Below are 144179 nucleotides of genomic sequence, written 5' to 3' on the forward strand. Positions count from 1 at the left end.
AGAGACAAGCTTTTGAGCAGATTTGGGCTAGATTTCACTTTATTTGAACAGAAGCCCTATTCAACATTACTGGTCTCAGAAACCTGTAAACTGACAATCTTGAGCATTGAAGTCCTAACATAAGTTTTTGTGCATATAACTTCTAACACATTAAAAACTGTCTTACAGCATTGCAAAAACATTGTATTTCATAAGGCATAAGCATCTTTCAGTTTGGCAAGATTTGCACTGAAAATTGAATGAAGCCGCTTTCTCTCATAGAGAGACAAGCTTTTGAGCAGATTTGGGCTAGATTTCACTTCATTTGAACAGAAGCACTATTTCAACATTACTGGTCTCAGAAACCTGTAAACTGACAATCTTGAGCGTTGAAGTCCTTACATAAGTTTTTGTGCATATAACTTCTAAAACATTAAAAACTGTCTTACAGCATTGCAAAAACATTGTATTTCATAAGGCATAAGCATCTTTCAGTTTGGCAAGATTTGCAATGAATATTAAATGAAGCAGCTTTCTCTCATAGAGAGACAAGTTTTTGAGCAGATTTGGGCTAGATTTCACTTCATTTGAACAGAAGCACTATTTCAACATAACTGGTTTCAGAAACCTGTAAACTGACAATCTTGAGCATTGAAGCTCTAACCTAAGTTTTTGTGTATATAACTTCTAACACATTAAAAACTGTCCTACAGCATTGCAAAAACATTGTATTTCATAAGGCATAAGCATCTTTCAGTTTGGCAAGATTTGCTCTGAATATTAAATGAAGCAGCTTTCTCTCACAGAGAGACAAGCTTTTGAGCAGATTTGGTTTAGATTTCACTTGAATTGAACAGAAGCACTATTTCAACATAACTGGTCTCAGAAACCTGTAAAATGACAATCTTGAGCATTGAAGTCCTAACATAAGTTTTTGTGCATATAACTTCTAACTTAAAAACTGTCTCACTGCATTGCAGAAATCATTTTATTTTATAAGACATAAGCATCTTTCAGTTTGGCAAGATTTGCACTGAACATTGAATGAAGCAGCTCTATCTCACAGCGAGACAAGCTTTTGAGCAGATTTGGGCTAGATTTCACTTCATTTGAACAGAAGCACTATTTCAACATTACTGGTCTCAGAAACCTGTAAACAGCCAATCTTGAGCATTGAATTCCTAACATAAGTTTTTGTGCATATAACTTCTAACACATTAAAAACTGTCTTACAGCATTGCAAAAATATTGTATTTCATAAGGCATAAGCATCTTTCAGTTTGGCAAGATTTGCACTGAATATTGAATGAAGCAGCTTTCTCTCATAGAGAGACAAGCTTTTGAGCAGATTTGGGCTAGATTTCACTTCATTTGAACAGAAGCACTATTTCAACATTACTGGTCTCAGAAACCTGTAAACTGACAATCTTGAGCATTGAAGCTCTAACCTAAGTTTTTGTGTATATAACTTCTAACACATTAAAAAACTGTCTTACAGCATTGCAAAAACATTGTATTTCATAAGGCATAAGCATCTTTCAGTTTGGCAAGATTTGCTCTGAACATTAAATGAAGCAGCTTTCTCTCACAGAGAGACAAGCTTTTGAGCAGATTTGGTTTAGATTTCACTTGAATTGAACAGAAGCACTATTTCAACATAACTGGTCTCAGAAACCTGTAAAATGACAATCTTGAGCATTGAAGTCCTAACATAAGTTTTTGTGCATATAACTTCTAACTTAAAAACTGTCTCACTGCATTGCAGAAATCATTTTATTTTATAAGACATAAGCATCTTTCAGTTTGACAAGATTTGCACTGAACAATGACTGATGCAGCTCTATCTCACAGAGAGACAAGCTTTTGAGCAGATTTGGGCTAGATTTCACTTCATTTGAACAGTAGCACTATTTCAACATTACTGGTCTCAGAAACCTGTAAACTAACAATCTTGAGCATTGAAGTCCTAACATAAGTTTTTGTGCATATAACTTCTAACACATTAAAAACTGTCTCACTGCATTGCAGAAATCATTTTATTTCATAAGACATAAGCATCTTTCAGTTTGGCAAGATTTGCACTGAACATTGAATGTTTCAGCTCTATCTCACAGAGAGACAAGCTTTTGAGCAGATTTGGGCTAGATTTCACTTCATTTGAACAGAAGCACTATTTCAACATTACTGGTCTCAGAAACCTGTAAACTGACAATCTTGAGCATTGAAGCTCTAACCTAAGTTTTGGTGTATATAAATTCTAACACATTAAAAACTGTCTTACAGCATTGCAAAAACATTGTATTTCATAAGGCATAAGCATCTTTCAGTTTGGCAAGATTTGCATTGAATATTGAATGAAGCAGCTTTCTGTCATAGAGAGACAAGCTTTTGAGCAGATTTGGGCTAGATTTCACTTCATTTGAACAGAAGCACTATTTCAACATTACTGGTCTCGGAAACCTGTAAACTGACAATCTTGAGCATTGAAGTCCTAACATAAGTGTTTGTGCATATAACTTCTAACACATTAAAAACTGTCTCACTGCATTGCAGAAATCGTTTTATTTCATAAGACATAAGCATCTTTCAGTTTGGCAAGATTTGCACTGAACATTGAATGAAGCAGCTCTATCTCACAGAGAGACAAGCTTTTGAGCAGATTTGGGCTAGATTTCACTTCATTTGAACAGAAGCACTATTTCAACATAACTGGTCTCAGAAACCTGTAAAATGACAATCTTGAGCATTGAAGTCCTAACATAAGTTTTTGTGCATATAACTTCTAACAAATTAAAAACTGTCTCACTGCATTGCAGAAATCATTTTATTTCATAAGACATAAGCATCTTTCAGTTTGGCAAGATTTGCACTGAACATTGAATGAAGCAGCTCTATCTCACAGAGAGACAAGCTTTTGAGCAGATTTGGGCTAGATTTCACTTCATTTGAACAGAAGCACTATTTCAACATTACTGGTCTCAGAAACCTGTAAACTGACAATCTTGAGCATTGAAGCTCTAACCTAAGTTTTTTTGTACATAAATTCTAACACATTAAAAACTGTCTTACAGCATTGCAAAAACATTGTATTTCATAAGGCATAAGCATCTTTCAGTTTGGCAAGATTTGCATTGAATATTGAATGAAGCAGCTTTCTGTCAAAGAGAGACAAGCTTTTGAGCAGATTTGGGCTAGATTTCACTTGAATTGAACAGAAGCACTATTTCAACATAACTGGTCTCAGAAACCTGTAAAATGACAATCTTGAGCATTGAAGTCCTAACATAAGTTTTTGTGCATATAACTTCTAACACATTAAAAACTGTCTCACTGCATTGCAGAAATCATTTTATTTTATAAGACATAAGCATCTTTCAGTTTGGCAAGATTTGCACTGAACATTGAATGAAGCAGCTCTATCTCACAGAGAGATAAGCTTTTGAGCAGATTTGGGCTAGATTTCACTTCATTTGAACAGTAGCACTATTTCAACATTACTGGTCTCAGAAACCTGTTAACTGACAATCTTGAGCATTGAAGTCCTAACATAAATTTTTGTGCATATAACTTCTAACACATTAAAAACTGTCTTACAGCATTGCAAAAACATTGTATTTCATAAGGCAAAAGCATCTTTCAGTTTGGCAAGATTTGCACTGAATACTGAATGAAGCAGCTTTCTCTCATAGAGAGACAAGCTTTTGAGCAGATTTGGGCTAGATTTCACTTCATTTGAACAGAAGCACTATTTCAACATTACTGGTCTCAGAAACCTGTAAACTGACAATCTTGAGCATTGAAGTCCTAACATAAGTTTTTGTGCATATAACATCTAACACATTAAAAACTGTCTTACAGCATTGCAAAAACATTGTATTTCATAAGGCATAAGCATATTTCAGTTTGGCAAGATTTGCACTGAATATTGAATGAAGCAGCTTTCTCTCATAGAGAGACAAGCTTTTGAGCAGATTTGGGCTAGATTTCACTTCATTTGAACAGAAGCACTATTTCAACATTACTGGTCTCAGAAACCTGTAAACTGACTTTATGACCATTGAAGTCCTAATATAAGTTTTTGTGCATATAACTTCTAACACATTAAAAACTGTCTTACAGCATTGCAAAAACATTGTTTTTCATAAGGCATAAGCATATTTCAGGTTGGCAAGATTTGAACTGAATATTGCTTTCTCTCATAGTGAGACAAGCTTTTGAGCAGATTTGGGCTAGATTTCACTTCATTTGAACAGTAGCACTATTTCAACATTACTGGTCTCAGAAACCTGTAAACTAACAATCTTGAGCATTGAAGTCCTTACATGAGTTTTTGTGCATATAACTTCTAACACATTAAAAACTGTCTTACAGCATTGCAAAAAACATTGTATTTCATAAGGCATAAGCATCTTCCAGTGTGGCAAGAATTGCACTGAATATTGAATGAAGCAGCTTTCTCTCATAGAGAGACAAGCTTTTGAGCAGATTTGGGCTAGATTTCACTTCATTTGAACAGAAGCACTATTTCAACATTACTGGTCTCAGAAACCTGTAAACTAACAATCTTGAGCATTGAAGTCCTAACATAAGTGTTTGTGCATATAGCTTCTAACACATTAAAAACTGTCTTACAGCATTGCAAAATTATTGTATTTCATGAGGCTTAAGCATATTTCAGGTTGGCAAGATTTGAACTGAATATTGCTTTCTCTCATAGTGAGACAAGCTTTTAAGCAGATTTGGGCTAGATTTCACTTCATTTGAACAGTAGCACTATTTCAACATTACTGGTCTCAGAAACCTGTAAACTAACAATCTTGAGCATTGAAGTCCTTACATGAGTTTTTGTGCATATAACTTCTAGCACATTAAAAACTGTCTTACAGCATTGCAAAAAACATTGTATTTCATAAGGCATAAGCATCTTCCAGTGTGGCAAGAATTGCACTGAATATTGAATGAAGCAGCTTTCTCTCACTGAGAGATAAGCTTTTAAGCAGATTTGGGCTAGATTTCACTTCATTTGAACAGAAGCACTATTTCAACATAACTGGTCTCAGAAACCTGTAAAATGACAATCTTGAGCATTGAAGTCCTAACATAAGTTTTTGTGCATATAACTTCTAACACATTAAAAACGGTCTTACAGCATTGCAAAAAAATTGTATTTCATAAGGCATAAGCATCTTCCAGTGTGGCAAGAATTGCACTGAATATTGAATGAAGCAGCTCTATCTCACAGAGAGACAAGGTTTTGAGCAGATTTGGGCTAGATTTCACTTCATTTGAACAGTAGCACTATTTCAACATTACTGGTCTCATAAACCTGTAAACTGACAATCTTGAGCATTGAAGTCCTAACATAAGTTTTTGTGCATATAACTTCTAACACATTAAAAACGGTCTTACAGCATTGCAAAAACATTGTATTTCATAAGGCATAAGCATCTTTCAGTTTGGCAAGATTTGCACTAAATATTGAAAGAAACAGCTTTCTCTCACAGAGAGACAAGCTTTTGAGCAGATTTGGGCTAGATTTCACTTCTTTGAACAAAAGCACTATTTCAACATTACTGGTCTCGGAAACCTGTAAACTGACAATCTTGAGCATTGAAGTCCTAACATAAGTGTTTGTGCATATAACTTCTAACACATTAAAAACTGTCTTACAGCATTGCAAAAACATTGTATTCATGAGGCTTAAGCATATTTCAGGTTGGCAAGATTTGCACTGAATATTGAATGAAGCAGCTTTCTATCATAGAGAGACAAGCTATTGAGCAGATTTGGGCTAGATTTCACTTCATTTGAACAGAAGCACTATTTCAACATAACTGGTCTCTGAAACCTGTAAAATGACAATCTTGAGCATTGAAGTCCTAACATAAGTTTTTGTGCATATAACATCTAACACATTAAAAACTGTCTTACAGCATTGCAAAAACATTGTATTTCATAAGGCATAAGCATATTTCAGTTTGGCAAGATTTGCACTGAATATTGAATGAAGCAGCTTTCTCTCATAGAGAGACAAGCTTTTGAGCAGATTTGGGCTAGATTTCACTTCATTTGAACAGAAGCACTATTTCAACATTACTGGTCTCAGAAACCTGTAAACTGACTTTATGACCATTGAAGTCCTAACATAAGTTTTTGTGCATATAACTTCTAACACATTAAAAACTGTCTTACAGCATTGCAAAAACATTGTTTTTCATAAGGCATAAGCATATTTCAGTTTGGCAAGATTTGCACTGAATATTGAATGAAGCAGCTTTCTCTCATAGAGAGACAAGCTTTTGAGCATATTTGGGCTATATTTCACTTCATTTGAACAGAAGCACTATTTCAACATTACTGGTCTCAGAAACCTGTAAACTAACAATCTTGAGCATTGAAGTCCTAACATAAGTGTTTGTGCATATAACTTCTAACACATTAAAAACTGTCTTACAGCATTGCAAAATTATTGTATTTCATGAGGCTTAAGCATATTTCAGGTTGGCAAGATTTGAACTGAATATTGCTTTCTCTCATAGTGAGACAAGCTTTTGAGCAGATTTGGGCTAGATTTCACTTCATTTGAACAGTAGCACTATTTCAACATTACTGGTCTCAGAAACCTGTAAACTAACAATCTTGAGCATTGAAGTCCTTACATGAGTTTTTGTGCATATAACTTCTAACACATTAAAAACTGTCTTACAGCATTGCAAAAAACATTGTATTTCATAAGGCATAAGCATCTTCCAGTGTGGCAAGAATTGCACTGAATATTGAATGAAGCAGCTTTATCTCACTGAGAGATAAGCTTTTGAGCAGATTTGGGCTAGATTTCACTTCATTTGAACAGAAGCACTATTTCAACATTACTGGTCTCAGAAACCTGTAAACAGCCAATCTTGAGCATTGAAGTCCTAACATAAGTTTTTGTGCATATAACTTCTAACACATTAAAAACTGTCTTACAGCATTGCAAAAATATTGTATTTCATAAGGCATAAGCATCTTTCAGTTTGGCAAGATTTGCACTGAATATTGAATGAAGCAGCTTTCTCTCATAGAGAGACAAGCTTTTGAGCAGATTTGGGCTAGATTTCACTTCATTTGAACAGAAGCACTATTTCAACATTACTGGTCTCAGAAACCTGTAAACTGACAATCTTGAGCATTGAAGCTCTAACCTAAGTTTTTGTGTATATAACTTCTAACACATTAAAAACTGTCCTACAGCATTGCAAAAACATTGTATTTCATAAGGCATAAGCATCTTTCAGTTTGGCAAGATTTGCTCTGAATATTAAATGAAGCAGCTTTCTCTCACAGAGAGACAAGCTTTTGAGCAGATTTGGTTTAGATTTCACTTGAATTGAACAGAAGCACTATTTCAACATAACTGGTCTCAGAAACCTGTAAAATGACAATCTTGAGCATTGAAGTCCTAACATAAGTTTTTGTGCATATAACTTCTAACTTAAAAACTGTCTCACTGCATTGCAGAAATCATTTTATTTTATAAGACATAAGCATCTTTCAGTTTGGCAAGATTTGCACTGAACATTGAATGAAGCAGCTCTATCTCACAGCGAGACAAGCTTTTGAGCAGATTTGGGCTAGATTTCACTTCATTTGAACAGAAGCACTATTTCAACATTACTGGTCTCAGAAACCTGTAAACAGCCAATCTTGAGCATTGAATTCCTAACATAAGTTTTTGTGCATATAACTTCTAACACATTAAAAACTGTCTTACAGCATTGCAAAAATATTGTATTTCATAAGGCATAAGCATCTTTCAGTTTGGCAAGATTTGCACTGAATATTGAATGAAGCAGCTTTCTCTCATAGAGAGACAAGCTTTTGAGCAGATTTGGGCTAGATTTCACTTCATTTGAACAGAAGCACTATTTCAACATTACTGGTCTCAGAAACCTGTAAACTGACAATCTTGAGCATTGAAGCTCTAACCTAAGTTTTTGTGTATATAACTTCTAACACATTAAAAACTGTCTTACAGCATTGCAAAAACATTGTATTTCATAAGGCATAAGCATCTTTCAGTTTGGCAAGATTTGCTCTGAATATTAAATGAAGCAGCTTTCTCTCACAGAGAGACAAGCTTTTGAGCAGATTTGGTTTAGATTTCACTTGAATTGAACAGAAGCACTATTTCAACATAACTGGTCTCAGAAACCTGTAAAATGACAATCTTGAGCATTGAAGTCCTAACATAAGTTTTTGTGCATATAACTTCTAACTTAAAAACTGTCTCACTGCATTGCAGAAATCATTTTATTTTATAAGACATAAGCATCTTTCAGTTTGGCAAGATTTGCACTGAACAATGACTGATGCAGCTCTATCTCACAGAGAGACAAGCTTTTGAGCAGATTTGGGCTAGATTTCACTTCATTTGAACAGTAGCACTATTTCAACATTACTGGTCTCAGAAACCTGTAAACTAACAATCTTGAGCATTGAAGTCCTAACATAAGTTTTTGTGCATATAACTTCTAACACATTAAAAACTGTCTCACTGCATTGCAGAAATCATTTTATTTCATAAGACATAAGCATCTTTCAGTTTGGCAAGATTTGCACTGAACATTGAATGTTTCAGCTCTATCTCACAGAGAGACAAGCTTTTGAGCAGATTTGGGCTAGATTTCACTTCATTTGAACAGAAGCACTATTTCAACATTACTGGTCTCAGAAACCTGTAAACTGACAATCTTGAGCATTGAAGCTCTAACCTAAGTTTTGGTGTATATAAATTCTAACACATTAAAAACTGTCTTACAGCATTGCAAAAACATTGTATTTCATAAGGCATAAGCATCTTTCAGTTTGGCAAGATTTGCATTGAATATTGAATGAAGCAGCTTTCTGTCATAGAGAGACAAGCTTTTGAGCAGATTTGGGCTAGATTTCACTTCATTTGAACAGAAGCACTATTTCAACATTACTGGTCTCAGAAACCTGTAAACTGACAATCTTGAGCATTGAAGTCCTAACATATGTTTTTGTGCATATAACTTCTAACACATTAAAAACTGTCTTACAGCATTGCAAAAACATTGTATTTCATAAGGCATAAGCATCTTTCAGTTTGGCAAGATTTGCACTGAATATTGAATGAAGCAGCTTTCTCTCACAGAGAGACAAGCTTTTGAGCAGATTTGGGCTAGATTTCACTTTATTTGAACAGAAGCCCTATTCAACATTACTGGTCTCAGAAACCTGTAAACTGACAATCTTGAGCATTGAAGTCCTAACATAAGTTTTTGTGCATATAACTTCTAACACATTAAAAACTGTCTTACAGCATTGCAAAAACATTGTATTTCATAAGGCATAAGCATCTTTCAGTTTGGCAAGATTTGCACTGAAAATTGAATGAAGCCGCTTTCTCTCATAGAGAGACAAGCTTTTGAGCAGATTTGGGCTAGATTTCACTTCATTTGAACAGAAGCACTATTTCAACATTACTGGTCTCAGAAACCTGTAAACTGACAATCTTGAGCGTTGAAGTCCTTACATAAGTTTTTGTGCATATAACTTCTAAAACATTAAAAACTGTCTTACAGCATTGCAAAAACATTGTATTTCATAAGGCATAAGCATCTTTCAGTTTGGCAAGATTTGCAATGAATATTAAATGAAGCAGCTTTCTCTCATAGAGAGACAAGTTTTTGAGCAGATTTGGGCTAGATTTCACTTCATTTGAACAGAAGCACTATTTCAACATAACTGGTTTCAGAAACCTGTAAACTGACAATCTTGAGCATTGAAGCTCTAACCTAAGTTTTTGTGTATATAACTTCTAACACATTAAAAACTGTCCTACAGCATTGCAAAAACATTGTATTTCATAAGGCATAAGCATCTTTCAGTTTGGCAAGATTTGCTCTGAATATTAAATGAAGCAGCTTTCTCTCACAGAGAGACAAGCTTTTGAGCAGATTTGGTTTAGATTTCACTTGAATTGAACAGAAGCACTATTTCAACATAACTGGTCTCAGAAACCTGTAAAATGACAATCTTGAGCATTGAAGTCCTAACATAAGTTTTTGTGCATATAACTTCTAACTTAAAAACTGTCTCACTGCATTGCAGAAATCATTTTATTTTATAAGACATAAGCATCTTTCAGTTTGGCAAGATTTGCACTGAACATTGAATGAAGCAGCTCTATCTCACAGCGAGACAAGCTTTTGAGCAGATTTGGGCTAGATTTCACTTCATTTGAACAGAAGCACTATTTCAACATTACTGGTCTCAGAAACCTGTAAACAGCCAATCTTGAGCATTGAATTCCTAACATAAGTTTTTGTGCATATAACTTCTAACACATTAAAAACTGTCTTACAGCATTGCAAAAATATTGTATTTCATAAGGCATAAGCATCTTTCAGTTTGGCAAGATTTGCACTGAATATTGAATGAAGCAGCTTTCTCTCATAGAGAGACAAGCTTTTGAGCAGATTTGGGCTAGATTTCACTTCATTTGAACAGAAGCACTATTTCAACATTACTGGTCTCAGAAACCTGTAAACTGACAATCTTGAGCATTGAAGCTCTAACCTAAGTTTTTGTGTATATAACTTCTAACACATTAAAAAACTGTCTTACAGCATTGCAAAAACATTGTATTTCATAAGGCATAAGCATCTTTCAGTTTGGCAAGATTTGCTCTGAATATTAAATGAAGCAGCTTTCTCTCACAGAGAGACAAGCTTTTGAGCAGATTTGGTTTAGATTTCACTTGAATTGAACAGAAGCACTATTTCAACATAACTGGTCTCAGAAACCTGTAAAATGACAATCTTGAGCATTGAAGTCCTAACATAAGTTTTTGTGCATATAACTTCTAACTTAAAAACTGTCTCACTGCATTGCAGAAATCATTTTATTTTATAAGACATAAGCATCTTTCAGTTTGACAAGATTTGCACTGAACAATGACTGATGCAGCTCTATCTCACAGAGAGACAAGCTTTTGAGCAGATTTGGGCTAGATTTCACTTCATTTGAACAGTAGCACTATTTCAACATTACTGGTCTCAGAAACCTGTAAACTAACAATCTTGAGCATTGAAGTCCTAACATAAGTTTTTGTGCATATAACTTCTAACACATTAAAAACTGTCTCACTGCATTGCAGAAATCATTTTATTTCATAAGACATAAGCATCTTTCAGTTTGGCAAGATTTGCACTGAACATTGAATGTTTCAGCTCTATCTCACAGAGAGACAAGCTTTTGAGCAGATTTGGGCTAGATTTCACTTCATTTGAACAGAAGCACTATTTCAACATTACTGGTCTCAGAAACCTGTAAACTGACAATCTTGAGCATTGAAGCTCTAACCTAAGTTTTGGTGTATATAAATTCTAACACATTAAAAACTGTCTTACAGCATTGCAAAAACATTGTATTTCATAAGGCATAAGCATCTTTCAGTTTGGCAAGATTTGCATTGAATATTGAATGAAGCAGCTTTCTGTCATAGAGAGACAAGCTTTTGAGCAGATTTGGGCTAGATTTCACTTCATTTGAACAGAAGCACTATTTCAACATTACTGGTCTCGGAAACCTGTAAACTGACAATCTTGAGCATTGAAGTCCTAACATAAGTGTTTGTGCATATAACTTCTAACACATTAAAAACTGTCTCACTGCATTGCAGAAATCGTTTTATTTCATAAGACATAAGCATCTTTCAGTTTGGCAAGATTTGCACTGAACATTGAATGAAGCAGCTCTATCTCACAGAGAGACAAGCTTTTGAGCAGATTTGGGCTAGATTTCACTTCATTTGAACAGAAGCACTATTTCAACATAACTGGTCTCAGAAACCTGTAAAATGACAATCTTGAGCATTGAAGTCCTAACATAAGTTTTTGTGCATATAACTTCTAACAAATTAAAAACTGTCTCACTGCATTGCAGAAATCATTTTATTTCATAAGACATAAGCATCTTTCAGTTTGGCAAGATTTGCACTGAACATTGAATGAAGCAGCTCTATCTCACAGAGAGACAAGCTTTTGAGCAGATTTGGGCTAGATTTCACTTCATTTGAACAGAAGCACTATTTCAACATTACTGGTCTCAGAAACCTGTAAACTGACAATCTTGAGCATTGAAGCTCTAACCTAAGTTTTTTTGTACATAAATTCTAACACATTAAAAACTGTCTTACAGCATTGCAAAAACATTGTATTTCATAAGGCATAAGCATCTTTCAGTTTGGCAAGATTTGCATTGAATATTGAATGAAGCAGCTTTCTGTCAAAGAGAGACAAGCTTTTGAGCAGATTTGGGCTAGATTTCACTTGAATTGAACAGAAGCACTATTTCAACATAACTGGTCTCAGAAACCTGTAAAATGACAATCTTGAGCATTGAAGTCCTAACATAAGTTTTTGTGCATATAACTTCTAACACATTAAAAACTGTCTCACTGCATTGCAGAAATCATTTTATTTTATAAGACATAAGCATCTTTCAGTTTGGCAAGATTTGCACTGAACATTGAATGAAGCAGCTCTATCTCACAGAGAGATAAGCTTTTGAGCAGATTTGGGCTAGATTTCACTTCATTTGAACAGTAGCACTATTTCAACATTACTGGTCTCAGAAACCTGTTAACTGACAATCTTGAGCATTGAAGTCCTAACATAAATTTTTGTGCATATAACTTCTAACACATTAAAAACTGTCTTACAGCATTGCAAAAACATTGTATTTCATAAGGCAAAAGCATCTTTCAGTTTGGCAAGATTTGCACTGAATACTGAATGAAGCAGCTTTCTCTCATAGAGAGACAAGCTTTTGAGCAGATTTGGGCTAGATTTCACTTCATTTGAACAGAAGCACTATTTCAACATTACTGGTCTCAGAAACCTGTAAACTGACAATCTTGAGCATTGAAGTCCTAACATAAGTTTTTGTGCATATAACATCTAACACATTAAAAACTGTCTTACAGCATTGCAAAAACATTGTATTTCATAAGGCATAAGCATATTTCAGTTTGGCAAGATTTGCACTGAATATTGAATGAAGCAGCTTTCTCTCATAGAGAGACAAGCTTTTGAGCAGATTTGGGCTAGATTTCACTTCATTTGAACAGAAGCACTATTTCAACATTACTGGTCTCAGAAACCTGTAAACTGACTTTATGACCATTGAAGTCCTAATATAAGTTTTTGTGCATATAACTTCTAACACATTAAAAACTGTCTTACAGCATTGCAAAAACATTGTTTTTCATAAGGCATAAGCATATTTCAGGTTGGCAAGATTTGAACTGAATATTGCTTTCTCTCATAGTGAGACAAGCTTTTGAGCAGATTTGGGCTAGATTTCACTTCATTTGAACAGTAGCACTATTTCAACATTACTGGTCTCAGAAACCTGTAAACTAACAATCTTGAGCATTGAAGTCCTTACATGAGTTTTTGTGCATATAACTTCTAACACATTAAAAACTGTCTTACAGCATTGCAAAAAACATTGTATTTCATAAGGCATAAGCATCTTCCAGTGTGGCAAGAATTGCACTGAATATTGAATGAAGCAGCTTTCTCTCATAGAGAGACAAGCTTTTGAGCAGATTTGGGCTAGATTTCACTTCATTTGAACAGAAGCACTATTTCAACATTACTGGTCTCAGAAACCTGTAAACTAACAATCTTGAGCATTGAAGTCCTAACATAAGTGTTTGTGCATATAGCTTCTAACACATTAAAAACTGTCTTACAGCATTGCAAAATTATTGTATTTCATGAGGCTTAAGCATATTTCAGGTTGGCAAGATTTGAACTGAATATTGCTTTCTCTCATAGTGAGACAAGCTTTTGAGCAGATTTGGGCTAGATTTCACTTCATTTGAACAGTAGCACTATTTCAACATTACTGGTCTCAGAAACCTGTAAACTAACAATCTTGAGCATTGAAGTCCTTACATGAGTTTTTGTGCATATAACTTCTAGCACATTAAAAACTGTCTTACAGCATTGCAAAAAACATTGTATTTCATAAGGCATAAGCATCTTCCAGTGTGGCAAGAATTGCACTGAATATTGAATGAAGCAGCTTTATCTCACTGAGAGATAAGCTTTTAAGCAGATTTGGGCTAGATTTCACTTCATTTGAACAGAAGCACTATTTCAACATAACTGGTCTCAGAAACCTGTAAAATGACAATCTTGAGCATTGAAGTCCTAACATAAGTTTTTGTGCATATAACTTCTAACACATTAAAAACGGTCTTACAGCATTGCAAAAAAATTGTATTTCATAAGGCATAAGCATCTTCCAGTGTGGCAAGAATTGCACTGAATATTGAATGAAGCAGCTCTATCTCACAGAGAGACAAGGTTTTGAGCAGATTTGGGCTAGATTTCACTTCATTTGAACAGTAGCACTATTTCAACATTACTGGTCTCATAAACCTGTAAACTGACAATCTTGAGCATTGAAGTCCTAACATAAGTTTTTGTGCATATAACTTCTAACACATTAAAAACTGTCTTACAGCATTGCAAAAACATTGTATTTCATAAGGCATAAGCATCTTTCAGTTTGGCAAGATTTGCACTAAATATTGAAAGAAACAGCTTTCTCTCACAGAGAGACAAGCTTTTGAGCAGATTTGGGCTAGATTTCACTTCTTTGAACAAAAGCACTATTTCAACATTACTGGTCTCGGAAACCTGTAAACTGACAATCTTGAGCATTGAAGTCCTAACATAAGTGTTTGTGCATATAACTTCTAACACATTAAAAACTGTCTTACAGCATTGCAAAAACATTGTATTCATGAGGCTTAAGCATATTTCAGGTTGGCAAGATTTGCACTGAATATTGAATGAAGCAGCTTTCTATCATAGAGAGACAAGCTATTGAGCAGATTTGGGCTAGATTTCACTTCATTTGAACAGAAGCACTATTTCAACATAACTGGTCTCTGAAACCTGTAAAATGACAATCTTGAGCATTGAAGTCCTAACATAAGTTTTTGTGCATATAACATCTAACACATTAAAAACTGTCTTACAGCATTGCAAAAACATTGTATTTCATAAGGCATAAGCATATTTCAGTTTGGCAAGATTTGCACTGAATATTGAATGAAGCAGCTTTCTCTCATAGAGAGACAAGCTTTTGAGCAGATTTGGGCTAGATTTCACTTCATTTGAACAGAAGCACTATTTCAACATTACTGGTCTCAGAAACCTGTAAACTGACTTTATGACCATTGAAGTCCTAACATAAGTTTTTGTGCATATAACTTCTAACACATTAAAAACTGTCTTACAGCATTGCAAAAACATTGTTTTTCATAAGGCATAAGCATATTTCAGTTTGGCAAGATTTGCACTGAATATTGAATGAAGCAGCTTTCTCTCATAGAGAGACAAGCTTTTGAGCATATTTGGGCTATATTTCACTTCATTTGAACAGAAGCACTATTTCAACATTACTGGTCTCAGAAACCTGTAAACTAACAATCTTGAGCATTGAAGTCCTAACATAAGTGTTTGTGCATATAACTTCTAACACATTAAAAACTGTCTTACAGCATTGCAAAATTATTGTATTTCATGAGGCTTAAGCATATTTCAGGTTGGCAAGATTTGAACTGAATATTGCTTTCTCTCATAGTGAGACAAGCTTTTGAGCAGATTTGGGCTAGATTTCACTTCATTTGAACAGTAGCACTATTTCAACATTACTGGTCTCAGAAACCTGTAAACTAACAATCTTGAGCATTGAAGTCCTTACATGAGTTTTTGTGCATATAACTTCTAACACATTAAAAACTGTCTTACAGCATTGCAAAAAACATTGTATTTCATAAGGCATAAGCATCTTCCAGTGTGGCAAGAATTGCACTGAATATTGAATGAAGCAGCTTTATCTCACTGAGAGATAAGCTTTTGAGCAGATTTGGGCTAGATTTCACTTCATTTGAACAGAAGCACTATTTCAACATTACTGGTCTCAGAAACCTGTAAACAGCCAATCTTGAGCATTGAAGTCCTAACATAAGTTTTTGTGCATATAACTTCTAACACATTAAAAACTGTCTTACAGCATTGCAAAAATATTGTATTTCATAAGGCATAAGCATCTTTCAGTTTGGCAAGATTTGCACTGAATATTGAATGAAGCAGCTTTCTCTCATAGAGAGACAAGCTTTTGAGCAGATTTGGGCTAGATTTCACTTCATTTGAACAGAAGCACTATTTCAACATTACTGGTCTCAGAAACCTGTAAACTGACAATCTTGAGCATTGAAGCTCTAACCTAAGTTTTTGTGTATATAACTTCTAACACATTAAAAACTGTCCTACAGCATTGCAAAAACATTGTATTTCATAAGGCATAAGCATCTTTCAGTTTGGCAAGATTTGCTCTGAATATTAAATGAAGCAGCTTTCTCTCACAGAGAGACAAGCTTTTGAGCAGATTTGGTTTAGATTTCACTTGAATTGAACAGAAGCACTATTTCAACATAACTGGTCTCAGAAACCTGTAAAATGACAATCTTGAGCATTGAAGTCCTAACATAAGTTTTTGTGCATATAACTTCTAACTTAAAAACTGTCTCACTGCATTGCAGAAATCATTTTATTTTATAAGACATAAGCATCTTTCAGTTTGGCAAGATTTGCACTGAACATTGAATGAAGCAGCTCTATCTCACAGCGAGACAAGCTTTTGAGCAGATTTGGGCTAGATTTCACTTCATTTGAACAGAAGCACTATTTCAACATTACTGGTCTCAGAAACCTGTAAACAGCCAATCTTGAGCATTGAATTCCTAACATAAGTTTTTGTGCATATAACTTCTAACACATTAAAAACTGTCTTACAGCATTGCAAAAATATTGTATTTCATAAGGCATAAGCATCTTTCAGTTTGGCAAGATTTGCACTGAATATTGAATGAAGCAGCTTTCTCTCATAGAGAGACAAGCTTTTGAGCAGATTTGGGCTAGATTTCACTTCATTTGAACAGAAGCACTATTTCAACATTACTGGTCTCAGAAACCTGTAAACTGACAATCTTGAGCATTGAAGCTCTAACCTAAGTTTTTGTGTATATAACTTCTAACACATTAAAAACTGTCTTACAGCATTGCAAAAACATTGTATTTCATAAGGCATAAGCATCTTTCAGTTTGGCAAGATTTGCTCTGAATATTAAATGAAGCAGCTTTCTCTCACAGAGAGACAAGCTTTTGAGCAGATTTGGTTTAGATTTCACTTGAATTGAACAGAAGCACTATTTCAACATAACTGGTCTCAGAAACCTGTAAAATGACAATCTTGAGCATTGAAGTCCTAACATAAGTTTTTGTGCATATAACTTCTAACTTAAAAACTGTCTCACTGCATTGCAGAAATCATTTTATTTTATAAGACATAAGCATCTTTCAGTTTGGCAAGATTTGCACTGAACAATGACTGATGCAGCTCTATCTCACAGAGAGACAAGCTTTTGAGCAGATTTGGGCTAGATTTCACTTCATTTGAACAGTAGCACTATTTCAACATTACTGGTCTCAGAAACCTGTAAACTGACAATCTTGAGCATTGAAGCTCTAACCTAAGTTTTGGTGTATATAAATTCTAACACATTAAAAACTGTCTTACAGCATTGCAAAAACATTGTATTTCATAAGGCATAAGCATCTTTCAGTTTGGCAAGATTTGCATTGAATATTGAATGAAGCAGCTTTCTGTCATAGAGAGACAAGCTTTTGAGCAGATTTGGGCTAGATTTCACTTCATTTGAACAGAAGCACTATTTCAACATTACTGGTCTCAGAAACCTGTAAACTGACAATCTTGAGCATTGAAGTCCTAACATATGTTTTTGTGCATATAACTTCTAACACATTAAAAACTGTCTTACAGCATTGCAAAAACATTGTATTTCATAAGGCATAAGCATCTTTCAGTTTGGCAAGATTTGCACTGAATATTGAATGAAGCAGCTTTCTCTCACAGAGAGACAAGCTTTTGAGCAGATTTGGGCTAGATTTCACTTTATTTGAACAGAAGCCCTATTCAACATTACTGGTCTCAGAAACCTGTAAACTGACAATCTTGAGCATTGAAGTCCTAACATAAGTTTTTGTGCATATAACTTCTAACACATTAAAAACTGTCTTACAGCATTGCAAAAACATTGTATTTCATAAGGCATAAGCATCTTTCAGTTTGGCAAGATTTGCACTGAAAATTGAATGAAGCCGCTTTCTCTCATAGAGAGACAAGCTTTTGAGCAGATTTGGGCTAGATTTCACTTCATTTGAACAGAAGCACTATTTCAACATTACTGGTCTCAGAAACCTGTAAACTGACAATCTTGAGCGTTGAAGTCCTTACATAAGTTTTTGTGCATATAACTTCTAAAACATTAAAAACTGTCTTACAGCATTGCAAAAACATTGTATTTCATAAGGCATAAGCATCTTTCAGTTTGGCAAGATTTGCAATGAATATTAAATGAAGCAGCTTTCTCTCATAGAGAGACAAGTTTTTGAGCAGATTTGGGCTAGATTTCACTTCATTTGAACAGAAGCACTATTTCAACATAACTGGTCTCAGAAACCTGTAAAATGACAATCTTGAGCATTGAAGTCCTAACATAAGTTTGTGTGCATATAACTTCTAACACATTAAAAACTGTCTCACTGCATTGCAGAAATCGTTTTTTTTCATAAGACATAAGCATCTTTCAGTTTGGCAAGATTTGCACTGAACATTGAATGAAGCAGCTCTATCTCACAGAGAGACAAGCTTTTGAGCAGATTTGGGCTAGATTTCACTTCATTTGAACAGAAGCACTATTTCAACATAACTGGTCTCAGAAACCTGTAAAATGACAATCTTGAGCATTGAAGTCCTAACATAAGTTTTTGTGCATATAACTTCTAACACATTAAAAACTGTCTCACTGCATTGCAGAAATCATTTTATTTCATAAGACATAAGCATCTTTCAGTTTGGCAAGATTTGCACTGAACATTGAATGAAGCAGCTCTATCTCACAGAGAGACAAGCTTTTGAGCAGATTTGGGCTAGATTTCACTTCATTTGAACAGAAGCACTATTTCAACATTACTGGTCTCAGAAACCTGTAAACTGACAATCTTGAGCATTGAAGCTCTAACCTAAGTTTTTTTGTACATAAATTCTAACACATTAAAAACTGTCTTACAGCATTGCAAAAACATTGTATTTCATAAGGCATAAGCATCTTTCAGTTTGGCAAGATTTGCATTGAATATTGAATGAAGCAGCTTTCTGTCATAGAGAGACAAGCTTTTGAGCAGATTTGGGCTAGATTTCACTTTATTTGAACAGAAGCCCTATTCAACATTACTGGTCTCAGAAACCTGTAAACTGACAATCTTGAGCATTGAAGTCCTAACATAAGTTTTTGTGCATATAACTTCTAACACATTAAAAACTGTCTTACAGCATTGCAAAAACATTGTATTTCATAAGGCATAAGCATCTTTCAGTTTGGCAAGATTTGCAATGAATATTAAATGAAGCAGCTTTCTCTCATAGAGAGACAAGTTTTTGAGCAGATTTGGGCTAGATTTCACTTCATTTGAACAGAAGCACTATTTCAACATAACTGGTCTCAGAAACCTGTAAAATGACAATCTTGAGCATTGAAGTCCTAACATAAGTTTGTGTGCATATAACTTCTAACACATTAAAAACTGTCTCACTGCATTGCAGAAATCATTTTATTTCATAAGACATAAGCATCTTTCAGTTTGGCAAGATTTGCACTGAACATTGAATGAAGCAGCTCTCTCTCACAGAGAGACAAGCTTTTGAGCAGATTTGGGCTAGATTTCACTTCATTTGAACAGAAGCACTATTTCAACATTACTGGTCTCAGAAACCTCTAAACTGACAATCTTGAGCATTGAAGTCCTAACATAAGTTTTTGTGCATATAACTTCTAACACATTAAAAACTGTCTCACTGCATTGCAGAAATCATTTTATTTTATAAGACATAAGCATCTTTCAGTTTGGTAAGATTTGCACTGAACATTGAATGAAGCAGCTCTATCTCACAGCGAGACAAGCTTTTGAGCAGATTTGGGCTAGATTTCACTTCATTTGAACAGAAGCACTATTTCAACATTACTGGTCTCAGAAACCTGTTAACTGACAATCTTGAGCATTGAAGTCCTAACATAAGTTTTTGTGCATATAACTTCTAACACATTAAAAACTGTCTTACAGCATTGCAAAAACATTGTATTTCATAAGGCATAAGCATCTTTCAGTTTGGCAAGATTTGCACTGAACATTGAATGAAGCAGCTCTATCTCACAGAGAGACAAGCTTTTGAGCAGATTTGGGCTAGATTTCACTTCATTTGAACAGAAGCACTATTTCAACATAACTGGTCTCAGAAACCTGTAAAATGACAATCTTGAGCATTGAAGTCCTAACATAAGTTTTTGTGCATATAACTTCTAACACATTAAAAACTGTCTCACTGCATTGCAGAAATCATTTTATTTCATAAGACATAAGCATCTTTCAGTTTGGCAAGATTTGCACTGAACATTGAATGAAGCAGCTCTATCTCACAGAGAGACAAACTTTTGAGCAGATTTGGGCTAGATTTCACTTCATTTGAACAGAAGCACTATTTCAACATTACTGGTCTCAGAAACCTGTAAACTGACAATCTTGAGCATTGAAGCTCTAACCTAAGTTTTTTTGTACATAAATTCTAACACATTAAAAACTGTCTTACAGCATTGCAAAAACATTGTATTTCATAAGGCATAAGCATCTTTCAGTTTGGCAAGATTTGCATTGAATATTGAATGAAGCAGCTTTCTGTCATAGAGAGACAAGCTTTTGAGCAGATTTGGGCTAGATTTCACTTTATTTGAACAGAAGCCCTATTCAACATTACTGGTCTCAGAAACCTGTAAACTGACAATCTTGAGCATTGAAGTCCTAACATAAGTTTTTGTGCATATAACTTCTAACACATTAAAAACTGTCTTACAGCATTGCAAAAACATTGTATTTCATAAGGCATAAGCATCTTTCAGTTTGGCAAGATTTGCAATGAATATTAAATGAAGCAGCTTTCTCTCATAGAGAGACAAGTTTTTGAGCAGATTTGGGCTAGATTTCACTTCATTTGAACAGAAGCACTATTTCAACATAACTGGTCTCAGAAACCTGTAAAATGACAATCTTGAGCATTGAAGTCCTAACATAAGTTTGTGTGCATATAACTTCTAACACATTAAAAACTGTCTCACTGCATTGCAGAAATCATTTTATTTTATAAGACATAAGCATCTTTCAGTTTGGTAAGATTTGCACTGAACATTGAATGAAGCAGCTCTATCTCACAGCGAGACAAGCTTTTGAGCAGATTTGGGCTACATTTCACTTCATTTGAACAGAAGCACTATTTCAACATTACTGGTCTCAGAAACCTGTTAACTGACAATCTTGAGCATTGAAGTCCTAACATAAGTTTTTGTGCATATAACTTCTAACACATTAAAAACTGTCTTACAGCATTGCAAAAACATTGTATTTCATAAGGCTTAAGCATCTTTCAGTTTGGCAAGATTTGCACTGAATATTGAATGAAGCAGCTTTCTCTCATAGAGAGACAAGGTTTTGAGCAGATTTGGGCTAGATTTCACTTCATTTGAACAGAAGCACTATTTAAACATTACTGGTCTTAGAAACCTGTAAAATGACAATCTTGAGCATTGAAGTCCTAACATAAGTTTTTGTGCATATAACATCTAACACATTAAACACTGTCTTACAGCATTGCAAAAACATTGTATTTCATAAGGCATAAGCATATTTCAATTTGGCAAGATTTGCACTGAATATTGAATGAAGCAGCTTTCTCTCATAGAGAGACAAGCTTTTGAGCAGATTTGGGCTAGATTTCACTTCATTTGAACAGTAGCACTATTTCAACATTACTGGTCTCAGAAACCTGTAAACTAAAAATCTTGAGCATTGAAGTCCTAACATAAGTTTTTGTGCATATAACTTCTAACACATTAAAAACTGTCTTACAGCATTGCAAAAACATTGTATTTCATAAGGCATAAGCATCTTTCAGTTTGGCAAGATTTGCAATGAATATTAAATGAAGCAGCTTTCTCTCATAGAGAGACAAGTTTTTGAGCAGATTTGGGCTAGATTTCACTTCATTTGAACAGAAGCACTATTTCAACATAACTGGTCTCAGAAACCTGTAAAATGACAATCTTGAGCATTGAAGTCCTAACATAAGTTTTTGTGCATATAACTTCTAACACATTAAAAACTGTCTCACTGCATTGCAGAAATCATTTTATTTCATAAGACATAAGCATCTTTCAGTTTGGCAAGATTTGCACTGAAAATTGAATGAAGCAGCTTTCTCTCATAGGGAGACAAGCTTTTGAGCATATTTGGGCTATATTTCTCTTCATTTGAACAGAAGCACTATTTCAACATTACTGGTCTCAGAAACCTGTAAACTGACAATCTTGAGCATTGAAGCTCTAACCTAAGTTTTGGTGTATATAAATTCTAACACATTAAAAACTGTCTTACAGCATTGCAAAAACATTGTATTTCATAAGGCATAAGCATCTTTCAGTTTGGCAAGATTTGCATTGAATATTGAATGAAGCAGCTTTCTGTCATAGAGAGACAAGCTTTTGAGCAGATTTGGGCTAGATTTCACTTGAATTGAACAGAAGCACTATTTCAACATAACTGGTCTCAGAAACCTGTAAAATGACAATCTTGAGCATTGAAGTCCTAACATAAGTTTTTGTGCATATAACTTCTAACACATTAAAAACTGTCTCACTGCATTGCAGAAATCATTTTATTTTATAAGACATAAGCATCTTTCAGTTTGGCAAGATTTGCACTGAACATTGAATGAAGCAGCTCTATCTCACAGAGAGATAAGCTTTTGAGCAGATTTGGGCTAGATTTCACTTCATTTGAACAGTAGCACTATTTCAACATTACTGGTCTCAGAAACCTGTTAACTGACAATCTTGAGCATTGAAGTCCTAACATAAATTTTTGTGCATATAACTTCTAACACATTAAAAACTGTCTTACAGCATTGCAAAAACATTGTATTTCATAAGGCAAAAGCATCTTTCAGTTTGGCAAGATTTGCACTGAATACTGAATGAAGCAGCTTTCTCTCATAGAGAGACAAGCTTTTGAGCAGATTTGGGCTAGATTTCACTTCATTTGAACAGAAGCACTATTTCAACATTACTGGTCTCAGAAACCTGTAAAATGACAAATCTTGAGCATTGAAGTCCTAACATAAGTTTTTGTGCATATAACATCTAACACATTAAAAACTGTCTTACAGCATTGCAAAAACATTGTATTTCATAAGGCATAAGCATATTTCAGTTTGGCAAGATTTGCACTGAATATTGAATGAAGCAGCTTTCTCTCATAGAGAGACAAGCTTTTGAGCAGATTTGGGCTAGATTTCACTTCATTTGAACAGAAGCACTATTTCAACATTACTGGTCTCAGAAACCTGTAAACTGACTTTATGACCATTGAAGTCCTAACATAAGTTTTTGTGCATATAACTTCTAACACATTAAAAACTGTCTTACAGCATTGCAAAAACATTGTTTTTCATAAGGCATAAGCATATTTCAGTTTGGCAAGATTTGCACTGAATATTGAATGAAGCAGCTTTCTCTCATAGAGAGACAAGCTTTTGAGCATATTTGGACTATATTTCACTTCATTTGAACAGAAGCACTATTTCAACATTACTGGTCTCAGAAACCTGTAAACTAACAATCTTGAGCATTGAAGTCCTAACATAAGTGTTTGTGCATATAACTTCTAACACATTAAAAACTGTCTTACAGCATTGCAAAATTATTGTATTTCATGAGGCTTAAGCATATTTCAGGTTGGCAAGATTTGAACTGAATATTGCTTTCTCTCATAGTGAGACAAGCTTTTGAGCAGATTTGGGCTAGATTTCACTTCATTTGAACAGTAGCACTATTTCAACATTACTGGTCTCAGAAACCTGTAAACTAACAATCTTGAGCATTGAAGTCCTTACATGAGTTTTTGTGCATATAACTTCTAACACATTAAAAACTGTCTTACAGCATTGCAAAAAACATTGTATTCATGAGGCTTAAGCATATTTCAGGTTGGCAAGATTTGCACTGAATATTGAATGAAGCAGCTTTCTCTCACTGAGAGATAAGCTTTTGAGCAGATTTGGGCTAGATTTCACTTCATTTGAACAGAAGCACTATTTCAACATAACTGGTCTCAGAAACCTGTAAAATGACAATCTTGAGCATTGAAGTCCTAAAATAAGTGTTTGTGCATATAACATCTAACTCATTAAAAACTGTCTTACAGCATTGCAAAAACATTGTTTTCATGAGGCTTAAGCATATTTCAGGTTGGCAAGATTTGCACTGAATATTGAATGAAGCAGCTTTCTATCATAGAGAGACAAGCTATTGAGCAGATTTGGGCTAGATTTCACTTCATTTGAACAGAAGCACTATTTCAACATTACTGGTCTCAGAAACCTGTAAACTGACAATCTTGAGCATTGAAGTCCTAACATAAGTTTTTGTGCATATAACTTCTAACACATTAAAAACTGTCTTACAGCATTGCAGAAATCATTTAATTTCATAAGACATGAGCATCTTTCAGTTTGCCAAGATTTGCACTGAATATTGAATGAAGCAGCTTTCTCTCATAGAGAGACAAGCTTTTGAGCAGATTTGGGATAGATTTCACTTTATTTGAACAGAAGCACTATTCAACATTACTGGTCTCAGAAACCTGTAAACTGACAATCTTGAGCATTGAAGTCCTAACATAAGTTTTTGTGCATATAACTTCTAACACATTAAAAACTGTCTTACAGCATTGCAAAAACATTGTATTTCATAAGGCATATGCATCTTTCAGTTTGGCAAGATTTGCACTGAATATTGAATGAAGCAGCTCTATCTCACAGAGAGACAAGCTTTTGAGCAGATTTGGGCTAGATTTCACTTCATTTGAACAGTAGCACTATTTCAACATTACTGGTCTCAGAAACCTGTTAACTGACAATCTTGAGCATTGAAGTCCTAACATAAGTTTTTGTGCATATAACTTCTAACACATTAAAAACTGTCTTACAGCATTGCAAAAACATTGTATTTCATAAGGCATATGCATATTTCAGTTTGGCAAGATTTGCACTGAGCATTGAATGAAGCAGCTTTCTCTCATAGAGAGACAAGCTTTTGAGCATATTTGGGCTATATTTCACTTCATTTGAACAGAAGCACTATTTCAACATTACTGGTCTCAGAAACCTGTAAACTAACAATCTTGAGCATTGAAGTCCTAACATAAGTGTTTGTGCATATAACTTCTAACACATTAAAAACTGTCTTACAGCATTGCAAAAAACATTGTATTTCATAAGGCATAAGCATCTTCCAGTGTGGCAAGAATTGCACTGAATATTGAATGAAGCAGCTTTATCTCACTGAGAGATAAGCTTTTGAGCAGATTTGGGCTAGATTTCACTTCATTTGAACAGAAGCACTATTTCAACATAACTGGTCTCAGAAACCTGTAAAATGACAATCTTGAGCATTGAAGTCCTAACATAAGTTTTTGTGCATATAACTTCTAACACATTAAAGACGGTCTTACAGCATTGCAAAAAAATTGTATTTCATAAGGCATAAGCATCTTCCAGTGTGGCAAGAATTGCACTGAATATTGAATGAAGCAGCTCTATCTCACAGAGAGACAAGGTTTTGAGCAGATTTGGGCTAGATTTCACTTCATTTGAACAGTAGCACTATTTCAACATTACTGGTCTCATAAACCTGTAAACTGACAATCTTGAGCATTGAAGTCCTAACATAAGTTTTTGTGCATATAACTTCTAACACATTAAAAACTGTCTTACAGCATTGCAAAAACATTGTATTTCATAAGGCATAAGCATCTTTCAGTTTGGCAAGATTTGCACTGAATATTGAAAGAAACAGCTTTCTCTCATAGAGAGACAAGCTTTTGAGCAGATTTGGGCTAGATTTCACTTCTTTGAACAAAAGCACTATTTCAACATTACTGGTCTCGGAAACCTGTAAACTGACAATCTTGAGCATTGAAGTCCTAACATAAGTGTTTGTGCATATAACTTCTAACACATTAAAAACTGTCTTACAGCATTGCAAAAACATTGTATTCATGAGGCTTAAGCATATTTCAGGTTGGCAAGATTTGCACTGAATATTGAATGAAGCAGCTTTCTATCATAGAGAGACAAGCTATTGAGCAGATTTGGGCTAGATTTCATTTCATTTGAACAGAAGCACTATTTCAACATTACTGGTCTCAGAAACCTGTAAACTGACAATCTTGAGCATTGAAGTCCTAACATAAGTTTTTGTGCATATAACTTCTAACACATTAAAAACTGTCTTACAGCATTGCAAAAACATTGTTTTTCATAAGGCATAAGCATATTTCAGTTTGGCAAGATTTGCACTGAATATTGAATGAAGCAACTTTCTCTCATAGAGAGACAAGCTTTTGAGCATATTTGGGCTATATTTCACTTCATTTGAACAGAAGCACTATTTCAACATTACTGGTCTCAGAAACCTGTAAACTAACAATCTTGAGCATTGAAGTCCTAACATAAGTGTTTGTGCATATAACTTCTAACACATTAAAAACTGTCTTACAGCATTGCAAAATTATTGTATTTCATGAGGCTTAAGCATATTTCAGGTTGGCAAGATTTGAACTGAATATTGCTTTCTCTCATAGTGAGACAAGCTTTTGAGCAGATTTGGGCTAGATTTCACTTCATTTGAACAGTAGCACTATTTCAACATTACTGGTCTCAGAAACCTGTAAACTAACAATCTTGAGCATTGAAGTCCTTACATGAGTTTTTGTGCATATAACTTCTAACACATTAAAAACTGTCTTACAGCATTGCAAAAACATTGTATTCATGAGGCTTAAGCATATTTCAGGTTGGCAAGATTTGCACTGAATATTGAATGAAGCAGCTTTCTATCATAGAGAGACAAGCTATTGAGCAGATTTGGGCTAGATTTCATTTCATTTGAACAGAAGCACTATTTCAACATTACTGGTCTCAGAAACCTGTAAACTGACAATCTTGAGCATTGAAGTCCTAACATAAGTTTTTGTGCATATAACTTCTAACACATTAAAAACTGTCTTACAGCATTGCAAAAACATTGTTTTTCATAAGGCATAAGCATATTTCAGTTTGGCAAGATTTGCACTGAATATTGAATGAAGCAACTTTCTCTCATAGAGAGACAAGCTTTTGAGCATATTTGGGCTATATTTCACTTCATTTGAACAGAAGCACTATTTCAACATTACTGGTCTCAGAAACCTGTAAACTAACAATCTTGAGCATTGAAGTCCTAACATAAGTGTTTGTGCATATAACTTCTAACACATTAAAAACTGTCTTACAGCATTGCAAAATTATTGTATTTCATGAGGCTTAAGCATATTTCAGGTTGGCAAGATTTGAACTGAATATTGCTTTCTCTCATAGTGAGACAAGCTTTTGAGCAGATTTGGGCTAGATTTCACTTCATTTGAACAGTAGCACTATTTCAACATTACTGGTCTCAGAAACCTGTAAACTAACAATCTTGAGCATTGAAGTCCTTACATGAGTTTTTGTGCATATAACTTCTAACACATTAAAACTGTCTTACAGCATTGCAAAAAACATTGTATTTCATAAGGCATAAGCATCTTCCAGTGTGGCAAGAATTGCACTGAATATTGAATGAAGCAGCTTTATCTCACTGAGAGATAAGCTTTTGAGCAGATTTGTGCTAGATTTCACTTCATTTGAACAGAAGCACTATTTCAACATAACTGGTCTCAGAAACCTGTAAACTGACAATCTTGAGCATTGAAGTCCTAACATAAGTTTTTGTGCATATAACTTCTAACACATTAAAAACTGTCTTACAGCATTGCAAAAACATTGTATTTCATAAGGCATAAGCATCTTTCAGTTTGGCAAGATTTGCACTGAATATTGAAAGAAACAGCTTTCTCTCATAGAGAGACAAGCTTTTGAGCAGATTTGGGCTAGATTTCACTTCTTTGAACAAAAGCACTATTTCAACATTACTGGTCTCGGAAACCTGTAAACTGACAATCTTGAGCATTGAAGTCCTAACATAAGTGTTTGTGCATATAACTTCTAACACATTAAAAACGGTCTTACAGCATTGCAAAAACATTGTATTCATGAGGCTTAAGCATATTTCAGGTTGGCAAGATTTGCACTGAATATTGAATGAAGCAGCTTTCTATCATAGAGAGACAAGCTATTGAGCAGATTTGGGCTAGATTTCACTTCATTTGAACAGAAGCACTATTTCAACATAACTGGTCTCAGAAACCTGTAAAATGACAATCTTGAGCATTGAAGTCCTAACATAAGTTTTTGTGCATATAACTTCTAACACATTAAAAACGGTCTTACAGCATTGCAAAAAAAATGTATTTCATAAGGCATAAGCATCTTCCAGTGTGGCAAGAATTGCACTGAATATTGAATGAAGCAGCTCTATCTCACAGAGAGACAAGGTTTTGAGCAGATTTGGGCTAGATTTCACTTCATTTGAACAGTAGCACTATTTCAACATTACTGGTCTCATAAACCTGTAAACTGACAATCTTGAGCATTGAAGTCCTAACATAAGTTTTTGTGCATATAACTTCTAACACATTAAAAACTGTCTTACAGCATTGCAAAAACATTGTATTTCATAAGGCATAAGCATCTTTCAGTTTGGCAAGATTTGCACTGAATATTGAAAGAAACAGCTTTCTCTCATAGAGAGACAAGCTTTTGAGCAGATTTGGGCTAGATTTCACTTCTTTGAACAAAAGCACTATTTCAACATTACTGGTCTCGGAAACCTGTAAACTGACAATCTTGAGCATTGAAGTCCTAACATAAGTGTTTGTGCATATAACTTCTAACACATTAAAAACTGTCTTACAGCATTGCAAAAACATTGTATTCATGAGGCTTAAGCATATTTCAGGTTGGCAAGATTTGCACTGAATATTGAATGAAGCAGCTTTCTATCATAGAGAGACAAGCTATTGAGCAGATTTGGGCTAGATTTCACTTCATTTGAACAGAAGCACTATTTCAACATTACTGGTCTCAGAAACCTGTAAACTGACAATCTTGAGCATTGAAGTCCTAACATAAGTTTTTGTGCATATAACTTCTAACACATTAAAAACTGTCTTACAGCATTGCAGAAATCATTTAATTTCATAAGACATGAGCATCTTTCAGTTTGCCAAGATTTGCACTGAATATTGAATGAAGCAGCTTTCTCTCATAGAGAGACAAGCTTTTGAGCAGATTTGGGATAGATTTCACTTTATTTGAACAGAAGCACTATTCAACATTACTGGTCTCAGAAACCTGTAAACTGACAATCTTGAGCATTGAAGTCCTAACATAAGTTTTTGTGCATATAACTTCTAACACATTAAAAACTGTCTTACAGCATTGCAGAAACATTGTATTTCATAAGACATAAGCATCTTTCAGTTTGGCAAGATTTGCACTGAACATTGAATGAAGCAGCTCTATCTCACAGTGAGACAAGCTTTTGAGCAGATTTTGGCTAGATTTCACTTAATTTGAACAGAAGCACTATTTCAACATTACTGGTCTCAGAAACCTGTAAACTGACAATCTTGAGCATTGAAGTCTTTACATAAGTTTTTGTGCATATAACTTCTAACACATTAAAAACTGTCTTACAGCATTGCAAAAACATTGTATTTCATAAGGCATATGCATCTTTCAGTTTGGCAAGATTTGCACTGAATATTGAATGAAGCAGCTCTATCTCACAGAGAGACAAGCTTTTGAGCAGATTTGGGCTAGATTTCACTTCATTTGAACAGTAGCACTATTTCAACATTACTGGTCTCAGAAAACTGTAAACTGACAATCTTGAGCATTGAAGTCCTAACATAAATTTTTGTGCATATAACTTCTAACACATTAAAAACTGTCTTACAGCATTGCAAAAACATTGTATTTCGTAAGGCAAAAGCATCTTTCAGTTTGGCAAGATTTGCACTGAATACTGAATGAAGCAGCTTTCTCTCATAGAGAGACAAGCTTTTGAGCAGATTTGGGCTAGATTTCACTTCATTTGAACAGAAGCACTATTTCAACATTACTGGTCTCAGAAACCTGTAAAATGACAAATCTTGAGCTTTGAAGTCCTAACATAAGTTTTTGTGCATATAACATCTAACACATTAAAAACTGTCTTACAGCATTGCAAAAACATTGTATTTCATAAGGCAAAAGCATATTTCAGTTTGGCAAGATTTGCACTGAATATTGAATGAAGCAGCTTTCTCTCATAGAGAGACAAGCTTTTGAGCAGATTTGGGCTAGATTTCACTTCATTTGAACAGAAGCACTATTTCAACATTACTGGTCTCAGAAACCTGTAAACTGACTTTATGACCATTGAAGTCCTAACATAAGTTTTTGTGCATATAACTTCTAACACATTAAAAACTGTCTTACAGCATTGCAAAAACATTGTTTTTCATAAGGCATAAGCATATTTCAGTTTGGCAAGATTTGCACTGAATATTGAATGAAGCAGCTTTCTCTCATAGAGAGACAAGCTTTTGAGCATATTTGGGCTATATTTCACTTCATTTGAACAGAAGCACTATTTCAACATTACTGGTCTCAGAAACCTGTAAACTAACAATCTTGAGCATTGAAGTCCTAACATAAGTGTTTGTGCATATAACTTCTAACACATTAAAAACTGTCTTACAGCATTGCAAAATTATTGTATTTCATGAGGCTTAAGCATATTTCAGGTTGGCAAGATTTGAACTGAATATTGCTTTCTCTCATAGTGAGACAAGCTTTTGAGCAGATTTGGGCTAGATTTCACTTCATTTGAACAGTAGCACTATTTCAACATTACTGGTCTCAGAAACCTGTAAACTAACAATCTTGAGCATTGAAGTCCTTACATGAGTTTTTGTGCATATAACTTCTAACACATTAAAACTGTCTTACAGCATTGCAAAAAACATTGTATTTCATAAGGCATAAGCATCTTCCAGTGTGGCAAGAATTGCACTGAATATTGAATGAAGCAGCTTTATCTCACTGAGAGATAAGCTTTTGAGCAGATTTGGGCTAGATTTCACTTCATTTGAACAGAAGCACTATTTCAACATAACTGGTCTCAGAAACCTGTAAAATGACAATCTTGAGCATTGAAGTCCTAACATAAGTTTTTGTGCATATAACTTCTAACACATTAAAAACGGTCTTACAGCATTGCAAAAAAATTGTATTTCATAAGGCATAAGCATCTTCCAGTGTGGCAAGAATTGCACTGAATATTGAATGAAGCAGCTCTATCTCACAGAGAGACAAGGTTTTGAGCAGATTTGGGCTAGATTTCACTTCATTTGAACAGTAGCACTATTTCAACATTACTGGTCTCATAAACCTGTAAACTGACAATCTTGAGCATTGAAGTCCTAACATAAGTTTTTGTGCATATAACTTCTAACACATTAAAAACTGTCTTACAGCATTGCAAAAACATTGTATTTCATAAGGCATAAGCATCTTTCAGTTTGGCAAGATTTGCACTGAATATTGAAAGAAACAGCTTTCTCTCATAGAGAGACAAGCTTTTGAGCAGATTTGGGCTAGATTTCACTTCTTTGAACAAAAGCACTATTTCAACATTACTGGTCTCGGAAACCTGTAAACTGACAATCTTGAGCATTGAAGTCCTAACATAAGTGTTTGTGCATATAACTTCTAACACATTAAAAACTGTCTTACAGCATTGCAAAAACATTGTATTCATGAGGCTTAAGCATATTTCAGGTTGGCAAGATTTGCACTGAATATTGAATGAAGCAGCTTTCTATCATAGAGAGACAAGCTATTGAGCAGATTTGGGCTAGATTTCACTTCATTTGAACAGAAGCACTATTTCAACATTACTGGTCTCAGAAACCTGTAAACTGACAATCTTGAGCATTGAAGTCCTAACATAAGTTTTTGTGCATATAACTTCTAACACATTAAAAACTGTCTTACAGCATTGCAGAAATCATTTAATTTCATAAGACATGAGCATCTTTCAGTTTGGCAAGATTTGCACTGAACATTGAATGAAGCAGCTCTATCTCACAGTGAGACAAGCTTTTGAGCAGATTTTGGCTAGATTTCACTTCATTTGAACAGAAGCACTATTTCAACAATACTGGTCTCAGAAACCTGTAAACTGACAATCTTGAGCATTGAAGTCCTTACATAAGTTTTTGTGCATATAACTTCTAACACATTAAAAACTGTCTTACAGCATTGCAAAAACATTGTATTTCATAAGACATAAGCATCTTTCAGTTTGGCAAGATTTGCACTGAACATTGAATGAAGCAGCTCTATCTCACAGTGAGACAAGCTTTTGAGCAGATTTTGGCTAGATTTCACTTCATTTGAACAGAAGCACTATTTCAACATTACTGGTCTCAGAAACCTGTAAACTGACAATCTTGAGCATTGAAGTCCTTACATAAGTTTTTGTGCATATAACTTCTAACACATTAAAAACTGTCTTACAGCATTGCAAAAACATTGTATTTCATAAGGCATATGCATCTTTCAGTTTGGCAAGATTTGCACTGAATATTGAATGAAGCAGCTCTATCTCACAGAGAGACAAGCTTTTGAGCAGATTTGGGCTAGATTTCACTTCATTTGAACAGTAGCACTATTTCAACATTACTGGTCTCAGAAACCTGTTAACTGACAATCTTGAGCATTGAAGTCCTAACATAAGTTTTTGTGCATATAACTTCTAACACATTAAAAACTGTCTTACAGCATTGCAAAAACATTGTATTTCATAAGGCTTAAGCATATTTCAGTTTGGCAAGATTTGCATTGAATATTGAATGAAGCAGCTTTCTCTCATAGAGAGACAAGCTTTTGAGCAGATTTGGGCTAGATTTCACTTCATTTGAACAGAAGCACTATTTCAACATTACTGGTCTCAGAAACCTGTAAACTGACAATCTTGAGCATTGAAGTCCTTACATAAGTTTTTGTGCATATAACTTCTTACACATTAAAAACTGTCTTACAGCATTGCAAAAACATTGTATTTCATAAGGCATATGCATATTTCAGTTTGGCAAGATTTGCACTGAGCATTGAATGAAGCAGCTTTCTCTCATAGAGAGACAAGCTTTTGAGCATATTTGGGCTATATTTCACTTCATTTGAACAGAAGCACTATTTCAACATTACTGGTCTCAGAAACCTGTAAACTGACTTTATGACCATTGAAGTCCTAACATAAGTTTTTGTGCATATAACTTCTAACACATTAAAAACTGTCTTACAGCATTGCAAAAACATTGTATTTCATAAGGCATAAGCATCTTTCAGTTTGGCAAGATTTGCACTGAATATTGAATGAAGCAGCTTTCTCTCACAGAGAGACAAGCTTTTGAGCAGATTTGGTTTAGATTTCACTTCAATTGAACAGAAGCACTATTTCAACATAACTGGTCTCAGAAACCTGTAAAATGACAATCTTGAGCATTGAAGTCCTAACATAAGTTTTTGTGCATATAACTTCTAACACATTAAAAACTGTCTCACTGCATTGCAGAAATCATTTTATTTCATTAGACATAAGCATCTTTCAGTTTGGCAAGATTTGCACTGAACATTGAATGAAGCAGCTCTATCTCACAGAGAGAAAAGCTTTTGAGCATATTTGGGCTATATTTCACTTCATTTGAACAGAAGCACTATTTCAACATTACTGGTCTCAGAAACCTGTAAACTGACTTTATGACCATTGAAGTCCTAACATAAGTTTTTGTGCATATAACTTCTAACACATTAAAAACTGTCTTACAGCATTGCAAAAACATTGTATTTCATAAGGCATAAGCATCTTTCAGTGTGGCAAGATTTGCACTGAATATTGAATGAAGCAGCTTTCTCTCATAGAGAGACAAGCTTTTGAGCAGATTTGGGCTAGATTTCACTTCATTTGAACAGAAGCACTATTTCAACATTACTGGTCTCAGAAACCTGTAAACTGACTTTATGACCATTGAAGTCCTAACATAAGTTTTTGTGCATATAACTTCTAACACATTAAAAACTGTCTTACAGCATTGCAAAAACATTGTTTTTCATAAGGCATAAGCATATTTCAGTTTGGCAAGATTTGCACTGAATATTGAATGAAGCAGCTTTCTCTCATAGAGAGACAAGCTTTTGAGCATATTTGGGCTATATTTCACTTAATTTGAACAGAAGCACTATTTCAACATTACTGGTCTCAGAAACCTGTAAACTAACAATCTTGAGCATTGAAGTCCTAACATAAGTTTTTGTGCATATAACTTCTAACACATTAAAAACTGTCTCACTGCATTGCAGAAATCATTTTATTTCATAAGACATAAGCATCTTTCAGTTTGGCAAGATTTGCACTGAACATTGAATGACGCATTTCTATCTCACAGAGAGACAAGCTTTTGAGCAGATTTGGGATAGATTTCACTTTATTTGAACAGAAGCACTATTCAACATTACTGGTCTCAGAAACCTGTAAACTGACAATCTTGAGCATTGAAGTCCTAACATAAGTTTTTGTGCATATAACTTCTAACACATTAAAAACTGTCTTACAGCATTGCAAAAACATTGTATTTCATAAGGCATAAGCATCTTTCAGTTTGGCAAGATTTGCACTGAACATTGAATGAAGCAGCTCTATCTCACAGCGAGACAAGCTTTTGAGCAGATTTGGGATAGATTTCACTTTATTTGAACAGAAGCACTATTCAACATTACTGGTCTCAGAAACCTGTAAACTGACAATCTTGAGCATTGAAGTCCTAACATAAGTTTTTGTGCATATAACTTCTAACACATTAAAAACTGTCTTACAGCATTGCAAAAACATTGTATTTCATAAGGCATAAGCATCTTTCAGTTTGGCAAGATTTGCACTGAATATTGAATGAAGCAGCTTTCTCTCATAGAGAGACAAGCTTTTGAGCAGATTTGGGATAGATTTCACTTTATTTGAACAGAAGCACTATTCAACATTACTGGTCTCAGAAACCTGTAAACTGACAATCTTGAGCATTGAAGTCCTTAAATAAGTTTTTGTGCATATAATTTCTAACACATTAAAAACTGTCTCACTGCATTGCAGAAATCATTTTATTTCATAAGACATAAGCATCTTTCAGTTTGGCAAGATTTGCATTGAGCATTGAAGGAAGCAGCTCTATCTCACAGAGAGACAAGCTTTTGAACAGATTTGGGCTAGATTTCACTTCATTTGAACAGAAGCACTATTTCAACATTACTGGTCTCAGAAACCTGTAAACTGACAATCTTGAGCATTGAAGCTCTAACCTAAGTTTTTGTGCATATAACTTCTAACAAATTAAAAACTGTCTCACTGCATTGCAGAAATCATTTTATTTCATAAGACATAAGCATCTTTCAGTTTGGCAAGATTTGCACTGAGCATTGAATGAAGCAGGCTCTATCTCACAGAGAGACAAGCTTTTGAGCAGATTTGGTTTAGATTTCACTTCGTTTGAACAGAAGCACTATTTCAACATAACTGGTCTCAGAAACTTGTAAAATGACAATCTTGAGCATTGAAGTCCTAACATAAGTTTTTGTGCATATAACTTCTAACACATTAAAAACTGTCTTACAGCATTGCAAAAACATTGTATTTCATAAGGCATAAGGATCTTTCAGTTTGGCAAGATTTGCACTGAATATTGAATGAAACAGCTTTCTCTCACAGAGAGACAAGCTTTTGAGCAGATTTGGGCTAGATTTCACTTCATTTGAACAGAAGCACTATTTCAACATAACTGGTCTCAGAAACCTGTAAAATGACAATCTTGAGCATTGAAGTCCTAACATAAGTTTTTGTGCATATAACTTCTAACACATTAAAAACTGTCTCACTGCATTGCAGAAATCATTTTATTTCATTAGACATAAGCATCTTTCAGTTTGGCAAGATTTGCACTGAACATTGAATGAAGCAGCTCTATCTCACAGAGAGAAAAGCTTTTGAGCAGATTTGGGATAGATTTCACTTCATTTGAACAGAAGCACTATTTCAACATTACTGGTCTCAGAAACCTGTAAACTGACAATCTTGAGCATTGAAGTCCTAACATAAGTTTTTGTGCATATTACTTCTAACACATTAAAAACTGTCTTACAGCATTGCAAAAACATTGTATTTCATAAGGCATAAGCATCTTTCAGTGTGGCAAGATTTGCACTGAATATTGAATGAAGCAGCTTTCTCTCATAGAGAGACAAGCTTTTGAGCAGATTTGGGCTAGATTTCACTTCATTTGAACAGAAGCACTATTTCAACATTACTGGTCTCAGAAACCTGTAAACTGACTTTATGACCATTGAAGTCCTAACATAAGTTTTTGTGCATATAACTTCTAACACATTAAAAACTGTCTTACAGCATTGCAAAAACATTGTTTTTCATAAGGCATAAGCATATTTCAGTTTGGCAAGATTTGCACTGAATATTGAATGAAGCAGCTTTCTCTCATAGAGAGACAAGCTTTTGAGCATATTTGGGCTATATTTCACTTAATTTGAACAGAAGCACTATTTCAACATTACTGGTCTCAGAAACCTGTAAACTAACAATCTTGAGCATTGAAGTCCTAACATAAGTTTTTGTGCATATAACTTCTAACACATTAAAAACTGTCTCACTGCATTGCAGAAATCATTTTATTTCATAAGACATAAGCATCTTTCAGTTTGGCAAGATTTGCACTGAACATTGAATGACGCATTTCTATCTCACAGAGAGACAAGCTTTTGAGCAGATTTGGGATAGATTTCACTTTATTTGAACAGAAGCACTATTCAACATTACTGGTCTCAGAAACCTGTAAACTGACAATCTTGAGCATTGAAGTCCTTAAATAAGTTTTTGTGCATATAATTTCTAACACATTAAAAACTGTCTTACAGCATTGCAAAACATTGTATTTCATAAGGCATATGCATCTTTCAGTTTGGCAAGATTTGCACTGAATATTGAATGAAGCAGCTTTCTCTCATAGAGAGACAAGCTTTTGAGCAGATTTGGGCTAGATTTCACTTCATTTGAACAGAAGCACTATTTCAACATTACTGGTCTCAGAAACCTGTAAACTGACAATCTTGAGCATTGAAGCTCTAACCTAAGTTTTTGTGCATATAACTTCTAACACATTAAAAACTGTCTCACTGCATTGCAGAAATCATTTTATTTCATAAGACATAAGCATCTTTCAGTTTGGCAAGATTTGCATTGAGCATTGAAGGAAGCAGCTCTATCTCACAGAGAGACAAGCTTTTGAACAGATTTGGGCTAGATTTCACTTCATTTGAACAGAAGCACTATTTCAACATTACTGGTCTCAGAAACCTGTAAACTGACAATCTTGAGCATTGAAGCTCTAACCTAAGTTTTTGTGCATATAACTTCTAACAAATTAAAAACTGTCTCACTGCATTGCAGAAATCATTTTATTTCATAAGACATAAGCATCTTTCAGTTTGGCAAGATTTGCACTGAGCATTGAATGAAGCAGGCTCTATCTCACAGAGAGACAAGCTTTTGAGCAGATTTGGTTTAGATTTCACTTCGTTTGAACAGAAGCACTATTTCAACATAACTGGTCTCAGAAACTTGTAAAATGACAATCTTGAGCATTGAAGTCCTAACATAAGTTTTTGTGCATATAACTTCTAACACATTAAAAACTGTCTTACAGCATTGCAAAAACATTGTATTTCATAAGGCATAAGGATCTTTCAGTTTGGCAAGATTTGCACTGAATATTGAATGAAACAGCTTTCTCTCACAGAGAGACAAGCTTTTGAGCAGATTTGGGCTAGATTTCACTTCATTTGAACAGAAGCACTATTTCAACATTACTGGTCTCAGAAACCTGTAAACTGACAATCTTGTGCATTGAAGTCCTAACATAAGTTTTTGTGCATATAACTTCTAACACATTAAAAACTGTCTTACAGCATTGCATAAACATTGTATTTCATAAGGCATAAGCATCTTTCAGTTTGGCAAGATTTGCACTGAAAATTGAATGAAGCCGCTTTCTCTCATAGAGAGACAATCTTTTGAGCAGATTTGGGCTAGATCTCACTTCATTTGAACAGAAGCACTATTTCAACATTACTGGTCTCAGAAACCTGTAAACTGACAATCTTGAGCGTTGAAGTCCTTACATAAGTTTTTGTGCATATAACTTCTAAAACATTAAAAACTGTCTTACAGCATTGCAAAAACATTGTATTTCATAAGGCATAAGCAACTTTCAGTTTGGCAAGATTTGCAATGAATATTAAATGAAGCAGCTTTCTCTCATAGAGAGACAAGTTTTTGAGCAGATTTGGGCTAGATTTCATTTCATGTGAACAGAAGCACTATTTCAACATAACTGGTCTCAGAAACCTGTAAAATGACAATCTTGAGCATTGAAGTCCTAACATAAGTTTGTGTGCATATAACTTCTAACACATTAAAAACTGTCTCACTGCATTGCAGAAATCATTTTATTTCATAAGACATAAGCATCTTTCAGTTTGGCAAGATTTGCATTGAACATTGAATGAAGCAGCTCTATCTCACAGAGAGACAAGCTTTTGAGCAGATTTGGGCTAGATTTCACTTCATTTGAACAGAAGCACTATTTCAACATTACTGGTCTCAGAAACCTGTAAACTGACAATCTTGAGCATTGAAGTCCTAACATAAGTTTTTGTGCATATTACTTCTAACACATTAAAAACTGTCTTACAGCATTGCAAAAACATTGTATTTCATAAGGCATAAGCATCTTTCAGTGTTGCAAGATTTGCACTGAATATTGAATGAAGCAGCTTTCTCTCATAGAGAGACAAGCTTTTGAGCAGATTTGGGCTAGATTTCACTTCATTTGAACAGAAGCACTATTTCAACATTACTGGTCTCAGAAACCTGTAAACTGACTTTATGACCATTGAAGTCCTAACATAAGTTTTTGTGCATATAACTTCTAACACATTAAAAACTGTCTTACAGCATTGCAAAAACATTGTTTTTCATAAGGCATAAGCATATTTCAGTTTGGCAAGATTTGCACTGAATATTGAATGAAGCAGCTTTCTCTCATAGAGAGACAAGCTTTTGAGCATATTTGGGCTATATTTCACTTCATTTGAACAGAAGCACTATTTCAACATTACTGGTCTCAGAAACCTGTAAACTAACAATCTTGAGCATTGAAGTCCTAACATAAGTTTTTGTGCATATAACTTCTAACACATTAAAAACTGTCTCACTGCATTGCAGAAATCATTTTATTTCATAAGACATAAGCATCTTTCAGTTTGGCAAGATTTGCACTGAACATTGAATGAAGCAGCTCTATCTCACAGAGAGATAAGCTTTTGAGCAGATTTGGGCTAGATTTCACTTCATTTGAACAGTAGCACTATTTCAACATTACTGGTCTCAGAAACCTGTTAACTGACAATCTTGAGCATTGAAGTCCTAACATAAATTTTTGTGCATATAACTTCTAACACATTAAAAACTGTCTTACAGCATTGCAAAAAAATTGTATTTCATAAGGCATAAGCATCTTCCAGTGTGGCAAGAATTGCACTGAATATTGAATGAAGCAGCTCTATCTCACAGAGAGACAAGGTTTTGAGCAGATTTGGGCTAGATTTCACTTCATTTGAACAGTAGCACTATTTCAACATTACTGGTCTCATAAACCTGTAAACTGACAATCTTGAGCATTGAAGTCCTAACATAAATTTTTGTGCATATAACTTCTAACACATTAAAAACTGTCTTACAGCATTGCAAAAAAATTGTATTTCATAAGGCATAAGCATCTTCCAGTGTGGCAAGAATTGCACTGAATATTGAATGAAGCAGCTCTATCTCACAGAGAGACAAGGTTTTGAGCAGATTTGGGCTAGATTTCACTTCATTTGAACAGAAGCACTATTTCAACATTACTGGTCTCAGAAACCTGTAAACTGACAATCTTGAGCATTGAAGCTCTAACCTAAGTTTTTGTGCATATAACTTCTAACAAATTAAAAACTGTCTCACTGCATTGCAGAAATCATTTTATTTCATAAGACATAAGCATCTTTCAGTTTGGCAAGATTTGCACTGAGCATTGAATGAAGCAGGCTCTATCTCACAGAGAGACAAGCTTTTGAGCAGATTTGGTTTAGATTTCACTTCGTTTGAACAGAAGCACTATTTCAACATAACTGGTCTCAGAAACTTGTAAAATGACAATCTTGAGCATTGAAGTCCTAACATAAGTTTTTGTGCATATAACTTCTAACACATTAAAAACTGTCTTACAGCATTGCAAAAACATTGTATTTCATAAGGCATAAGGATCTTTCAGTTTGGCAAGATTTGCACTGAATATTGAATGAAACAGCTTTCTCTCACAGAGAGACAAGCTTTTGAGCAGATTTGGGCTAGATTTCACTTCATTTGAACAGAAGCACTATTTCAACATAACTGGTCTCAGAAACCTGTAAAATGACAATCTTGAGCATTGAAGTCCTAACATAAGTTTTTGTGCATATAACTTCTAACACATTAAAAACTGTCTCACTGCATTGCAGAAATCATTTTATTTCATTAGACATAAGCATCTTTCAGTTTGGCAAGATTTGCACTGAACATTGAATGAAGCAGCTCTATCTCACAGAGAGAAAAGCTTTTGAGCAGATTTGGGATAGATTTCACTTCATTTGAACAGAAGCACTATTTCAACATTACTGGTCTCAGAAACCTGTAAACTGACAATCTTGAGCATTGAAGTCCTAACATAAGTTTTTGTGCATATTACTTCTAACACATTAAAAACTGTCTTACAGCATTGCAAAAACATTGTATTTCATAAGGCATAAGCATCTTTCAGTGTGGCAAGATTTGCACTGAATATTGAATGAAGCAGCTTTCTCTCATAGAGAGACAAGCTTTTGAGCAGATTTGGGCTAGATTTCACTTCATTTGAACAGAAGCACTATTTCAACATTACTGGTCTCAGAAACCTGTAAACTGACTTTATGACCATTGAAGTCCTAACATAAGTTTTTGTGCATATAACTTCTAACACATTAAAAACTGTCTTACAGCATTGCAAAAACATTGTTTTTCATAAGGCATAAGCATATTTCAGTTTGGCAAGATTTGCACTGAATATTGAATGAAGCAGCTTTCTCTCATAGAGAGACAAGCTTTTGAGCATATTTGGGCTATATTTCACTTAATTTGAACAGAAGCACTATTTCAACATTACTGGTCTCAGAAACCTGTAAACTAACAATCTTGAGCATTGAAGTCCTAACATAAGTTTTTGTGCATATAACTTCTAACACATTAAAAACTGTCTCACTGCATTGCAGAAATCATTTTATTTCATAAGACATAAGCATCTTTCAGTTTGGCAAGATTTGCACTGAACATTGAATGACGCATTTCTATCTCACAGAGAGACAAGCTTTTGAGCAGATTTGGGATAGATTTCACTTTATTTGAACAGAAGCACTATTCAACATTACTGGTCTCAGAAACCTGTAAACTGACAATCTTGAGCATTGAAGTCCTTAAATAAGTTTTTGTGCATATAATTTCTAACACATTAAAAACTGTCTTACAGCATTGCAAAACATTGTATTTCATAAGGCATATGCATCTTTCAGTTTGGCAAGATTTGCACTGAATATTGAATGAAGCAGCTTTCTCTCATAGAGAGACAAGCTTTTGAGCAGATTTGGGCTAGATTTCACTTCATTTGAACAGAAGCACTATTTCAACATTACTGGTCTCAGAAACCTGTAAACTGACAATCTTGAGCATTGAAGCTCTAACCTAAGTTTTTGTGCATATAACTTCTAACACATTAAAAACTGTCTCACTGCATTGCAGAAATCATTTTATTTCATAAGACATAAGCATCTTTCAGTTTGGCAAGATTTGCATTGAGCATTGAAGGAAGCAGCTCTATCTCACAGAGAGACAAGCTTTTGAACAGATTTGGGCTAGATTTCACTTCATTTGAACAGAAGCACTATTTCAACATTACTGGTCTCAGAAACCTGTAAACTGACAATCTTGAGCATTGAAGCTCTAACCTAAGTTTTTGTGCATATAACTTCTAACAAATTAAAATCTGTCTCACTGCATTGCAGAAATCATTTTATTTCATAAGACATAAGCATCTTTCAGTTTGGCAAGATTTGCACTGAGCATTGAATGAAGCAGGCTCTATCTCACAGAGAGACAAGCTTTTGAGCAGATTTGGTTTAGATTTCACTTCGTTTGAACAGAAGCACTATTTCAACATAACTGGTCTCAGAAACTTGTAAAATGACAATCTTGAGCATTGAAGTCCTAACATAAGTTTTTGTGCATATAACTTCTAACACATTAAAAACTGTCTTACAGCATTGCAAAAACATTGTATTTCATAAGGCATAAGGATCTTTCAGTTTGGCAAGATTTGCACTGAATATTGAATGAAACAGCTTTCTCTCACAGAGAGACAAGCTTTTGAGCAGATTTGGGCTAGATTTCACTTCATTTGAACAGAAGCACTATTTCAACATTACTGGTCTCAGAAACCTGTAAACTGACAATCTTGTGCATTGAAGTCCTAACATAAGTTTTTGTGCATATAACTTCTAACACATTAAAAACTGTCTTACAGCATTGCATAAACATTGTATTTCATAAGGCATAAGCATCTTTCAGTTTGGCAAGATTTGCACTGAAAATTGAATGAAGCCGCTTTCTCTCATAGAGAGACAATCTTTTGAGCAGATTTGGGCTAGATCTCACTTCATTTGAACAGAAGCACTATTTCAACATTACTGGTCTCAGAAACCTGTAAACTGACAATCTTGAGCGTTGAAGTCCTTACATAAGTTTTTGTGCATATAACTTCTAAAACATTAAAAACTGTCTTACAGCATTGCAAAAACATTGTATTTCATAAGGCATAAGCAACTTTCAGTTTGGCAAGATTTGCAATGAATATTAAATGAAGCAGCTTTCTCTCATAGAGAGACAAGTTTTTGAGCAGATTTGGGCTAGATTTCATTTCATTTGAACAGAAGCACTATTTCAACATAACTGGTCTCAGAAACCTGTAAAATGACAATCTTGAGCATTGAAGTCCTAACATAAGTTTGTGTGCATATAACTTCTAACACATTAAAAACTGTCTCACTGCATTGCAGAAATCATTTTATTTCATAAGACATAAGCATCTTTCAGTTTGGCAAGATTTGCATTGAACATTGAATGAAGCAGCTCTATCTCACAGAGAGACAAGCTTTTGAGCAGATTTGGGCTAGATTTCACTTCATTTGAACAGAAGCACTATTTCAACATTACTGGTCTCAGAAACCTGTAAACTGACAATCTTGAGCATTGAAGTCCTAACATAAGTTTTTGTGCATATTACTTCTAACACATTAAAAACTGTCTTACAGCATTGCAAAAACATTGTATTTCATAAGGCATAAGCATCTTTCAGTGTTGCAAGATTTGCACTGAATATTGAATGAAGCAGCTTTCTCTCATAGAGAGACAAGCTTTTGAGCAGATTTGGGCTAGATTTCACTTCATTTGAACAGAAGCACTATTTCAACATTACTGGTCTCAGAAACCTGTAAACTGACTTTATGACCATTGAAGTCCTAACATAAGTTTTTGTGCATATAACTTCTAACACATTAAAAACTGTCTTACAGCATTGCAAAAACATTGTTTTTCATAAGGCATAAGCATATTTCAGTTTGGCAAGATTTGCACTGAATATTGAATGAAGCAGCTTTCTCTCATAGAGAGACAAGCTTTTGAGCATATTTGGGCTATATTTCACTTCATTTGAACAGAAGCACTATTTCAACATTACTGGTCTCAGAAACCTGTAAACTAACAATCTTGAGCATTGAAGTCCTAACATAAGTTTTTGTGCATATAACTTCTAACACATTAAAAACTGTCTCACTGCATTGCAGAAATCATTTTATTTCATAAGACATAAGCATCTTTCAGTTTGGCAAGATTTGCACTGAACATTGAATGAAGCAGCTCTATCTCACAGAGAGATAAGCTTTTGAGCAGATTTGGGCTAGATTTCACTTCATTTGAACAGTAGCACTATTTCAACATTACTGGTCTCAGAAACCTGTTAACTGACAATCTTGAGCATTGAAGTCCTAACATAAATTTTTGTGCATATAACTTCTAACACATTAAAAACTGTCTTACAGCATTGCAAAAAAATTGTATTTCATAAGGCATAAGCATCTTCCAGTGTGGCAAGAATTGCACTGAATATTGAATGAAGCAGCTCTATCTCACAGAGAGACAAGGTTTTGAGCAGATTTGGGCTAGATTTCACTTCATTTGAACAGTAGCACTATTTCAACATTACTGGTCTCATAAACCTGTAAACTGACAATCTTGAGCATTGAAGTCCTAACATAAGTTTTTGTGCATATAACTTCTAACACATTAAAAACTGTCTTACAGCATTGCAAAAACATTGTATTTCATAAGGCATAAGCATCTTTCAGTTTGGCAAGATTTGCACTGAATATTGAAAGAAACAGCTTTCTCTCATAGAGAGACAAGCTATTGAGCAGATTTGGGCTAGATTTCACTTCATTTGAACAGAAGCACTATTTCAACATTACTGGTCTCAGAAACCTGTAAACTGACAATCTTGAGCATTGAAGTCCTAACATAAGTTTTTGTGCATATAACTTCTAACACATTAAAAACTGTCTTACAGCATTGCAGAAATCATTTAATTTCATAAGACATGAGCATCTTTCAGTTTGCCAAGATTTGCACTGAATATTGAATGAAGCAGCTTTCTCTCATAGAGAGACAAGCTTTTGAGCAGATTTGGGATAGATTTCACTTTATTTGAACAGAAGCACTATTCAACATTACTGGTTTCAGAAACCTGTAAACTGACAATCTTGAGAATTGAAGTCCTAACATAAGTTTTTGTGCATATAACTTCTAACACATTAAAAACTGTCTTACAGCATTGCAAAAACATTGTATTTCATAAGACATAAGCATCTTTCAGTTTGGCAAGATTTGCACTGAACATTGAATGAAGCAGCTCTATCTCACAGCGAGACAAGTTTTTGAGCAGATTTTGGCTAGATTTCACTTCATTTGAACAGAAGCACTATTTCAACATTACTGGTCTCAGAAACCTGTAAACAGACAATCTTGAGCATTGAAGTCCTAACATAAGTTTTTGTGCATATAACTTCTAACACATTAAAAACTGTCTTACAGCATTGCAAAAACATTGTATTTCATAAGGCATAAGCATCTTTCAGTTTGGCAAGATTTGCACTGAATATTGAATGAAGCAGCTTTCTATCATAGAGAGACAAGCTTTTGAGCAGATTTGGGATAGATTTCACTTTATTTGAACAGAAGCACTATTCAACATTACTGGTCTCAGAAACCTGTAAACTGACAATCTTGAGCATTGAAGTCCTAACATAAATTTTTGTGCATATAACTTCTAACACATTAAAAACTGTCTTACAGCATTGCAAAAAAATTGTATTTCATAAGGCATAAGCATCTTCCAGTGTGGCAAGAATTGCACTGAATATTGAATGAAGCAGCTCTATCTCACAGAGAGACAAGGTTTTGAGCAGATTTGGGCTAGATTTCACTTCATTTGAACAGTAGCACTATTTCAACATTACTGGTCTCATAAACCTGTAAACTGACAATCTTGAGCATTGAAGTCCTAACATAAGTTTTTGTGCATATGACTTCTAACACATTAAAAACTGTCTTACAGCATTGCAAAAACATTGTATTTCATAAGGCATAAGCATCTTTCAGTTTGGCAAGATTTGCACTGAATATTGAAAGAAACAGCTTTCTCTCATAGAGAGACAAGCTATTGAGCAGATTTGGGCTAGATTTCACTTCATTTGAACAGAAGCACTATTTCAACATTACTGGTCTCAGAAACCTGTAAACTGACAATCTTGAGCATTGAAGTCCTAACATAAGTTTTTGTGCATATAACTTCTAACACATTAAAAACTGTCTTACAGCATTGCAGAAATCATTTAATTTCATAAGACATGAGCATCTTTCAGTTTGCCAAGATTTGCACTGAATATTGAATGAAGCAGCTTTCTCTCATAGAGAGACAAGCTTTTGAGCAGATTTGGGATAGATTTCACTTTATTTGAACAGAAGCACTATTCAACATTACTGGTCTCAGAAACCTGTAAACTGACAATCTTGAGCATTGAAGTCCTAACATAAGTTTTTGTGCATATAACTTCTAACACATTAAAAACTGTCTTACAGCATTGCAAAAACATTGTATTTCATAAGGCATAAGCATATTTCAGGTTGGCAAGATTTGCACTGAATATTGAAAGAAGCAGCTTTCTATCATAGAGAGACAAGCTATTGAGCAGATTTGGGCTAGATTTCACTTCATTTGAACAGAAGCACTATTTCAACATTACTGGTCTCAGAAACCTGTAAACTGACAATCTTGAGCATTGAAGTCCTAACATAAGTGTTTGTGCATATAACTTCTAACACATTAAAAACTGTCTTACAGCATTGCAAAATTATTGTATTTCATGAGGCTTAAGCATATTTCAGGTTGGCAAGATTTGAACTGAATATTGCTTTCTCTCATAGTGAGACAAGCTTTTGAGCAGATTTGGGCTAGATTTCACTTCATTTGAACAGTAGCACTATTTCAACATTACTGGTCTCAGAAACCTGTAAACTAACAATCTTGAGCATTGAAGTCCTTACATGAGTTTTTGTGCATATAACTTCTAACACATTAAAACTGTCTTACAGCATTGCAAAAAACATTGTATTTCATAAGGCATAAGCATCTTCCAGTGTGGCAAGAATTGCACTGAATATTGAATGAAGCAGCTTTATCTCACTGAGAGATAAGCTTTTGAGCAGATTTGGGATAGATTTCACTTCATTTGAACAGAAGCACTATTTCAACATAACTGGTCTCAGAAACCTGTAAAATGACAATCTTAAGCATTGAAGTCCTAACATAAGTTTTTGTGCATATAACTTCTAACACATTAAAAACGGTCTTACAGCATTGCAAAAAAATTGTATTTCATAAGGCATAAGCATCTTCCAGTGTGGCAAGAATTGCACTGAATATTGAATGAAGCAGCTCTATCTCACAGAGAGACAAGGTTTTGAGCAGATTTGGGCTAGATTTCACTTCATTTGAACAGTAGCACTATTTCAACATTACTGGTCTCATAAACCTGTAAACTGACAATCTTGAGCATTGAAGTCCTAACATAAGTTTTTGTGCATATAACTTCTAACACATTAAAAACTGTCTTACAGCATTGCAAAAACATTGTATTTCATAAGGCATAAGCATCTTTCAGTTTGGCAAGATTTGCACTGAATATTGAAAGAAACAGCTTTCTCTCATAGAGAGACAAGCTTTTGAGCAGATTTGGGCTAGATTTCACTTCTTTGAACAAAAGCACTATTTCAACATTACTGGTCTCGGAAACCTGTAAACTGACAATCTTGAGCATTGAAGTCCTAACATAAGTGTTTGTGCATATAACTTCTAACACATTAAAAACTGTCTTACAGCATTGCAAAAACATTGTATTCATGAGGCTTAAGCATATTTCAGGTTGGCAAGATTTGCACTGAATATTGAATGAAGCAGCTTTCTATCATAGAGAGACAAGCTATTGAGCAGATTTGGGCTAGATTTCACTTCATTTGAACAGAAGCACTATTTCAACATAACTGGTCTCAGAAACCTGTAAAATGACAATCTTGAGCATTGAAGTCCTAACATAAGTTTTTGTGCATATAACTTCTAACACATTAAAAACGGTCTTACAGCATTGCAAAAAAATTGTATTTCATAAGGCATAAGCATCTTCCAGTGTGGCAAGAATTGCACTGAATATTGAATGAAGCAGCTCTATCTCACAGAGAGACAAGGTTTTGAGCAGATTTGGGCTAGATTTCACTTCATTTGAACAGTAGCACTATTTCAACATTACTGGTCTCATAAACCTGTAAACTGACAATCTTGAGCATTGAAGTCCTAACATAAGTTTTTGTGCATATAACTTCTAACACATTAAAAACTGTCTTACAGCATTGCAAAAACATTGTATTTCATAAGGCATAAGCATCTTTCAGTTTGGCAAGATTTGCACTGAATATTGAAAGAAACAGCTTTCTCTCATAGAGAGACAAGCTTTTGAGCAGATTTGGGCTAGATTTCACTTCTTTGAACAAAAGCACTATTTCAACATTACTGGTCTCGGAAACCTGTAAACTGACAATCTTGAGCATTGAAGTCCTAACATAAGTGTTTGTGCATATAACTTCTAACACATTAAAAACTGTCTTACAGCATTGCAAAAACATTGTATTCATGAGGCTTAAGCATATTTCAGGTTGGCAAGATTTGCACTGAATATTGAATGAAGCAGCTTTCTATCATAGAGAGACAAGCTATTGAGCAGATTTGGGCTAGATTTCACTTCATTTGAACAGAAGCACTATTTCAACATTACTGGTCTCAGAAACCTGTAAACTGACAATCTTGAGCATTGAAGTCCTAACATAAGTTTTTGTGCATATAACTTCTAACACATTAAAAACTGTCTTACAGCATTGCAGAAATCATTTAATTTCATAAGACATGAGCATCTTTCAGTTTGCCAAGATTTGCACTGAATATTGAATGAAGCAGCTTTCTCTCATAGAGAGACAAGCTTTTGAGCAGATTTGGGATAGATTTCACTTTATTTGAACAGAAGCACTATTCAACATTACTGGTCTCAGAAACCTGTAAACTGACAATCTTGAGCATTGAAGTCCTAACATAAGTTTTTGTGCATATAACTTCTAACACATTAAAAACTGTCTTACAGCATTGCAAAAACATTGTATTTCATAAGGCATAAGCATCTTTCAGTTTGGCAAGATTTGCACTGAATATTGAAAGAAACAGCTTTCTCTCATAGAGAGACAAGCTTTTGAGCAGATTTGGGCTAGATTTCACTTCTTTGAACAAAAGCACTATTTCAACATTACTGGTCTCGGAAACCTGTAAACTGACAATCTTGAGCATTGAAGTCCTAACATAAGTGTTTGTGCATATAACTTCTAACACATTAAAAACTGTCTTACAGCATTGCAAAAACATTGTATTCATGAGGCTTAAGCATATTTCAGGTTGGCAAGATTTGCACTGAATATTGAATGAAGCAGCTTTCTATCATAGAGAGACAAGCTATTGAGCAGATTTGGGCTAGATTTCACTTCATTTGAACAGAAGCACTATTTCAACATTACTGGTCTCAGAAACCTGTAAACTGACAATCTTGAGCATTGAAGTCCTAACATAAGTTTTTGTGCATATAACTTCTAACACATTAAAAACTGTCTTACAGCATTGCAGAAATCATTTAATTTCATAAGACATGAGCATCTTTCAGTTTGCCAAGATTTGCACTGAATATTGAATGAAGCAGCTTTCTCTCATAGAGAGACAAGCTTTTGAGCAGATTTGGGATAGATTTCACTTTATTTGAACAGAAGCACTATTCAACATTACTGGTCTCAGAAACCTGTAAACTGACAATCTTGAGCATTGAAGTCCTAACATAAGTTTTTGTGCATATAACTTCTAACACATTAAAAACTGTCTTACAGCATTGCAAAAACATTGTATTTCATAAGACATAAGCATCTTTCAGTTTGGCAAGATTTGCACTGAACATTGAATGAAGCAGCTCTATCTCACAGTGAGACAAGCTTTTGAGCAGATTTTGGCTAGATTTCACTTCATTTGAACAGAAGCACTATTTCAACATTACTGGTCTCAGAAACCTGTAAACTGACAATCTTGAGCATTGAAGTCCTTACATAAGTTTTTGTGCATATAACTTCTAACACATTAAAAACTGTCTTACAGCATTGCAAAAACATTGTATTTCATAAGGCATATGCATCTTTCAGTTTGGCAAGATTTGCACTGAATATTGAATGAAGCAGCTCTATCTCACAGAGAGACAAGCTTTTGAGCAGATTTGGGCTAGATTTCACTTCATTTGAACAGAAGCACTATTTCAACATTACTGGTCTCAGAAACCTGTAAACTGACAATCTTGAGCATTGAAGTCCTTACATAAGTTTTTGTGCATATAACTTCTAACACATTAAAAACTGTCTTACAGCATTGCAAAAACATTGTATTTCATAAGGCATATGCATATTTCAGTTTGGCAAGATTTGCACTGAGCATTGAATGAAGCAGCTTTCTCTCATAGAGAGACAAGCTTTTGAGCATATTTGGGCTATATTTCACTTCATTTGAACAGAAGCACTATTTCAACATTACTGGTCTCAGAAACCTGTAAACTGACAATCTTGAGCATTGAAGTCCTAACATAAGTTTTTGTGCATATAACTTCTAACACATTAAAAACTGTCTTACAGCATTGCAGAAATCATTTAATTTCATAAGACATGAGCATCTTTCAGTTTGCCAAGATTTGCACTGAATATTGAATGAAGCAGCTTTCTCTCATAGAGAGACAAGCTTTTGAGCAGATTTGGGATAGATTTCACTTTATTTGAACAGAAGCACTATTCAACATTACTGGTCTCAGAAACCTGTAAACTGACAATCTTGAGCATTGAAGTCCTAACATAAGTTTTTGTGCATATAACTTCTAACACATTAAAAACTGTCTTACAGCATTGCAAAAACATTGTATTTCATAAGACATAAGCATCTTTCAGTTTGGCAAGATTTGCACTGAACATTGAATGAAGCAGCTCTATCTCACAGTGAGACAAGCTTTTGAGCAGATTTTGGCTAGATTTCACTTCATTTGAACAGAAGCACTATTTCAACATTACTGGTCTCAGAAACCTGTAAACTGACAATCTTGAGCATTGAAGTCCTTACATAAGTTTTTGTGCATATAACTTCTAACACATTAAAAACTGTCTTACAGCATTGCAAAAACATTGTATTTCATAAGGCATATGCATCTTTCAGTTTGGCAAGATTTGCACTGAATATTGAATGAAGCAGCTCTATCTCACAGAGAGACAAGCTTTTGAGCAGATTTGGGCTAGATTTCACTTCATTTGAACAGAAGCACTATTTCAACATTACTGGTCTCAGAAACCTGTAAACTGACAATCTTGAGCATTGAAGTCCTTACATAAGTTTTTGTGCATATAACTTCTAACACATTAAAAACTGTCTTACAGCATTGCAAAAACATTGTATTTCATAAGGCATATGCATATTTCAGTTTGGCAAGATTTGCACTGAGCATTGAATGAAGCAGCTTTCTCTCATAGAGAGACAAGCTTTTGAGCATATTTGGGCTATATTTCACTTCATTTGAACAGAAGCACTATTTCAACATTACTGGTCTCAGAAACCTGTAAACTGACTTTATGACCATTGAAGTCCTAACATAAGTTTTTGTGCATATAACTTCTAACACATTAAAAACTGTCTTACAGCATTGCAAAAACATTGTATTTCATAAGGCATAAGCATCTTTCAGTTTGGCAAGATTTGCACTGAATATTGAATGAAGCAGCTTTCTCTCACAGAGAGACAAGCTTTTGAGCAGATTTGGTTTAGATTTCACTTCAATTGAACAGAAGCACTATTTCAACATAACTGGTCTCAGAAACCTGTAAAATGACAATCTTGAGCATTGAAGTCCTAACATAAGTTTTTGTGCATATAACTTCTAACACATTAAAAACTGTCTCACTGCATTGCAGAAATCATTTTATTTCATTAGACATAAGCATCTTTCAGTTTGGCAAGATTTGCACTGAACATTGAATGAAGCAGCTCTATCTCACTGAGAGAAAAGCTTTTGAGCAGATTTGGGCTAGATTTCACTTCATTTGAACAGAAGCACTATTTCAACATTACTGGTCTCAGAAACCTGTAAACTGACAATCTTGAGCATTGAAGTCCTAACATAAGTTTTTGTGCATATTACTTCTAACACATTAAAAACTGTCTTACAGCATTGCAAAAACATTGTATTTCATAAGGCATAAGCATCTTTCAGTGTGGCAAGATTTGCACTGAATATTGAATGAAGCAGCTTTCTCTCATAGAGAGACAAGCTTTTGAGCAGATTTGGGCTAGATTTCACTTCATTTGAACAGAAGCACTATTTCAACATTACTGGTCTCAGAAACCTGTAAACTGACTTTATGACCATTGAAGTCCTAACATAAGTTTTTGTGCATATAACTTCTAACACATTAAAAACTGTCTTACAGCATTGCAAAAACATTGTATTTCATAAGGCATAAGCATCTTTCAGTTTGGCAAGATTTGCACTGAATATTGAATGAAGCAGCTTTCTCTCATAGAGAGACAAGCTTTTGAGCAGATTTGGGATAGATTTCACTTTATTTGAACAGAAGCACTATTCAACATTACTGGTCTCAGAAACCTGTAAACTGACAATCTTGAGCATTGAAGTCCTAACATAAGTTTTTGTGCATATAACTTCTAACACATTAAAAACTGTCTTACAGCATTGCAAAAACATTGTATTTCATAAGGCATAAGCATCTTCCAGTGTGGCAAGATTTGCACTGAACATTGAATGAAGCAGCTCTATCTCACAGAGAGATAAGCTTTTGAGCAGATTTGGGCTAGATTTCACTTCATTTGAACAGTAGCACTATTTCAACATTACTGGTCTCAGAAATCTGTTAACTGACAATCTTGAGCATTGAAGTCCTAACATAAATTTTTGTGCATATAACTTCTAACACATTAAAAACTGTCTTACAGCATTGCAAAAAAATTGTATTTCATAAGGCATAAGCATCTTTCAGTTTGGCAAGATTTGCACTGAATATTGAAAGAAACAGCTTTCTCTCATAGAGAGACAAGCTATTGAGCAGATTTGGGCTAGATTTCACTTCATTTGAACAGAAGCACTATTTCAACATTACTGGTCTCAGAAACCTGTAAACTGACAATCTTGAGCATTAAAGTCCTAACATAAGTTTTTGTGCATATAACTTCTAACACATTAAAAACTGTCTTACAGCATTGCAGAAATCATTTAATTTCATAAGACATGAGCATCTTTCAGTTTGCCAAGATTTGCACTGAATATTGAATGAAGCAGCTTTCTCTCATAGAGAGACAAGCTTTTGAGCAGATTTGGGATAGATTTCACTTTATTTGAACAGAAGCACTATTCAACATTACTGGTCTCAGAAACCTGTAAACTGACAATCTTGAGCATTGAAGTCCTAACATAAGTTTTTGTGCATATAACTTCTAACACATTAAAAACTGTCTTACAGCATTGCAAAAACATTGTATTTCATAAGACATAAGCATCTTTCAGTTTGGCAAGATTTGCACTGAACATTGAATGAAGCAGCTCTATCTCACAGCGAGACAAGCTTTTGAGCAGATTTTGGCTAGATTTCACTTCATTTGAACAGAAGCACTATTTCAACATTACTGGTCTCAGAAACCTGTAAACAGACAATTTTGAGCATTGAAGTCCTAACATAAGTTTTTGTGCATATAACTTCTAACACATTAAAAACTGTCTTACAGCATTGCAAAAACATTGTATTTCATAAGGCATAAGCATCTTTCAGTTTGGCAAGATTTGCACTGAATATTGAATGAAGCAGCTTTCTCTCATAGAGAGACAAGCTTTTGAGCAGATTTGGGATAGATTTCACTTTATTTGAACAGAAGCACTATTCAACATTACTGGTCTCAGAAACCTGTAAACTGACAATCTTGAGCATTGAAGTCCTAACATAAGTTTTTGTGCATATAACTTCTAACACATTAAAAACTGTCTTACAGCATTGCAAAAACATTGTATTTCATAAGACATAAGCATCTTTCAGTTTGGCAAGATTTGCACTGAACATTGAATGAAGCAGCTCTATCTCACAGCGAGACAAGCTTTTGAGGAGATTTTGGCTAGATTTCACTTCATTTGAACAGAAGCACTATTTCAACATTACTGGTCTCAGAAACCTGTAAACAGACAATCTTGAGCATTGAAGTCCTAACATAAGTTTTTGTGCATATAACTTCTAACACATTAAAAACTGTCTTACAGCATTGCAAAAACATTGTATTTCATAAGGCATAAGCATCTTTCAGTTTGGCAAGATTTGCACTGAATATTGAATGAAGCAGCTTTCTCTCATAGAGAGACAAGCTTTTGAGCAGATTTGGGATAGATTTCACTTTATTTGAACAGAAGCACTATTCAACATTACTGGTCTCAGAAACCTGTAAATTGACAATCTTGAGCAGTGAAGTCCTAACATAAGTTTTTGTGCATATAACTTCTAACACATTAAAAACTGTCTTACAGCATTGCAGAAATCATTTTATTTCATAAGACATAAGCATCTTTCAGTTTGGCAAGATTTGCACTGAACATTGAATGAAGCAGCTCTATCTCACAGAGAGACAAGCTTTTGAGCAGATTTGGGATAGATTTCACTTCATTTGAACAGAAGCACTATTTCAACATTACTGGTCTCAGAAACCTGTAAACTGACAATCTTGAGCATTGAAGTCCTAACATAAGTTTTTGTGCATATAACTTCTAACACATTAAAAACTGTCTCACTGCATTGCAGAAATCATTTTATTTTATAAGACATAAGCATCTTTCAGTTTGGCAAGATTTGCACTGAACATTGAATGAAGCAGCTCTATCTCACAGCGAGACAAGCTTTTGAGCAGATTTGGGCTAGATTTCACTTCATTTGAACAGAAGCACTATTTCAACATTACTGGTCTCAGAAACCTGTAAACAGACAATCTTGAGCATTGAAGTCCTAACATAAGTTTTTGTGCATATAACTTCTAACACATTAAAAACTGTCTTACAGCATTGCAAAAATATTGTATTTCATAAGGCATAAGCATCTTTCAGTTTGGCAAGATTTGCACTGAATATTGAATGAAGCAGCTTTCTCTCATAGAGAGACAAGCTTTTGAGCAGATTTGGGCTAGATTTCACTTCATTTGAACAGAAGCACTATTTCAACATTACTGGTCTCAGAAACCTGTAAACTGACAATCTTGAGCATTGAAGCTCTAACCTAAGTTTTTGTGTATATAACTTCTAACACATTAAAAACTGTCTTACAGCATTGCAAAAACATTGTATTTCATAAGGCATAAGCATCTTTCAGTTTGGCAAGATTTGCTCTGAATATTAAATGAAGCAGCTTTCTCTCACAGAGAGACAAGCTTTTGAGCAGATTTGGTTTAGATTTCACTTGAATTGAACAGAAGCACTATTTCAACATAACTGGTCTCAGAAACCTGTAAAATGACAATCTTGAGCATTGAAGTCCTAACATAAGTTTTTGTGCATATAACTTCTAACACATTAAAAACTGTCTCACTGCATTGCAGAAATCATTTTATTTCATAAGACATAAGCATCTTTCAGTTTGGCAAGATTTGCACTGAACATTGAATGAAGCAGCTCTATCTCACAGAGAGACAAGCTTTTGAGCAGATTTGGGCTAGATTTCACTTCATTTGAACAGAAGCACTATTTCAACATTACTGGTCTCAGAAACCTGTAAACTGACAATCTTTAGCATTGAAGCTCTAACCTAAGTTTTTGTGTACATAAATTCTAACACATTAAAAACTGTCTTACAGCATTGCAAAAACATTGTATTTCATAAGGCATAAGCATCTTTCAGTTTGGCAAGATTTGCATTGAATATTGAATGAAGCAGCTTTCTGTCATAGATAGACAAGCTTTTGAGCAGATTTGGGCTAGATTTCACTTTATTTGAACAGAAGCCCTATTCAACATTACTGGTCTCAGAAACCTGTAAACTGACAATCTTGAGCATTGAAGTCCTAACATAAGTTTTTGTGCATATAACTTCTAACACATTAAAAACTGTCTTACAGCATTGCAAAAACATTGTATTTCATAAGGCATAAGCATCTTTCAGTTTGGCAAGATTTGCAATGAATATTAAATGAAGCAGCTTTCTCTCATAGAGAGACAAGTTTTTGAGCAGATTTGGGCTAGATTTCACTTCATTTGAACAGAAGCACTATTTCAACATAACTGGTCTCAGAAACCTGTAAAATGACAATCTTGAGCATTGAAGTCCTAACATAAGTTTGTGTGCATATAACTTCTAACACATTAAAAACTGTCTCACTGCATTGCAGAAATCATTTTATTTCATAAGACATACGCATCTTTCAGTTTGGCAAGATTTGCACTGAACATTGAATGAAGCAGCTCTATCTCACAGAGAGACAAGCTTTTGAGCAGATTTGGGCTAGATTTCACTTCATTTGAACAGAAGCACTATTTCAACATTACTGGTCTCAGAAACCTGTAAACTGACAATCTTGAGCATTGAAGTCCTAACATAAGTTTTTGTGCATATAACTTCTAACACATTAAAAACTGTCTCACTGCATTGCAGAAATCATTTTATTTTATAAGACATAAGCATCTTTCAGTTTGGTAAGATTTGCACTGAACATTGAATGAAGCAGCTCTATCTCACAGCGAGACAAGCTTTTGAGCAGATTTGGGCTAGATTTCACTTCATTTGAACAGAAGCACTATTTCAACATTACTGGTCTCAGAAACCTGTTAACTGATAATCTTGAGCATTGAAGTCCTAACATAAGTTTTTGTGCATATAACTTCTAACACATTAAAAACTGTCTTACAGCATTGCAAAAACATTGTATTTCATAAGGCTTAAGCATATTTCAGTTTGGCAAGATTTGCACTGAATATTGAATGAAGCAGCTTTCTCTCACAGAGAGACAAGCTTTTGAGCAGATTTGGTTTAGATTTCACTTGAATTGAACAGAAGCACTATTTCAACATAACTGGTCTCAGAAACCTGTAAAATGACAATCTTGAGCATTGAAGTCCTAACATAAGTTTTTGTGCATATAACTTCTAACACATTAAAAACTGTCTTACAGCATTGCAAAAACATTGTATTTCATAAGGCAAAAGCATCTTTCAGTTTGGCAAGATTTGCACTGAATATTGAATGAAGCAGCTTTCTCTCATAGAGAGACAAGGTTTTGAGCAGATTTGGGCTAGATTTCACTTCATTTGAACAGAAGCACTATTTCAACATTACTGGTCTTAGAAACCTGTAAAATGACAATCTTGAGCATTGAAGTCCTAACATAAGTTTTTGTGCATATAACATCTAACACATTAAACACTGTCTTACAGCATTGCAAAAACATTGTATTTCATAAGGCATAAGCATATTTCAATTTGGCAAGATTTGCACTGAATATTGAATGAAGCAGCTTTCTCTCATAGAGAGACAAGCTTTTGAGCAGATTTGGGCTAGATTTCACTTCATTTGAACAGTAGCACTATTTCAACATTACTGGTCTCAGAAACCTGTAAACTAACAATCTTGAGCATTGAAGTCCTAACATAAGTTTTTGTGCATATAACTTCTAACACATTAAAAACTGTCTTACAGCATTGCAAAAACTTTGTATTTCATAAGGCATAAGCATCTTTCAGTTTGGCAAGATTTGCAATGAATATTAAATGAAGCAGCTTTCTCTCATAGAGAGACAAGTTTTTGAGCAGATTTGGGCTAGATTTCACTTCATTTGAACAGAAGCACTATTTCAACATAACTGGTCTCAGAAACCTGTAAAATGACAATCTTGAGCATTGAAGTCCTAACATAAGTTTTTGTGCATATAACTTCTAACACATTAAAAACTGTCTCACTGCATTGCAGAAATCATTTTATTTCATAAGACATAAGCATCTTTCAGTTTGGCAAGATTTGCACTGAAAATTGAATGAAGCAGCTTTCTCTCATAGGGAGACAAGCTTTTGAGCATATTTGGGCTATATTTCTCTTCATTTGAACAGAAGCACTATTTCAACATTACTGGTCTCAGAAACCTGTAAACTAACAATCTTGAGCATTGAAGTCCTAACATAAGTTTTTGTGCATATAACTTCTAACACATTAAAAACTGTCTCACTGCATTGCAGAAATCATTTTATTTCATAAGACATAAGCATCTTTCAGTTTGGCAAGATTTGCACTGAACATTGAATGACGCAGCTCTATCTCACAGAGAGACAAGCTTTTGAGCAGATTTGGGCTAGATTTCACTTCATTTGAACAGAAGCACTATTTCAACATTACTGGTCTCAGAAACCTGTAAACTGACAATCTTGAGCATTGAAGCTCTAACCTAAGTTTTGGTGTATATAAATTCTAACACATTAAAAACTGTCTTATAGCATTGCAAAAACATTGTATTTCATAAGGCATAAGCATCTTTCAGTTTGGCAAGATTTGCATTGAATATTGAATGAAGCAGCTTTCTGTCATAGAGAGACAAGCTTTTGAGCAGATTTGGGCTAGATTTCACTTCATTTGAACAGAAGCACTATTTCAACATTACTGGTCTCAGAAACCTGTAAACTGACAATCTTGAGCATTGAAGTCCTAACATATGTTTTTGTGCATATAACTTCTAACACATTAAAAACTGTCTTACAGCATTGCAAAAACATTGTATTTCATAAGGCATAAGCATCTTTCAGTTTGGCAAGATTTGCACTGAATATAGAATGAAGCAGCTTTCTCTCACAGAGAGACAAGCTTTTGAGCAGATTTGGGCTAGATTTCACTTTATTTGAACAGAAGCCCTATTCAACATTACTGGTCACAGAAACCTGTAAACTGACAATCTTGAGCATTGAAGTCCTAACATAAGTTTTTGTGCATATAACTTCTAACACATTAAAAACGGTCTTACAGCATTGCAAAAACATTGTATTTCATAAGGCATAAGCATCTTTCAGTTTGGCAAGATTTGCACTGAAAATTGAATGAAGCCGCTTTCTCTCATAGAGAGACAAGCTTTTGAGCAGATTTGGGCTAGATTTCACTTCATTTGAACAGAAGCACTATTTCAACATTACTGGTCTCAGAAACCTGTAAACTGACAATCTTGAGCGTTGAAGTCCTTACATAAGTTTTTGTGCATATAACTTCTAAAACATTAAAAACTGTCTTACAGCATTGCAAAAACATTGTATTTCATAAGGCATAAGCATCTTTCAGTTTGGCAAGATTTGCAATGAATATTAAATGAAGCAGGTTTCTCTCATATAGAGACAAGTTTTTGAGCAGATTTGGGCTAGATTTCACTTCATTTGAACAGAAGCACTATTTCAACATAACTGGTCTCAGAAACCTGTAAAATGACAATCTTGAGCATTGAAGTCCTAACATAAGTTTTTGTGCATATAACTTCTAACACATTAAAAACTGTCTTACAGCATTGCAAAAACATTGTTTATCATAAGGCATAAGCATATTTCAGTTTGGCAAGATTTGCACTGAATATTGAATGAAGCATCTTTCTCTCATAGAGAGACAAGCTTTTGAGCATATTTGGGCTATATTTCACTTAATTTGAACAGAAGCACTATTTCAACATTACTGGTCTCAGAAACCTGTAAACTAACAATCTTGAGCATTGAAGTCCTAACATAAGTTTTTGTGCATATAACTTCTAACACATTAAAAACTGTCTCACTGCATTGCAGAAATCATTTTATTTTATAAGACATAAGCATCTTTCAGTTTGGCAAGATTTGCACTGAACATTGAATGAAGCAGCTCTATCTCATAGAGAGACAAGCTTTTGAGCAGATTTGGGCTAGATTTCACTTCATTTGAACAGAAGCACTATTTCAACATTACTGGTCTCAGAAACCTGTAAACTGACTTTATGACCATTGAAGTCCTAACATAAGTTTTTGTGCATATAACTTCTAACACATTAAAAACTGTCTTACAGCATTGCAAAAACATTGTTTTTCATAAGGCATAAGCATATTTCAGTTTGGCAAGATTTGCACTGAATATTGAATGAAGCAGCTTTCTCTCATAGAGAGACAAGCTTTTGAGCATATTTGGGCTATATTTCACTTCATTTGAACAGAAGCACTATTTCAACATTACTGGTCTCAGAAACCTGTAAACTAACAATCTTGAGCATTGAAGTCCTAACATAAGTGTTTGTGCATATAACTTCTAACACATTAAAAACTGTCTTACAGCATTGCAAAATTATTGTATTTCATGAGGCTTAAGCATATTTCAGGTTGGCAAGATTTGAACTGAATATTGCTTTCTCTCATAGTGAGACAAGCTTTTGAGCAGATTTGGGCTAGATTTCACTTCATTTGAACAGTAGCACTATTTCAACATTACTGGTCTCAGAAACCTGTAAACTAACAATCTTGAGCATTGAAGTCCTTACATGAGTTTTTGTGCATATAACTTCTAACACATTAAAACTGTCTTACAGCATTGCAAAAAACATTGTATTTCATAAGGCATAAGCATCTTCCAGTGTGGCAAGAATTGCACTGAATATTGAATGAAGCAGCTTTATCTCACTGAGAGATAAGCTTTTGAGCAGATTTGGGCTAGATTTCACTTCATTTGAACAGAAGCACTATTTCAACATAACTGGTCTCAGAAACCTGTAAAATGACAATCTTGAGCATTGAAGTCCTAACATAAGTTTTTGTGCATATAACTTCTAACACATTAAAAACGGTCTTACAACATTGCAAAAAAATTGTATTTCATAAGGCATAAGCATCTTCCAGTGTGGCAAGAATTGCACTGAATATTGAATGAAGCAGCTCTATCTCACAGAGAGACAAGGTTTTGAGCAGATTTGGGCTAGATTTCACTTCATTTGAACAGTAGCACTATTTCAACATTACTGGTCTCATAAACCTGTAAACTGACAATCTTGAGCATTGAAGTCCTAACATAAGTTTTTGTGCATATAACTTCTAACACATTAAAAACTGTCTTACAGCATTGCAAAAACATTGTATTTCATAAAGCATAAGCATCTTTCAGTTTGGCAAGATTTGCACTGAATATTGAAAGAAACAGCTTTCTCTCATAGAGAGACAAGCTTTTGAGCAGATTTGGGCTAGATTTCACTTCTTTGAACAAAAGCACTATTTCAACATTACTGGTCTCGGAAACCTGTAAACTGACAATCTTGAGCATTGAAGTCCTAACATAAGTGTTTGTGCATATAACTTCTAACACATTAAAAACTGTCTTACAGCATTGCAAAAACATTGTATTCATGAGGCTTAAGCATATTTCAGGTTGGCAAGATTTGCACTGAATATTGAATGAAGCAGCTTTCTATCATAGAGAGACAAGCTATTGAGCAGATTTGGGCTAGATTTCACTTCATTTGAACAGAAGCACTATTTCAACATAACTGGTCTCAGAAACCTGTAAAATGACAATCTTGAGCATTGAAGTCCTAACATAAGTTTTTGTGCATATAACTTCTAACACATTAAAAACGGTCTTACAGCATTGCAAAAAAATTGTATTTCATAAGGCATAAGCATCTTCCAGTGTGGCAAGAATTGCACTGAATATTGAATGAAGCAGCTCTATCTCACAGAGAGACAAGGTTTTGAGCAGATTTGGGCTAGATTTCACTTCATTTGAACAGTAGCACTATTTCAACATTACTGGTCTCATAAACCTGTAAACTGACAATCTTGAGCATTGAAGTCCTAACATAAGTTTTTGTGCATATAACTTCTAACACATTAAAAACTGTCTTACAGCATTGCAAAAACATTGTATTTCATAAGGCATAAGCATCTTTCAGTTTGGCAAGATTTGCACTGAATATTGAAAGAAAGAGCTTTCTCTCATAGAGAGACAAGCTTTTGAGCAGATTTGGGCTAGATTTCACTTCTTTGAACAAAAGCACTATTTCAACATTACTGGTCTCGGAAACCTGTAAACTGACAATCTTGAGCATTGAAGTCCTAACATAAGTGTTTGTGCATATAACTTCTAACACATTAAAAACTGTCTTACAGCATTGCAAAAACATTGTATTCATGAGGCTTAAGCATATTTCAGGTTGGCAAGATTTGCACTGAATATTGAATGAAGCAGCTTTCTATCATAGAGAGACAAGCTATTGAGCAGATTTGGGCTAGATTTCACTTCATTTGAACAGAAGCACTATTTCAACATTACTGGTCTCAGAAACCTGTAAACTGACAATCTTGAGCATTGAAGTCCTAACATAAGTTTTTGTGCATATAACTTCTAACACATTAAAAACTGTCTTACAGCATTGCAGAAATCATTTAATTTCATAAGACATGAGCATCTTTCAGTTTGCCAAGATTTGCACTGAATATTGAATGAAGCAGCTTTCTCTCATAGAGAGACAAGCTTTTGAGCAGATTTGGGATAGATTTCACTTTATTTGAACAGAAGCACTATTCAACATTACTGGTCTCAGAAACCTGTAAACTGACAATCTTGAGCATTGAAGTCCTAACATAAGTTTTTGTGCATATAACTTCTAACACATTAAAAACTGTCTTACAGCATTGCAAAAACATTGTATTTCATAAGACATAAGCATCTTTCAGTTTGGCAAGATTTGCACTGAACATTGAATGAAGCAGCTTTCTCTCACAGTGAGACAAGCTTTTGAGCAGATTTGGGCTAGATTTCACTTCATTTGAACAGTAGCACTATTTCAACATTACTGGTCTCAGAAACCTGTTAACTGACAATCTTGAGCATTGAAGTCCTAACATAAGTTTTTGTGCATATAACTTCTAACACATTAAAAACTGTCTTACAGCATTGCAAAAACATTGTATTTCATAAGGCTTAAGCATATTTCAGTTTGGCAAGATTTGCACTGAATATTGAATGAAGCAGCTTTCTCTCACAGAGAGACAAGCTTTTGAGCAGATTTGGTTTAGATTTCACTTGAATTGAACAGAAGCACTATTTCAACATAACTGGTCTCAGAAACCTGTAAAATGACAATCTTGAGCATTGAAGTCCTAACATAAGTTTTTGTGCATATAACTTCTAACACATTAAAAACTGTCTTACAGCATTGCAAAAACATTGTATTTCATAAGGCAAAAGCATCTTTCAGTTTGGCAAGATTTGCACTGAATATTGAATGAAGCAGCTTTCTCTCATAGAGAGACAAGGTTTTGAGCAGATTTGGGCTAGATTTCACTTCATTTGAACAGAAGCACTATTTCAACATTACTGGTCTTAGAAACCTGTAAAATGACAATCTTGAGCATTGAAGTCCTAACATAAGTTTTTGTGCATATAACATCTAACACATTCAACACTGTCTTACAGCATTGCAAAAACATTGTATTTCATAAGGCATAAGCATATTTCAATTTGGCAAGATTTGCACTGAATATTGAATGAAGCAGCTTTCTCTCATAGAGAGACAAGCTTTTGAGCAGATTTGGGCTAGATTTCACTTCATTTGAACAGTAGCACTATTTCAACATTACTGGTCTCAGAAACCTGTAAACTAACAATCTTGAGCATTGAAGTCCTAACATAAGTTTTTGTGCATATAACTTCTAACACATTAAAAACTGTCTTACAGCATTGCAAAAACATTGTATTTCATAAGGCATAAGCATCTTTCAGTTTGGCAAGATTTGCAATGAATATTAAATGAAGCAGCTTTCTCTCATAGAGAGACAAGTTTTTGAGCAGATTTGGGCTAGATTTCACTTCATTTGAACAGAAGCACTATTTCAACATAACTGGTCTCAGAAACCTGTAAAATGACAATCTTGAGCATTGAAGTCCTAACATAAGTTTTTGTGCATATAACTTCTAACACATTAAAAACTGTCTCACTGCATTGCAGAAATCATTTTATTTCATAAGACATAAGCATCTTTCAGTTTGGCAAGATTTGCACTGAAAATTGAATGAAGCAGCTTTCTCTCATAGGGAGACAAGCTTTTGAGCATATTTGGGCTATATTTCTCTTCATTTGAACAGAAGCACTATTTCAACATTACTGGTCTCAGAAACCTGTAAACTAACAATCTTGAGCATTGAAGTCCTAACATAAGTTTTAGTGCATATAACTTCTAACACATTAAAAACTGTCTCACTGCATTGCAGAAATCATTTTATTTCATAAGACATAAGCATCTTTCAGTTTGGCAAGATTTGCACTGAACATTGAATGACGCAGCTCTATCTCACAGAGAGACAAGCTTTTGAGCAGATTTGGGCTAGATTTCACTTCATTTGAACAGAAGCACTATTTCAACATTACTGGTCTCAGAAACCTGTAAACTGACAATCTTGATCATTGAAGCTCTAACCTAAGTTTTGGTGTATATAAATTCTAACACATTAAAAACTGTCTTATAGCATTGCAAAAACATTGTATTTCATAAGGCATAAGCATCTTTCAGTTTGGCAAGATTTGCATTGAATATTGAATGAAGCAGCTTTCTGTCATAGAGAGACAAGCTTTTGAGCAGATTTGGGCTAGATTTCACTTCATTTGAACAGAAGCACTATTTCAACATTACTGGTATCAGAAACCTGTAAACTGACAATCTTGAGCATTGAAGTCCTAACATATGTTTTTGTGCATATAACTTCTAACACATTAAAAACTGTCTTACAGCATTGCAAAAACATTGTATTTCATAAGGCATAAGCATCTTTCAGTTTGGCAAGATTTGCACTGAATATAGAATGAAGCAGCTTTCTCTCACAGAGAGACAAGCTTTTGAGCAGATTTGGGCTAGATTTCACTTTATTTGAACAGAAGCCCTATTCAACATTACTGATCACAGAAACCTGTAAACTGACAATCTTGAGCATTGAAGTCCTAACATAAGTTTTTGTGCGTATAACTTCTAACACATTAAAAACGGTCTTACAGCATTGCAAAAACATTGTATTTCATAAGGCATAAGCATCTTTCAGTTTGGCAAGATTTGCACTGAAAATTGAATGAAGCCACTTTCTCTCATAGAGAGACAAGCTTTTGAGCAGATTTGGGCTAGATTTCACTTCATTTGAACAGAAGCACTATTTCAACATTACTGGTCTCAGAAACCTGTAAACTGACTTTATGACCATTGAAGTCCTAACATAAGTTTTTGTGCATATAACTTCTAACACATTAAAAACTGTCTTACAGCATTGCAAAAACATTGTTTTTCATAAGGCATAAGCATATTTCAGTTTGGCAAGATTTGCACTGAATATTGAATGAAGCAGCTTTCTCTCATAGAGAGACAAGCTTTTGAGCATATTTGGGCTATATTTCACTTCATTTGAACAGAAGCACTATTTCAACATTACTGGTCTCAGAAACCTGTAAACTAACAATCTTGAGCATTGAAGTCCTAACATAAGTGTTTGTGCATATAACTTCTAACACATTAAAAACTGTCTTACAGCATTGCAAAATTATTGTATTTCATGAGGCTTAAGCATATTTCAGGTTGGCAAGATTTGAACTGAATATTGCTTTCTCTCATAGTGAGACAAGCTTTTGAGCAGATTTGGGCTAGATTTCACTTCATTTGAACAGTAGCACTATTTCAACATTACTGGTCTCAGAAACCTGTAAACTAACAATCTTGAGCATTGAAGTCCTTACATGAGTTTTTGTGCATATAACTTCTAACACATTAAAACTGTCTTACAGCATTGCAAAAAACATTGTATTTCATAAGGCATAAGCATCTTCCAGTGTGGCAAGAATTGCACTGAATATTGAATGAAGCAGCTTTATCTCACTGAGAGATAAGCTTTTGAGCAGATTTGGGCTAGATTTTACTTCATTTGAACAGAAGCACTATTTCAACATAACTGGTCTCAGAAACCTGTAAAATGACAATCTTGAGCATTGAAGTCCTAACATAAGTTTTTGTGCATATAACTTCTAACACATTAAAAACGGTCTTACAGCATTGCAAAAAAATTGTATTTCATAAGGCATAAGCATCTTCCAGTGTGGCAAGAATTGCACTGAATATTGAATGAAGCAGCTCTATCTCACAGAGAGACAAGGTTTTGAGCAGATTTGGGCTAGATTTCACTTCATTTGAACAGTAGCACTATTTCAACATTACTGGTCTCATAAACCTGTAAACTGACAATCTTGAGCATTGAAGTCCTAACATAAGTTTTTGTGCATATAACTTCTAACACATTAAAAACTGTCTTACAGCATTGCAAAAACATTGTATTTCATAAAGCATAAGCATCTTTCAGTTTGGCAAGATTTGCACTGAATATTGAAAGAAACAGCTTTCTCTCATAGAGAGACAAGCTTTTGAGCAGATTTGGGCTAGATTTCACTTCTTTGAACAAAAGCACTATTTCAACATTACTGGTCTCGGAAACCTGTAAACTGACAATCTTGAGCATTGAAGTCCTAACATAAGTGTTTGTGCATATAACTTCTAACACATTAAAAACTGTCTTACAGCATTGCAAAAACATTGTATTCATGAGGCTTAAGCATATTTCAGGTTGGCAAGATTTGCACTGAATATTGAATGAAGCAGCTTTCTATCATAGAGAGACAAGCTATTGAGCAGATTTGGGCTAGATTTCACTTCATTTGAACAGAAGCACTATTTCAACATAACTGGTCTCAGAAACCTGTAAAATGACAATCTTGAGCATTGAAGTCCTAACATAAGTTTTTGTGCATATAACTTCTAACACATTAAAAATTGTCTCACTGCATTGCAGAAATCATTTTATTTTATAAGACATAAGCATCTTTCAGTTTGGCAATATTTGCACTGAACATTGAATGAAGCAGCTCTATCTCACAGAGAGACAAGCTTTTGAGCAGATTTGGGCTAGATTTCACTTCATTTGAACAGTAGCACTATTTCAACATTACTGGTCTCAGAAACCTGTTAACTGACAATCTTGAGCATTGAAGTCCTAACATAAGTTTTTGTGCATATAACTTCTAACACATTAAAAACTGTCTCACTGCATTGCAGAAATCATTTTATTTCATTAGACATAAGCATCTTTCAGTTTGGCAAGATTTGCACTGAACATTGAATGAAGCAGCTCTATCTCACAGAGAGAAAAGCTTTTGAGCAGATTTGGGCTAGATTTCACTTCATTTGAACAGAAGCACTATTTCAACATTACTGGTCTCAGAAACCTGTAAACTGACAATCTTGAGCATTGAAGTCCTAACATAAGTTTTTGTGCATATAACTTCTAATACATTAAAAACTGTCTTACAGCATTGCAAAAACATTGTATTTCATAAGGCATAAGGATCTTTCAGTTTGGCAAGATTTGCAATGAATATTGAATGAAGCAGCTTTCTCTCACAGAGAGACAAGCTTTTGGGCAGATTTGGGCTAGATTTCACTTCATTTGAACAGAAGCACTATTTCAACATTACTGGTCTCAGAAACCTGTAAACTGACAATCTTGAGCATTGAAGTCCTAACATAAATTTTTGTGCATATAACTTCTAACACATTAAAAACTGTCTTACAGCATTGCAAAAAAATTGTATTTCATAAGGCATAAGCATCTTCCAGTGTGGCAAGAATTGCACTGAATATTGAATGAAGCAGCTCTATCTCACAGAGAGACAAGGTTTTGAGCAGATTTGGGCTAGATTTCACTTCATTTGAACAGTAGCACTATTTCAACATTACTGGTCTCATAAACCTGTAAACTGACAATCTTGAGCATTGAAGTCCTAACATAAGTTTTTGTGCATATAACTTCTAACACATTAAAAACTGTCTTACAGCATTGCAAAAACATTGTATTTCATAAGGCATAAGCATCTTTCAGTTTGGCAAGATTTGCACTGAATATTGAAAGAAACAGCTTTCTCTCATAGAGAGACAAGCTATTGAGCAGATTTGGGCTAGATTTCACTTCATTTGAACAGAAGCACTATTTCAACATTACCGGTCTCAGAAACCTGTAAACTGACAATCTTGAGCATTGAAGTCCTAACATAAGTTTTTGTGCATATAACTTCTAACACATTAAAAACTGTCTTACAGCATTGCAGAAATCATTTAATTTCATAAGACATGAGCATCTTTCAGTTTGCCAAGATTTGCACTGAATATTGAATGAAGCAGCTTTCTCTCATAGAGAGACAAGCTTTTGAGCAGATTTGGGATAGATTTCACTTCATTTGAACAGAAGCACTATTTCAACATTACTGGTCTCAGAAACCTGTAAACTGACAATCTTGAGCATTGAAGTCCTAACATAAGTTTTTGTGCATATAACTTCTAACACATTAAAAACTGTCTTACAGCATTGCAAAAACATTGTATTTCATAAGGCATAAGGATCTTTCAGTTTGGCAAGATTTGCAATGAATATTGAATGAAGCAGCTTTCTCTCACAGAGAGACAAGCTTTTGGGCAGATTTGGGCTAGATTTCACTTCATTTGAACAGAAGCACTATTTCAACATTACTGGTCTCAGAAACCTGTAAACTGACAATCTTGAGCATTGAAGTCCCAACATAAGTTTTTGTGCATATAACTTCTAACACATTAAAAACTGTCTTACAGCATTGCAAAAACATTGTATTTCAAAAGGCATAAGGATCTTTCAGTTTGGCAAGATTTGCACTGAATATTGAATGAAGCAGCTTTCTCTCACAGAGAGAAAAGCTTTTGAGCAGATTTGGGCTAAATTTAACTTTATTTGAACAGAAGCACTATTCAACATTACTGGTCTCAGAAACCTGTAAACTGACAATCTTGAACATTGAAGTCCTAACATAAGTTTTTGTGCATATAACTTCTAACACATTAAAAACTGTCTCACTGCATTGCAGAAATCATTTTATTTTATAAGACATAAGCATCTTTCAGTTTGGCAAGATTTGCACTGAACATTGAATGAAGCAGCTCTATCTCACAGCGAGACAAGCTTTTGAGCAGATTTGGGCTAGATTTCACTTCATTTGAACAGAAGCACTATTTCAACATTACTGGTCTCAGAAACCTGTAAACAGACAATCTTGAGCATTGAAGTCCTAACATAAGTTTTTGTGCATATAACTTCTAACACATTAAAAACTGTCTTACAGCATTGCAAAAACATTGTATTTCATAAGGCATAAGCATCTTTCAGTTTGGCAAGATTTGCACTGAATATTGAATGAAGCAGCTTTCTCTCATAGAGAGACAAGCTTTTGAGCAGATTTGGGCTAGATTTCACTTCATTTGAACAGAAGCACTATTTCAACATTACTGGTCTCAGAAACCTGTAAACTGACAATCTTGAGCATTGAAGCTCTAACCTAAGTTTTTGTGTATATAACTTCTAACACATTAAAAACTGTCTTACAGCATTGCAAAAACATTGTATTTCATAAGGCATAAGCATCTTTCAGTTTGGCAAGATTTGCACTGAATATTGAATGAAGCAGCTTTCTCTCACAGAGAGACAAGCTTTTGAGCAGATTTGGTTTAGATTTCACTTCAATTGAACAGAAGCACTATTTCAACATAACTGGTCTCAGAAACCTGTAAAATGACAATCTTGAGCATTGAAGTCCTAACATAAGTTTTTGTGCATATAACTTCTAACACATTAAAAATTGTCTCACTGCATTGCAGAAATCATTTTATTTTATAAGACATAAGCATCTTTCAGTTTGGCAAGATTTGCACTGAACATTGAATGAAGCAGCTCTATCTCACAGAGAGACAAGCTTTTGAGCAGATTTGGGCTAGATTTCACTTCATTTGAACAGTAGCACTATTTCAACATTACTGGTCTCAGAAACCTGTTAACTGACAATCTTGAGCATTGAAGTCCTAACATAAGTTTTTGTGCATATAACTTCTAACACATTAAAAACTGTCTCACTGCATTGCAGAAATCATTTTATTTCATTAGACATAAGCATCTTTCAGTTTGGCAAGATTTGCACTGAACATTGAATGAAGCAGCTCTATCTCACAGAGAGAAAAGCTTTTGAGCAGATTTGGGCTAGATTTCACTTCATTTGAACAGAAGCACTATTTCAACATTACTGGTCTCAGAAACCTGTAAACTGACTTTATGACCATTGAAGTCCTAACATACGTTTTTGTGCATATAACTTCTAACACATTAAAAACTGTCTTACAGCATTGCAAAAACATTGTTTTTCATAAGGCATAAGCATATTTCAGTTTGGCAAGATTTGCACTGAATAATGAATGAAGCAGCTTTCTCTCATAGGGAGACAAGCTTTTGAGCATATTTGGGCTATATTTCACTTCATTTGAACAGAAGCACTATTTCAACATTACTGGTCTCAGAAACCTGTAAACTAACAATCTTGAGCATTGAAGTCCTAACATAAGTTTTTGTGCATATAACTTCTAACACATTAAAAACTGTCTCACTGCATTGCAGAAATCATTTTATTTCATAAGACATAAGCATATTTCAGTTTGGCAAGATTTGCACTGAACATTGAATGACGCAGCTCTATCTCACAGAGAGACAAGCTTTTGAGCAGATTTGGGATAGATTTCACTTCATTTGAACAGAAGCACTATTTCAACATTACAGGTCTCAGAAACCTGTAAATTGACAATCTTGAGCATTGAAGTCCTAACATAAGTTTTTGTGCATATAACTTCTAACACATTAAAAACTGTCTCACTGCATTGCAGAAATCATTTTATTTCATAAGACATAAGCATCTTTCAGTTTGGCAAGATTTGCACTGAACATTGAATGAAGCAGCTCTATCTCACAGAGAGACAAGCTTTTGAGCAGATTTTGGCTAGATTTCACTTCATTTGAACAGAAGCACTATTTCAACATTACTGGTCTCAGAAACCTGTAAACTGACAATCTTGAGCATTGAAGTCCTAACATAAGTTTTTGTGCATATAACTTCTAACACATTAAAAACTGTCTTACAGCATTGCAAAAACATTGTATTTCATAAGGCATAAGGATCTTTCAGTTTGGCAAGATTTGCAATGAATATTGAATGAAGCAGCTTTCTCTCACAGAGAGACAAGCTTTTGGGCAGATTTGGGCTAGATTTCACTTCATTTGAACAGAAGCACTATTTCAACATTACTGGTCTCAGAAACCTGTAAACTGACAATCTTGAGCATTGAAGTCCCAACATAAGTTTTTGTGCATATAACTTCTAACACATTAAAAACTGTCTTACAGCATTGCAAAAACATTGTATTTCAAAAGGCATAAGGATCTTTCAGTTTGGCAAGATTTGCACTGAATATTGAATGAAGCAGCTTTCTCTCACAGAGAGAAAAGCTTTTGAGCAGATTTGGGCTAAATTTAACTTTATTTGAACAGAAGCACTATTCAACATTACTGGTCTCAGAAACCTGTAAACTGACAATCTTGAACATTGAAGTCCTAACATAAGTTTTTGTGCATATAACTTCTAACACATTAAAAACTGTCTCACTGCATTGCAGAAATCATTTTATTTTATAAGACATAAGCATCTTTCAGTTTGGCAAGATTTGCACTGAACATTGAATGAAGCAGCTCTATCTCACAGCGAGACAAGCTTTTGAGCAGATTTGGGCTAGATTTCACTTCATTTGAACAGAAGCACTATTTCAACATTACTGGTCTCAGAAACCTGTAAACAGACAATCTTGAGCATTGAAGTCCTAACATAAGTTTTTGTGCATATAACTTCTAACACATTAAAAACTGTCTTACAGCATTGCAAAAACATTGTATTTCATAAGGCATAAGCATCTTTCAGTTTGGCAAGATTTGCACTGAATATTGAATGAAGCAGCTTTCTCTCATAGAGAGACAAGCTTTTGAGCAGATTTGGGCTAGATTTCACTTCATTTGAACAGAAGCACTATTTCAACATTACTGGTCTCAGAAACCTGTAAACTGACAATCTTGAGCATTGAAGCTCTAACCTAAGTTTTTGTGTATATAACTTCTAACACATTAAAAACTGTCTTACAGCATTGCAAAAACATTGTATTTCATAAGGCATAAGCATCTTTCAGTTTGGCAAGATTTGCACTGAATATTGAATGAAGCAGCTTTCTCTCACAGAGAGACAAGCTTTTGAGCAGATTTGGTTTAGATTTCACTTCAATTGAACAGAAGCACTATTTCAACATAACTGGTCTCAGAAACCTGTAAAATGACAATCTTGAGCATTGAAGTCCTAACATAAGTTTTTGTGCATATAACTTCTAACACATTAAAAATTGTCTCACTGCATTGCAGAAATCATTTTATTTTATAAGACATAAGCATCTTTCAGTTTGGCAAGATTTGCACTGAACATTGAATGAAGCAGCTCTATCTCACAGAGAGACAAGCTTTTGAGCAGATTTGGGCTAGATTTCACTTCATTTGAACAGTAGCACTATTTCAACATTACTGGTCTCAGAAACCTGTTAACTGACAATCTTGAGCATTGAAGTCCTAACATAAGTTTTTGTGCATATAACTTCTAACACATTAAAAACTGTCTCACTGCATTGCAGAAATCATTTTATTTCATTAGACATAAGCATCTTTCAGTTTGGCAAGATTTGCACTGAACATTGAATGAAGCAGCTCTATCTCACAGAGAGAAAAGCTTTTGAGCAGATTTGGGCTAGATTTCACTTCATTTGAACAGAAGCACTATTTCAACATTACTGGTCTCAGAAACCTGTAAACTGACTTTATGACCATTGAAGTCCTAACATACGTTTTTGTGCATATAACTTCTAACACATTAAAAACTGTCTTACAGCATTGCAAAAACATTGTTTTTCATAAGGCATAAGCATATTTCAGTTTGGCAAGATTTGCACTGAATAATGAATGAGGCAGCTTTCTCTCATAGGGAGACAAGCTTTTGAGCATATTTGGGCTATATTTCACTTCATTTGAACAGAAGCACTATTTCAACATTACTGGTCTCAGAAACCTGTAAACTAACAATCTTGAGCATTGAAGTCCTAACATAAGTTTTTGTGCATATAACTTCTAACACATTAAAAACTGTCTCACTGCATTGCAGAAATCATTTTATTTCATAAGACATAAGCATCTTTCAGTTTGGCAAGATTTGCACTGAACATTGAATGACGCAGCTCTATCTCACAGAGAGACAAGCTTTTGAGCAGATTTGGGATAGATTTCACTTCATTTGAACAGAAGCACTATTTCAACATTACAGGTCTCAGAAACCTGTAAATTGACAATCTTGAGCATTGAAGTCCTAACATAAGTTTTTGTGCATATAACTTCTAACACATTAAAAACTGTCTCACTGCATTGCAGAAATCATTTTATTTCATAAGACATAAGCATCTTTCAGTTTGGCAAGATTTGCACTGAACATTGAATGAAGCAGCTCTATCTCACAGAGAGACAAGCTTTTGAGCAGATTTTGGCTAGATTTCACTTCATTTGAACAGAAGCACTATTTCAACATTACTGGTCTCAGAAACCTGTAAACTGACAATCTTGAGCATTGAAGTCCTAACATAAGTTTTTGTGCATATAACTTCTAACACATTAAAAACTGTCTTACAGCATTGCAAAAACATTGTATTTCATAAGGCATAAGCATATTTCAGTTTGGCAAGATTTGCACTGAATATTGAATGAAGCAGCTTTCTCTCATAGGGAGACAAGCTTTTGAGCATATTTGGGCTATATTTCTCTTCATTTGAACAGAAGCACTATTTCAACATTACTGGTCTCAGAAACCTGTAAACTGACAATCTTGAGCATTGAAGTCCTAACATAAGTTTTTGTGCATATAACTTCTAACACATTAAAAACTGTCTCACTGCATTGCAGAAATCATTTTATTTTATAAGACATAAGCATCTTTCAGTTTGGTAAGATTTGCACTGAACATTGAATGAAGCAGCTCTATCTCACAGCGAGACAAGCTTTTGAGCAGATTTGGGCTAGATTTCACTTCATTTGAACAGAAGCACTATTTCAACATTACTGGTCTCAGAAACCTGTTAACTGACAATCTTGAGCATAGAAGTCCTAACATAAGTTTTTGTGCATATAACTTCTAACACATTAAAAACTGTCTTACAGCATTGCAAAAACATTGTATTTCATAAGGCATAAGCATCTTTCAGTTTGGCAAGATTTTTACTGAAAATTGAATGAAGCCGCTTTCTCTCATAGAGAGACAAGCTTTTGAGCAGATTTGGGCTAGATTTCACTTCATTTGAACAGAAGCACTATTTCAACATTACTGGTCTCAGAAACCTGTAAACTGACAATCTTGAGCGTTGAAGTCCTTACATAAGTTTTTGTGCATATAACTTCTAAAACATTAAAAACTGTCTTACAGCATTGCAAAAACATTGTATTTCATAAGGCATAAGCATCTTTCAGTTTGGCAAGATTTGCAATGAATATTAAATGAAGCAGCTTTCTCTCATAGAGAGACAAGTTTTTGAGCAGATTTGGGCTAGATTTCACTTCATTTGAACAGAAGCACTATTTCAACATAACTGGTCTCAGAAACCTGTAAAATGACAATCTTGAGCATTGAAGTCCTAACATAAGTTTGTGTGCATATAACTTCTAACACATTAAAAACTGTCTCACTGCATTGCAGAAATCATTTTATTTCATAAGACATAAGCATCTTTCAGTTTGGCAAGATTTGCACTGAACATTGAATGAAGCAGCTCTATCTCACAGAGAGACAAGCTTTTGAGCAGATTTGGGCTAGATTTCACTTCATTTGAACAGAAGCACTATTTCAACATTACTGGTCTCAGAAATCTGTAAACTGACAATCTTGAGCATTGAAGCTCTAACCTAAGTTTTTGTGTACATAAATTCTAACACATTAAAAACTGTCTTACAGCATTGCAAAAACATTGTATTTCATAAGGCATAAGCATCTTTCAGTTTGGCAAGATTTGCATTGAATATTGAATGAAGCAGCTTTCTGTCATAGAGAGACAAGCTTTTGAGCAGATTTGGGCTAGATTTCACTTTATTTGAACAGAAGCCCTATTCAACATTACTGGTCTCAGAAACCTGTAAACTGACAATCTTGAGCATTGAAGTCCTAACATAAGTTTTTGTGCATATAACTTCTAACACATTAAAAACTGTCTTACAGCATTGCAAAAACATTGTATTTCATAAGGCATAAGCATCTTTCAGTTTGGCAAGATTTGCAATGAATATTAAATGAAGCAGCTTTCTCTCATAGAGAGACAAGTTTTTGAGCAGATTTGGGCTAGATTTCACTTCATTTGAACAGAAGCACTATTTCAACATAACTGGTCTCAGAAACCTGTAAAATGACAATCTTGAGCATTGAAGTCCTAACATAAGTTTGTGTGCATATAACTTCTAACACATTAAAAACTGTCTCACTGCATTGCAGAAATCATTTTATTTCATAAGACATACGCATCTTTCAGTTTGGCAAGGTTTGCACTGAACATTGAATGAAGCAGCTCTATCTCACAGAGAGACAAGCTTTTGAGCAGATTTGGGCTAGATTTCACTTCATTTGAACAGAAGCACTATTTCAACATTACTGGTCTCAGAAACCTGTAAACTGACAATCTTGAGCATTGAAGTCCTAACATAAGTTTTTGTGCATATAACTTCTAACACATTAAAAACTGTCTCACTGCATTGCAGAAATCATTTTATTTTATAAGACATAAGCATCTTTCAGTTTGGTAAGATTTGCACTGAACATTGAATGAAGCAGCTCTATCTCACAGCGAGACAAGCTTTTGAGCAGATTTGGGCTAGATTTCACTTCATTTGAACAGAAGCACTATTTCAACATTACTGGTCTCAGAAACCTGTTAACTGACAATCTTGAGCATTGAAGTCCTAACATAAGTTTTTGTGCATATAACTTCTAACACATTAAAAACTGTCTTACAGCATTGCAAAAACATTGTATTTCATAAGGCTTAAGCATATTTCAGTTTGGCAAGATTTGCACTGAATATTGAATGAAGCAGCTTTCTCTCACAGAGAGACAAGCTTTTGAGCAGATTTGGTTTAGATTTCACTTGAATTGAACAGAAGCACTATTTCAACATAACTGGTCTCAGAAACCTGTAAAATGACAATCTTGAGCATTGAAGTCCTAACATAAGTTTTTGTGCATATAACTTCTAACACATTAAAAACTGTCTTACAGCATTGCAAAAACATTGTATTTCATAAGGCAAAAGCATCTTTCAGTTTGGCAAGATTTGCACTGAATATTGAATGAAGCAGCTTTCTCTCATAGAGAGACAAGGTTTTGAGCAGATTTGGGCTAGATTTCACTTCATTTGAACAGAAGCACTATTTCAACATTACTGGTCTTAGAAACCTGTAAAATGACAATCTTGAGCATTGAAGTCCTAACATAAGTTTTTGTGCATATAACATCTAACACATTAAACACTGTCTTACAGCATTGCAAAAACATTGTATTTCATAAGGCATAAGCATATTTCAATTTGGCAAGATTTGCACTGAATATTGAATGAAGCAGCTTTCTCTCATAGAGAGACAAGCTTTTGAGCAGATTTGGGCTAGATTTCACTTCCTTTGAACAGTAGCACTATTTCAACATTACTGGTCTCAGAAACCTGTAAACTAACAATCTTGAGCATTGAAGTCCTAACATAAGTTTTTGTGCATATAACTTCTAACACATTAAAAACTGTCTTACAGCATTGCAAAAACATTGTATTTCATAAGGCATAAGCATCTTTCAGTTTGGCAAGATTTGCAATGAATATTAAATGAAGCAGCTTTCTCTCATAGAGAGACAAGTTTTTGAGCAGATTTGGGCTAGATTTCACTTCATTTGAACAGAAGCACTATTTCAACATAACTGGTCTCAGAAACCTGTAAAATGACAATCTTGAGCATTGAAGTCCTAACATAAGTTTTTGTGCATATAACTTCTAACACATTAAAAACTGTCTCACTGCATTGCAGAAATCATTTTATTTCATAAGACATAAGCATCTTTCAGTTTGGCAAGATTTGCACTGAAAATTGAATGAAGCAGCTTTCTCTCATAGGGAGACAAGCTTTTGAGCATATTTGGGCTATATTTCTCTTCATTTGAACAGAAGCACTATTTCAACATTACTGGTCTCAGAAACCTGTAAACTAACAATCTTGAGCATTGAAGTCCTAACATAAGTTTTTGTGCATATAACTTCTAACACATTAAAAACTGTCTCACTGCATTGCAGAAATCATTTTATTTCATAAGACATAAGCATCTTTCAGTTTGGCAAGATTTGCACTGAACATTGAATGACGCAGCTCTATCTCACAGAGAGACAAGCTTTTGAGCAGATTTGGGCTAGATTTCACTTCATTTGAACAGAAGCACTATTTCAACATTACTGGTCTCAGAAACCTGTAAACTGACAATCTTGAGCATTGAAGCTCTAACCTAAGTTTTGGTGTATATAAATTCTAACACATTAAAAACTGTCTTATAGCATTGCAAAAACATTGTATTTCATAAGGCATAAGCATCTTTCAGTTTGGCAAGATTTGCATTGAATATTGAATGAAGCAGCTTTCTGTCATAGAGAGACAAGCTTTTGAGCAGATTTGGGCTAGATTTCACTTCATTTGAACAGAAGCACTATTTCAACATTACTGGTCTCAGAAACCTGTAAACTGACAATCTTGAGCATTGAAGTCCTAACATAAATTTTTGTGCATATAACTTCTAACACATTAAAAACTGTCTTACAGCATTGCAAAAAAATTGTATTTCATAAGGCATAAGCATCTTCCAGTGTGGCAAGAATTGCACTGAATATTGAATGAAGCAGCTCTATCTCACAGAGAGACAAGGTTTTGAGCAGATTTGGGCTAGATTTCACTTCATTTGAACAGTAGCACTATTTCAACATTACTGGTCTCATAAACCTGTAAACTGACAATCTTGAGCATTGAAGTCCTAACATAAGTTTTTGTGCATATAACTTCTAACACATTAAAAACGGTCTTACAGCATTGCAAAAACATTGTATTTCATAAGGCATAAGCATCTTTCAGTTTGGCAAGATTTGCAATGAATATTAAATGAAGCAGGTTTCTCTCATATAGAGACAAGTTTTTGAGCAGATTTGGGCTAGATTTCACTTCATTTGAACAGAAGCACTATTTCAACATAACTGGTCTCAGAAACCTGTAAAATGACAATCTTGAGCATTGAAGTCCTAACATAAGTTTTTGTGCATATAACTTCTAACACATTAAAAACTGTCTTACAGCATTGCAAAAACATTGTTTTTCATAAGGCATAAGCATATTTCAGTTTGGCAAGATTTGCACTGAATATTGAATGAAGCATCTTTCTCTCATAGAGAGACAAGCTTTTGAGCATATTTGGGCTATATTTCACTTCATTTGAACAGAAGCACTATTTCAACATTACTGGTCTCAGAAACCTGTAAACTAACAATCTTGAGCATTGAAGTCCTAACATAAGTTTTTGTGCATATAACTTCTAACACATTAAAAACTGTCTCACTGCATTGCAGAAATCATTTTATTTTATAAGACATAAGCATCTTTCAGTTTGGCAAGATTTGCACTGAACATTGAATGAAGCAGCTCTATCCCATAGAGAGACAAGCTTTTGAGCAGATTTGGGCTAGATTTCACTTCATTTGAACAGAAGCACTATTTCAACATTACTGGTCTCAGAAACCTGTAAACTGACTTTATGACCATTGAAGTCCTAACATAAGTTTTTGTGCATATAACTTCTAACACATTAAAAACTGTCTTACAGCATTGCAAAAACATTGTTTTTCATAAGGCATAAGCATATTTCAGTTTGGCAAGATTTGCACTGAATATTGAATGAAGCAGCTTTTTCTCATAGAGAGACAAGCTTTTGAGCATATTTGGGCTATATTTCACTTCATTTGAACAGAAGCACTATTTCAACATTACTGGTCTCAGAAACCTGTAAACTAACAATCTTGAGCATTGAAGTCCTAACATAAGTGTTTGTGCATATAACTTCTAACACATTAAAAACTGTCTTACAGCATTGCAAAATTATTGTATTTCATGAGGCTTAAGCATATTTCAGGTTGGCAAGATTTGAACTGAATATTGCTTTCTCTCATAGTGAGACAAGCTTTTGAGCAGATTTGGGCTAGATTTCACTTCATTTGAACAGTAGCACTATTTCAACATTACTGGTCTCAGAAACCTGTAAACTAACAATCTTGAGCATTGAAGTCCTTACATGAGTTTTTGTGCATATAACTTCTAACACATTAAAACTGTCTTACAGCATTGCAAAAAACATTGTATTTCATAAGGCATAAGCATCTTTCAGTTTGGCAAGATTTGCATTGAATATTGAATGAAGCAGCTTTCTGTCATAGAGAGACAAGCTTTTGAGCAGATTTGGGCTAGATTTCACTTCATTTGAACAGAAGCACTATTTCAACATTACTGGTCTCAGAAACCTGTAAACTGACAATCTTGAGCATTGAAGTCCTAACATATGTTTTTGTGCATATAACTTCTAACACATTAAAAACTGTCTTACAGCATTGCAAAAACATTGTATTTCATAAGGCATAAGCATCTTTCAGTTTGGCAAGATTTGCACTGAATATAGAATGAAGCAGCTTTCTCTCACAGAGAGACAAGCTTTTGAGCAGATTTGGGCTAGATTTCACTTCATTTGAACAGAAGCACTATTTCAACATAACTGGTCTCAGAAACCTGTAAAATGACAATCTTGAGCATTGAAGTCCTAACATAAGTTTTTGTGCATATAACTTCTAACACATTAAAAACGGTCTTACAGCATTGCAAAAAAATTGTATTTCATAAGGCATAAGCATCTTCCAGTGTGGCAAGAATTGCACTGAATATTGAATGAAGCAGCTCTATCTCACAGAGAGACAAGGTTTTGAGCAGATTTGGGCTAGATTTCACTTCATTTGAACAGTAGCACTATTTCAACATTACTGGTCTCATAAACCTGTAAACTGACAATCTTGAGCATTGAAGTCCTAACATAAGTTTTTGTGCATATAACTTCTAACACATTAAAAACTGTCTTACAGCATTGCAAAAACATTGTATTTCATAAAGCATAAGCATCTTTCAGTTTGGCAAGATTTGCACTGAATATTGAAAGAAACAGCTTTCTCTCATAGAGAGACAAGCTTTTGAGCAGATTTGGGCTAGATTTCACTTCTTTGAACAAAAGCACTATTTCAACATTACTGGTCTCGGAAACCTGTAAACTGACAATCTTGAGCATTGAAGTCCTAACATAAATGTTTGTGCATATAACTTCTAACACATTAAAAACTGTCTTACAGCATTGCAAAAACATTGTATTCATGAGGCTTAAGCATATTTCAGGTTGGCAAGATTTGCACTGAATATTGAATGAAGCAGCTTTCTATCATAGAGAGACAAGCTATTGAGCAGATTTGGGCTAGATTTCACTTCATTTGAACAGAAGCACTATTTCAACATAACTGGTCTCAGAAACCTGTAAAATGACAATCTTGAGCATTGAAGTCCTAACATAAGTTTTTGTGCATATAACTTCTAACACATTAAAAACGGTCTTACAGCATTGCAAAAAAATTGTATTTCATAAGGCATAAGCATCTTCCAGTGTGGCAAGAATTGCACTGAATATTGAATGAAGCAGCTCTATCTCACAGAGAGACAAGGTTTTGAGCAGATTTGGGCTAGATTTCACTTCATTTGAACAGTAGCACTATTTCAACATTACTGGTCTCATAAACCTGTAAACTGACAATCTTGAGCATTGAAGTCCTAACATAAGTTTTTGTGCATATAACTTCTAACACATTAAAAACTGTCTTACAGCATTGCAAAAACATTGTATTTCATAAGGCATAAGCATCTTTCAGTTTGGCAAGATTTGCACTGAATATTGAAAGAAACAGCTTTCTCTCATAGAGAGACAAGCTTTTGAGCAGATTTGGGCTAGATTTCACTTCTTTGAACAAAAGCACTATTTCAACATTACTGGTCTCGGAAACCTGTAAACTGACAATCTTGAGCATTGAAGTCCTAACATAAGTGTTTGTGCATATAACTTCTAACACATTAAAAACTGTCTTACAGCATTGCAAAAACATTGTATTCATGAGGCTTAAGCATATTTCAGGTTGGCAAGATTTGCACTGAATATTGAATGAAGCAGCTTTCTATCATAGAGAGACAAGCTATTGAGCAGATTTGGGCTAGATTTCACTTCATTTGAACAGAAGCACTATTTCAACATTACTGGTCTCAGAAACCTGTAAACTGACAATCTTGAGCATTGAAGTCCTAACATAAGTTTTTGTGCATATAACTTCTAACACATTAAAAACTGTCTTACAGCATTGCAGAAATCATTTAATTTCATAAGACATGAGCATCTTTCAGTTTGCCAAGATTTGCACTGAATATTGAATGAAGCAGCTTTCTCTCATAGAGAGACAAGCTTTTGAGCAGATTTGGGATAGATTTCACTTTATTTGAACAGAAGCACTATTCAACATTACTGGTCTCAGAAACCTGTAAACTGACAATCTTGAGCATTGAAGTCCTAACATAAGTTTTTGTGCATATAACTTCTAACACATTAAAAACTGTCTTACAGCATTGCAAAAACATTGTATTTCATAAGGCTTAAGCATATTTCAGTTTGGCAAGATTTGCACTGAATATTGAATGAAGCAGCTTTCTCTCACAGAGAGACAAGCTTTTGAGCAGATTTGGTTTAGATTTCACTTGAATTGAACAGAAGCACTATTTCAACATAACTGGTCTCAGAAACCTGTAAAATGACAATCTTGAGCATTGAAGTCCTAACATAAGTTTTTGTGCATATAACTTCTAACACATTAAAAACTGTCTTACAGCATTGCAAAAACATTGTATTTCATAAGGCAAAAGCATCTTTCAGTTTGGCAAGATTTGCACTGAATATTGAATGAAGCAGCTTTCTCTCATAGAGAGACAAGGTTTTGAGCAGATTTGGGCTAGATTTCACTTCATTTGAACAGAAGCACTATTTCAACATTACTGGTCTTAGAAACCTGTAAAATGACAATCTTGAGCATTGAAGTCCTAACATAAGTTTTTGTGCATATAACATCTAACACATTCAACACTGTCTTACAGCATTGCAAAAACATTGTATTTCATAAGGCATAAGCATATTTCAATTTGGCAAGATTTGCACTGAATATTGAATGAAGCAGCTTTCTCTCATAGAGAGACAAGCTTTTGAGCAGATTTGGGCTAGATTTCACTTCATTTGAACAGTAGCACTATTTCAACATTACTGGTCTCAGAAACCTGTAAACTAACAATCTTGAGCATTGAAGTCCTAACATAAGTTTTTGTGCATATAACTTCTAACACATTAAAAACTGTCTTACAGCATTGCAAAAACATTGTATTTCATAAGGCATAAGCATCTTTCAGTTTGGCAAGATTTGCAATGAATATTAAATGAAGCAGCTTTCTCTCATAGAGAGACAAGTTTTTGAGCAGATTTGGGCTAGATTTCACTTCATTTGAACAGAAGCACTATTTCAACATAACTGGTCTCAGAAACCTGTAAAATGACAATCTTGAGCATTGAAGTCCTAACATAAGTTTTTGTGCATATAACTTCTAACACATTAAAAACTGTCTCACTGCATTGCAGAAATCATTTTATTTCATAAGACATAAGCATCTTTCAGTTTGGCAAGATTTGCACTGAAAATTGAATGAAGCAGCTTTCTCTCATAGGGAGACAAGCTTTTGAGCATATTTGGGCTATATTTCTCTTCATTTGAACAGAAGCACTATTTCAACATTACTGGTCTCAGAAACCTGTAAACTAACAATCTTGAGCATTGAAGTCCTAACATAAGTTTTAGTGCATATAACTTCTAACACATTAAAAACTGTCTCACTGCATTGCAGAAATCATTTTATTTCATAAGACATAAGCATCTTTCAGTTTGGCAAGATTTGCACTGAACATTGAATGACGCAGCTCTATCTCACAGAGAGACAAGCTTTTGAGCAGATTTGGGCTAGATTTCGCTTCATTTGAACAGAAGCACTATTTCAACATTACTGGTCTCAGAAACCTGTAAACTGACAATCTTGATCATTGAAGCTCTAACCTAAGTTTTGGTGTATATAAATTCTAACACATTAAAAACTGTCTTATAGCATTGCAAAAACATTGTATTTCATAAGGCATAAGCATCTTTCAGTTTGGCAAGATTTGCATTGAATATTGAATGAAGCAGCTTTCTGTCATAGAGAGACAAGCTTTTGAGCAGATTTGGGCTAGATTTCACTTCATTTGAACAGAAGCACTATTTCAACATTACTGGTCTCAGAAACCTGTAAACTGACAATCTTGAGCATTGAAGTCCTAACATATGTTTTTGTGCATATAACTTCTAACACATTAAAAACTGTCTTACAGCATTGCAAAAACATTGTATTTCATAAGGCATAAGCATCTTTCAGTTTGGCAAGATTTGCACTGAATATAGAATGAAGCAGCTTTCTCTCACAGAGAGACAAGCTTTTGAGCAGATTTGGGCTAGATTTCACTTTATTTGAACAGAAGCCCTATTCAACATTACTGATCACAGAAACCTGTAAACTGACAATCTTGAGCATTGAAGTCCTAACATAAGTTTTTGTGCATATAACTTCTAACACATTAAAAACGGTCTTACAGCATTGCAAAAACATTGTATTTCATAAGGCATAAGCATCTTTCAGTTTGGCAAGATTTGCACTGAAAATTGAATGAAGCCACTTTCTCTCATAGAGAGACAAGCTTTTGAGCAGATTTGGGCTAGATTTCACTTCATTTGAACAGAAGCACTATTTCAACATTACTGGTCTCAGAAACCTGTAAACTGACTTTATGACCATTGAAGTCCTAACATAAGTTTTTGTGCATATAACTTCTAACACATTAAAAACTGTCTTACAGCATTGCAAAAACATTGTTTTTCATAAGGCATAAGCATATTTCAGTTTGGCAAGATTTGCACTGAATATTGAATGAAGCAGCTTTCTCTCATAGAGAGACAAGCTTTTGAGCATATTTGGGCTATATTTCACTTCATTTGAACAGAAGCACTATTTCAACATTACTGGTCTCAGAAACCTGTAAACTAACAATCTTGAGCATTGAAGTCCTAACATAAGTGTTTGTGCATATAACTTCTAACACATTAAAAACTGTCTTACAGCATTGCAAAATTATTGTATTTCATGAGGCTTAAGCATATTTCAGGTTGGCAAGATTTGAACTGAATATTGCTTTCTCTCATAGTGAGACAAGCTTTTGAGCAGATTTGGGCTAGATTTCACTTCATTTGAACAGTAGCACTATTTCAACATTACTGGTCTCAGAAACCTGTAAACTAACAATCTTGAGCATTGAAGTCCTTACATGAGTTTTTGTGCATATAACTTCTAACACATTAAAACTGTCTTACAGCATTGCAAAAAACATTGTATTTCATAAGGCATAAGCATCTTCCAGTGTGGCAAGAATTGCACTGAATATTGAATGAAGCAGCTTTATCTCATAGAGAGACAAGCTTTTGAGCAGATTTGGGCTAGATTTCACTTCTTTGAACAAAAGCACTATTTCAACATTACTGGTCTCGGAAACCTGTAAACTGACAATCTTGAGCATTGAAGTCCTAACATAAGTGTTTGTGCATATAACTTCTAACACATTAAAAACTGTCTTACAGCATTGCAAAAACATTGTATTCATGAGGCTTAAGCATATTTCAGGTTGGCAAGATTTGCACTGAATATTAAATGAAGCAGCTTTCTATCATAGAGAGACAAGCTATTGAGCAGATTTGGGCTAGATTTCACTTCATTTGAACAGAAGCACTATTTCAACATTACTGGTCTCAGAAACCTGTAAACTGACAATCTTGAGCATTGAAGTCCTAACATAAGTTTTTGTGCATATAACTTTTAACACATTAAAAACTGTCTTACAGCATTGCAGAAATCATTTAATTTCATAAGACATGAGCATCTTTCAGTTTGCCAAGATTTGCACTGAATATTGAATGAAGCAGCTTTCTCTCATAGAGAGACAAGCTTTTGAGCAGATTTGGGATAGATTTCACTTTATCTGAACAGAAGCACTATTCAACATTACTGGTCTCAGAAACCTGTAAACTGACAATCTTGAGCATTGAAGTCCTAACATAAGTTTTTGTGCATATAACTTCTAACACATTAAAAACTGTCTTACAGCATTGCAAAAACATTGTATTTCATAAGACATAAGCATCTTTCAGTTTGGCAAGATTTGCACTGAACATTGAATGAAGCAGCTCTATCTCACAGTGAGACAAGCTTTTGAGCAGATTTTGGCTAGATTTCACTTCATTTGAACAGTAGCACTATTTCAACATTACTGGTCTCAGAAACCTGTTAACTGACAATCTTGAGCATTGAAGTCCTAACATAAGTTTTTGTGCATATAACTTCTAACACATTAAAAACTGTCTTACAGCATTGCAAAAACATTGTATTTCATAAGGCTTAAGCATATTTCAGTTTGGCAAGATTTGCATTGAATATTGAATGAAGCAGCTTTCTCTCATAGAGAGACAAGCTTTTGAGCAGATTTGGGCTAGATTTCACTTCATTTGAACAGAAGCACTATTTCAACATTACTGGTCTCAGAAACCTGTAAACTGACAATCTTGAACATTGAAGTCCTTACATAAGTTTTTGTGCATATAACTTCTAACACATTAAAAACTGTCTTACAGCATTGCAAAAACATTGTATTTCATAAGGCATATGCATATTTCAGTTTGGCAAGATTTGCACTGAGCATTGAATGAAGCAGCTTTCTCTCATAGAGAGACAAGCTTTTGAGCATATTTGGGCTATATTTCACTTCATTTGAACAGAAGCACTATTTCAACATTACTGGTCTCAGAAACCTGTAAACTAACAATCTTGAGCATTGAAGTCCTAACATAAGTGTTTGTGCATATAACTTCTAACACATTAAAAAACTGTCTTACAGCATTGCAAAATTATTGTATTTCATGAGGCTTAAGCATATTTCAGGTTGGCAAGATTTGAACTGAATATTGCTTTCTCTCATAGTGAGACAAGCTTTTGAGCAGATTTGGGCTAGATTTCACTTCATTTGAACAGTAGCACTATTTCAACATTACTGGTCTCAGAAACCTGTAAACTGACAATCTTGAGCATTGAAGTCCTTACATGAGTTTTTGTGCATATAACTTCTAACACATTAAAACTGTCTTACAGCATTGCAAAAAACATTGTATTTCATAAGGCATAAGCATCTTCCAGTGTGGCAAGAATTGCACTGAATATTGAATGAAGCAGCTTTATCTCACTGAGAGATAAGCTTTTGAGCAGATTTGGGCTAGATTTCACTTCATTTGAACTGAAGCACTATTTCAACATAACTGGTCTCAGAAACCTGTAAAATGACAATCTTGAGCATTGAAGTCCTAACATAAGTTTTTGTGCATATAACTTCTAACACATTAAAGACGGTCTTACAGCATTGCAAAAAAATTGTATTTCATAAGGCATAAGCATCTTCCAGTGTGGCAAGAATTGCACTGAATATTGAATGAAGCAGCTCTATTTCACAGAGAGACAAGGTTTTGAGCAGATTTGGGCTAGATTTCACTTCATTTGAACAGTAGCACTATTTCAACATTACTGGTCTCATAAACCTGTAAACTGACAATCTTGAGCATTGAAGTCCTAACATAAGTTTTTGTGCATATAACTTCTAACACATTAAAAACTGTCTTACAGCATTGCAAAAACATTGTATTTCAAAAGGCATAAGGATCTTTCAGTTTGGCAAGATTTGCACTGAATATTGAATGAAGCAGCTTTCTCTCACAGAGAGAAAAGCTTTTGAGCAGATTTGGGCTAAATTTCACTTTATTTGAACAGAAGCACTATTCAACATTACTGGTCTCAGAAACCTGTAAACTGACAATCTTGAACATTGAAGTCCTAACATAAGTTTTTGTGCATATAACTTCTAACACATTAAAAACTGTCTCACTGCATTGCAGAAATCATTTTATTTTATAAGACATAAGCATCTTTCAGTTTGGCAAGATTTGCACTGAACATTGAATGAAGCAGCTCTATCTCACAGCGAGACAAGCTTTTGAGCAGATTTGGGCTAGATTTCACTTCATTTGAACAGAAGCACTATTTCAACATTACTGGTCTCAGAAACCTGTAAACAGACAATCTTGAGCATTGAAGTCCTAACATAAGTTTTTGTGCATATAACTTCTAACACATTAAAAACGGTCTTACAGCATTGCAAAAACATTGTTTTTCATAAGGCATAAGCATCTTTCAGTTTGGCAAGATTTGCACTGAATATTGAATGAAGCAGCTTTCTCTCATAGAGAGACAAGTTTTTTAGCAGATTTGGGCTAGATTTCACTTCATTTGAACAGAAGCACTATTTCAACATTACTGGTCTCAGAAACCTGTAAACTGACAATCTTGAGCATTGAAGCTCTAACCTAAGTTTTTGTGTATATAACTTCTAACACATTAAAAACTGTCTTACAGCATTGCAAAAACATTGTATTTCATAAGGCATAAGCATCTTTCAGTTTGGCAAGATTTGCACTGAATATTGAATGAAGCAGCTTTCTCTCACAGAGAGACAAGCTTTTGAGCAGATTTGGTTTAGATTTCACTTCAAATGAACAGAAGCACTATTTCAACATAACTGGTCTCAGAAACCTGTAAAATGACAATCTTGAGCATTGAAGTCCTAACATAAGTTTTTGTGCATATAACTTCTAACACATTAAAAATTGTCTCACTGCATTGCAGAAATCATTTTATTTTATAAGACATAAGCATCTTTCAGTTTGGCAATATTTGCACTGAACATTGAATGAAGCAGCTCTATCTCACAGAGAGACAAGCTTTTGAGCAGATTTGGGCTAGATTTCACTTCATTTGAACAGTAGCACTATTTCAACATTACTGGTCTCAGAAACCTGTTAACTGACAATCTTGAGCATTGAAGTCCTAACATAAGTTTTTGTGCATATAACTTCTAACACATTAAAAACTGTCTCACTGCATTGCAGAAATCATTTTATTTCATTAGACATAAGCATCTTTCAGTTTGGCAAGATTTGCACTGAACATTGAATGAAGCAGCTCTATCTCACAGAGAGAAAAGCTTTTGAGCAGATTTGGGCTAGATTTCACTTCATTTGAACAGAAGCACTATTTCAACATTACTGGTCTCAGAAACTTGTAAAATGACAATCTTGAGCATTGAAGTCCTAACATAAGTTTTTGTGCATATAACTTCTAACACATTAAAAACTGTCTTACAGCATTGCAAAAACATTGTATTTCATAAGGCATAAGGATCTTTCAGTTTGGCAAGATTTGCACTGAATATTGAATGAAACAGCTTTCTCTCACAGATAGACAAGCTTTTGAGCAGATTTGGGCTAGATTTCACTTCATTTGAACAGAAGCACTATTTCAACATTACTGGTCTCAGAAACCTGTAAACTGACAATCTTGAGCATTGAAGTCCTAACATAAGTTTTTGTGCATATAACTTCTAACACATTAAAAACTGTCTTACAGCATTGCAAAAACATTGTATTTCATAAGGCATAAGGATCTTTCAGTTTGGCAAGATTTGCAATGAATATTGAATGAAGCAGCTTTCTCTCACAGAGAGACAAGCTTTTGGGCAGATTTGGGCTAGATTTCACTTCATTTGAACAGAAGCACTATTTCAACATTACTGGTCTCAGAAACCTGTAAACTGACAATCTTGAGCATTGAAGTCCTAACATAAATTTTTGTGCATATAACTTCTAACACATTAAAAACTGTCTTACAGCATTGCAAAAAAATTGTATTTCATAAGGCATAAGCATCTTCCAGTGTGGCAAGAATTGCACTGAATATTGAATGAAGCAGCTCTATCTCACAGAGAGACAAGGTTTTGAGCAGATTTGGGCTAGATTTCACTTCATTTGAACAGTAGCACTATTTCAACATTACTGGTCTCATAAACCTGTAAACTGACAATCTTGAGCATTGAAGTCCTAACATAAGTTTTTGTGCATATAACTTCTAACACATTAAAAACTGTCTTACAGCATTGCAAAAACATTGTATTTCATAAGGCATAAGCATCTTTCAGTTTGGCAAGATTTGCACTGAATATTGAAAGAAACAGCTTTCTCTCATAGAGAGACAAGCTATTGAGCAGATTTGGGCTAGATTTCACTTCATTTGAACAGAAGCACTATTTCAACATTACCGGTCTCAGAAACCTGTAAACTGACAATCTTGAGCATTGAAGTCCTAACATAAGTTTTTGTGCATATAACTTCTAACACATTAAAAACTGTCTTACAGCATTGCAGAAATCATTTAATTTCATAAGACATGAGCATCTTTCAGTTTGCCAAGATTTGCACTGAATATTGAATGAAGCAGCTTTCTCTCATAGAGAGACAAGCTTTTGAGCAGATTTGGGATAGATTTCACTTTATTTGAACAGAAGCACTATTCAACATTACTGGTCTCAGAAACCTGTAAACTGACAATCTTGAGCATTGAAGTCCTAACATAAGTTTTTGTGCATATAACTTCTAACACATTAAAAACTGTCTTACAGCATTGCAAAAACATTGTATTTCATAAGACATAAGCATCCTTCAGTTTGGCAAGATTTGCACTGAACATTGAATGAAGCAGCTCTATCTCACAGCGAGACAAGCTTTTGAGCAGATTTTGGCTAGATTTCACTTCATTTGAACAGAAGCACTATTTCAACATTACTGGTCTCAGAAACCTGTAAACAGACAATCTTGAGCATTGAAGTCCTAACATAAGTTTTTGTGCATATAACTTCTAACACATTAAAAACTGTCTTACAGCATTGCAAAAACATTGTATTTCATAAGGCATAAGCATCTTTCAGTTTGGCAAGATTTGCACTGAATATTGAATGAAGCAGCTTTCTCTCATAGAGAGACAAGCTTTTGAGCAGATTTTGGCTAGATTTCACTTCATTTGAACAGAAGCACTATTTCAACATTACTGGTCTCAGAAACCTGTAAACAGACAATCTTGAGCATTGAAGTCCTAACATAAGTTTTTGTGCATATAACTTCTAACACATTAAAAACTGGCTTACAGCATTGCAAAAACATTGTATTTCATAAGGCATAAGCATCTTTCAGTTTGGCAAGATTTGCACTGAATATTGAATGAAGCAGCTTTCTCTCATAGAGAGACAAGTTTTTGAGCAGATTTGGGCTAGATTTCACTTCATTTGAACAGAAGCACTATTTCAACATTACTGGTCTCAGAAACCTGTAAACTGACAATCTTGAGCATTGAAGCTGTAACCTAAGTTTTTGTGCATATAACTTCTAACAAATTAAAAACTGTCTCACTGCATTGCAGAAATCATTTTATTTCATAAGACATAAGCATCTTTCAGTTTGGCAAGATTTGCACTGAGCATTGAATGAAGCAGGCTCTATCTCACAGAGAGACAAGGTTTTGAGCAGATTTGGTTTAGATTTCACTTCATTTGAACAGAAGCACTATTTCAACATAACTGGTCTCAGAAACTTGTAAAATGACAATCTTGAGCATTGAAGTCCTAACATAAGTTTTTGTGCATATAACTTCTAACACATTAAAAACTGTCTTACAGCATTGCAAAAACATTGTATTTCATAAGGCATAAGGATCTTTCAGTTTGGCAAGATTTGCACTGAATATTGAATGTAACAGCTTTCTCTCACAGAGAGACAAGCTTTTGAGCAGATTTGGGCTAGATTTCACTTCATTTGAACAGAAGCACTATTTCAACATTACTGGTCTCAGAAACCTGTAAACTGACAATCTTGAGCATTGAAGTCCTAACATAAGTTTTTGTGCATATAACTTCTAACACATTAAAAACTGTCTTACAGCATTGCAAAAACATTGTATTTCATAAGGCATAAGGATCTTTCAGTTTGGCAAGATTTGCAATGAATATTGAATGAAGCAGCTTTCTCTCACAGAGAGACAAGCTTTTGGGCAGATTTGGGCTAGATTTCACTTCATTTGAACAGAAGCACTATTTCAACATTACTGGTCTCAGAAACCTGTAAACTGACAATCTTGAGCATTGAAGTCCCAACATAAGTTTTTGTGCATATAACTTCTAACACATTAAAATCTGTCTTACAGCATTGCAAAAACATTGTATTTCAAAAGGCATAAGGATCTTTCAGTTTGGCAAGATTTGCACTGAATATTGAATGAAGCAGCTTTCTCTCACAGAGAGAAAAGCTTTTGAGCAGATTTGGGCTAAATTTAACTTTATTTGAACAGAAGCACTATTCAACATTACTGGTCTCAGAAACCTGTAAACTGACAATCTTGAACATTGAAGTCCTAACATAAGTTTTTGTGCATATAACTTCTAACACATTAAAAACTGTCTCACTGCATTGCAGAAATCATTTTATTTTATAAGACATAAGCATCTTTCAGTTTGGCAAGATTTGCACTGAACATTGAATGAAGCAGCTCTATCTCACAGCGAGACAAGCTTTTGAGCAGATTTGGGCTAGATTTCACTTCATTTGAACAGAAGCACTATTTCAACATTACTGGTCTCAGAAACCTGTAAACAGACAATCTTGAGCATTGAAGTCCTAACATAAGTTTTTGTGCATATAACTTCTAACACATTAAAAACTGTCTTACAGCATTGCAAAAACATTGTATTTCATAAGGCATAAGCATCTTTCAGTTTGGCAAGATTTGCACTGAATATTGAATGAAGCAGCTTTCTCTCATAGAGAGACAAGCTTTTGAGCAGATTTGGGCTAGATTTCACTTCATTTGAACAGAAGCACTATTTCAACATTACTGGTCTCAGAAACCTGTAAACTGACAATCTTGAGCATTGAAGCTCTAACCTAAGTTTTTGTGTATATAACTTCTAACACATTAAAAACTGTCTTACAGCATTGCAAAAACATTGTATTTCATAAGGCATAAGCATCTTTCAGTTTGGCAAGATTTGCACTGAATATTGAATGAAGCAGCTTTCTCTCACAGAGAGACAAGCTTTTGAGCAGATTTGGTTTAGATTTCACTTCAATTGAACAGAAGCACTATTTCAACATAACTGGTCTCAGAAACCTGTAAAATGACAATCTTGAGCATTGAAGTCCTAACATAAGTTTTTGTGCATATAACTTCTAACACATTAAAAATTGTCTCACTGCATTGCAGAAATCATTTTATTTTATAAGACATAAGCATCTTTCAGTTTGGCAAGATTTGCACTGAACATTGAATGAAGCAGCTCTATCTCACAGAGAGACAAGCTTTTGAGCAGATTTGGGCTAGATTTCACTTCATTTGAACAGTAGCACTATTTCAACATTACTGGTCTCAGAAACCTGTTAACTGACAATCTTGAGCATTGAAGTCCTAACATAAGTTTTTGTGCATATAACTTCTAACACATTAAAAACTGTCTCACTGCATTGCAGAAATCATTTTATTTCATTAGACATAAGCATCTTTCAGTTTGGCAAGATTTGCACTGAACATTGAATGAAGCAGCTCTATCTCACAGAGAGAAAAGCTTTTGAGCAGATTTGGGCTAGATTTCACTTCATTTGAACAGAAGCACTATTTCAACATTACTGGTCTCAGAAACCTGTAAACTGACTTTATGACCATTGAAGTCCTAACATACGTTTTTGTGCATATAACTTCTAACACATTAAAAACTGTCTTACAGCATTGCAAAAACATTGTTTTTCATAAGGCATAAGCATATTTCAGTTTGGCAAGATTTGCACTGAATAATGAATGAAGCAGCTTTCTCTCATAGGGAGACAAGATTTTGAGCATATTTGGGCTATATTTCACTTCATTTGAACAGAAGCACTATTTCAACATTACTGGTCTCAGAAACCTGTAAACTAACAATCTTGAGCATTGAAGTCCTAACATAAGTTTTTGTGCATATAACTTCTAACACATTAAAAACTGTCTCACTGCATTGCAGAAATCATTTTATTTCATAAGACATAAGCATCTTTCAGTTTGGCAAGATTTGCACTGAACATTGAATGACGCAGCTCTATCTCACAGAGAGACAAGCTTTTGAGCAGATTTGGGATAGATTTCACTTCATTTGAACAGAAGCACTATTTCAACATTACAGGTCTCAGAAACCTGTAAATTGACAATCTTGAGCATTGAAGTCCTAACATAAGTTTTTGTGCATATAACTTCTAACACATTAAAAACTGTCTTACAGCATTGCAAAAACATTGTATTTCATAAGGCATAAGCATCTTTCAGTTTGGCAAGATTTGCACTGAATATTGAATGAAGCAGCTTTCTCTCACAGAGAGACAAGCTTTTGAGCAGATTTGAGCTAGATTTCACTTTATTTGAACAGAAGCCCTATTCAACATTACTGGTCTCAGAAACCTGTAAACTGACAATCTTGAGCATTGAAGTCCTAACATAAGTTTTTGTGCATATAACTTCTAACACATTAAAAACTGTCTTACAGCATTGCAAAAACATTGTATTTCATAAGGCATAAGCATCTTTCAGTTTGGCAAGATTTGCACTGAAAATTGAATGAAGCCGCTTTCTCTCATAGAGAGACAAGCTTTTGAGCAGATTTGGGCTAGATCTCACTTCATTTGAACAGAAGCACTATTTCAACATTACTGGTCTCAGAAACCTGTAAACTGACAATCTTGAGCGTTGAAGTCCTTACATAAGTTTTTGTGCATATAACTTCTAAAACATTAAAAACTGTCTTACAGCATTGCAAAAACATTGTATTTCATAAGGCATAAGCAACTTTCAGTTTGGCAAGATTTGCAATGAATATTAAATGAAGCAGCTTTCTCTCATAGAGAGACAAGTTTTTGAGCAGATTTGGGCTAGATTTCACTTCATTTGAACAGAAGCACTATTTCAACATAACTGGTCTCAGAAACCTGTAAAATGACAATCTTGAGCATTGAAGTCCTAACATAAGTTTGTGTGCATATAACTTCTAACACATTAAAAACTGTCTCACTGCATTGCAGAAATCATTTTATTTCATAAGACATAAGCATCTTTCAGTTTGGCAAGATTTGCACTGAGCATTGAATGAAGCAGGCTCTATCTCACAGAGAGACAAGCTTTTGAGCAGATTTGGTTTAGATTTCACTTCATTTGAACAGAAGCACTATTTCAACATAACTGGTCTCAGAAACTTGTAAAATGACAATCTTGAGCATTGAAGTCCTAACATAAGTTTTTTGCATATAACTTCTAACACATTAAAAACTGTCTTACAGCATTGCAAAAACATTGTATTTCATAAGGCATAAGGATCTTTCAGTTTGGCAAGATTTGCACTGAATATTGAATGAAACAGCTTTCTCTCACAGAGAGACAAGCTTTTGAGCAGATTTGGGCTAGATTTCACTTCATTTGAACAGAAGCACTATTTCAACATTACTGGTCTCAGAAACCTGTAAACTGACAATCTTGAGCATTGAAGTCCTAACATAAGTTTTTGTGCATATAACTTCTAACACATTAAAAACTGTCTTACAGCATTGCAAAAACATTGTATTTCATAAGGCATAAGGATCTTTCAGTTTGGCAAGATTTGCAATGAATATTGAATGAAGCAGCTTTCTCTCACAGAGAGACAAGCTTTTGGGCAGATTTGGGCTAGATTTCACTTCATTTGAACAGAAGCACTATTTCAACATTACTGGTCTCAGAAACCTGTAAACTGACAATCTTGAGCATTGAAGTCCTAACATAAGTTTTTGTGCATATAACTTCTAACACATTAAAAACTGTCTTACAGCATTGCAAAAACATTGTATTTCAAAAGGCATAAGGATCTTTCAGTTTGGCAAGATTTGCACTGAATATTGAATGAAGCAGCTTTCTCTCACAGAGAGAAAAGCTTTTGAGCAGATTTGGGCTAGATTTCACTTCATTTGAACAGTAGCACTATTTCAACATTACTGGTCTCAGAAACCTGTTAACTGACAATCTTGAGCATTGAAGTCCTAACATAAGTTTTTGTGCATATAACTTCTAACACATTAAAAACTGTCTCACTGCATTGCAGAAATCATTTTATTTCATAAGACATAAGCATCTTTCAGTTTGGCAAGATTTGCACTGAACATTGAATGAAGCAGCTCTATCTCACAGAGAGAAAAGCTTTTGAGCAGATTTGGGCTAGATTTCACTTCATTTGAACAGAAGCACTATTTCAACATTACTGGTCTCAGAAACCTGTAAACTGACTTTATGACCATTGAAGTCCTAACATACGTTTTTGTGCATATAACTTCTAACACATTAAAAACTGTCTTACAGCATTGCAAAAACATTGTTTTTCATAAGGCATAAGCATATTTCAGTTTGGCAAGATTTGCACTAAATATTGAATGAAGCAGCTTTCTCTCATAGGGAGACAAGCTTTTGAGCATATTTGGGCTATATTTCACTTCATTTGAACAGAAGCACTATTTCAACATTACTGGTCTCAGAAACCTGTAAACTAACAATCTTGAGCATTGAAGTCCTAACATAAGTTTTTGTGCATATAAATTCTAACACATTAAAAACTGTCTTACAGCATTGCAAAAACATTGTTTTTCATAAGGCATAAGCATATTTCAGTTTGGCAAGATTTGCACTGAATATTGAATGAAGCAGCTTTCTCTCATAGGGAGACAAGCTTTTGAGCATATTTGGGCTATATTTCACTTCATTTGAACAGAAGCACTATTTCAACATTACAGGTCTCAGAAACCTGTAAACTGACAATCTTGAGCATTGAAGTCCTAACATAAGTTTTTGTGCATATAACTTCTAACACATTAAAAACTGTCTTACAGCATTGCAAAAACATTGTATTTCATAAGGCATAAGCATCTTCCAGTTTGGCAAGATTTGCACTGAAAATTGAATGAAGCCGCTTTCTCTCATAGAGAGACAAGCTTTTGAGCAGATTTGGGCTAGATTTCACTTTATTTGAACAGAAGCCCTATTCAACATTACTGGTCTCATAAACCTGTAAACTGACAATCTTGAGCATTGAAGTCCTAACATAAGTTTTTGTGCATATAACTTCTAACACATTAAAAACTGTCTTACAGCATTGCAAAAACATTGTATTTCATAAGGCATAAGCATCTTCCAGTTTGGCAAGATTTGCACTGAAAATTGAATGAAGCCGCTTTCTCTCATAGAGAGACAAGCTTTTGAGCAGATTTGGGCTAGATTTCACTTCATTTGAACAGAAGCACTATTTCAACATTACAGGTCTCAGAAACCTGTAAACTGACAATCTTGAGCGTTGAAGTCCTTACATAAGTTTTTGTGCATATAACTTCTAAAACATTAAAAACTGTCTTACAGCATTGCAAAAACATTGTATGTCATAAGGCATAAGCATCTTTCAGTTTGGCAAGATTTACACTGAGCATTGAAGGAAGCAGCTCGATCTCACAGAGAGACAAGCTTTTGAGCAGATTTGGGCTAGATTTCACTTCATTTGAACAGAAGCACTATTCAACATTACTGGTCTCAGAAACCTGTAAACTGACAATCTTGAACATTGAAGTCCTAACATAAGTTTTTGTGCATATAACTTCTAACACATTAAAAACTGTCTTACAGCATTGCAAAAACATTGTATTTCATAAGGCATAAGCATCTTTCAGTTTGGCAAGATTTGCACTGAATATTGAATGAAGCAGCTTTCTCTCATAGAGAGACAAGCTTTTGAGCAGATTTGGGCTAGATTTCACTTCATTTGAACAGAAGCACTATTTCAACATTACTGGTCTCAGAAACCTGTAAACTGACAATCTTGAGCATTGAAGCTCTAACCTAAGTTTTTGTGTATATAACTTCTAACACATTAAAAACTGTCTTACAGCATTGCAAAAACATTGTATTTCATAAGGCATAAGCATCTTTCAGTTTGGCAAGATTTGCACTGAATATTGAATGAAGCAGCTTTCTCTCACAGAGAGACAAGCTTTTGAGCAGATTTGGTTTAGATTTCACTTCAATTGAACAGAAGCACTATTTCAACATAACTGGTCTCAGAAACCTGTAAAATGACAATCTTGAGCATTGAAGTCCTAACATAAGTTTTTGTGCATATAACTTCTAACACATTAAAAATTGTCTCACTGCATTGCAGAAATCATTTTATTTTATAAGACATAAGCATCTTTCAGTTTGGCAAGATTTGCACTGAACATTGAATGAAGCAGCTCTATCTCACAGAGAGACAAGCTTTTGAGCAGATTTGGGCTAGATTTCACTTCATTTGAACAGTAGCACTATTTCAACATTACTGGTCTCAGAAACCTGTTAACTGACAATCTTGAGCATTGAAGTCCTAACATAAGTTTTTGTGCATATAACTTCTAACACATTAAAAACTGTCTCACTGCATTGCAGAAATCATTTTATTTCATAAGACATAAGCATCTTTCAGTTTGGCAAGATTTGCACTGAACATTGAATGAAGCAGCTCTATCTCACAGAGAGAAAAGCTTTTGAGCAGATTTGGGCTAGATTTCACTTCATTTGAACAGAAGCACTATTTCAACATTACTGGTCTCAGAAACCTGTAAACTGACTTTATGACCATTGAAGTCCTAACATACGTTTTTGTGCATATAACTTCTAACACATTAAAAACTGTCTTACAGCATTGCAAAAACATTGTTTTTCATAAGGCATAAGCATATTTCAGTTTGGCAAGATTTGCACTGAATATTGAATGAAGCAGCTTTCTCTCATAGGGAGACAAGCTTTTGAGCATATTTGGGCTATATTTCACTTCATTTGAACAGAAGCACTATTTCAACATTACTGGTCTCAGAAACCTGTAAACTAACAATCTTGAGCATTGAAGTCCTAACATAAGTTTTTGTGCATATAACTTCTAACACATTAAAAACTGTCTCACTGCATTGCAGAAATCATTTTATTTCATAAGACATAAGCATCTTTCAGTTTGGCAAGATTTGCATTGAACATTGAATGACGCAGCTCTATCTCACAGAGAGACAAGCTTTTGAGCAGATTTGGGCTAGATTTCACTTCATTTGAACAGAAGCACTATTTCAACATTACAGGTCTCAGAAACCTGTAAACTGACAATCTTGAGCATTGAAGTCCTAACATAAGTTTTTGTGCATATAACTTCTAACACATTAAAAACTGTCTTACAGCATTGCAAAAACATTGTATTTCATAAGGCATAAGCATCTTTCAGTTTGGCAAGATTTGCACTGAATATTGAATGAAGCAGCTTTCTCTCACAGAGAGACAAGCTTTTGAGCAGATTTGGGCTAGATTTCACTTTATTTGAACAGAAGCCCTATTCAACATTACTGGTCTCAGAAACCTGTAAACTGACAATCTTGAGCATTGAAGTCCTAACATAAGTTTTTGTGCATATAACTTCTAACACATTAAAAACTGTCTTACAGCATTGCAAAAACATTGTATTTCATAAGGCATAAGCATCTTCCAGTTTGGCAAGATTTGCACTGAAAATTGAATGAAGCCGCTTTCTCTCATAGAGAGACAAGCTTTTGAGCAAATTTGGGCTAGATTTCACTTCATTTGAACAGAAGCACTATTTCAACATTACTGGTCTCAGAAACCTGTAAACTGACAATCTTGAGCGTTGAAGTCCTTACATAAGTTTTTGTGCATATAACTTCTAAAACATTAAAAACTGTCTTACAGCTTTGCAAAAACATTGTATTTCATAAGGCATAAGCAACTTTCAGTTTGGCAAGATTTGCAATGAATATTAAATGAAGCAGCTTTCTCTCATAGAGAGACAAGTTTTTGAGCAGATTTGGGCTAGATTTCACTTCATTTGAACAGAAGCACTATTTCAACATAACTGGTCTCAGAAACCTGTAAAATGACAATCTTGAGCATTGAAGTCCTAACATAAGTTTGTGTGCATATAACTTCTAACACATTAAAAACTGTCTCACTGCATTGCAGAAATCATTTTATTTCATAAGACATAAGCATCTTTCAGTTTGGCAAGATTTGCACTGAACATTGAATGAAGCAGCTCTATCACACAGAGAGACAAGCTTTTGAGCAGATTTGGGCTAGATTTCACTTCATTTGAACAGAAGCACTATTTCAACATTACTGGTCTCAGAAACCTGTAAACTGACAATCTTGAGCATTGAAGTCCTAACATAAGTTTTTGTGCATATTACTTCTAACACATTAAAAACTGTCTTACAGCATTGCAAAAACATTGTATTTCATAAGGCATAAGCATCTTTCAGTGTGGCAAGATTTGCACTGAATATTGAATGAAGCAGCTTTCTCTCATAGAGAGACAAGCTTTTGAGCAGATTTGGGCTAGATTTCACTTCATTTGAACAGAAGCAGTATTTCAACATTACTGGTCTCAGAAACCTGTAAACTGACTTTATGACCATTGAAGTCCTAACATAAGTTTTTGTGCATATAACTTCTAACACATTAAAAACTGTCTTACAGCATTGCAAAAACATTGTTTTTCATAAGGCATAAGCATATTTCAGTTTGGCAAGATTTGCACTGAATATTGAATGAAGCAGCTTTCTCTCATAGAGAGACAAGCTTTTGAGCATATTTGGGCTATATTTCACTTCATTTGAACAGAAGCACTATTTCAACATTACTGGTCTCAGAAACCTGTAAACTAACAATCTTGAGCATTGAAGTCCTAACATAAGTTTTTGTGCATATAACTTCTAACACATTAAAAACTGTCTCACTGCATTGCAGAAATCATTTTATTTCATAAGACATAAGCATCTTTCAGTTTGGCAAGATTTGCACTGAACATTGAATGACGCAGCTCTATCTCACAGAGAGACAAGCTTTTGAGCAGATTTGGTTTAGATTTCACTTGAATTGAACAGAAGCACTATTTCAACATAACTGGTCTCAGAAACCTGTAAAATGACAATCTTGAGCATTGAAGTCCTAACATAAGTTTTTGTGCATATAACTTTTAACACATTAAAAACTGTCTTACAGCATTGCAAAAACATTGTATTTCATAAGGCATAAGCATCTTTCAGTTTGGCAAGATTTGCACTGAATATTGAATGAAGCAGCTCTCTCTCACAGAGAGACAAGCTTTTGAGCAGATTTGGGCTAGATTTCACTTTATTTGAACAGAAGCCCTATTCAACATTACTGGTCTCAGAAACCTGTAAACTGACAATCTTGAGCATTGAAGTCCTAACATAAGTTTTTGTGCATATAACTTCTAACACATTAAAAACTGTCTTACAGCATTGCAAAAACATTGTATTTCATAAGGCATAAGCATCTTCCAGTTTGGCAAGATTTGCACTGAAAATTGAATGAAGCCGCTTTCTCTCATAGAGAGACAAGCTTTTGAGCAGATTTGGGCTAGATTTCACTTCATTTGAACAGAAGCACTATTTCAACATTACTGGTCTCAGAAACCTGTAAACTGACAATCTTGAGCGTTGAAGTCCTTACATAAGTTTTTGTGCATATAACTTCTAAAACATTAAAAACTGTCTTACAGCATTGCAAAAACATTGTATTTCATAAGGCATAAGCAACTTTCAGTTTGGCAAGATTTGCAATGAATATTAAATGAAGCAGCTTTCTCTCATAGAGAGAAAAGTTTTTGAGCAGATTTGGGCTAGATTTCACTTCATTTGAACAGAAGCACTATTTCAACATAACTGGTCTCAGAAACCTGTAAAAAATGACAATCTTGAGCATTGAAGTCCTAACATAAGTTTGTGTGCATATAACTTCTAACACATTAAAAACTGTCTCACTGCATTGCAGAAATCATTTTATTTCATAAAACATAAGCATCTTTCAGTTTGGCAAGATTTGCACTGAACATTGAATGAAGCAGCTCTATCTCACAGAGAGACAAGCTTTTGAGCAGATTTGGGCTAGATTTCACTTCATTTGAACAGAAGCACTATTTCAACATTACTGGTCTCAGAAACCTGTAAACTGACAATCTTGAGCATTGAAGTCCTAACATAAGTTTTTGTGCATATTACTTCTAACACATTAAAAACTGTCTTACAGCATTGCAAAAACATTGTATTTCATAAGGCATAAGCATCTTTCAGTTTGGCAAGATTTGCACTGAACATTGAATGACGCAGCTCTATCTCACAGAGAGACAAGCTTTTGAGCAGATTTGGTTTAGATTTAACTTGAATTGAACAGAAGCACTATTTCAACATAACTGGTCTCAGAAACCTGTAAAATGACAATCTTGAGCATTGAAGTCCTAACATAAGTTTTTGTGCATATAACTTCTTACACATTAAAAACTGTCTCACTGCATTGCAGAAATCATTTTATTTTATAAGACATAAGCATCTTTCAGTTTGGCAAGATTTGCACTGAACATTGAATGAAGCAGCTCTATCTCACAGAGAGATAAGCTTTTGAGCAGATTTGGGCTAGATTTCACTTCATTTGAACAGTAGCACTATTTCAACATTACTGGTCTCAGAAACCTGTTAACTGACAATCTTGAGCATTGAAGTCCTAACATAAATTTTTGTGCATATAACTTCTAACACATTAAAAACTGTCTTACAGCATTGCAAAAAAATGTATTTCATAAGGCATAAGCATCTTCCAGTGTGGCAAGAATTGCACTGAATATTGAATGAAGCAGCTCTATCTCACAGAGAGACAAGGTTTTGAGCAGATTTGGGCTAGATTTCACTTCATTTGAACAGTAGCACTATTTCAACATTACTGGTCTCATAAACCTGTAAACTGACAATCTTGAGCATTGAAGTCCTAACATAAGTTTTTGTGCATATAACTTCTAACACATTAAAAACTGTCTTACAGCATTGCAAAAACATTGTATTTCATAAGGCATAAGCATCTTTCAGTTTGGCAAGATTTGCACTGAATATTGAAAGAAACAGCTTTCTCTCATAGAGAGACAAGCTATTGAGCAGATTTGGGCTAGATTTCACTTCTTTGAACAAAAGCACTATTTCAACATTACTGGTCTCGGAAACCTGTTAACTGACAATCTTGAGCATTGAAGTCCTAACATAAGTTTTTGTGCATATAACTTCTAACACATTAAAAACTGTCTTACAGCATTGCAAAAACATTGTATTTCATAAGGCAAAAGCATCTTTCAGTTTGGCAAGATTTGCACTGAATATTGAATGAAGCAACTTTCTCTCATAGAGAGACAAGCTTTTGAGCAGATTTGGGCTAGATTTCACTTCATTTGAACAGAAGCACTATTCAACATTACTGGTCTCAGAAACCTGTAAACTGACAATCTTGAACATTGAAGTCCTAACATAAGTTTTTGTGCATATAACTTCTAACACATTAAAAACTGTCTCACTGCATTGCAGAAATCATTTTATTTTATAAGACATAAGCATCTTTCAGTTTGGCAAGATTTGCACTGAACATTGAATGAAGCAGCTCTATCTCACAGAGAGATAAGCTTTTGAGCAGATTTGGGCTAGATTTCACTTCATTTGAACAGTAGCACTATTTCAACATTACTGGTCTCAGAAACCTGTTAACTGACAATCTTGAGCATTGAAGTCCTAACATAAATTTTTGTGCATATAACTTCTAACACATTAAAAACTGTCTTACAGCATTGCAAAAAAATGTATTTCATAAGGCATAAGCATCTTCCAGTGTGGCAAGAATTGCACTGAATATTGAATGAAGCAGCTCTATCTCACAGAGAGACAAGGTTTTGAGCAGATTTGGGCTAGATTTCACTTCATTTGAACAGTAGCACTATTTCAACATTACTGGTCTCATAAACCTGTAAACTGACAATCTTGAGCATTGAAGTCCTAACATAAGTTTTTGTGCATATAACTTCTAACACATTAAAAACTGTCTTACAGCATTGCAAAAACATTGTATTTCATAAGGCATAAGCATCTTTCAGTTTGGCAAGATTTGCACTGAATATTGAAAGAAACAGCTTTCTCTCATAGAGAGACAAGCTATTGAGCAGATTTGGGCTAGATTTCACTTCTTTGAACAAAAGCACTATTTCAACATTACTGGTCTCGGAAACCTGTTAACTGACAATCTTGAGCATTGAAGTCCTAACATAAGTTTTTGTGCAAATAACTTCTAACACATTAAAAACTGTCTTACAGCATTGCAAAAACATTGTATTTCATAAGGCAAAAGCATCTTTCAGTTTGGCAAGATTTGCACTGAATATTGAATGAAGCAACTTTCTCTCATAGAGAGACAAGCTTTTGAGCAGATTTGGGCTAGATTTCACTTCATTTGAACAGAAGCACTATTCAACATTACTGGTCTCAGAAACCTGTAAACTGACAATCTTGAACATTGAAGTCCTAACATAAGTTTTTGTGCATATAACTTCTAACACATTAAAAACTGTCTCACTGCATTGCAGAAATCATTTTATTTTATAAGACATAAGCATCTTTCAGTTTGGCAAGATTTGCACTGAATATTGAATGAAGCAGCTTTCTCTCATAGAGAGACAAGCTTTTGAGCAGATTTGGGCTAGATTTCACTTCATTTGAACAGAAGCACTATTTCAACATTACTGGTCTCAGAAACCTGTAAACTGACAATCTTGAGCATTGAAGCTCTAACCTTAGTTTTTGTGTATATAACTTCTAACACATTAAAAACTGTCTTACAGCATTGCAAAAACATTGTATTTCATAAGGCATAAGCATCTTTCAGTTTGGCAAGATTTGCACTGAATATTGAATGAAGCAGCTTTCTCTCACAGAGAGACAAGCTTTTGAGCAGATTTGGTTTAGATTTCACTTCAATTGAACAGAAGCACTATTTCAACATAACTGGTCTCAGAAACCTGTAAAATGACAATCTTGAGCATTGAAGTCCTAACATAAGTTTTTGTGCATATAACTTCTAACACATTAAAAATTGTCTCACTGCATTGCAGAAATCATTTTATTTTATAAGACATAAGCATCTTTCAGTTTGGCAAGATTTGCACTGAACATTGAATGAAGCAGCTCTATCTCACAGAGAGACAAGCTTTTGAGCAGATTTGGGCTAGATTTCACTTCATTTGAACAGTAGCACTATTTCAACATTACTGGTCTCAGAAACCTGTTAACTGACAATCTTGAGCATTGAAGTCCTAACATAAGTTTTTGTGCATATAACTTCTAAAACATTAAAAACTGTCTTACAGCATTGCAAAAACATTGTATTTCATAAGGCTTAAGCATATTTCAGTTTGGCAAGATTTGCACTGAATATTGAATGAAGCAGCTTCCTCTCACAGAGAGACAAGCTTTTGAGCAGATTTGGTTTAGATTTCACTTGAATTGAACAGAAGCACTATTTCAACATAACTGGTCTCAGAAACCTGTAAAATGATAATCTTGAGCATTGAAGTCCTAACATAAGTTTTTGTGCATATAACTTCTAACACATTAAAAACTGTCTTACAGCATTGCAAAAACATTGTATTTCATAAGGCAAAAGCATCTTTCAGTTTGGCAAGATTTGCACTGAATATTGAATGAAGCAGCTTTCTCTCATAGAGAGACAAGCTTTTGAGCAGATTTGGGCTAGATTTCACTTCATTTGAACAGAAGCACTATTTCAACATTACTGGTCTCAGAAACCTGTAAAATGACAATCTTGTGCATTGAAGTCCTAACATAAGTTTTTGTGCATATAACATCTAACACATTAAACACTGTCTTACAGCATTGCAAAAACATTGTATTTCATAAGGCATAAGCATATTTCAGTTTGGCAAGATTTGCACTGAATATTGAATGAAGCAGCTTTCTCTCATAGAGAGACAAGCTTTTGAGCAGATTTGGGCTAGATTTCACTTCATTTGAACAGAAGCACTATTTCAACATTACTGGTCTCAGAAACCTGTAAAATGACAATCTTGAGCATTGAAGTCCTAACATAAGTTTTTGTACATATAACTTCTAACACATTAAAAACTGTCTCACTGCATTGCAGAAATCATTTTATTTCATAAGACATAAGCATCTTTCAGTTTGGCAAGATTTGCACTGAACATTGAATGAAGCAGCTCTATCTCACAGAGAGACAAGCTTTTGAGCAGATTTGGGCTAGATTTCACTTCATTTGAACAGAAGCACTATTTCAACATTACTGGTCTCAGAAACCTGTAAACTGACTTTATGACCATTGCAGTCCTAACATACGTTTTTGTGCATATAACTTCTAACACATTAAAAACTGTCTTACAGCATTGCAAAAACATTGTTTTTCATAAGGCATAAGCATATTTCAGTTTGGCAAGATTTGCACTGAATATTGAATGAAGCAGCTTTCTCTCATAGGGAGACAAGCTTTTGAGCATATTCGGGCTATATTTCACTTCATTTGAACAGAAGCACTATTTCAACATTACTGGTCTCAGAAACCTGTAAACTAACAATCTTGAGCATTGAAGTCTTAACATAAGTTTTTGTGCATATAACTTCTAACACATTAAAAACTGTCTCACTGCATTGCAGAAATCATTTTATTTCATAAGACATAAGCATCTTTCAGTTTGGCAAGATTTGCACTGAACATTGAATGACGCAGCTCTATCTCACAGAGAGACAAGCTTTTGAGCAGATTTGGGCTAGATTTAACTTCATTTGAACAGAAGCACTATTTCAACATTACTGGTCTCAGAAACCTGTAAACTGACAATCTTGAGCATTGAAGCTCTAACCTAAGTTTTTGTGTATATAAATTCTAACACATTAAAAACTGTCTTACAGCATTGCAAAAACATTGTATTTCATAAGGCATAAGCATCTTTCAGTTTGGCAAGATTTGCATTGAATATTGAATGAAGCAGCTTTCTGTCATAGAGAGACAAGCTTTTGAGCAGATTTGGGCTAGATTTCACTTCATTTGAACAGAAGCACTATTTCAACATTACTGGTCTCAGAAACCTGTAAACTGACAATCTTGAGCATTGAAGTCCTAACATATGTTTTTGTGCATATAACTTCTAACACATTAAAAACTGTCTTACAGCATTGCAAAAACATTGTATTTCATAAGGCATAAGCATCTTTCAGTTTGGCAAGATTTGCACTGAATATTGAATGAAGCAGCTTTCTCTCCCAGAGAGACAAGCTTTTGAGCAGATTTGGGCTAGATTTCACTTTATTTGAACAGAAGCCCTATTCAACATTACTGGTCTCAGAAACCTGTAAACTGACAATCTTGAGCATAGAAGTCCTAACATAAGTTTTTGTGCATATAACTTCTAACACATTAAAAACTGTCTCACTGCATTGCAGAAATCATTTTATTTCATAAGACATAAGCATCTTTCAGTTTGGCAAGATTTGCACTGAACATTGAATGACGCAGCTCTATCTCACAGAGAGACAAGCTTTTGAGCAGATTTGGGCTAGATTTAACTTCATTTGAACAGAAGCACTATTTCAACATTACTGGTCTCAGAAACCTGTAAACTGACAATCTTGAGCATTGAAGCTCTAACCTAAGTTTTTGTGTATATAAATTCTAACACATTAAAAACTGTCTTACAGCATTGCAAAAACATTGTATTTCATAAGGCATAAGCATCTTTCAGTTTGGCAAGATTTGCATTGAATATTGAATGAAGCAGCTTTCTGTCATAGAGAGACAAGCTTTTGAGCAGATTTGGGCTAGATTTCACTTCATTTGAACAGAAGCACTATTTCAACATTACTGGTCTCAGAAACCTGTAAACTGACAATCTTGAGCATTGAAGTCCTAACATATGTTTTTGTGCATATAACTTCTAACACATTAAAAACTGTCTTACAGCATTGCAAAAACATTGTATTTCATAAGGCATAAGCATCTTTCAGTTTGGCAAGATTTGCACTGAATATTGAATGAAGCAGCTTTCTCTCCCAGAGAGACAAGCTTTTGAGCAGATTTGGGCTAGATTTCACTTTATTTGAACAGAAGCCCTATTCAACATTACTGGTCTCAGAAACCTGTAAACTGACAATCTTGAGCATAGAAGTCCTAACATAAGTTTTTGTGCATATAACTTCTAACACATTAAAAACTGTCTTACAGCATTGCAAAAACATTGTATTTCATAAGGCATAAGCATCTTTCAGTTTGGCAAGATTTGCAATGAATATTAAATGAAGCAGCTTTCTCTCATAGAGAGACAAGTTTTTGAGCAGATTTGGGCTAGATTTCACTTCATTTGAACAGAAGCACTATTTCAACATAACTGGTCTCAGAAACCTGTAAAATGACAATCTTGAGCATTGAAGTCCTAACATAAGTTTGTGTGCATATAACTTCTAACACATTAAAAACTGTCTCACTGCATTGCAGAAATCATTTTATTTCATAAGACATAAGCATCTTTCAGTTTGGCAAGATTTGCACTGAACATTGAATGAAGCAGCTCTATCTCACAGAGAGACAAGCTTTTGAGCAGATTTGGGCTAGATTTCACTTCATTTGAACAGAAGCACTATTTCAACATTACTGGTCTCAGAAACCTGTAAACTGACAATCTTGAGCATTGAAGTCCTAACATAAGTTTTTGTGCATATTACTTCTAACACATTAAAAACTGTCTTACAGCATTGCAAAAACATTGTATTTCATAAGGCATAAGCATCTTTCAGTGTGGCAAGATTTGCAATGAATATTAAATGAAGCAGCTTTCTCTCATAGAGAGACAAGTTTTTGAGCAGATTTGGGCTAGATTTCACTTCATTTGAACAGAAGCACTATTTCAACATAACTGGTCTCAGAAACCTGTAAAATGACAATCTTGAGCATTGAAGTCCTAACATAAGTTTGTGTGCATATAACTTCTAACACATTAAAAACTGTCTCACTGCATTGCAGAAATCATTTTATTTCATAAGACATAAGCATCTTTCAGTTTGGCAAGATTTGCACTGAACATTGAATGAAGCAGCTCTATCTCACAGAGAGACAAGCTTTTGAGCAGATTTGGGCTAGATTTCACTTCATTTGAACAGAAGCACTATTTCAACATTACTGGTCTCAGAAACCTGTAAACTGACTTTATGACCATTGCAGTCCTAACATACGTTTTTGTGCATATAACTTCTAACACATTAAAAACTGTCTTACAGCATTGCAAAAACATTGTTTTTCATAAGGCATAAGCATATTTCAGTTTGGCAAGATTTGCACTGAATATTGAATGAAGCAGCTTTCTCTCATAGGGAGACAAGCTTTTGAGCATATTTGGGCTAGATTTCACTTCATTTGAACAGAAGCACTATTTCAACATTACTGGTCTCAGAAACCTGTAAACTAACAATCTTGAGCATTGAAGTCTTAACATAAGTTTTTGTGCATATAACTTCTAACACATTAAAAACTGTCTCACTGCATTGCAGAAATCATTTTATTTCATAAGACATAAGCATCTTTCAGTTTGGCAAGATTTGCACTGAACATTGAATGACGCAGCTCTATCTCACAGAGAGACAAGCTTTTGAGCAGATTTGGGCTAGATTTAACTTCATTTGAACAGAAGCACTATTTCAACATTACTGGTCTCAGAAACCTGTAAACTGACAATCTTGAGCATTGAAGCTCTAACCTAAGTTTTTGTGTATATAAATTCTAACACATTAAAAACTGTCTTACAGCATTGCAAAAACATTGTATTTCATAAGGCATAAGCATCTTTCAGTTTGGCAAGATTTGCATTGAATATTGAATGAAGCAGCTTTCTGTCATAGAGAGACAAGCTTTTGAGCAGATTTGGGCTAGATTTCACTTCATTTGAACAGAAGCACTATTTCAACATTACTGGTCTCAGAAACCTGTAAACTGACAATCTTGAGCATTGAAGTCCTAACATATGTTTTTGTGCATATAACTTCTAACACATTAAAAACTGTCTTACAGCATTGCAAAAACATTGTATTTCATAAGGCATAAGCATCTTTCAGTTTGGCAAGATTTGCACTGAATATTGAATGAAGCAGCTTTCTCTCCCAGAGAGACAAGCTTTTGAGCAGATTTGGGCTAGATTTCACTTTATTTGAACAGAAGCCCTATTCAACATTACTGGTCTCAGAAACCTGTAAACTGACAATCTTGAGCATAGAAGTCCTAACATAAGTTTTTGTGCATATAACTTCTAACACATTAAAAACTGTCTTACAGCATTGCAAAAACATTGTATTTCATAAGGCATAAGCATCTTTCAGTTTGGCAAGATTTGCAATGAATATTAAATGAAGCAGCTTTCTCTCATAGAGAGACAAGTTTTTGAGCAGATTTGGGCTAGATTTCACTTCATTTGAACAGAAGCACTATTTCAACATAACTGGTCTCAGAAACCTGTAAAATGACAATCTTGAGCATTGAAGTCCTAACATAAGTTTGTGTGCATATAACTTCTAACACATTAAAAACTGTCTCACTGCATTGCAGAAATCATTTTATTTCATAAGACATAAGCATCTTTCAGTTTGGCAAGATTTGCACTGAACATTGAATGAAGCAGCTCTATCTCACAGAGAGACAAGCTTTTGAGCAGATTTGGGCTAGATTTCACTTCATTTGAACAGAAGCACTATTTCAACATTACTGGTCTCAGAAACCTGTAAACTGACAATCTTGAGCATTGAAGTCCTAACATAAGTTTTTGTGCATATTACTTCTAACACATTAAAAACTGTCTTACAGCATTGCAAAAACATTGTATTTCATAAGGCATAAGCATCTTTCAGTGTGGCAAGATTTGCACTGAATATTGAATGAAGCAGCTTTCTCTCATAGAGAGACAAGCTTTTGAGCAGATTTGGGCTAGATTTCACTTCATTTTAACAGAAGCACTATTTCAACATTACTGGTCTCAGAAACCTGTAAACTGACTTTATGACCATTGAAGTCCTAACATAAGTTTTTGTGCATATAACTTCTAACACATTAAAAACTGTCTTACAGCATTGCAAAAACATTGTTTTTCATAAGGCATAAGCATTTTTCAGTTTGGTAAGATTTGCACTGAAATGAAATTCACTTCATTTGAACAGAAGCACTATTTCAACATTACTGGTCTCAGAAACCTGTAAACTAACAATCTTGAGCATTGAAGTCCTAACATAAGTTTTTGTGCATATAACTTCTAACACATTAAAAACTGTCTCACTGCATTGCAGAAATCATTTTATTTCATAAGACATAAGCATCTTTCAGTTTGGCAAGATTTGCACTGAACATTGAATGACGCAGCTCTATCTCACAGAGAGACAAGCTTTTGAGCAGATTTGGTTTAGATTTCACTTGAATTGAACAGAAGCACTATTTCAACATAACTGGTCTCAGAAACCTGTAAAATGACAATCTTGAGCATTGAAGTCCTAACATAAGTTTTTGTGCATATAACTTCTAACACATTAAAAACTGTCTCACTGCATTGCAAAAATCATTTTATTTTATAAGACATAAGCATCTTTCAGTTTGGCAAGATTTGCACTGAACATTGAATGAAGCAGCTCGATCTCACAGAGAGATAAGCTTTTGAGCAGATTTGGGCTAGATTTCACTTCATTTGAACAGTAGCACTATTTCAACATTACTGGTCTCAGAAACCTGTTAACTGACAATCTTGAGCATTGAAGTCCTAACATAAGTTTTTGTGCATATAACTTCTAACACATTAAAAACTGTCTTACAGCATTGCAAAATTATTGTATTTCATGAGGCTTAAGCATATTTCAGGTTGGCAAGATTTGAACTGAATATTGCTTTCTCTCATAGTGAGACAAGCTTTTGGGCAGATTTGGGCTAGATTTCACTTCATTTGAACAGTAGAACTATTTCAACATTACTGGTCTCAGAAACCTGTAAACTGACAATCTTGAACATTGAAGTCCTAACATAAGTTTTTGTGCATATAACTTCTAACACATTAAAAACTGTCTCACTGCATTGCAGAAATCATTTTATTTTATAAGACATAAGCATCTTTTAGTTTGGCAAGATTTGCACTGAACATTGAATGAAGCAGCTCTATCTCACAGAGAGATAAGCTTTTGAGCAGATTTGTGCTAGATTTCGCTTCATTTGAACAGTAGCACTATTTCAACATTACTGGTCTCAGAAACCTGTTATAACTGACAATCTTGAGCATTGAAGTCCTAACATAAATTTTTGTGCATATAACTTCTAACACATTAAAAACTGTCTTACAGCATTGCAAAAACATTGTATTTCATAAGGCAAAAGCGTCTTCCAGTTTGGCAAGATTTGCACTGAATACTGAATGAAGCAGCTTTCTCTCATAGAGAGACAAGCTTTTGAGCAGATTTGGGCTAGATTTCACTTCATTTGAACAGAAGCACTATTTCAACATTACTGGTCTCAGAAACCTGTAAAATGACAATCTTGAGCATTGAAGTCCTAACATAAGTTTTTGTGCATATAACTTCTAACACATTAAAAACTGTCTTACAGCATTGCAAAAACATTGTATTTCATAAGGCATAAGCATCTTTCAGTTTGGCAAGATTTGCACTGAATATTGAATGAAGCAGCTTTCTCTCCCAGAGAGACAAGCTTTTGAGCAGATTTGGGCTAGATTTCACTTTATTTGAACAGAAGCCCTATTCAACATTACTGGTCTCAGAAACCTGTAAACTGACAATCTTGAGCATAGAAGTCCTAACATAAGTTTTTGTGCATATAACTTCTAACACATTAAAAACTGTCTTACAGCATTGCAAAAACATTGTATTTCATAAGGCATAAGCATCTTTCAGTTTGGCAAGATTTGCAATGAATATTAAATGAAGCAGCTTTCTCTCATAGAGAGACAAGTTTTTGAGCAGATTTGGGCTAGATTTCACTTCATTTGAACAGAAGCACTATTTCAACATAACTGGTCTCAGAAACCTGTAAAATGACAATCTTGAGCATTGAAGTCCTAACATAAGTTTGTGTGCATATAACTTCTAACACATTAAAAACTGTCTCACTGCATTGCAGAAATCATTTTATTTCATAAGACATAAGCATCTTTCAGTTTGGCAAGATTTGCACTGAACATTGAATGAAGCAGCTCTATCTCACAGAGAGACAAGCTTTTGAGCAGATTTGGGCTAGATTTCACTTCATTTGAACAGAAGCACTATTTCAACATTACTGGTCTCAGAAACCTGTAAACTGACAATCTTGAGCATTGAAGTCCTAACATAAGTTTTTGTGCATATTACTTCTAACACATTAAAAACTGTCTTACAGCATTGCAAAAACATTGTATTTCATAAGGCATAAGCATCTTTCAGTGTGGCAAGATTTGCACTGAATATTGAATGAAGCAGCTTTCTCTCATAAAGAGACAAGCTTTTGAGCAGATTTGGGCTAGATTTCACTTCATTTTAACAGAAGCACTATTTCAACATTACTGGTCTCAGAAACCTGTAAACTGACTTTATGACCATTGAAGTCCTAACATAAGTTTTTGTGCATATAACTTCTAACACATTAAAAACTGTATTACAGCATTGCAAAAACATTGTTTTTCATAAGGCATAAGCATTTTTCAGTTTGGTAAGATTTGCACTGAAATGAAATTCACTTCATTTGAACAGAAGCACTATTTCAACATTACTGGTCTCAGAAACCTGTAAACTAACAATCTTGAGCATTGAAGTCCTAACATAAGTTTTTGTGCATATAACTTCTAACACATTAAAAACTGTCTCACTGCATTGCAGAAATCATTTTATTTCATAAGACATAAGCATCTTTCAGTTTGGCAAGATTTGCACTGAACATTGAATGACGCAGCTCTATCTCACAGAGAGACAAGCTTTTGAGCAGATTTGGTTTAGATTTCACTTGAATTGAACAGAAGCACTATTTCAACATAACTGGTCTCAGAAACCTGTAAAATGACAATCTTGAGCATTGAAGTCCTAACATAAGTTTTTGTGCATATAACTTCTAACACATTAAAAACTGTCTCACTGCATTGCAGAAATCATTTTATTTTATAAGACATAAGCATCTTTCAGTTTGGCAAGATTTGCACTGAACATTGAATGAAGCAGCTCTATCTCACAGAGAGATAAGCTTTTGAGCAGATTTGGGCTAGATTTCACTTCATTTGAACAGTAGCACTATTTCAACATTACTGGTCTCAGAAACCTGTTAACTGACAATCTTGAGCATTGAAGTCCTAACATAAGTTTTTGTGCATATAACTTCTAACACATTAAAAACTGTCTTACAGCATTGCAAAATTATTGTATTTCATGAGGCTTAAGCATATTTCAGGTTGGCAAGATTTGAACTGAATATTGCTTTCTCTCATAGTGAGACAAGCTTTTGGGCAGATTTGGGCTAGATTTCACTTCATTTGAACAGTAGAACTATTTCAACATTACTGGTCTCAGAAACCTGTAAACTAACAATCTTGAGCATTAAAGTCCTTACATGAGTTTTTGTGCATATAACTTCTAACACATTAAAACTGTCTTACAGCATTGCAAAAAACATTGTATTTCATAAGGCATAAGCATCTTCCAGTGTGGCAAGAATTGCACTGAATATTGAATGAAGCAGCTTTATCTCACTGAGAGATAAGCTTTTGAGCAGATTTGGGCTAGATTTCACTTCATTTGAACAGAAGCACTATTTCAACATAACTGGTCTCAGAAAACTGTAAAATGACAATCTTGAGCATTGAAGTCCTAACATAAGTTTTTGTGCATATAACTTCTAACACATTAAAAACGGTCTTACAGCATTGCAAAAAAATTGTATTTCATAAGGCATAAGCATCTTCCAGTGTGGCAAGAATTGCACTGAATATTGAATGAAGCAGCTCTATCTCACAGAGAGACAAGGTTTTGAGCAGATTTGGGCTAGATTTCACTTCATTTGAACAGTAGCCCTATTTCAACATTACTGGTCTCATAAACCTGTAAACTGACAATCTTGAGCATTGAAGTCCTAACATAAGTTTTTGTGCATATAACTTCTAACACATTAAAAACTGTCTTACAGCATTGCAAAAACATTGTATTTCATAAGGCATAAGCATCTTTCAGTTTGGCAAGATTTGCACTGAATATTGAAAGAAACAGCTTTCTCTCATAGAGAGACAAGCTTTTGAGCAGATTTGGGCTAGATTTCACTTCTTTGAACAAAAGCACTATTTCAACAATACTGGTCTCGGAAACCTGTAAACTGACAATCTTGAGCATTGAAGTCCTAACATAAGTGTTTGTGCATATAACTTCTAACACATTAAAAACTGTCTTACAGCATTGCAAAAACATTGTATTTCATAAGGCATAAGCATCTTTCAGTTTGGCAAGATTTGCACTGAATATTGAATGAAGCAGCTTTCTCTCATAGAGAGACAAGCTTTTGAGCAGATTTGGGCTAGATTTCACTTCATTTGACCAGAAACACTATTTTAACATTACTGGTCTCAGAAACCTGTAAACTGACAATCTTGAGCATTGAAGTCCTAACATAAATTTTTGTGCATATAACATCTAACACATTAAAAACTGTCTTACAGCATTGCAAAAACATTGTATTTCAAAAGGCATAAGGATCTTTCAGTTTGGCAAGATTTGCACTGAATATTGAATGAAGCAGCTTTCTCTCACAGAGAGAAAAGCTTTTGAGCAGATTTGGGCTAGATTTCACTTTATTTGAACAGAAGCACTATTCAACATTACTGGTCTCAGAAACCTGTAAACTGACAATCTTGAACATTGAAGTCCTAACATAAGTTTTTGTGCATATAACTTCTAACACATTAAAAACTGTCTCACTGCATTGCAGAAATCATTTTATTTTATAAGACATAAGCATCTTTCAGTTTGGCAAGATTTGCACTGAACATTGAATGAAGCAGCTCTATCTCACAGAGAGATAAGCTTTTGAGCAGATTTGGGCTAGATTTCGCTTCATTTGAACAGTAGCACTATTTCAACATTACTGGTCTCAGAAACCTGTTATAACTGACAATCTTGAGCATTGAAGTCCTAACATAAATTTTTGTGCATATAACTTCTAACACATTAAAAACTGTCTTACAGCATTGCAAAAACATTGTATTTCATAAGGCAAAAGCGTCTTTCAGTTTGGCAAGATTTGCACTGAATACTGAATGAAGCAGCTTTCTCTCATAGAGAGACAAGCTTTTGAGCAGATTTGGGCTAGATTTCACTTCATTTGAACAGAAGCACTATTTCAACATTACTGGTCTCAGAAACCTGTAAAATGACAATCTTGAGCATTGAAGTCCTAACATAAGTTTTTGTGCATATAACTTCTAACACATTAAAAACTGTCTTACAGCATTGCAAAAACATTGTATTTCATAAGGCATAAGCATCTTTCAGTTTGGCAAGATTTGCACTGAATATTGAATGAAGCAGCTTTCTCTCCCAGAGAGACAAGCTTTTGAGCAGATTTGGGCTAGATTTCACTTTATTTGAACAGAAGCCCTATTCAACATTACTGGTCTCAGAAACCTGTAAACTGACAATCTTGAGCATAGAAGTCCTAACATAAGTTTTTGTGCATATAACTTCTAACACATTAAAAACTGTCTCACTGCATTGCAGAAATCATTTTATTTCATAAGACATAATCATCTTTCAGTTTGGCAAGATTTGCACTGAACATTGAATGACGCAGCTCTATCTCACAGAGAGACAAGCTTTTGAGCAGGTTTGGTTTAGATTTCACTTGAATTGAACAGAAGCACTATTTCAACATAACTGGTCTTAGAAACCTGTAAAATGACAATCTTGAGCATTGAAGTCCTAACATAAGTTTTTGTGCATATAACTTCTAACACATTAAAAACTGTCTCACTGCATTGCAGAAATCATTTTATTTTATAAGACATAAGCATCTTTCAGTTTGGCAAGATTTGCACTGAACATTGAATGAAGCAGCTCTATCTCACAGAGAGATAAGCTTTTGAGCAGATTTGGGCTAGATTTCACTTCATTTGAACAGTAGCACTATTTCAACATTACTGGTCTCAGAAACCTGTTAACTGACAATCTTGAGCATTGAAGTCCTAACATAAATTTTTGTGCATATAACTTCTAACACATTAAAAACTGTCTTACAGCATTGCAAAAACATTGTATTTCATAAGGCAAAAGCATCTTTCAGTTTGGCAAGATTTGCACTGAATACTGAATGAAGCAGCTTTCTCTCATAGAGAGCCAAGCTTTTGAGCAGATTTGGGCTAGATTTCACTTCATTTGAACAGAAGCACTATTTCAACATTACTGGTCTCAGAAACCTGTAAACTGACTTTATGACCATTGAAGTCCTAACATAAGTTTTTGTGCATATAACTTCTAACACATTAAAAACTGTCTTACAGCATTGCAAAAACATTGTTTTTCATAAGGCATAAGCATATTTCAGTTTGGCAAGATTTGCACTGAATATTGAATGAAGCAGCATTCTCTCATAGAGAGACAAGCTTTTGAGCATATTTGGGCTATATTTCACTTCATTTGAACAGAAGAACTATTTCAACATTACTGGTCTCAGAAACCTGTAAACTAACAATCTTGAGCATTGAAGTCCTAACATAAGTGTTTGTGCATATAACTTCTAACACATTAAAAACTGTCTTACAGCATTGCAAAATTATTGTATTTCATGAGGCTTAAGCATATTTCAGGTTGGCAAGAATTGAACTGAATATTGCTTTCTCTCATAGTGAGACAAGCTTTTGAGCAGATTTGGGCTAGATTTCACTTCATTTGAACAGTAGCACTATTTCAACATTACTGGTCTCAGAAACCTGTAAACTAACAATCTTGAGCATTGAAGTCCTTATATGAGTTTTTGTGCATATAACTTCTAACACATTAAAACTGTCTTACAGCATTGCAAAAAACATTGTATTTCATAAGGCATAAGCATCTTCCAGTGTGGCAAGAATTGCACTGAATATTGAATGAAGCAGCTTTATCTCACTGAGAGATAAGCTTTTGAGCAGATTTGGGCTAGATTTCACTTCATTTGAACAGAAGCACTATTTCAACATAACTGGTCTCAGAAACCTGTAAAATGACAATCTTGAGCATTGAAGTCCTAACATAAGTTTTTGTGCATATAACTTCCAACACATTAAAAACGGTCTTACAGCATTGCAAAAAAATTGTATTTCATAAGGCATAAGCATCTTCCAGTGTGGCAAGAATTGCACTGAATATTGAATGAAGCAGCTCTATCTCACAGAGAGACAAGGTTTTGAGCAGATTTGGGCTAGATTTCACTTCATTTGAACAGTAGCACTATTTCAACATTACTGGTCTCAGAAACCTGTAAACTAACAATCTTGAGCATTGAAGTCCTTACATGAGTTTTTGTGCATATAACTTCTAACACATTAAAAACTGTCTTACAGCATTGCAAAAACATTGTATTTCATAAGGCATAAGCATCTTTCAGTTTGGCAAGATTTGCACTGAATATAGAAAGAAACAGCTTTCTCTCATAGAGAGACAAGCTATTGAGCAGATTTGGGCTAGATTTCACTTCATTTGAACAGAAGCACTATTTCAACATTACTGGTCTCAGAAACCTGTAAACTGACAATCTTGAGCATTAAAGTCCTAACATAAGTTTTTGTGCATATAACTTCTAACACATTAAAAACTGTCTTACAGCATTGCAGAAATCATTTAATTTCATAAGACATGAGCATCTTTCAGTTTGCCAAGATTTGCACTGAATATTGAATGAAGCAGCTTTCTCTCATAGAGAGACAAGCTTTTGAGCAGATTTGGGCTCGATTTCACTTCATTTGAACAGAAGCACTATTTCAACATAACTGGTCTCAGAAACCTGTAAAATGACAATCTTGAGCATAGAAGTCCTAACATAAGTTTTTGTGCATATAACTTCTAACACATTAAAAACTGTCTCACTGCATTGCAGAAATCATTTTATTTCATAAGGCATATGCATCTTTCAGTTTGGCAAGATTTGCACTGAATATTGAATGAAGCAGCTTTCTCTCATAGAGAGACAAGCTTTTGAGCAGATTTGGGCTAGATTTCACTTCATTTGAACAGAAGCACTATTTCAACATTACTGGTCTCAGAAACCTGTAAACTGACAATCTTGAGCATTGAAGCTCTAACCTAAGTTTTTGTGCTTATAACTTCTAACACATTAAAAACTGTCTCACTGCATTGCAGAAATCATTTTATTTCATAAGACATAAGCATCTTTCAGTTTGGCAAGATTTGCACTGAACATTGAATGAAGCAGCTCTATCTCACAGAGAGAAAAGCTTTTAAGGAGATTTGGGCTAGATTTCACTTCATTTGAACAGAAGCACTATTTCAACATTACTGGTCTCAGAAACCTGTAAACTGACTTTATGACCATTGAAGTCCTAACATAAGTTTTTGTGCATATAACTTCTAACACATTAAAAACTGTCTTACAGCATTGCAAAAACATTGTTTTTCATAAGGCATAAGCATATTTCAGTTTGGCAAGATTTGCACTGAATATTGAATGAAGCAGCTTTCTCTCATAGGGAGACAAGCTTTTGAGCATATTTGGGCTAGATTTCACTTCATTTGAACAGAAGCACTATTTCAACATTACTGGTCTCAGAAACCTGTAAACTGACATTCTTGAGCATTGAAGTCCTAACATAAGTTTTTGTGCATATTACTTCTAACACATTAAAAACTGTCTTACAGCATTGCAAAAACATTGTATTTCATAAGGCATAAGCATCTTTCAGTGTGGCAAGATTTGCACTGAATATTGAATGAAGCAGCTTTCTCTCATACAGAGACAAGCTTTTGAGCAGATTTGGGCTAGATTTCACTTCATTTGAACAGAAGCACTATTTCAACATTACTGGTCTCAGAAACCTGTAAACTGACTTTATGACCATTGAAGTCCTAACATAAGTTTTTGTGCATATAACTTCTAACACATTAAAAACTGTCTTACAGCATTGCAAAAACATTGTTTTTCATAAGGCATAAGCATATTTCAGTTTGGCAAGATTTGCACTGAATATTGAATGAAGCAGCTTTCTCTCATAGGGAGACAAGCTTTTGAGCATATTTGGGCTATATTTCACTTCATTTGAACAGAAGCACTATTTCAACTTTACTGGTCTCAGAAACCTGTAAACTAACAATCTTGAGCATTGAAGTCCTAACATAAGTTTTTGTGCATATAACTTCTAACACATTAAAAACTGTCTCACTGCATTGCAGAAATCATTTTATTTCATAAGACATAATCATCTTTCAGTTTGGCAAGATTTGCACTGAACATTGAATGACGCAGCTCTATCTCACAGAGAGACAAGCTTTTGAGCAGATTTGGTTTAGATTTCACTTGAATTGAACAGAAGCACTATTTCAACATAACTGGTCTCAGAAACCTGTAAAATGACAATCTTGAGCATTGAAGTCCTAACATAAGTTTTTGTGCATATAACTTCTAACACATTAAAAACTGTCTCACTGCATTGCAGAAATCATTTTATTTTATAAGACATAAGCATCTTTCAGTTTGGCAAGATTTGCACTGAACATTGAATGAAGCAGCTCTATCTCACAGAGAGATAAGCTTTTGAGCAGATTTGGGCTAGATTTCACTTCATTTGAACAGTAGCACTATTTCAACATTACTGGTCTCAGAAACCTGTTAACTGACAATCTTGAGCATTGAAGTCCTAACATAAATTTTTGTGCATATAACTTCTAACACATTAAAAACTGTCTTACAGCATTGCAAAAACATTGTATTTCATAAGGCAAAAGCATCTTTCAGTTTGGCAAGATTTGCACTGAATACTGAATGAAGCAGCTTTCTCTCATAGAGAGCCAAGCTTTTGAGCAGATTTGGGCTAGATTTCACTTCATTTGAACAGAAGCACTATTTCAACATTACTGGTCTCAGAAACCTGTAAAATGACAATCTTGAGCATTGAAGTCCTAACATAAGTTTTTGTGCATATAACATCTAACACATTAAAAACTGTCTTACAGCATTGCAAAAACATTGTATTTTATAAGGCATAAGCATATTTCAGTTTGGCAAGATTTGCACTGAATATTGAATGAAGCAGCTTTCTCTCATAGAGAGACAAGCTTTTGAGCAGATTTGGGCTAGATTTCACTTCATTTGAACAGAAGCACTATTTCAACATTACTGGTCTCAGAAACCTGTAAACTGACTTTATGACCATTGAAGTCCTAACATAAGTTTTTGTGCATATAACTTCTAACACATTAAAAACTGTCTTACAGCATTGCAAAAACATTGTTTTTCATAAGGCATAAGCATATTTCAGTTTGGCAAGATTTGCACTGAATATTGAATGAAGCAGCATTCTCTCATAGAGAGACAAGCTTTTGAGCATATTTGGGCTATATTTCACTTCATTTGAACAGAAGCACTATTTCAACATTACTGGTCTCAGAAACCTGTAAACTAACAATCTTGAGCATTGAAGTCCTAACATAAGTGTTTGTGCATATAACTTCTAACACCTTAAAAACTGTCTTACAGCATTGCAAAATTATTGTATTTCATGAGGCTTAAGCATATTTCAGGTTGGCAAGAATTGAACTGAATATTGCTTTCTCTCATAGTGAGACAAGCTTTTGAGCAGATTTGGGCTAGATTTCACTTAATTTGAACAGTAGCACTATTTCAACATTACTGGTCTCAGAAACCTGTAAACTAACAATCTTGAGCATTGAAGTCCTTATATGAGTTTTTGTGCATATAACTTCTAACACATTAAAACTGTCTTACAGCATTGCAAAAAACATTGTATTTCATAAGGCATAAGCATCTTCCAGTGTGGCAAGAATTGCACTGAATATTGAATGAAGCAGCTTTATCTCACTGAGAGATAAGCTTTTGAGCAGATTTGGGCTAGATTTCACTTCATTTGAACAGAAGCACTATTTCAACATAACTGGTCTCAGAAACCTGTAAAATGACAATCTTGAGCATTGAAGTCCTAACATAAGTTTTTGTGCATATAACTTCCAACACATTAAAAACGGTCTTACAGCATTGCAAAAAAATTGTATTTCATAAGGCATAAGCATCTTCCAGTGTGGCAAGAATTGCACTGAATATTGAATGAAGCAGCTCTATCTCACAGAGAGACAAGGTTTTGAGCAGATTTGGGCTAGATTTCACTTCATTTGAACAGTAGCACTATTTCAACATTACTGGTCTCAGAAACCTGTAAACTAACAATCTTGAGCATTGAAGTCCTTACATGAGTTTTTGTGCATATAACTTCTAACACATTAAAAACTGTCTTACAGCATTGCAAAAACATTGTATTTCATAAGGCATAAGCATCTTTCAGTTTGGCAAGATTTGCACTGAACATTGAATGAAGCAGCTCTATCTCACAGAGAGATAAGCTTTTGAGCAGATTTGGGCTAGATTTCACTTCATTTGAACAGTAGCACTATTTCAACATTACTGGTCTCAGAAACCTGTTAACTGACAATCTTGAGCATTGAAGTCCTAACATAAATTTTTGTGCATATAACTTCTAACACATTAAAAACTGTCTTACAGCATTGCAAAAACATTGTATTTCATAAGGCAAAAGCATCTTTCAGTTTGGCAAGATTTGCACTGAATACTGAATGAAGCAGCTTTCTCTCATAGAGAGCCAAGCTTTTGAGCAGATTTGGGCTAGATTTCACTTCATTTGAACAGAAGCACTATTTCAACATTACTGGTCTCAGAAACCTGTAAAATGACAATCTTGAGCATTGAAGTCCTAACATAAGTTTTTGTGCATATAACATCTAACACATTAAAAACTGTCTTACAGCATTGCAAAAATATTGTATTTTATAAGGCATAAGCATATTTCAGTTTGGCAAGATTTGCACTGAATATTGAATGAAGCAGCTTTCTCTCATAGAGAGACAAGCTTTTGAGCAGATTTGGGCTAGATTTCACTTCATTTGAACAGAAGCACTATTTCAACATTACTGGTCTCAGAAACCTGTAAACTGACTTTATGACCATTGAAGTCCTAACATAAGTTTTTGTGCATATAACTTCTAACACATTAAAAACTGTCTTACAGCATTGCAAAAACATTGTTTTTCATAAGGCATAAGCATATTTCAGTTTGGCAAGATTTGCACTGAATATTGAATGAAGCAGCATTCTCTCATAGAGAGACAAGCTTTTGAGCATATTTGGGCTATATTTCACTTCATTTGAACAGAAGCACTATTTCAACATTACTGGTCTCAGAAACCTGTAAACTAACAATCTTGAGCATTGAAGTCCTAACATAAGTGTTTGTGCATATAACTTCTAACACCTTAAAAACTGTCTTACAGCATTGCAAAATTATTGTATTTCATGAGGCTTAAGCATATTTCAGGTTGGCAAGAATTGAACTGAATATTGCTTTCTCTCATAGTGAGACAAGCTTTTGAGCAGATTTGGGCTAGATTTCACTTAATTTGAACAGTAGCACTATTTCAACATTACTGGTCTCAGAAACCTGTAAACTAACAATCTTGAGCATTGAAGTCCTTATATGAGTTTTTGTGCATATAACTTCTAACACATTAAAACTGTCTTACAGCATTGCAAAAAACATTGTATTTCATAAGGCATAAGCATCTTCCAGTGTGGCAAGAATTGCACTGAATATTGAATGAAGCAGCTTTATCTCACTGAGAGATAAGCTTTTGAGCAGATTTGGGCTAGATTTCACTTCATTTGAACAGAAGCACTATTTCAACATAACTGGTCTCAGAAACCTGTAAAATGACAATCTTGAGCATTGAAGTCCTAACATAAGTTTTTGTGCATATAACTTCCAACACATTAAAAACGGTCTTACAGCATTGCAAAAAAATTGTATTTCATAAGGCATAAGCATCTTCCAGTGTGGCAAGAATTGCACTGAATATTGAATGAAGCAGCTCTATCTCACAGAGAGACAAGGTTTTGAGCAGATTTGGGCTAGATTTCACTTCATTTGAACAGTAGCACTATTTCAACATTACTGGTCTCAGAAACCTGTAAACTAACAATCTTGAGCATTGAAGTCCTTACATGAGTTTTTGTGCATATAACTTCTAACACATTAAAAACTGTCTTACAGCATTGCAAAAACATTGTATTTCATAAGGCATAAGCATCTTTCAGTTTGGCAAGATTTGCACTGAATATAGAAAGAAACAGCTTTCTCTCATAGAGAGACAAGCTATTGAGCAGATTTGGGCTAGATTTCACTTCATTTGAACAGAAGCACTATTTCAACATTACTGGTCTCAGAAACCTGTAAACTGACAATCTTGAGCATTAAAGTCCTAACATAAGTTTTTGTGCATATAACTTCTAACACATTAAAAACTGTCTTACAGCATTGCAGAAATCATTTAATTTCATAAGACATGAGCATCTTTCAGTTTGCCAAGATTTGCACTGAATATTGAATGAAGCAGCTTTCTCTCATAGAGAGACAAGCTTTTGAGCAGATTTGGGCTCGATTTCACTTCATTTGAACAGAAGCACTATTTCAACATAACTGGTCTCAGAAACCTGTAAAATGACAATCTTGAGCATAGAAGTCCTAACATAAGTTTTTGTGCATATAACTTCTAACACATTAAAAACTGTCTCACTGCATTGCAGAAATCATTTTATTTCATAAGGCATATGCATCTTTCAGTTTGGCAAGATTTGCACTGAATATTGAATGAAGCAGCTTTCTCTCATAGAGAGACAAGCTTTTGAGCAGATTTGGGCTAGATTTCACTTCATTTGAACAGAAGCACTATTTAAACATTACTGGTCTCAGAAACCTGTAAACTGACAATCTTGAGCATTGAAGCTCTAACCTAAGTTTTTGTGCATATAACTTCTAACACATTAAAAACTGTCTCACTGCATTGCAGAAATCATTTTATTTCATAAGACATAAGCATCTTTCAGTTTGGCAAGATTTGCACTGAGCATTGAATGAAGCAGCTCTATCTCACAGAGAGACAAGCTTTTTGAGCAGATTTGGGCTAGATTTCATTTCATTTGAACAGAAGCACTATTTCAACATTACTGGTCTCAGAAACCTGTAAACTGACAATCTAGAGCATTGAAGTCCTAACATAAGTTTTTGTGCATATAACTTCTAACACATTAAAAACTGTCTTACAGCATTGCAAAAACATTGTATTTTATAAGGCATAAGCATCTTCCAGTGTGGCAAGAATTGCACTGAATATTGAATGAAGCAGCTCTATCTCACAGAGAGACAAGCTTTTGAGCAGATTTGGGCTAGATTTCACTTCATTTGAACAGAAGCACTATTTCAACATAACTGGTCTCAGAAACCTGTAAAATGACAATCTTGAGCATTGAAGTCCTAACATAAGTTTTTGTGCATATAACTTCTAACACATTAAAAACTGTCTCACTGCATTGCAGAAATCATTTTATTTCATAAGACATAAGCATCTTTCAGTTTGGCAAGATTTGCACTGAACATTGAATGAAGCAGCTCTATCTCACAGAGAGACAAGCTTTTGAGCAGATGTGGGCTAGATTTCACTTCATTTGAACAGAAGCACTATTTCAACATTACTGATCTCATTAACCTGTAAACTGACAATCTTGAGCATTGAAGTCCTAACATAAGTTTTTGTGCATATAATTTCTAACACATTAAAAGCTGTCTTACAGCATTGCAAAAACATTGTATTTCATAAGGCATAAGCATCTTTCAGTTTGGCAAGATTTGCACTGAATATTGAATGAAGCAGCTTTCTCTCATTGAGAGACAAGCTTTTGAGCAGATTTGGGCTAGATTTCACTTCTTTGAACAAAATCACTATTTCAACATTACTGGTCTCAGAAACCTGTAAACTGACAATCTTGAGCATTGAAGTCCTAACATAAATGTTTGTGCATATAACTTCTAACACATTAAAAACTGTCTTACAGGATTGCAAAATTATTGTATTTCATGAGGCTTAAGCATATTTCAGGTTGGCAAGATTTGCACCGAATATTGAATGAAGCAGCTTTCTATCATAGAGAGACAAGCTATTGAGCAGATTTGGGCTAGATTTCACTTCATTTGAACAGAAGCACTATTTCAACATTACTGGTCTCAGAAACCTGTAAACTGACAATCTTGAGCATTGAAGTCCTAACATAAGTTTTTGTGCTTATAACTTCTAACACATTAAAAACTGTCTTACAGCATTGCAGAAATCATTTAATTTCATAAGACATGAGCATCTTTCAGTTTGCCAAGATTTGCACTGAATATTGAATGAAGCAGCTTTCTATCATAGAGAGACAAGCTTTTGAGCAGATTTGGGCTAGATTTCACTTCATTTGAACAGAAGCACTATTTCAACATAACTGGTCTCAGAAACCTGTAAAATGACAATCTTGAGCATTGAAGTCCTAACATAAGTTTTTGTGCATATAACTTCTAACACATTAAAAACTGTCTCACTGCATTGCAGAAATCATTTTATTTCATAAGACATAAGCATCTTTCAGTTTGGCAAGATTTGCACTGAACATTGAATGAAGCAGCTCTATCTCACAGCGAGACAAGCTTTTGAGCAGATTTTGGCTAGATTTCACTTCATTTGAACAGAAGCACTATTTCAACATTACTGGTCTCAGAAACCTGTAAACAGACAATCTTGAGCATTGAAGTCCTAACATAAGTTTTTGTGCATATAACTTCTAACACATTAAAAACTGTCTTACAGCATTGCAAAAACATTGTATTTCATAGGGCATAAGCATCTTTCAGTTTGGCAAGATTTGCACTGAATATTGAATGAAGCAGCTTTCTCTCATAGAGAGACAAGCTTTTGAGCAGATTTGGGATAGATTTCACTTTATTTGAACTGAAGCACTATTCAACATTACTGGTCTCATGAACCTGTAAACTGACAATCTTGAGCATTGAAGTCCTTACATAAGTTTTTGTGCATATAACTTCTAAAACATTAAAAACTGTCTTACAGCATTGCAAAAACATTGTATTTCATAAGGCATATGCATCTTTCAGTTTGGCAAGATTTGCACTGAATATTGAATGAAGCAGCTTTCTCTCATAGAGAGACAAGCTTTTGAGCAGATTTGGGCTAGATTTCACTTCATTTGAACAGAAGCACTATTTCAACATTACAGGTCTCAGAAACCTGTAAACTGACAATCTTGAGCATTGAAGCTCTAACCTAAGTTTTTGTGCATATAACTTCTAACACATTAAAAACTGTCTCACTGCATTGCAGAAATCATTTTATTTCATAAGACATAAGCATCTTTCAGTTTGGCAAGATTTGCACTGAACATTGAATGAAGCAGCTCTATCTCACAGAGAGACAAGCTTTTGAGCAGATTTGGGCTAGATTTCACTTCATTTGAACAGAAGCACTATTTCAACATTACTGATCTCATTAACCTGTAAACTGACAATCTTGAGCATTGAAGTCCTAACATAAGTTTTTGTGCATATAACTTCTAACACATTAAAAACTGTCTTACAGCATTGCAAAAACATTGTATTTCATAAGGCATAAGCATCTTTCAGTTTGGCAAGATTTGCACTGAATATTGAATGAAGCAGCTTTCTCTCATAGAGAGACAAGCTTTTGAGCAGATTTGGGCTAGATTTCACTTCTTTGAACAAAATCACTATTTCAACATTACTGGTCTCAGAGACCTGTAAACTGACAATCTTGAGCATTGAAGTCCTAACATAAGTGTTTGTGCATATAACTTCTAACACATTAAAAACTGTCTTACAGCATTGCAAAATTATTGTATTTCATGAGGCTTAAGCATATTTCAGGTTGGCAAGATTTGCACCGAATATTGAATGAAGCAGCTTTCTATCATAGAGAGACAAGCTATTGAGCAGATTTGGGCTAGATTTCACTTCATTTGAACAGAAGCACTATTTCAACATTACTGGTCTCAGAAACCTGTAAACTGACAATCTTGAGCATTGAAGTCCTAACATAAGTTTTTGTGCTTATAACTTCTAACACATTAAAAACTGTCTTACAGCATTGCAGAAATCATTTAATTTCATAAGACATGAGCATCTTTCAGTTTGCCAAGATTTGCACTGAATATTGAATGAAGCAGCTTTCTATCATAGAGAGACAAGCTTTTGAGCAGATTTGGGCTAGATTTCACTTCATTTGAACAGAAGCACTATTTCAACATTACTAATCTCATTAACCTGTAAACTGACAATCTTGAGCATTGAAGTCCTAACATAAGTTTTTGTGCATATAACTTCTAACACATTAAAAACTGTCTTACAGCATTGCAAAAACATTGTATTTCATAAGGCATAAGCATCTTTCAGTTTGGCAAGATTTGCACTGAATATTGAATGAAGCAGCTTTCTCTCATAGAGAGACAAGCTTTTGAGCAGATTTGGGCTAGATTTCACTTCATTTGAACAGAAGCACTATTTCAACATTACTGGTCTCAGAAACCTGTAAACTGACAATCTTGAGCATTGAAGCTCTAACCTAAGTTTTTGTGCATATAACTTCTAACACATTAAAAACTGTCTCACTGCATTGCAGAAATCATTTTATTTCATAAGACATAAGCATCTTTCAGTTTGGCAAGATTTGCACTGAATATTGAAGGAAGCAGCTCTATCTCACAGAGAGACAAGCTTTTGTGCAGATTTGGGCTAGATTTCACTTCATTTGAACAGAAGCACTATTTCAACATTACTGGTCTCAGAAACCTGTAAACTGACAATCTTGAGCATTGAAGCTCTAACCTAAGTTTTTGTGCATATAACTTCTAACAAATTAAAAACTGTCTCACTGCATTGCAGAAATCATTTTATTTCATAAGACACAAGCATCTTTCAGTTTGGCAAGATTTGCACTGAGCATTGAATGAAGCAGGCTCTATCTCACAGAGAGACAAGCTTTTGAGCAGATTTGGTTTAGATTTCACTTCATTTGAACAGAAGCACTATTTCAACATAACTGGTCTCAGAAACTTGTAAAATGACAATCTTGAGCATTGAAGTCCTAACATAAGTTTTTGTGCATATAACTTCTAACACATTAAAAACTGTCTTACAGCATTGCAAAAACATTGTATTTCATAAGGCATAAGGATCTTTCAGTTTGGCAAGATTTGCACTGAATATTGAATGAAGCAGCTTTCTCTCACAGAGAGACAAGCTTTTGAGCAGATTTGGGCTAGATTTCACTTCATTTGAACAGAAGCACTATTTCAACATTACTGGTCTCAGAAACCTGTAAACTGACAATCTTGAGCATTGAAGTCCTAACATAAGTTTTTGTGCATATAACTTCTAACACATTAAAAACTGTCTTACAGCATTGCAAAAACATTGTATTTCATAAGGCATAAGGATCTTTCAGTTTGGCAAGATTTGCAATGAATATTGAATGAAGCAGCTTTCTCTCACAGAGAGACAAGCTTTTGAGCAGATTTGGGCTAGATTTCACTTCATTTGAACAGAAGCACTATTTCAACATTACTGGTCTCAGAAACCTGTAAACTGACAATCTTGAGCATTGAAGTCCTAACATAGGTTTTTGTGCATATAACTTCTAACACATTAAAAACTGTCTTACAGCATTGCAAAAACATTGTATTTCAAAAGGCATAAGGATCTTTCATTTTGGCAAGATTTGCACTGAATATTGAATGAAGCAGCTTTCTCTCACAGAGAGAAAAGCTTTTGAGCAGATTTGGGCTAGATTTCACTTTATTTGAACAGAAGCACTATTCAACATTACTGGTCTCAGAAACCTGTAAAATGACAATCTTGAGCATTGAAGTCCTAACATAAGTTTTTGTGCATATAACTTCTAACACATTAAAAATTGTCTCACTGCATTGCAGAAATCATTTTATTTTATAAGACATAAGCATCTTTCAGTTTGGCAAGATTTGCACTGAACATTGAATGAAGCAGCTTTCTCTCACAGAGAGACAAGCTTTTGAGCAGCTTTGGTTCAGATTTCACTTGAATTGAACAGAGGCACTATTTCAACATAACTGGTCTCAGAAACCTGTAAAATGACAATCTTGAGCATTGAAGTCCTAACATAAGTTTTTGTGCATATAACTTCTAACACATTAAAAACTGTCTTACAGCATTGCAAAAACATTGTATTTCATAAGGCAAAAGCATCTTTCAGTTTGGCAAGATTTGCACTGAATATTGAATGAAGCAGCTTTCTCTCATAGAGAGACAAGCTTTTGAGCAGATTTGGGCTAGATTTCACTTAATTTGAACAGAAGCACTATTTCAAAATTACTGGTCTCAGAAACCTGTAAACTGACAATCTTGAGCATTGAAGCTCTAACCTAAGTTTTTGTGCATATAACTTCTAACACATTAAAAACTGTCTCACTGCATTGCAGAAATCATTTTATTTCATAAGACATAAGCATCTTTCAGTTTGGCAAGATTTGCACTGAGCATTGAAGGAAGCAGCTCTATCTCACAGAGAGACAAGCTTTTGAGCAGATTTGGGCTAGATTTCACTTCATTTGAACAGAAGCACTATTTCAACATAACTGGTCTCAGAAACCTGTAAAATGACAATCTTGAGCATTGAAGTCCTAACATAAGTTTTTGTGCATATAACTTCTAACACATTAAAAACTGTCTCACTGCATTGCAGAAATCATTTTATTTCATAAGACATAAGCATCTTTCAGTTTGGCAAGATTTGCACTGAACATTGAATGAAGCAGCTCTATCTCACATAGAGACAAGCTTTTGAGCAGATTTGGGCTAGATTTCACTTCATTTGAACAGAAGCACTATTTCAACATTACTGGTCTCAGAAACCTGTAAACTGACAATCTTGAGCGTTGAAGTCCTAACATAAGTTTTTGTGCATATAACTTCTAACACATTAAAAACTGTCTCACTGCATTGCAGAAATCATTTTATTTCATAAGACATAAGCATCTTTCAGTTTGGCAAGATTTGCACTGAACATTGAATGAAGCAGCTCTATCTCACAGAGAGAAAAGCTTTTAAGGAGATTTGGGCTAGATTTCACTTCATTTGAACAGAAGCACTATTTCAACATTACTGGTCTCAGAAACCTGTAAACTGACTTTATGACCATTGAAGTCCTAACATAAGTTTTTGTGCATATAACTTCTAACACATTAAAAACTGTCTTACAGCATTGCAAAAACATTGTTTTTCATAAGGCATAAGCATATTTCAGTTTGGCAAGATTTGCACTGAATATTGAATGAAGCAGCTTTCTCTCATAGGGAGACAAGCTTTTGAGCATATTTGGGCTATATTTCACTTCATTTGAACAGAAGCACTATTTCAACATTACTGGTCTCAGAAACCTGTAAACTGACAATCTTGAGCATTGAAGCTCTAACCTAAGTTTTTGTGTATATAAATTCTAACACATTAAAAACTGTCTTACAGCATTGCAAAAACATTGTATTTCATAAGGCATAAGCATCTTTCAGTTTGGCAAGATTTGCAATGAATATTAAATGAAGCAGCTTTCTCTCATAGAGAGACAAGCTTTTGAGCAGATTTGGGCTAGATTTCACTTCATTTGAACAGAAGCACTATTTCAACTTTACTGGTCTCAGAAACCTGTAAACTGACAATCTTGAGCATTGAAGTCCTAACATAAGTTTTTGTGCATATTACTTCTAACACATTAAAAACTGTCTTACAGCATTGCAAAAACATTGTATTTCATAAGGCATAAGCATCTTTCAGTGTGGCAAGATTTGCACTGAATATTGAATGAAGCAGCTTTCTCTCATAGAGAGACAAGCTTTTGAGCAGATTTGGGCTAGATTTCACTTCATTTGAACAGAAGCACTATTTCAACATTACTGGTCTCAGAAACCTGTAAACTGACTTTATGACCATTGAAGTCCTAACATAAGTTTTTGTGCATATAACTTCTAACACATTAAAAACTGTCTTACAGCATTGCAAAAACATTGTTTTTCATAAGGCATAAGCATATTTCAGTTTGGCAAGATTTGCACTGAATATTGAATGAAGCAGCTTTCTCTCATAGGGAGACAAGCTTTTGAGCAGATTTGGGCTAGATTTCACTTCATTTGAACAGAAGCACTATTTCAACATTACTGGTCTCAGAAACCTGTAAACTGACATTCTTGAGCATTGAAGTCCTAACATAAGTTTTTGTGCATATTACTTCTAACACATTAAAAACTGTCTTACAGCATTGCAAAAACATTGTATTTCATAAGGCATAAGCATCTTTCAGTGTGGCAAGATTTGCACTGAATATTGAATGAAGCAGCTTTCTCTCATACAGAGACAAGCTTTTGAGCAGATTTGGGCTAGATTTCACTTCATTTGAACAGAAGCACTATTTCAACATTACTGGTCTCAGAAACCTGTAAACTGACTTTATGACCATTGAAGTCCTAACATAAGTGTTTGTGCATATAACTTCTAACACATTAAAAACTGTCTTACAGCATTCCAAAAACATTGTATTTCATGAGGCTTAAGCATATTTTAGGTTGGCAAGATTTGCACTGAATATTGAATGAAGCAGCTTTCTATCATAGAGAGACAAGCTATTGAGCAGATTTGGGCTAGATTTCACTTGTTTGAACAAAAGCACTATTTCAACATTACTGGTCTCAGAAACCTGTAAACTGACAATCTTGAGCATTGAAGTCATAACATAAGTGTTTGTGCATATAACTTCTAACACATTAAAAACTGTCTTACAGCATTGCAAAATTATTGTATTTCATGAGGCTTAAGCATATTTCAGGTTGGCAAGATTTGCACTGAATATTGAATGAAGCAGCTTTCTCTCATAGAGAGACAAGCTTTTGAGCAGATTTGGGCTAGATTTCACTTCATTTGAACAGAAGCACTATTTCAACATAACTGGTCTCAGAAACCTGTAAAATGACAATCTTGAGCATTGAAGTCCTAACATAAGTTTTTGTGCATATAACTTCTAACACATTAAAAACTGTCTCACTGCATTGCAGAAATCATTTTATTTCATAAGACATAAGCATCTTTCAGTTTGGCAAGATTTGCACTGAACATTGAATGAAGCAGCTCTATCTCACAGAGAGACAAGCTTTTGAGCAGATTTGGGCTAGACTTCACTTCATTTGAACAGTAGCACTATTTCAACATTACTGGTCTCAGAAACCTGTAAACTGACAATCTTGAGCATTGAAGTCCTTAACATAAGTTTTTGTGCATATAACTTCTAACGCATTAAAAACTGTCTTACAGCATTGCAAAAACATTGTATTTCATAAGGCATAAGCATCTTTCAGTTTGGCAAGATTTGCACTGAATATTGAATGAAGCAGCTTTCTCTCATAGAGAGACAAGCTTTTGAGCAGATTTGGGCTAGATTTCACTTCATTTGAACAGAAGCACTATTTCAACCTAACTGGTCTCAGAAACGTGTAAAATGACAATCTTGAGCATTGAAGCTCTAACCTAAGTTTTTGTGCATATAACTTCTAACACATTAAAAACTGTCTCACTGCATTGCAGAAATCATTTTATTTCATAAGACATAAGCATCTTTCAGTTTGGCAAGATTTGCACTGAACATTGAATGAAGCAGCTCTATCTCACAGAGAGAAAAGCTTTTGAGCAGATTTGGGCTAGATTTCACTTAATTTGAACAGTAGCACTATTTCAACATTACTGGTCTCAGAAAACTGTAAACTGACAATCTTGAGCATTGAAGTCCTTAACCTAAGTTTTTGTGCAATATAACTTCTAACACATTAAAAACTGTCTCACTGCATTGCAGAAATCATTTTATTTCATAAGACATAAGCATCTTTCAGTTTGGCAAGATTTGCACTGAACATTGAATGAAGCAGCTCTATCTCACAGAGAGACAAGCTTTTGAGCAGATTTGGGCCAGATTTCACTTCATTTGAACAGAAGCACTATTTCAACATTACTGGTCTCAGAAACCTGTAAACTGACAATCTTGAGCATTGAAGCTCTAACCTAAGTTTCTGTGCATATAACTTCTAACACATTAAAAACTGTCTTACAGCATTGCAAAAACATTGTATTTCATAAGGCATAAGCATCTTTCAGTTTGGCAAGATTTGCACTGAATATTGAATGAAGCAGCTTTCTCTCATAGAGAGACAAGCTTTTGAGCAGATTTGGGCTAGATTTCACTTCATTTGAACAGAAGCACTATTTCAACCTAACTGGTCTCAGAAACGTGTAAAATGACAATCATGAGCATTGAAACTCTAACCTAAGTTCCTTTTCAGGAACTCGAGGTGCGTCGAAACGCTTTTGGGGAACGTCCCTGACGAGATCGACTCTGAATATCGTGTGCAATCAGTCCATCGGAAAGGCGTGATGTCACGGGCGGGGTGACGTAGCGACCAGGAAGCTATAAAAGCATGTGCCGTGCAGCTGGCTTCAGCTTCGAATCTGTCAGCAAGCGCTCTGTGTGTGCATGTGCAAAAGTCTGTCCTGTTGGTCCTATTTATTGTTGTCTGTCCCTTAGCTTAAAAAGATCGCTAAAACAGCTCAATATGCCTAAGCAGAAGCAAAAGACCAAACATTTGAAGGGCGATTCCAAGCCGCGTTACAGACTGTGTGTTCCTCCCTGCACTCGCTACATTACGAGCGGGCATACACACGCGTGGCTTGCCTGGGATCGAAGCACGCTGAGTCGGCTCTCGAGGGGGCCGGCTGCCCGCATTGCGAACGTTTGCCAATGCGGACGCTTCGATCCCGGAGGGCTCTCTTCGAGGAGGGAGCCTTCACCAGCGTTCCTCGCGGTGCTGGCCCCGCTTCTGCCGAGGCAGAGCGGCTGCTGCACTCGTGGGGTTCGCAGGTGGATCTGTCAGAAGGAATGGAGACGGGCCAGTCCTTATCTCCTTCCTCATCTGCCAGATCCGGCGCCCAAGCCCTGGGTTCGGAAGCACGCTCGTCGGTTTCTTCCCCCCAGGGTGAGGGATCAGCTCTTCACCTCTCGTCCTCTGAGGAGGTCGATGTGGAGACTGTTGTTGGGGATTCGCCACCCCTGTCGCCCCAGTATGAGGAGCTTTTGGAGGTGGTCACGCGTGCAGTAGATAAATTAAAAATCGACTGGCCTGCTGAAAAACAGACTGAGCCGCAGAGAAGCAAGTTAGACGAACGCTTTCTGCGGCCGAAGAAACCACCTCCACGTCGGAGCCTTCCGTATTTTCCCGATCTCCATGATGAGTTATCGAGATCGTGGAATCACCCGTATTCGACCCGCCTCTTTGGCCCTGATTCACTATATTATGGCAACGTGATGGGGCTGGGAGAGCGTGGTTATAGAGCGATGCCACGGGTTGAACAGACGCTCGCGGGCTATCTGTCACCCGGTTCGGCCTCGTCTCTAAAGGCTCCGACATTGCCCACTAAGCCGCTTAGAGTTACATCATCGCTAGTGGGCAAAGGTTATGTGGCAGCAGGTCAGGCTGGGGCGTGCCTTCATACTATGGCAGTCCTGCAAGCTTATCAGGCTGACCTGCTGAGAGATGTCGATGAGGGGGAGGGGATTAAGTCTGAAGATATTGAAGAACTCAGAAAGACCGCTGATCTCTCCCTCCGCGCCACTAAGGAGACCGCTCGCGCAATTGGGCGGTCTATGGCAGCCTTAGTGGCCGCGGAGAGGCATTTGTGGCTGACCCTGTCAGAAATTAAAGAACGAGACAGGGTCTGCCTCCTGGACGCCCCGCTTCCATCCTCGGGCCTGTTCGGCGACACAGTTAATACTGTCGTCGACAGGTTCCAGGAGGCGCACAAGCAGGCGGCGGCGTTCCAGAGTTTCTTCCCTCGTCGCTCTCGTGGTGCATCTGGGCGGGAGATGACCACGCCACATACCGGCTCCTCGCACCGGGAAGCGCAAAAGCAGAGCGTCGCCACTCGTGCTCCCCCACATCGGGGCCGAGGGCAACGACGCTCTGAGTCAGGGGCTTCTAGGGCGAAAACCGATTTAAGATCTGTCATCGAAGCCCGGAAGTCCTCGACGAAAAGATCCTGACGCCAGGATCCAGAGGGTAGCCCCTGCTGGGGTAGAGCGCGGTTCACCTCATTACACGGTGCCCGTCTCACCTCAGTACCCTCAGGAGGTCGGTCTGCCAACCCTGCCAGAGCTTCAGGGCGCAGCGGCCTCCAGCGAGCGCCACCCCCAGTTACTTCCGCCCGTGAGCGTAGCGGAGCTGGGATGCTCGCCGCCCCTTCGGGGGCCTCTTACACCAGAGGTCAGTCTCGAGAGACTGATTCCCTTAGTAGATTATTTAGCAGCGTGGAAGCTACTGCCAAATGTATCTCAATGGGTCCTGCGTACAATAGAAAGAGGCTATTGCATTCAGTTCGGTCATCCACCACCGAAGTTCAAAGGGGTTACACCGACTGTGGTCGGCCCCCAGCAGGCTCTGGTTATGGAACAAGAAGTGAATACCCTATTAAGGAAGGAGGCCATCGAGGTGGTCCCTCCTCTAGACAGGGAATCCGGATTTTACAGCCGGTATTTCATAGTTCCAAAGAAGGATGGGGGGTTGCGTCCGATCTTAGACTTGCGTCTCCTGAACCGCTCAGTTATGTCACTGAAGTTCAAGATGCTCACTGTCAACCAGGTTGTAGCTCAAATCAGATCCGAGGACTGGTTTGTCACAATAGATCTCAAAGACGCATACTTCCACATATCCATCCTTCCACAACACAGGAAGTTTCTGAGGTTCGCTTTCGGAGGCAAAGCTTATCAATATCGAGTACTTCCCTTTGGCCTCGCACTCTCACCCCGCACGTTCACGAAATGTATGGATGCGGCTCTGGTATCCCTCCGTATGCAGGGCATCCACATTTTAAATTATATCGACGATTGTTTGATCCTAGCTCAATCAGAGCAGATGGCGGCTCGACATCGAGATGTCGTTCTCGCACACATGGGGGAGCTGGGTTTGAGACTAAACGCCAAGAAGAGTGTACTTTCTCCAGTTCAGAGAACCACCTATCTAGGCGTAGTGTGGAATTCGACCACGATGCAGGCACGCTTGTCTCCTGCTCGGATCGAGTCGATCCTCACATCAGTCGAGAGAGTCAAAGAAGGCCAGTCACTCACTGTCAAACAATTCCAGAGATTGTTAGGGCTGATGGCAGCTGCGTCCAACGTGATACCTTTTGGCCTGCTGTACATGAGACCCCTACAGTGGTGGCTCAAGTCCAAGGGCTTTTCCCCGAGGGGAAATCCACGTCGAGTTATCAAGGTCACGCGGCGGTGCCTTCGTGCCTTAGACATGTGGAGGAAACCTTGGTTCTTGAATCAGGGCCCGGTGCTGGGAGTTCCTTGTCGCCGTGTAACGCTAGCGACAGATGCGTCCCTCACCGGTTGGGGTGCGGTCATGAGCGGCCACCCTGCCCGCGGTCTGTGGAGTGGTCGCCATCTAACATGGCACATCTATTGCCTAGAGATACTAGCGGTCTATCGAGCATTGAAATATTTCCTCCCAGACCTGAGAGATCACCATGTGTTGGTGCGCACCGACAACACATCAGTGGTCTCTTATATCAATCACCAGGGGGGTCTGCGTTCGCGCCCCTTGTACAAGCTGGCACACCAGATCCTTCTGTGGTCCCAGGGCAAGCTCCTCTCGATCAGAGCAGCGTATATTCCTGGGAGATTGAATGTGGGAGCAGACATACTGTCGAGACAGGGGCCGAGGCCCGGGGAATGGATGCTTCACCCCGAGGTGGTGAAGCACATATGGAGAGTATTTGGTACAGCCCAGGTGGACCTCTTTGCGACTCAGGAGACATCGCAATGTCCCCTCTGGTTCTCTCTAGTTCATCCAGCTCCTCTGGGACTGGACGCTATGGTACAGACCTGGCCGAGGCTTCGTCTGTACGCTTTTCCCCCTATCGCTCTGCTCCCGGGAGTTCTGGCGAGAGTACGCCGGGACGGGGCCCGTCTATTACTGGTAGCCCCGTTCTGGCCGGGCCGAGTATGGTTCTCAGATCTAGTCTCGCTCCTCGACGGCTCTCCGTGGGAGATACCGATCAGGACAGACCTACTCTCACAGGCGCAGGGCACGATAATTCACCCTCACCCGGAGTTGTGGAAGCTGTGGGTGTGGCCCCTGAGGGGGCACAGCTGTTAGCAGCTGGTCTCTCAACCGAGGTTGTTGAGACCCTACTCCAATCCAGAGCTCCCTCTACGAGGAAACTGTACGCCCTGAAGTGGAAGCTCTTCACTTCATGGTGCAGAGACCGCCAGCTTGACCCAGCAGACTGCCCAGTTGGTACAGTTCTGGAGTTTTTACAAGCCAGGCTCTCTGCGGGGTTATCCCACTCCACCTTAAAGGTTTACGTGGCGGCCATAGCTGCTTTCCACGTCCCTTTCAATGGTCAGTCAGTGGGTAGACACCCCCTAGTTACACGTTTCCTCCGCGGTGCGCTGAGGCTGAGACCTCCAGTACGATCCCGTGTTCCCCCCTGGGATTTGGTTGTGGTTCTAGAGGCTCTTTGTAAAGCTCCATTCGAGCCAATACAAGATATCTCAGATAGACATCTGACACTTAAAACTGCCCTGTTACTGGCAATCACCTCACTAAAGAGAGTTGGAGATCTTCAGGCCCTTTCGGTGGCCCCTACCTACTTAGACTGTGCCCCTGGTATGGCCAAAGCATTCTTATACCCTCGAGCGGGTTACGTTCCGAAGGTTCCCTCTGTTACACCACAACCTATCGTACTGCAGGCCTTCTGTCCTCCTCCCTTTTGGGAGCCAGACCAAGAGAAGCTAAACTGTATGTGTCCAGTGCGAGCACTGGACGCATACGTCCACAGAGCTGCCCTGTGGAGAAAATCAGACCAATTGCTTGTTTGCTACGGTCCTTCTAACAAGGGTTCTCCTGCCACCAAGCAGACCCTTAGTCGTTGGATAGTCGAGGCTATCAACGTCTCCTATGAGTCCTCTGGTCTTCCCCCTCCTTTGGGGGCCAAGGCTCACTCTACTCGGAGTATGGCGGCCTCCAAGGCCTTCTCGACAGGTGTGTCCCTCTTGGACATCTGCAACGCTGCGGGGTGGTCCACGCCCTCCACATTTGTCCGATTTTACGATCTTGACATGCGAGCCACGCCGGGCTCTTCTGTTCTCTCGTCTTAGCTGTGCTCTTTTGACTACACACTAGGCAGGGATTTGGAAGTCTGGCAGCGTGGGCACATCGTTCCCCAAAAGCGTTTCGACGCAGCTCGAGTTCCTGAAAAGGAACGTCTCAAGGTTACGTATGTAACCCTAGTTCCTTGAAGGAACGAGACGCTGCGTCGCAGAGCCATACTCCCGGCACCCCTGCCGGCGCTTGCTTCCCTACTCGAAGCTGAAGCCAGCTGCACGGCACGTGCTTTTATAGCTTCCTGGTCGCTACGTCACCCCGCCCGTGACGTCACGCCTTTCCGATGGACTGATTGCACACGATATTCAGAGTCGGTCTCGTCAGGGACGTTCCCCAAAAGCGTTTCGACGCAGAGTCTCGTTCCTTCAAGGAACTAGGGTTACATACGTAACCTTGAGACGTTTTTGTGCATATAACTTCTAACACATTAAAAACTGTCTCACTGCATTGCAGAAATCATTTTATTTCATAAGACATAAGCATCTTTCAGTTTGGCAAGATTTGCACTGAACATTGAATGAAGCAGCTCTATCTCACAGAGAGAAAAGCTTTTGAGCAGATTTGGGCTAGATTTCACTTAATTTGAACAGTAGCACTATTTCAACATTACTGGTCTCATAAACCTGTAAACTGACAATCTTGAGCATTGAAGTCCTAACATAAGTTTTTGTGCATATAACTTCTAACACATTAAAAACTTTCTTACAGCATTGCAAAAACATTGTATTTCATAAGGCATAAGCATCTTTCAGTTTGGCAAGATTTGCACTGAATATTGAATGAAACAGCTTTCTCTCATAGAGAGACAAGCTTTAAGCAGATTTGGGCTAGATTTCACTTCTTTGAACAAAAGCACTATTTCAACATTACTGGTCTCAGAAACCTGTAAACTGACAATCTTGAGCATTGGAATCCTAACATAAGTGTTTGTGCATATAACTTCTAACACATTAAAAACTGTCTTACAGCATTGCAAAAACATTGTATTTCATGAGGCTTAAGCATATTTCAGGTTGGCAAGATTTGCACTGAATATTGAATGAAGCAGCTTTCTATCATAGAGAGACAAGCTATTGAGCAGATTTGGGCTAGATTTCACTTCTTTGAACAAAAGCACTATTTCAACATTACTGGTCTCAGAAACCTGTAAATTGACAATCTTGAGCATTGAAGTCCTAACATAAGTGTTTGTGCATATAACTTCAAACACATTAAAAACTGTCTTACAGCATTGTAAAATTATTGTATTTCATGAGGCTTAAGCATATTTCAGGTTGGCAAGATTTGCACTGAATATTGAATGAAGCAGCTCTATCTCATAGAGAGACAAGCTTTTGAGCAGATTTGGGCTAGATTTCACTTCATTTGAACAGTAGCACTATTTCAACATTACTGGTCTCAGAAACCTGTAAACTAACAATCTTGAGCATTGAAGTCCTTACATAAGTTTTTGTGCATATAACTTCTAACACATTAAAAACTGTCTTACAGCATTGCAAAAACATTGTATTTCATAAGGCATAAGCATCTTCCAGTGTGGCAAGAATTGCACTGAATATTGAATGAAGCAGCTCTATCTCACTGAGAGATAAGCTTTTGAGCAGATTTGGGCTCGATTTCACTTCATTTGAACAGAAGCACTATTTCAACATAACTGGTCTCAGAAACCTGTAAAATGACAATCTTGAGCATTGAAGTCCTAACATAAGTTTTTGTGCATATAAATTCTAACACATTAAAAACTGTCTCACTGCATTGCAGAAATCATTTTATTTCATAAGACATAAGCATCTTTCAGTTTGGCAAGATTTGCACTGAACATTGAATGAAGCAGCTCTATCTCACAGAGAGAAAAGCTTTTGAGCAGATTTGGCCTAGATTTCACTTAATTTGAACAGTAGCACTATTTCAACATTACTGGTCTCATAAACCTGTAAACTGACAATCTTGAGCATTGAAGTCCTAACATAAGTTTTTGTGCATATAACTTCTAACACATTAAAAACTTTCTTACAGCATTGCAAAAACATTGTATTTCATAAGGCATAAGCATCTTTCAGTTTGGCAAGATTTGCACTGAATATTGAATGAAACAGCTTTCTCTCATAGAGAGACAAGCTTTTGAGCAGATTTGGGCTAGATTTCACTTCTTTGAACAAAAGCACTATTTCAACATTACTGGTCTCAGAAACCTGTAAACTGACAATCTTGAGCATTGGAATCCTAACATAAGTGTTTGTGCATATAACTTCTAACACATTAAAAACTGTCTTACAGCATTGCAAAAACATTGTATTTCATGAGGCTTAAGCATATTTCAGGTTGGCAAGATTTGCACTGAATATTGAATGAAGCAGCTTTCTATCATAGAGAGACAAGCTATTGAGCAGATTTGGGCTAGATTTCACTTCTTTGAACAAAAGCACTATTTCAACATTACTGGTCTCAGAAACCTGTAAATTGACAATCTTGAGCATTGAAGTCCTAACATAAGTGTTTGTGCATATAACTTCTAACACATTAAAAACTGTCTTACAGCATTGTAAAATTATTGTATTTCATGAGGCTTAAGCATATTTCAGGTTGGCAAGATTTGCACTGAATATTGAATGAAGCAGCTCTATCTCATAGAGAGACAAGCTTTTGAGCAGATTTGGGCTAGATTTCACTTCATTTGAACAGTAGCACTATTTCAACATTACTGGTCTCAGAAACCTGTAAACTAACAATCTTGAGCATTGAAGTCCTTACATAAGTTTTTGTGCATATAACTTCTAACACATTAAAAACTGTCTTACAGCATTGCAAAAACATTGTATTTCATAAGGCATAAGCATCTTCCAGTGTGGCAAGAATTGCACTGAATATTAAATGAAGCAGCTCTATATCACTGAGAGATAAGCTTTTGAGCAGATTTGGGCTCGATTTTACTTCATTTGAACAGAAGCACTATTTCAACATAACTGGTCTCAGAAACCTATAAAATGACAATCTTGAGCATTGAAGTCCTAACATAAGTTTTTGTGCATATAAATTCTATAACATTAAAAACTGTCTCACTGCATTGCAGAAATCATTTTATTTCATAAGACATAAGCATCTTTCAGTTTGGCAAGATTTGCACTGAACATTGAATGAAGCAGCTCTATCTCACAGAGAGACAAGCTTTTGAGCAGATTTGGGGTAGATTTCACTTCATTTGAACAGAAGCACTATTTCAACATTACTGGTCTCAGAAACCTGTAAACTGACAATCTTGAGCATTGAAGTCCTAACATAAGTTTTTGTGCATATAACTTCTAACACATTAAAAACTTTCTTACAGCATTGCAAAAACATTGTATTTCATAAGGCATAAGCATCTTTCAGTTTGGCAAGATTTGCACTGAATATTGAATGAAACAGCTTTCTCTCATAGAGAGACAAGCTTTTGAGCAGATTTGGGCTAGATTTCACTTCTTTGAACAAAAGCACTATTTCAACATTACTGGTCTCAGAAACCTGTAAACTGACAATCTTGAGCATTGGAATCCTAACATAAGTGTTTGTGCATATAACTTCTAACACATTAAAAACTGTCTTACAGCATTGCAAAAACATTGTATTTCATGAGGCTTAAGCATATTTCAGGTTGGCAAGATTTGCACTGAATATTGAATGAAGCAGCTTTCTATCATAGAGAGACAAGCTATTGAGCAGATTTGGGCTAGATTTCACTTCTTTGAACAAAAGCACTATTTCAACATTACTGGTCTCAGAAACCTGTAAATTGACAATCTTGAGCATTGAAGTCCTAACATAAGTGTTTGTGCATATAACTTCTAACACATTAAAAACTGTCTTACAGCATTGTAAAATTATTGTATTTCATGAGGCTTAAGCATATTTCAGGTTGGCAAGATTTGCACTGAATATTGAATGAAGCAGCTCTATCTCATAGAGAGACAAGCTTTTGAGCAGATTTGGGCTAGATTTCACTTCATTTGAACAGTAGCACTATTTCAACATTACTGGTCTCAGAAACCTGTAAACTAACAATCTTGAGCATTGAAGTCCTTACATAAGTTTTTGTGCATATAACTTCTAACACATTAAAAACTGTCTTACAGCATTGCAAAAACATTGTATTTCATAAGGCATAAGCATCTTCCAGTGTGGCAAGAATTGCACTGAATATTAAATGAAGCAGCTCTATATCACTGAGAGATAAGCTTTTGAGCAGATTTGGGCTCGATTTTACTTCATTTGAACAGAAGCACTATTTCAACATAACTGGTCTCAGAAACCTATAAAATGACAATCTTGAGCATTGAAGTCCTAACATAAGTTTTTGTGCATATAAATTCTATAACATTAAAAACTGTCTCACTGCATTGCAGAAATCATTTTATTTCATAAGACATAAGCATCTTTCAGTTTGGCAAGATTTGCACTGAACATTGAATGAAGCAGCTCTATCTCACAGAGAGACAAGCTTTTGAGCAGATTTGGGGTAGATTTCACTTCATTTGAACAGAAGCACTATTTCAACATTACTGGTCTCAGAAACCTGTAAACTGACAATCTTGAGCATTGAAGTCCTAACATAAGTTTTTGTGCATATAACTTCTAACACATTAAAAACTGTCTTACAGCATTGCAAAAACATTGTATTTCATAAGGCATAAGCATCTTCCAGTGTGGCAAGAATTGCACTGAATATTGAATGAAGCAGCTCTATCTCACAGAGAGACAAGTTTTTGAGCAGATTTGGGCTAGATTTCACTTCATTTGAACGGTAGCACTATTTCAACATTACTGGTCTCATAAACCTGTAAACTGACAATCTTGAGCATTGAAGTCCTAACATAAGTTTTTGTGCATATAACTTCTAACACATTAAAAACTGTCTTACAGCATTGCAGAAATCATTTTATTTCATAAGACATAAGCATCTTTCAGTTTGGCAAGATTTGCACTGAACATTGAATGAAGCAGCTCTATCTCACAGAGAGACAAGCTTTTGAGCAGATTTGGGCTAGATTTCACTTCATTTGAACAGAAGCAATATTTCAACATTACTGATCTCAGAAACCTGTAAAATGACAATCTTGAGCATTGAAGTCCTAACATAAGTTTTTGTGCATATAACTTCTAACACATTAAAAATTGTCTCACTGCATTGCAGAAATCATTTTATTTTATAAGACATAAGCATCTTTCAGTTTGGCAAGATTTGCACTGAACATTGAATGAAGCAGCTTTCTCTCACAGAGAGACAAGCTTTTGAGCAGCTTTGGTTCAGATTTCACTTGAATTGAACAGAGGCACTATTTCA

The sequence above is a fragment of the Carassius carassius genome, chromosome 17, assembly GCF_963082965.1.
Source record: "Carassius carassius chromosome 17, fCarCar2.1, whole genome shotgun sequence".
Classification (NCBI taxonomy): domain Eukaryota; kingdom Metazoa; phylum Chordata; class Actinopteri; order Cypriniformes; family Cyprinidae; genus Carassius; species Carassius carassius.